Source organism: Carica papaya, chromosome 4 (genome assembly GCF_054855325.1).
Source record: "Carica papaya isolate Zhongbai chromosome 4, ASM5485532v1, whole genome shotgun sequence".
Lineage (NCBI taxonomy): Eukaryota > Viridiplantae > Streptophyta > Magnoliopsida > Brassicales > Caricaceae > Carica > Carica papaya.
Window position 1 is genome coordinate 9,601,829 of NC_142312.1, and position 144,179 is coordinate 9,746,007.

At 34.6% G+C, this 144,179-nt stretch overlaps 9 protein-coding genes across 21 annotated transcripts; 4 read left to right on the forward strand and 5 right to left on the reverse strand.

The window, feature by feature from the left end:
* Window positions 1-2,016: 2,016 nt before the first annotated feature.
* Window positions 2,017-4,458, forward strand: ATMYB103 (myb domain protein 103). The gene is made up of 3 exons (XM_022031380.2): window positions 2,017-2,482; window positions 2,653-2,782; window positions 3,500-4,458. The coding sequence occupies exons 1-3, from the start codon at window positions 2,350-2,352 to the stop codon at window positions 4,230-4,232; spliced, it is 996 nt and encodes a 331-aa protein (XP_021887072.1). The 5' UTR covers window positions 2,017-2,349; the 3' UTR covers window positions 4,233-4,458.
* A 13,137-nt stretch (window positions 4,459-17,595) lies between these two features.
* On the reverse strand, window positions 17,596-68,819 carry FY (Transducin/WD40 repeat-like superfamily protein). Of its 2 annotated transcripts, XM_088217794.1 has the most exons (19): window positions 68,460-68,819; window positions 68,026-68,229; window positions 62,982-63,073; window positions 50,905-50,973; window positions 50,673-50,777; window positions 42,248-42,343; window positions 42,069-42,151; window positions 41,895-41,966; window positions 41,719-41,816; window positions 30,993-31,052; window positions 30,812-30,872; window positions 30,641-30,728; window positions 30,409-30,472; window positions 28,869-28,947; window positions 28,514-28,603; window positions 22,245-22,333; window positions 21,407-21,951; window positions 19,685-19,927; window positions 17,596-18,045 (listed from the first exon to the last, which is right to left on the reverse strand). In XM_088217794.1, the coding sequence occupies exons 2-19, from the start codon at window positions 68,198-68,200 to the stop codon at window positions 17,971-17,973; spliced, it is 2,184 nt and encodes a 727-aa protein (XP_088073920.1). In that variant the 5' UTR covers window positions 68,201-68,229; window positions 68,460-68,819; the 3' UTR covers window positions 17,596-17,970. The 2 variants fall into 2 exon arrangements, with proteins under 2 accessions (XP_088073920.1, XP_088073921.1); XM_088217795.1 differs by lacking the exons at window positions 62,982-63,073; window positions 68,460-68,819 and having other exon boundaries at window positions 68,026-68,164.
* LOC148266254 (uncharacterized) lies at window positions 58,491-62,975 on the reverse strand. The gene has a single exon (XM_088217796.1). It carries the CDS (start codon window positions 61,789-61,791, stop codon window positions 60,859-60,861), a length of 933 nt encoding a protein of 310 aa, XP_088073922.1. The 5' UTR covers window positions 61,792-62,975; the 3' UTR covers window positions 58,491-60,858.
* Window positions 68,820-76,671: 7,852 nt separating the features above from the next.
* RPS10B (RNA binding Plectin/S10 domain-containing protein) lies at window positions 76,672-79,530 on the forward strand. The gene is made up of 5 exons (XM_022032251.2): window positions 76,672-76,809; window positions 76,972-77,020; window positions 77,123-77,402; window positions 77,871-77,997; window positions 79,264-79,530. The coding sequence occupies exons 1-5, from the start codon at window positions 76,807-76,809 to the stop codon at window positions 79,339-79,341; spliced, it is 537 nt and encodes a 178-aa protein (XP_021887943.1). The 5' UTR covers window positions 76,672-76,806; the 3' UTR covers window positions 79,342-79,530.
* Window positions 79,531-80,738: 1,208 nt separating this feature from the next.
* Window positions 80,739-83,901, reverse strand: LOC110807205 (Pectin lyase-like superfamily protein). Its single transcript, XM_022032252.2, has 6 exons — window positions 83,747-83,901; window positions 83,272-83,628; window positions 82,238-82,358; window positions 81,916-82,090; window positions 81,728-81,798; window positions 80,739-81,607 (listed from the first exon to the last, which is right to left on the reverse strand). The coding sequence occupies exons 1-6, from the start codon at window positions 83,780-83,782 to the stop codon at window positions 80,901-80,903; spliced, it is 1,467 nt and encodes a 488-aa protein (XP_021887944.2). The 5' UTR covers window positions 83,783-83,901; the 3' UTR covers window positions 80,739-80,900.
* A 15,749-nt stretch (window positions 83,902-99,650) lies between these two features.
* On the forward strand, window positions 99,651-100,505 carry SP1L5 (SPIRAL1-like5). Its single transcript, XM_022032245.2, has 2 exons — window positions 99,651-100,057; window positions 100,143-100,505. Exons 1-2 carry the CDS (start codon window positions 99,818-99,820, stop codon window positions 100,215-100,217), a joined length of 315 nt encoding a protein of 104 aa, XP_021887937.1. The 5' UTR covers window positions 99,651-99,817; the 3' UTR covers window positions 100,218-100,505.
* A 1,819-nt stretch (window positions 100,506-102,324) lies between these two features.
* Window positions 102,325-104,028, reverse strand: LOC110807206 (Nuclear transport factor 2 (NTF2) family protein). Its single transcript, XM_022032253.2, has 6 exons — window positions 103,618-104,028; window positions 103,398-103,512; window positions 103,217-103,298; window positions 103,076-103,127; window positions 102,899-102,953; window positions 102,325-102,811 (listed from the first exon to the last, which is right to left on the reverse strand). Exons 1-6 carry the CDS (start codon window positions 103,993-103,995, stop codon window positions 102,633-102,635), a joined length of 861 nt encoding a protein of 286 aa, XP_021887945.2. The 5' UTR covers window positions 103,996-104,028; the 3' UTR covers window positions 102,325-102,632.
* An 11,494-nt stretch (window positions 104,029-115,522) lies between these two features.
* Window positions 115,523-130,860, reverse strand: LOC110807183 (pentatricopeptide repeat-containing protein At2g13600-like). Of its 12 annotated transcripts, XM_088217798.1 has the most exons (7): window positions 128,283-130,860; window positions 127,852-128,058; window positions 127,186-127,283; window positions 120,930-124,747; window positions 120,408-120,851; window positions 119,277-119,338; window positions 118,352-118,902 (listed from the first exon to the last, which is right to left on the reverse strand). In XM_088217798.1, the coding sequence occupies exons 1-2, from the start codon at window positions 130,718-130,720 to the stop codon at window positions 128,049-128,051; spliced, it is 2,448 nt and encodes an 815-aa protein (XP_088073924.1). In that variant the 5' UTR covers window positions 130,721-130,860; the 3' UTR covers window positions 118,352-118,902; window positions 119,277-119,338; window positions 120,408-120,851; window positions 120,930-124,747; window positions 127,186-127,283; window positions 127,852-128,048. The 12 variants fall into 12 exon arrangements, 4 of the variants coding, with proteins under 4 accessions (XP_088073924.1, XP_088073926.1, XP_088073925.1 ...); XM_088217800.1 differs by lacking the exon at window positions 120,408-120,851 and having other exon boundaries at window positions 118,352-118,837; window positions 123,505-124,747; XM_088217799.1 differs by lacking the exon at window positions 120,408-120,851 and having other exon boundaries at window positions 123,505-124,747.
* Window positions 130,861-131,962: 1,102 nt separating this feature from the next.
* LOC110807197 (uncharacterized) lies at window positions 131,963-135,270 on the forward strand. The gene is made up of 3 exons (XM_022032244.2): window positions 131,963-133,419; window positions 134,231-134,773; window positions 134,850-135,270. The coding sequence occupies exons 1-3, from the start codon at window positions 132,430-132,432 to the stop codon at window positions 134,952-134,954; spliced, it is 1,638 nt and encodes a 545-aa protein (XP_021887936.1). The 5' UTR covers window positions 131,963-132,429; the 3' UTR covers window positions 134,955-135,270.
* Window positions 135,271-144,179: the final 8,909 nt, after the last annotated feature.

A 144,179-nucleotide genomic window follows, 5' to 3' on the forward strand; every position in this document is an offset into this window, starting at 1 on the left:
CATTATTTAGAGTGATGGAATGATATAAGAGATTGAAGAGACTTGAGGTACGTAATTAATTAATTAGCTCCTTGTTAGGTTGTATATACACAGTCAAAAAGAAATATGATAATTAAGTTTGTTTTGAGATATATACATGTAAAGTGGTGCATGTATGCTTGAGATATATATATATATATATATATATATATATGTATGTGCATGTCTCATCAAGGGACTGTTGCAAATGAGCAACCAGCAGGATTGGGCAAGTATTTATAATGCTAAGCATAGAAAAATTTTTCCTACAGAAGGAGCAATATTTGTTTTGTTTTCTTGTTAGTAAAGCAAAGTGCAAAATGAAAAAATTAAGTCAAGTTAATCAAGAATACATGTCTATATATATATATATACACACACACACACACACACACGTATAAATGTATATTTTTTTGGGTTAACTTTATTCACACAATTATAATAGTTTAAAATTATATATGTCGATCTCTCTATTCTCAAAATGAACATTAATTACTTTTGAAAAATATACAAATTAATTTTTTAATCTAAAAATGAGCAATAATTAGTTGCTTTCAAAAAGGTCATAAATAATTAGTGTTAGTTTAATGAGTGCATAAGTTAAACTAACAGTAATTAACTTAATTTCCTTAATCACAATAATTAAAAAAAAAATAAAAAAAAATTTCTCAAATGTGAAATATTTAAATTTTTAATTCACCATAAAGCCCATTTGAGAGGCTAAAAATTATGAGAGTTCATGACTTACGTGATGCAAGCAAACGTCACCAGTAGATTACCAAGGTGGCAATCAAGAAACAGCAACCGAGTCTTGTCTATTGTTTGAAATAAATATATAAATTAGATATGCATGTGTATATACATATATATATATATTTAAAGTAAGGGTTAAGGAAAATCTTAATTAAGTGATTTCATTTTCACAAAGGCATTCCGGTGTCGCCTTATTTTAAATGAACATGAACTGGGAATTCGTGCGTGTTGATGTGAAATATTTATCTCCTGTCTGGAAACTTAATTGGTATCAATAAAAGTTATATGGTTTGCTGGTGAAGAATTCGGCACTCTATTTAAAATTTATGTATTTAAATTTTATTGAGAGTTTATTATTTTCAGAATATATTATAAATTCATAATATTAATTTAATAAAAATAGAGTTTAATTATTTAGTATTTTAGTGAATATGCCGTGATTAAATTTATTTATTTATTTTTTTAATAAACTATTATAATTTTAATAAAAAAATATTTTATAACAATTAATTTTTTTTTATTATTTAAAATAGATGCAATTAATTAATTAATTAATAGTTGATATAAATTTTTTTCACAAAAAAATTTGTGACTGGTATTTATTGCACATGTGTCTCATGTATCACGATTAGTCTGGCTTACTAAACATGTGTATGGTATTATCATATCATGATTTAAATCTTGTAAATATATTCAATATAAAAATTTAATCAAACAGTATGTGAAATTAAAAATCAAAATAAAATAATAACTTTAAGTAAGTAATTACAATAATTTAAAATATCAAAATTGATTCTATCTATACTTACAAAATTAATTAACTAAATGATGGTTAAAGTAGCTTGTCCCCAGTTATGGTGTATAATTTACGTTTTCTCTCAATTAGTTTTTCTCAACTTTTGAATTTTCTACTTCTCTCACCACTCTTTTTATCTTCTTCTTTAACCTCAGTCAGTCTTCGTTTACACTCATCCTATTACTGCTATGATTAGAATCTAATCTTTCGCAGCAGAACAAAGCATATTGAATCCATCTGATGTATTTGTTTGCAGGGAGATGAGAGGAGTAAATCTACATACATATATACGTAGTAGAAATAGTAAACCACGTAGTAGCTAATGATTGAAGAATTGAAAACAATGGTGTTGATGGCGAGAGAGGCTATGAAGGGTACGTGAAATGTTATAACGTAATATTACAAGTGTACGTAGAGAGTGGCAGAAGTAATAATTATATTAAATGAAAGTCGATTGATAAAATGTCGCTTTAGGGTTAGATGAACAAAAAATATGGGTCCCCGTTGCCCCCTTTAAATGTCGGCTGATTCATTCAATTTTCTACTAATCGGAAACTTGTTAAATAGGGCAAACACTCGTGCCCATTTCAACTTCTTTCTTCCTCTTCTCCCTATACTCTCTCTGATGATTTTCATTTTCCTCATCAAACTGAAATATTAACCACAAGATCAGAGAGTGTTGTTACAAGGTCCGAGAAGAAGAAGAAGAAGAAGAAGAAGAAGAAATTAAATAGGGATTATATACATATATACACATATATATACTATATATTCTTGTATATATGGGGCATCACTCTTGCTGTAACCAACAAAAGGTGAAGAGAGGCCTATGGTCACCGGAGGAAGATGAAAAGCTTATTAGATATATCACATCTCATGGGTATGGATGCTGGAGTGAAGTCCCAGAAAAAGCAGGTTCATCATATATATATATATATATTACTCATTTAATTTTCTTTTCTTTTCTTTTTGACCTTTTTTTCTTCGCTATTGGAGTAGTGAAAGGTTTTACTATAATAATAATAGTGTAATTTACTTCAGGTATAGATATATACATCCTATTAAGCTGTAATTGGCATTTTCAGGTCTTCAAAGATGTGGTAAGAGTTGCCGATTGAGATGGATTAATTATTTGAGGCCTGATATCAGAAGAGGGAGGTTCACTCCGGAGGAAGAGAAGTTGATTATTAGCCTTCATGGGGTTGTGGGAAACAGGTACAATTATATAAGCATTCATTTAGAAACCCGAAAAACCAAGAGAATTATATATCTGGGAATAAGCTTATCACTTCTCTACTCAGACCCAAATGCCTGTTTAAGTCCAAATTATTATTTAATTTCCAAGCTCACATTTAAAAAAAAAAAATTATTTTTTATACAAATACTCAATTTTCTTAATTATAAAAATTAGTTACATATATTTATATAAAGCAAGCAATTATAACAATAAGCAAGCTCGCTTTTAGCAGTTGTTCAAACAGCTATATGATGAGTACCAACATTTTGGAGGACGTTAAGAGGGCAATATCAGAAGTTAGATTTAGAGCTTTCAGTGGAAATCTCGCGTCTATATATATATCTATATCTATATATATATATATATTGCATTTTAATTAACTTAATTTGTTTTTTTCCTCTTTGCCATTTGTTTAAGGAATTAAACAATATCACTACAAGTTCAAGTTTTAATCTTGCATATAATTTCCTCTCCAATTGCTTCCAAAAACAGTTGAAGTTACTTAAAACATTTCCACAACCAAATTTCTTTTTTTTTTCCTCTTTTTTTCCCCCTTCTTTGAGAGGAATTTACAAGTTCAACTAAATTATACATATGTATACATACATATACATGTGTATACTCTCCAGCACTTGATCAGTGTTGTTATATTATTTATATGATAATAATCTCTAACAAAGATGAGGGCATTGTAGATGGGCTCATATAGCAAGCCACTTACCTGGAAGAACAGACAACGAGATAAAGAATTACTGGAATTCATGGATCAAAAAGAAGATAAGAAAACCCTGTACACCTGCAATCACAACTAGTGCATCATCTAATGAACATTCCCATATAAACTACTGCTCTGGTCAAGTACTAGATCACTTGGTGAATCAAGAATTAACGACAAAGCCACCAGTTCAAAATCAAACCCTTTTCTCTTCGTCAGCTCCTTTGTTTTTGTTCGATGCACCACCGTTAATACAATCAATCACAGATAATACCACTGTTCGTGGAGGCGAGTTGTTTCATGATTCAGCAATCCTGAACACAGGGACATGGAATTTGGATCATCAAAGTCATGATCACAGCAACATTAATCAAGGACTAGTACCTCCTCCTCTTGCAACACCATTCACGAGTGGTATTGATACGAACTATCTGCCACCATTGATAGAGAACATCGAAAACATGGTGACAATTGATCATCAAGTGCAATCATGCAGCATGGATGAGGAAGGAGAGATAGCACTTGAGTGCTTAAGGAGACAAGAATTGAATGAATGGGTTGAATCACAGCAATGCTCAAACTTTCTGTTTTGGGACATAAACGTTGAAGGATCAATACTAGGTGGATCAGATCATGATCATCAACAGATTGATCCAGCCGCTAATTCACCAAGCATGGGCACAAATCTATCGGCTTTCCCTTCATCTCTATAAGTTAATATATATTATTGACGGGCTTTCCAAAACAGTTTGTTTATTTTCTTCTTATAATTTTTTACTCCCTTTCGTTTAGCTTTTCTAACTTTCTTATCTGGTGAGGTTTGTGAAATGCGAGGGACTGATATAAAAGTGTATATATATATATATATATATATATATATATATATACTTATAATATTATGTGCATCCATTATTTAGTTTCTATGTGTTGGAAACTGAAGAGGAGAAAAGAATAAGTGAATACAATGCAACAACTAGCAAAGTTCTATGATGCTGATTTCAAATATTAATGTCTATTTGTCTCATATATATATATATGTGCCTATATATATGTGGTTCTTTAATCTATGATTTTACGTACTATTTTTTCATTTTCATTTTTTCAGCTTTTCTTTTTAAAGTTGTATAACAACATCTAAATTAATTCACAAAAAGTGATGATGAGAACATCTTCAGAAGATACTGCATATGCTTTACATGGTATCATAATAGTTAATTTGGCCTTGTAATAGTTCGAACCCCAATATTGGTGGGTTCGGACGATAACACAATATTTTCAACTAGTAGAATAGATAAATATTAAATATACAGCTGAACTACACTTTAATACACATCCCTTGTAATTGAATAATTATTTGTTTACACATAATTGACATATCTAAATTAATTTATAAATCTAAAATAGAAACTAACAAGGTTTTCTTCGTCATCCTCTTTTGATCATTGACTTCCTTTGACCTGGATGTGGGTGAATTAGAATGAGTTTCACGAGTTCAATAAGAAAAATGATTCTATAACGAAAATTTACGTACATACACTCACACAATATTTAAAATATAATAATATTTATAATTAAAAAAATGTAAAACAAAGTATCACAATTAAAATATACAACAAAATAGAATTCTGTAACGACCCTGAAAATATCCGAAAGAAATAAAAGATAATTAAAGTGCGGAAGTGTAATAAATGTTCAGAGTTTACATTCCTTACACAAACAACTTAAAGTACCTAACAACGTTACGAAATTCACTCTTTTGAAAGAAATATAAGAATAAGGAAATAAACGGAAAATAAAAAAATCTAGTATCTATTCATAATCTTCCTGCGGATCGGGTTCTGGAACCTGATCATCTTGATATGAAATTATTAAATAAGGAATGAGCTACACTAACCCAATAAAGATATCACACTATATCACCGATACAGAAATAAATGTTAGTATAAAATCAACATACAAATGGAGCACTTAATTTAATAAATTCGTTTATCATAAATAAAATTATTTACCATTCACTTACCGTAGTGAGATTCATAAAAATAACCTATGTAAACAATTAATATCATATAGATCATGGTTTCATATAAAATCAGCAACATCGCACATATCACAAGTCTATATACATCGTCAATAAACCAAATAATAACTGTCACTTTTTCACCAGTCTACTAGTATTTATGAGAGTTCATAGGGATGTCTCTGCTACACGCGAACTATTTTCTTTAACAATTTCAATTACGGGCTGTCCCCATACTCAATTCAGTATGAGCATCAAATTATTAAATCTGAATACCCCGTCCAGTATGAGGGTGAAGCAGACCGTCCCTATACCCCGTCCGGTATGAGCGCCAAATTATCATGTCTCCATATCCCATCCGGTATGAGACAATGTTCACGGTAGGGTTCCCTATGTACTCGGTCCGTTCACTATCTCTCAGAATATCCAGTAAGGCTGCCGTCTTCATCTATTCATCTTCCCACACAACTTTTCCATTTTCTGTTAGTCTCCATTTTCCAAATCAACCATAATCCCACAAATAAACAAATATACATAAGAGAATACAATCATATCTCAATTTTTCAACTAAACGGTGATCACATAAGGCAGTAATACATGTATTCAAACCATAAAATTGATAAATCAAATACTATAATATCTTTAAACTGTAAAATAAATCAACAGAGAATAATTTTCAATTTTGGCTCTATTAGCAATCCGTAATTAATTATGCGCATTTATTAAATTCGCACAAAATACTATATTATTATTTATTTAAACTTCAATTATATGATAGGAAATAGCGTGAGAGATCCTTACTCAATTTGATGTTCGAAAAGCTAAGCTGTTCGACTGCCCCTACGAGTGATTTTCGGATTTCTTGAATTTTTTTTTCGGGAATTAGAACGCGATAATAGTATCTACAAATGTCCCAAATAAACCCAAAATCAGTCCTGGAGCCCACTTGGCCAATTTTAAAAATTCTGGCACGGCAGTTCTGTCGTGCTTCGGCAACGGCGCCGCCATCCGCAGGGGCGGTCCGCCTCAGATTGGCTGTTTTCGACCGAATTTGACCGATTTTGCATCGATCCATGCAAAAAAATACGTTAAAGGGTATCGGTTGGCTGAAAAAACACAAAAAACTGAAACTCACCAGTGGCGGGGCTCTTCAATGCGACGGCTCATCTGGCGCACGTTGCGACTGGGTGTTTTGTTCCAGTCAAATTGTAGAGAAAAATACAGTGATCACAACAGTGAAAAAATTACACATAATGGGAATTAGGAAGGGCCCCATTGGAGGCATTTTGTGAAATTTTTCACAGTGGCTGCCAGGCTTCGCCAGTATTTTTTGGGCAATTGACCGGTCTTTTTGCTCCAATTTGGCCATGGGTGAGCTTAAAATTGAATTTCGAGCAAAATAAGAAGTTTTTATCTTTTTTGGCAGTCGGAAAGGGTTCCGATGCAGCAGCGGGTGGCGGCGGCTCCTTCTTAGCAGCCAGGTCTTCTTCTCTGGCGAGGGATTCTGGTGGCTAGGGTTAGGGTTTGGTGCGAATGAGAGTTATTCATATCCGTCCGCGTTTGATTTGGACCGTCCATCGCATTTGATCTGGACCGTCCATTGCATTTGATATGGACCGTCCGATTGCGATTAAATAGGGGGTGAATATGGACCGTTCATCGCTATCCAATCTAGGCCGTGCATTATGATGTAATCTGAATCGTCTGATCGCATTTGAATCCGATCGTTCAATCGCGTTTGGGAGGGAGCGCATTCAGGCCATCCGTGCGCGGGGGAACGAACCTGGGTCGTTCGATCGCGGACATGCGGATCGCTCGCGTGGCACTGTGTCAGTGCCCGTTGCCACGTGACGCGTCCTAGTTCGTTTGGGCTGCTGACCGTGCATCCTACGTGACAATTTTTTTCTAAATTGCGTTTTGACATTTGGTTTCCGATTTTTCTTTTAAAAATACTCTAAGAACCCAAATTTTAATCCATTTTTCCCAAAATTGCTTTCAATTTCATCATCCATCAATTTTGTTTTATTTTTTACTCTAAATTAAAATAAAAATAAAAGGAAAAATTGAAAAATTATTTTATTACATTTAGAATAAAATCCTAAATTACAAAAAAATAATTTTCGGGTGTTACACATCACACGAAACATATTTTAATATTCACTCTTATAACCTAATTCTTGTTCTTATTTTAAATCAAACTTACACTCGAAATATCAAAATACACTCAAAATATCATCTCTAAGATTTTATCGTGTGATGCTGTTTATATTTTTATCAAGGAGAGACGAAATAGATTCCCTCTGCATGGATACCACACACACATAAATTTTACAATGGGCACAGTAGTTACATTTGCTAGGTTGCTCACACTCACAAATACTTATCCAAGTCTGCACTAGGTTTCAAACTTTATCTATGTGTAGATTCACCATATCTGCTGAACTTCAACCACACACGCACCATCCCTTCCTCAGTTCAGACTAAACGATTAGGTATTCAGAGTTCTTACACTTTACACTCTTTCTAAATCTCTCACATTTCCAATTCACTTATTTTTTACCTAAGACCTTAATTTCTATGTATGATTAAATACAAACACACACACAAAATACACGCACAAAATACACGCACATCAGAACTATACATTTCAAAACACGTTCTGAATTATCTTGTACCAGATCACACAGCCAGCATATGATATTCAGATTCTCGTGCAATTGCACTAGATCACACAACAAGTATAGTGCACCATACATCTGCACTAGATCACATAGCCAGTGTAGTGTACCCAAATTTCACACGTGCACCCACTGATTATACATTTCACATGCATAACATATGTATACACGTTTTAATACACACACATATTACAATACAGACATGTATCTTCACTACATATCTCAAACAGAATATATATTTATATTCACACACACACACAATCTCTACTAATATATACACACACGTTTATGCTTAAACACATATACATAATCACACGCAACATAGCATATATATATATATTTATTTATTCACGCTTTGTTATTATCAGTTCTGTTCTTATTAATTTATATCACATTTATCGTATATTTTTATATATATACACACACATGTTTAACAACATATATATATATATATATACTACATAAATATAAATAAATACAAATTAGACATACTAATTATATTTATATTATATTACACATACATTTAAACATTCACACATAATGCACTATATATATACATTTACATAAATATATAATTTATGTCTCTATATGGAATACACATAATTCTTACCTTTGGTGTGATTAGAAAAGTTTTGAAAATCCTTTCTACCTCAGTTTAAGGTCTTCTCGAAAATGCGAATATCGTTTGAATAATTTTTCTTATTTATAATAGAAACACATATATTAAATTATGAATAATTTTGAAAACTATATTATGCAAAATTAGGAATGGATTTTTTCTTCGAACACACGATTTTAGTCGCTAGTGCCACCACGCGTCATCATATGCGTGTCACCGAAAATGTCAAGCGCTGATGATTGAATCAGCACGCGTTGTCGCATGCAGCGCACCAACATCATATTTGGTCGTCACCCTTTCATTTTTCTTCTTTAATTTAATTTAAATTTTTTCCTTTTTTTTCTTTTCTTTCATTTCTTTTTTTTTCTTTTTTTTTTTTACCTTTTCTTTTCTTTTTTTTTCTTTTCCTTTTTCCTTCTTTTTCTTCCTCTTTTCTCGTAGCTTCCTTTTTTTTTTCTTCCTCGTTTCCCCCATCTCCTCTTCTTCTTCGTTTTTTTTCTTTCTTCTTATTTTTTTGTCTTCTTTTTCTTCCTTTTCTTCTCTCTCTCTCCTATTTGTCTCTCTACCCAACTATGATTTTTCTCTGTCTTCTTCTCCTTCTTCTTCTCTTCCCCTTTTTTTTCTTCTTGTTCTTCTTTCTTTTCCTTTTCTTCTTCCTTTTTTTTCCCGCGACGTCTCCCCTTTCGCCGTGTCTCACCTCCTCAACTACCAGTAACTCCTCCTCCTCACGCGACGAAGGCTCATCCCCTCACTCCACTCTCTCGGCCCCGATCTTCATCAGCTTGGCCTCCTTTCTCACTCACTCGAACTTAGCTCTCTTCCTCTCTTTCTTTTTCTTTTTTTTATGCTCATATATATATACATATATGTATATATACATAGTTGCCGCTTGGTTTATTTTCCTTCTCTCTACATTCTTCTTTTTTTTTCTTAATTTATAATTAATTGTATATATATTTTATTAGATATATTTTTGGTTTTATACCCAGCTGGGCACCAGCTGGGTATTATAGGCCTAATCTCTTTATTTGATTTGTACATATATATACACACTGAATACTTCATTTGTTCTTTTTGACGTACATTGCAGAAGTATGTACTTATTTGATCAAGACTAATTTTATAGAAATATATATATACACATATACATAAATAGATATATCCGCCAAGTAGTTTATTGAACATAGTGACAACGATATCATCTATGCCTTTTCAATATGCATGCATGGACAGCAGATGGTATTTCCACTTTCATAAGAAATCTTTGGACAACAAGAAACATGTATAACTAATTACTAATAAATATTTGAAAATAAGCAGATATTTTATCCGTAATTATATTTTTTTTTCACTAAGTTTATAATAAAATTAGTGAAGTCTTCCTACACTCTTTAATCAGCTAAAAACACATTATTTTTTTTTTTTTTAAATCATTCAAAGAATTATTTTTGCCTAGCTTCTACTACATTAATATAAAGACAACAATTTACTTTGATTAATTTTATAACCTAAAGCCAAGTTATGTGGCAGTATCCCTCACTTGTCTCTACAAAGTATGGCAATCCTTCCCTAAAGTCTTTGGTTTCATCTCAGGCAATTACGGATATGAGAACTTTAGAAGAAAGATAAGACAGTAAAAATCAAAGCTTTATTTACAATATATTCTACATCTCTTAAGCTTGTCTGAAGTTGTTTCAATTCCAAACTTGTTGATTTTCAATGTGAATAGGTTGACAAGTTTTGGAAATTTCATTTCATTTCTCAAGCAAAACAAAATCATTGCATAACATGTTCCACACTCATAATAGTTGAACATAAATTTCAATATATTATAAATTGTAGTCTCACACCTTCAGCACATGCCTTTTTTAAAATCACCTTTAGCACATGTTGTTATGCCATTTAAATTTTAGAATAAATTGAAACTACTTAATGTCGACCGATCATATACAAAAATAAGGGTTTTTAATTGAAGTTACTCTTTTGTTCATACAACAAGTACAAATTCTCATTTAATTCCACACCGTGTTTATTTTTGACCAACTTGAAAGCCTCTTGCCCCCCATTACCTAAACATGGACTTGGGAAAATGAAGACGAAAAATAGTTGGGAAAGAAAGTTCCTTTATCCAAATAGCCCTCAAAAGATCCATATGCCTTTACTCCATGCCGGTCACATGTATGCCTTCACAACTTTGGTGTAGCTTTATCCATCAATGATCATATTGTACATATTTCCATTCACAAGGAAATGTATATAAAATATGTTCTCCCTTTGGTCATCTTTGTCTTTGGCTTGGATGCTTAGTGCCCTCCAGATGGCTAAAGATTCTCCTTGTACGCCATATTCACACTCTTCATCAACATTCTCCTATGATGGCATATTGTCATCGTCATTACTTTCACAGTCACCGGTGTTGTTAATCTCGTCATCATCTCTCAATAGTATGATCTTTTTATTTGGGCATTGAAAGACATTGACTTTTCCTTTTTCAAGTCGGCTCACTTCTTTTTTTCCATCTTTATGTTGGGTTTTGGGTTCCTTTCTATGTAAAAAAACTCAAGTACTTTTTGCACCCACTTATTTTTGGCTCATTAGGGTTATTAGAATTTTTTTTTTTGTATATCACTTTAACCCTAAGGAATAGTATAAAAATAAGTTTTCAACCACAAAAAAAAGTGAACAAAAAAAGAGAATTTTTGCTGAAAAAATTACATCAAACGTATTTTGCTTTATTCCACGATCAAACTGCGATCTTTATTCAGATCAAACTGAAATTTAGTGGGCATTTAGAAAAATAATTTTTCTTCATTCTAAACGGTGGAGATCGATCTTCGACGGTTGGATTTTTGGTACTTTTAGTTTGAAGTTAGTGTTCATGTTTTTCTTTCCTTTACCGACCAGTTTAACTTTTTTTGACAATTGAACGGTCATTTGTGGTCTGATGAGGCTCAAATTTGGTGAGCACATTCAGGATAAGCCATTCTTTAATCTGAGTTGTGGAGATCTGATTTGAACAATCAGAACGCATCTATTTCGCATGAATAGTAACTGCTTTGGTGATATTTCTTCATTCCCTTGTTTATTTCTTATTATTTGGTTGATTTGTTGTTGAGTATTTGTTTGAAGATTATAGTGGTTGAATATTATTGTTGTAAACACTAATTTTATAGTGGAGCTCTTTTTTACTTGAACCAGGAGAGATCCCGTAGTTTTTATCTTTCATATTAAAGGGGTTTTCCATATTAAAAATTTTGGTGTCTTTGTGTGATTGTTTTTTAGTATCTTGGGATAGATTACATCATATTTATTTTGGTTAAATTTTTTACTTAGCTTTCACTCCTCATGGATTCATTCAAGTGCTTCCTTACACTTTGGCCATGTAGGGTTATAAGTAGGGGTGACATGTGACATAGTCCTTCCTTTGTTCTTGAATTATTTCTTAATTTTCATGACCATGTGCATCATGTCCTCTAACTCGAAGTAGTGTTGCAACTCCATGATATTGACAATTTTCTTGTTGAGATCTTCCAAGAATTTTTGTCATGATAATCTCAAGATCTTCCTTTATATTGGTCTTGATAATGGTCATCTCCAACTTCTTATGGTAGTCCATGATGGACAAAATTTATGCGTTAAACATTACAATTTTTAGTGCATTTCTCTATAGTAATAAAATAATATGAGTATTTTTCTCATGATGATCTTCATTTTGCTCCATATGGAGACATGTTGCTCACCATTTTATCGTCTAATAAAGATTAGTTGGTCTCATAAAACTAAGATATATTCGATGAACTTTATTGCCGCCAAATTTATTTTATTCACCTCACTGTAATTATGAGAATTAAATACTAACTCTACTTTTTTTTCTCATTCAAGATAGGCTTTAATATCATTCATTCCTTTGAATGGCAGGATCTTCATTTTTATCAACCTGATCTTATTGTCTCTTCGGTTTGCTCGATCTTTTCATCAATCACCATTACAGGACCCGACCTCATCTTCTTGAATTTAATATTTAGGTCGCTGTGAATTACTAGGTCCCATGTGTTGCTTCATCACGGTCTATTCTAAGTTCATCTACTGCTTTATTACTTCAAGTCATCTCCATTTGCATTATTTTCGTAAAAAGTCTTATATAATTGGAGATATGATTTTTACTTTACTGTGACATTTTAAGAAAGATTCTTGCAAGAAATGGGTTAGTAGAAAAATTCACTCCCTTACCAAGTCTCTTGTGTTCCACTCAAATGGGCTTTTACCCTCTCCTATTTCATCCACTATTGCCTTTAACCTCTCAGTCTTATTCCTGCAAGTTGAGTTTCGAATAAGATTCTCTTAAATCAAAGTATTCAAGCTTTGTTTTAAAACACCTCAATAAATCCTAAGGAAAGAAACTATAGTGCAATGTCTAGAAGTAAAAGTTTAACACATGAATGAGAATAAAGTGTGCTTATTTTATTTGCTAAACAACTAAGATGCAATTAATTATTTAATAGTGTGTTGGAACTAAAACTTAAAGAAAGAAAGAAAGAAACTTTGAGTGTAAGAAAACAATTACAGATATGACGTACGCATTCGGTTTTATCACTAAGGAGGAAACCGAAGATGTCCCTAATTTTTAATCCCGATGTACCTTTTGCTCTAAGATGATGATGATGAAGTCTAGTGCTAATGAGTTGTATATATATGGATGCACGTTGAATTAGGGACAAAAATGAAAGTTAAAAGTTTTTTAAGGTGGTAAAGAAAAATTCAACCATGCACAAAGAAATGTTAGCTTTTGAATCAAGCAGTTGAACGAACACAATTGTGAATCGATTTTTATAAATGATCGATTTTCATTTCATTTTTTTTTTAGTAGATAGGAAACTTAGCCACTTGAAAAACATGGAAAGAAATTCAAGTGAACAAGGCAAGATTATGATGATGATGATGCTTAACGAGAAAAGTAACAAACAAGGAAAACTTCAAGTTGTTTGCTTCTTGTTTGGATCTCTTTTTTTTTTTTTTTGGATCAATAGATGATGATGAATGAAAGTGCAAAGATAAAAATAATAAGGTTTATATCAAGTTTGAGATCTAATACTAAATGATGCGAAACCCAGAATTTACAATGTAATCCAAAACTCTCACAATTTCAATTAGTATCAAATATTTAATTTCGAAGTAAATATTTCATATTTAACCTGCTATCAATATTTGATAAAAATTAAGATAATTGAAAAAAGTAATAAAATGTAACAAGATTATCTTAATAAGTTAAATCAATTTCTCACTCAATGAGAATGATGAAAAACATATCATTTGTTAAAAGTTAAACTTTATAATTTTTTTATTCTTAAAACTTGATGATTACAACCATAAAATAAAAACTTATTTATAATTGTACATCATGTAAAATACAAATAAAGAATCTTCTAATTAATTGTAGAAAACTTACATAGGAAAATAAATCAAAATTAAAATAAGAAAGAAATTACATTAGGAAAGATTTAGGCCAAAATAATTTAGATATGCTCTAACCCTTTATGGAAACCTTTTAAATGGGAATGATCTTCATTAATTGTGGAGATGATTGCATGAATAATTATGAGAAATTAGGGCCAACTTGAGGAAGGATTAATTGTCGTCCATATATGCCTAAACGGTTTAAGAGGGAAGTTACATTATTGTCTGATTCTTCCTTAAGGGGAAGAGATTGCTTGCGATTTTAGTAGAAAATTTCCCATTTGGGAGGGAGTCCCTCTAGGGTTGGGAGGACTCCTCTCACACGGGAAGATTTCCTTCCCTTTTTCATAGTTTCCTCTTCCATTTAGATCATGATGCATGTACCATCATGCCCTAGGCCTAATGGGCTTGCTATCTTCCTCCTAGGGGCCTCTTTATTTAATTCAAGCCCTTCTTCCTCACTAAACCATTCTTGAACAAATTATTAGATCGCTTGTTTGAGTCTTTTAGCTTCCCCCTTGCAATGGGATCAGTTGGCATCATACTACCCTTTTCAAGTGATCCAAGTCCATCTAAATTACTTAGATCTTGATTTAAACTTCCTTAGTGCAGGTCTCATTTCTTGATTGGGCCTTGCCGTAAGCTTTCTTCTCTTGGTTGCCCATGCTTTCTTCTTGGCCACCCATTAAGCTTCCTTGGCCGTCCGTGCAGCCTTTTTGTCCTTCTCGGTCCTCCCTCTCTTTCTCTCCTTGGCTTGGATTGTGTTTGGGATGGCTTATGCCGTCCATGCTCACATCATCTTTATTTTCAGTATCGGATTCCAATAACTTTTTAGAATGAATGCATTCTCACTGCAACCTATTTGAGTAATTGAACACCCTCGCCTATCTTAAGCACCAAGACTTCTTATAAACTTTTACATAAGAAGGAAGTGACTTAAAATTTCTTAAACACATTTGAGTGTTCTTTTGCTTCAATGCAAATAGCTTATAAAACCAAGCTTGAACTGAGAGCTAGGCCTTGTGTTTTTCTTAGGTATCCTAATGGTGTTAAAGGATATAAACTTTATGATATACAACAGCAGAATGTCCTATCGAGGGATGTAATCTTTCAAGAAAACACATCTCCACTCATTCAATAGCACGAATGAATTATTTATCTAATCCATTTCCAGATCCAGTGTTGCTTTATCTACCTGCAGACTTACACGATTTTCATGTAATCAAACATTGTGATTTTTCTAGCAATGTTGATGATGTTTTTTATATTGTTCCAACTCCTAAAACACAACCATAAGAAGCTTTAAAGGGAGATCATCCAGAACTAGCAGGCCCCTTTCTTAATTAAGGGACTTTTAGTGTAATCAAGTGTTTAGTTCATCTTCAAAATCATTGAGAACTAGCAGACCCCTTTCTTAATTAAGGGACTTTTACTGTAATCAAATGTTTAGTCCATCTTCATCTGCTGGTTGAGCTCTTTATCCTCTCTTAAATTATTTAACATATGATTCTCTTTCTCAATCTCATAGATTCTGGTCATTTCATCTTAGTCGGAGCCTAAATTTTACCACTGGACAATGGCTTACACATGTTGCAGAGATGCTGTGCAGATTTAACTTGAAGCTATGGAGGCAAACAATAATTGGGCAGTTATTCACCTAACAACACCATCCTATTGGTTGCAAATGAGTTTACAAGATTAACATAATTATGATAGATCCATTAAGTATTATAAAGCTCTTTTAATAGTAAAAGGATTTACACACCAGGAAAATGCAGATTTAATAGAGACATTTTCTCCTGTTAAGAAGTTAGTGATGGTTAAAAATTATTCTTTCACCAGCTATATCTCATAATTTTCATCTTACACAATTAAATGTTAGTAATGCATTTTTAAATGGAGATTTGTTGAAGGAAGTCTATATAGATTTTCCTATTGGATATAAAAGATAAGGGGAGACATACAACTCAAAGTTAGTTCGTAAACTCTAGAAGTCTATATTGCCCAAAACAAGCTTCTAGGCAATGCAATATCAAATTTTCTCAAACTCTCCCAAAATATGGTTTTTTAAAAGGCTTATTATCTGTTGTTTACCAAATGTTTTAAAGGTTCATTTGTGGTTGCGCTTGTTTATATTGATGATATTTGTCACCACCAGTCCATTATTAGAAGTTATTCAAAGTGTAAAAGACTTCCTTTACTCCCAATTCAAGCTCAAGGACTCTAGCACACTAAAGTATTTCCTTGAGGCTCTAAATTGGTTGACCAGATAAAGAAATCAACTTGTCACAATGCAAGTATATATTGCAGTTGCTTGAAGATGCAGGACTACTTGCGCGTAAGCCATTTAAAATCCCTATGGGAAAAAAGTTATTGGATGATCCTTCATAATACAAAAGGTTAATTGGATGACTCTTATATCTAAGTTGTGTCACTGCGTGATATAGCTCTTGCAGTCCATAACCTTAGCCAATTTGTTTGACAAACACTTGAGCCTCTTTATAAGTTTGTAGTTCAAGTACCATGTTAACTTTAGGCAAAACCAAGGTAATGTCTCATTTTTCCAACACTATCTTCATCTAAAGTTTAAACTTTTTTTCCAATTCTAATTGGACCTCTTGTATTGATTCTCAAAAATCAGTAACTAAGTTTTGTATATTTTTGGGAGATGCACTAATTTCTTGGAGAGCGGAAAAGGCAGACAACTCTCTCTCAATCCTCCACTAAAGTTGAATACAAAGCACTGGTGTCTAAAACTAGTGAGAGATTATTTTGAATTAACATTTGCTTTCCAATTTTGGTGTTAAATCTTCCAGAATCAGCTATTATTTTTTCTGTGATAATTAAACTACTATTTACATTGCTACCAATCCAGCATTGCATGAACTAACTAAAGACACTAAAATTGATTGTCACCTGGTTCGACATCATTTGAATACAAGAACCCTCAATACCTCTAATTCGGCTCCAACATCAATTTGCTTATCTATTTACCAAGTCTTTGTTATCTATTTCTTTCTTTCATCTCTTTGTCCATATTTAGAGAGGTTTATTAAAGTTAAGTTTGTCAATTGTCACTCTCTTAATCTCTTTCTAAACCTCACGTATATAAACACCGTACAAAGGCTAAATAATAAGAGTAGAAGTGTCCTCTTCCTCTTCATATTTTTCTTTGACCTGCGGCAGTATCAGCGTCTGGTACAAAAGTTGAATCGCTAGATTATCAACAGGAAACAAAATCCTTCATGAGACGTGACTCATTTTAGAATATTCAACTTCCTGCCGATTAAATTTAGCAAAACGAATAGTAAACCACCAAAGCATATATTTACACGCTGCATCGGTGTTTACAAATTGAATTTCCAACTTGTACAATCACGTCAGAAACGCAAAGGACAGATTTTTGCAGAAAGGACTGATACGATAACTGATGCAGACAGAAAGGATCAAATATAGTCTACTCGGTTATGTTTTTCACAATTTTTTTTTTCTTCTTTCAATTATCTCTTCCTGCATTTTTTAGTTTAATTAATGGAGCAGGGTCTAATCAAGCGATACTTTAAGTTAAACAGACTACTATTCATTTGAAAAATAAGCTATTGTTACATTCCAAAGAAAAAAAAAAAAAAAAAAAAGGGTAAAAAGAAAAACCATAAAATCTCCCTCTTCGAGACCCGTTCATATTACTGATGTGTCTGGGCATGAGGTGGTGGACCAGGTGGTTGTGGTGGTGGCGGCATACCCGGTTGATTCCCAGACTGCAATAACAAAAAAAATTGAAGGTTATTTTCAGGAATAAAGAGACAGAAAATTGAAGGTCGCTTCCCCACAATTACGTCATTTTTAAACCATTCATCCTGTGTTTCAAATAACTTAATTGCTCCAGTTCCCCTACTAATTCTTTGTTCCAAACATGCCGTTAATTTTAATCACAAAAAAGTATGATAATACTTCAATAAGTTTTTGTACTGTTCAGAAAGTCCAAATTGGCATCTGTACTACTTTTAGATTCAAATACAAATCAAGCTCTCAAAGTTTGCCCAAATAAACCCTTATCAATACCGGTGTATCTAACACCATTAGATAGATGGTTACATAACAGATGATGTGTCCACTTATATAGCAGTCATATAACTACCACACTGGCAACCACTTCTTTCTTTTCTCTCTCTTAATTTCTTTATCTCTAAACAATTATAAATTAAATATATATTTATAAAAATCCAACAACAATACAAAAAACCAGAAGAAAATTCTTAGCCCCAATGTCATTCCAATGCTTTTCAGCCCCATTTAAGCATTATCATCCATCTAACCTGGAAACACAGTATTAGAAAAAAGCATACTGGCAAAAGCAGAACCAATAGCATGGTTGTCACACTAGCGATACTTATAAAACTTTATGCTCACATGGACAGGTCTTCTGCCATGTAAGTATTCGCCTATGGTGTTAGACATGCAGTTAATAATAATGGTCTATTCGAACAAAATTTGAAACTACAAATTGTATTTGAACTGGAAAACAGCACATGAACTGATTCAACCTTTTTGAATGGCACAAGAGCTTTTTGATGTACTACTATAAAAATCAAACAAATAAATTCAATTGAAACATAACATAGAAGAGTGCCATAATAATCACAACTGAAGAGAATAAGTAACCATAGAAAATTTGTTAAGTGTAAATATATCTATGGGCTGGCTTATTAAGTATTTTCAATACTAGCTCCAACTAAGGCTATGTTTGGAAGATATTAAGAAATGAAGTGAAATTTATATTCTTAATTTAATTAAGAAAAAATAAAAATTCTATTGGGACAATATAAGAAATTATATTAATAGAATTCATGCAGAATTGAAATAATAAGTTCCAAATTCCATAACTTTGTTAGAACTTAAAACATATTGTTCTAATCCATATAGAATCCCATATAAAATCAATTTTTATCATCTTTTCTTTTTAATAAAACTTTCTTCTTTTAATAGAATTTATATTATATAATAGTTAAACCAAACGTTAACTCATAAATAAGTAGTACAATTTTATATTGCTTCCAAACATGGTCTACATAAATCAAAATTGCGGAGAGAAATAGGAAAAGGAATGGGTTAACATGCTATGGAATGTATCGCATAAGCTGCCTAGGCACTACCATGCATCACCTTACAGTATGTGCATGAGTTCCAGCTACAAATCCAGCTGAAAATAAGGTTTGGCTGACATGTAATACGGCAGACTATACCCTTATATTTATTCATTATAGGAGGCTAGCAGAATATAATTAAACAATTGCCGACGCAAACAAGACCTTGGCACTACTCTTTTATAATATATTTTAAGAATCATCTTCTAGAAGTTTAAAGATTGCATTTAACTGAAACCTCACTTCCTTTTACCTGATAGGGATTAAATCCTGGCATCATTGACATCTGCCCAGCTTGTGGACGGAATGCACCACTCTGTGGATACATTTGCGCACCACCTGCATTAGAAGGACCCTGCATGTTTGGGGGGCCATTTTGAAAGCCTCCGGGAGAAGCACCACTAGTGGGTAATGATCCTGAGTGCATTGGATTGATGCCCATAAAATGGCCCTGTGGCATTGGGGGAACCATCTGATTCATGGCACCTTGCATTCCCTAAAATGAAGAAAAAAATGTCAACACAAAGCCTCAAAAATAAACCAGGAAATCCACCAAAACCTTTTGCGAGTAGTTTCTCACAGGTTAGAACACTTTTTCCCTTAGAAGCGACTAGAGTGTTATGTTGACACGTCAAGACCCAAGGATGAAGATCCAGAAATTGCTGTTGTTCTGTTTTTCTGTTAGAAACTTTATTTTGACTTTATACTTTGATTATCAGTTGCTTAGTAAGCTGGCTAGTTTGTTTCTTGCTGTCATTTCGTGTGTTCTTTCTCTATCTAAGTCCGTCATGTAGCATTTTCACAATAAGCCAAGAAATGAATTAACTTAAAAAATTTCCCTGTTTGCATATGCAAATTCTCTCTCTACGTCTTATATGTCAATATTTCTTCTTTTCTCCATCCATTGTCACTATTTCTTTCCACTAATTCTGATCCTGACATCACATTAAAAAATTGTAGTTTTTAATAAAGTTAATGCTAGCGGCAGAAGATAGCAGCTGATTTCTCAAAGGTTAATTATGGTAAGAGTTAAATTAGTTATCTCCCAAGTGAAAGTAGAGTCAATCCCAGCCCTTCCAAAAAAAAAATGCATCTTACCAGAAACTTAGTCCAAAGTGAAAGGTGGAATAATTAAACATCTAGAATTTTCCAAGAAAAAGATATGCATCTGCTAGGAACATCAGCGGCGAAATAACACCTTGTGATAAGGTGTATCAGAGAAGTAAAAAGAAAAAATAACGAAAAAAATTATGTAATCTGTAGGTGTTGTTTTATGTGGCTGTGCAGTCTGCAGGTGCTATTTTATGTAGTTGTTATGCGACTGTTATGTGGCCGTTTTGAAGTGGCTATTATGTATTTGGCGTTGTAATTGCTTGTGTTTAGCAGGAGAAAATTAGGGAGAAAAAATAGAGGCCAGTTGGCTGACTCTGGAAGCAAATTTATTAAAATTAATTGCTCCTCATGTGCTGGATTTTGTATGTACTAAGATATTTAAGTAGTATTTATGTAATAGTGTGGTAGGATCGTAGAAGTATCTAGAAATAACCACCAGAATTATTGCCCATTATCCCTCTTGTATCACTTGCTGTCTCACAAATGGATATGCAGAAAAATTTGTCAAAAAAGTTTCTTCAGTACTTTAACTCTAGGAGATTGTTGGGTTCCCTTTTAACGATCCTATATCATTAACAAAATCCCACAACGAGATCCTAAGTAAGGACCATAACAGTATCACTTTTGGTAACTTATATGGATGAAGGAAAAATAACATGCAACAGGAATTGATACTTATGTCAAAATGCATTTCTTTTAGGGTTAGAGTTTTATATTGCAGGAGAAAATAGGAGTGGGCAGCAAACTTATAAAATGAGGGAAATGAAAACATGAGCATTAAAACTGGTATTGAAACTTAATCAAGAATTAAAGCTCAGTGACAAAAATTAAAAGAAGAAATAATCTAGAGACACAACCGTACCATTGGACCAGGCATAGATAATGGATGCGATGCAGGCATTGATGAAGGCACAGGAAGAGATCCTGGCAGTGAAGATGGAATGGGTGAAGGCATGCCAAGTGGTGGCATCTGCAGTGGGGGACGAGGTAAATGAGGATGTGGAAGCAAAGGCATGTGAGATGGCGTCTGTAGCTGTTGCATATTTGGAGGTGGCATAGGCATAGGGTGCATTTGCTGTGGAAGAGCCTGATGCTGTTGTTGCTGAATCTGCTGTGGATTCTGCTGAAATCCCTGCTGCGGATTGGCTGCAAGAAGAGAGGGATGTGGACCAGGAGGAAGAGGTGGGGCTCCCAGAGGCATTGAAGGCGGAAGAGGCTGCTTCTGCTCCCCCTGCGATGACACATCAGGAGATGGAATTGATAGTGGCATTGCAATTCCAACTCCTGGAATAGTTCCCTCATTTCTGGTCAATCCAGGAACAAATGCTCCAGGAGTTGGTGGTGCCTCCGGTACCGGAAAATTACCAGGAAAACGACTAGCAACCGCAAGGTTTTGCTCACCATACCCTGATAGAAGCTAAAATAGTTAGAAGTTCTTAACAGGTCATAAAAGATTTTAAGGATAAACTGACTACAGCCAATTATCTTCAGAAAACTACTCTAGCACAAGGCAAATAAACAAACTCCACTGTAGAAATCCCACATGCACCACTAAACAGTATTCAGGCTTTTTCGTTTCACAGCATCTTTTTGGTTAAATCTAGAGCTTAGAATGGTCATCTGCAAATATTGTTCCTTCTTTATGATGATATTTAAAATGTTTATTTCAGGGACTAGAGAATAGGCAATAGAATAACAACCTTGATTTTGGGAAATGCTAAATTTATCGCGAGGGGTGTCCCCAGGCCTATTTCTGCACCAGAACTTTGTTGTATGATCATTGCTACCACTGTAAAAGGAACTAGACAGGTTTAGCAACTAAACAGATGACCTACAGCTTTGCTGAATTCCAAATATTGATAAAACCAAATTAGTGAAATACACTAAAACAAGAACAGAGAAAAAATAATCACACATCTTTTTTGGCAAAAGATCTATAATGGGTTCCATTCGACTCTTAATATGGACAGGACCTTATTTCTTGGGTTTTTAAAAGTTCTTGCCTTCTTTAATTACCAAACTTGTAAAGAGATGGAATGACAGACCTTGCTCTTATTGTAACTGCAGAAACTCAAGTGAAACAACAAACAATCCCTCTTTTCAAGGAACAAATGCTTCTGAAAAGCTTAGAGAAGTGGCAGAAAACTGTATCCTTAAACTTATGCATATCCTAAATTTATATACAATGATCGTGAGAAATGCTATGGTAGTGCTTAAATTACCTCATTACATAGGAAAGGAAATAAATGTTTTCTGTTTTTTTTCCAAAAAAATCTACTTTTTTTTTAAAGTATAAAATGTATTGTAATAAGCACCAACTGGTGCAGATTATGTACAATTATTTACAGCTTAATCCTCCAAACAGAAAGTATTCCTAAACATTTGGATCATAATCAGAGGATGACCCGAAAGCAAAAATTCTAGGGTCCTAAACCATCTATTTTTCAGTACATCAAAACCCTTTGAATCCTCAATTCCTTCAAAAGCTCTAGAATTCCTAGCTTTCCATACAACCCACAAAATACTGAGAGAAATAATGTCTGCAAAATCACAGCAGCTTTCCAAACTCTCCCAAGCACCAATCTCCTCCCTTACCAATCCTGACATGACCCAGCTGATCCCTAAACATCTGTACACCCCACACCACAGTGGATACGTAGCAGGACAGTGAAGCAGAAAGTGGCAGCAAGACTCTTCAGCCTGTTGGCATAGGTAGCAAGCATTAACTAAAGTGAGACCCCTTCTCTTTAATTTATCAATTGTTAATACACTCCATGCTAGCTTCCCAAGTGAAAAAGGAAACCCGAGGAGGCACCTTTGCCTTCCAGATCTGTTTGAACGGGAGAATATTCCTCTCACCATCAGTCAATTGTGTCTGCTCATCATGCTGCATCAATTTTTTGCACCAAGATTGCACTGTGAACACCCCTTTTTTTGTGATATTCCACCAAGGCTTATCCGCATTGTTGCCCAAATTGATACCAGCTAAGATCATCATCAAATTTTCATACTCCATTAACTCCCAGTCATTTAAATTGCGACTCACCACCACCTCCCAGGATCCTTTTCCATTCTGATTTCTCTCAAAACAATCCAAAACACGGGCAGCCTTGTGGGTGGAGATACCATAGACATTGGGAAATCTATCGTCGAGTGGACCCCCTTCCAGCTAATGATCATCCCATAAACTGGTTCGCAACCCATTACCAATCTTCCAAAGAATTTGGTTCATAAAACTTACTTTTCCCATTTCAATTTTTTTCCATAAATATTTACTGTGAGTCCTCTGCCTTCCAAGAGTCAGCCACCCGAACGAATCAAGCCCATATTTCGAGGCAATCACTCTCCTCCACATAGTGTTATCCTCATTCATGAATCTCCATAACCATTTACCCTGCAAAGCTTGATTCATCTCAATCAAAGACCAAATCCCAAGTCCACCTTTCCGTAAAGGTTTCTTCAATTCATTCCAAGCGACCAAATGAAACTTTCTAGCATTCACAACATCACCCCAAAAAAATTTTGCTTGAATAGCTTCCAATTTTTTTGCAACACTAGCCGGAATTGTGAACAAAGATAGGTAATAAACCGGCAAGTTACTTAGTGTACTTTTTATTAAAGTCAAATGGCCTCCTTTAGAAAGCAACCCCCGTTTCCAACCAGCAAGTCTCCTCTCAACATGGTTGATTACCGGTTCACAGACCCTTTGATCGTTGCAATTGGCACCCAAAGGTAATCCAAGATACTTAATAGGAAAATATGATGATTTACAGCCCATCCCTATAAATTCAGATTTTGCCAAATTTTCTTCAGACCGAAAACTACTTGAAAGCCCATTAAAATACATCTATCCCTCATCACTGTGATTTTCTCCGATTTACAGAGAAGGACATCATCAGCAAAAAACATATGTGTGATCTCCTCCTCACAGCTTCCATCCCCAACGTGTAGACCCCAAAAAAACTCCAGTTCTCTAGCTTTTAGAAGCATTTTGTTCAATGCCTCCGTTACCACAATAAACAAAAGTGGTGATAATGGGTCCCCTTGTCTCAATCCTTTTGAAGGCCTAAAAAATTCTGAAGGTCCTCCATTTATGATAACCGCATAAGACACCGAGGTAATGTAAGTATTAATCCATTTTCTCCATCTATCACCAAAACCCAATCTTTTCAACATATAATCAACAAAAACCCAATTCATGTTATCATACGCCTTCTCCATATCCAGTTTACAGAGTACACCTCTCCTCTTCTTGTTAGGCATTTCATCAACCATCTCATTTGCTATAAGTGCAGCATCTAAGATCTGACGGCCTCCCACAAAGGCATGTTGTGAGCCACCAACTAGTCTGTCCAAGACACTTGTCAATCTTCTGGCTAGAACTTTTGCAATTAATTTGTACAAACTACCCACCAAACTAATGGTACTGAACTCCTTAATTGAAGAGCCCCCACTCACCTTAGGAATCAATATGATGAAAGTAGAATTGATAGCCTTTACAAATTTACCAGAGCTATGAAATTCATCAAACATTTTCATCACATCATCTTTTAACACAGACCAGAAAAATAACAGAAAACCCATCGAAAAACCATCATGGCCAGGGGCTTTCTCTTTATTACACGCCTTCAGACCATCCAAAACCTCATCTTCAGTGAAATTCCTTTCCAACTCCAAGCTGCTATCCCCGTCAAGACAATTGAAGGATAAACCATCCAGACGAGGTCTCATCTTCATCTGTTCCGAGTATAAATCATCGAAGTGAAGCTTGGCCCGCTGTCGCAAGTTCCGATTACCCTCAACTTCCTCATTCCCAAACAGCAGGGAGCCAATAAAATTGTTTCTTCTATGATGACTTGCCAGGCAGTGCTGGTGTTTCAATCACCCTCTTCAACCCATTTAGCTCTAGATTTTTGTCTCCAGCTAGTCTCCTCCATTTGCATAAATTTGTCCACTTTGGATTTCAAATCCTCCCTCTTTATTGAGTCCTCCGTCGAAATCAACCCCACCTCTTCCTTAATATCCAGAGTATTATTAATATCCTCTAATAAAGTCTTCCATTCAAATTCATTTTTTAAACCTTCTACCTTACACCACATTTTGATCTCATTTTTCAAAGAATGAGCTTCTGCACAAGTCTGTAGCTAGCCATACCATTTGGATTAGTTTTTCCCCACCAAACTTTGATATTCTCACAAAACTCTGTCACCCTAAGCCATTTGACATCAAACAGGAAAGGACAAGGGCCCCAGCTGATGCCATTCGCCTCCAGGCAGATTGGAAAGGGTCAGAGGTAATCCTACTAAGCCTTCTCTGACATAAATCAACCAGAACAGAATGCATATCAATTGAAATTAAAAACCCGTCAATTCTGGAGCATGCAGGGGCTAAGTGTTGGTTTGACCACGTCCATTTACCACGAACCATCGGGAGGTCAATAAGGTCAAGTCTATCAATGATGTCTCTGAACTCATCAGCACACTTATTATGTACAGACTCACTAGACCACTCATGTTTATGCAGTACCATGTTGAAGTCTCCACCAACTACCCAAAGACCTTGCCATTTCACCTTACAATCAAGCTCCTTCCAAAGCAGTGCTCTCTCGTTACCACCACCCTTGTTATAGACTCCGGTGAACATTCATTCTATCCTTTTCCTACAATCTTTGAAAATGCAGGATAGAGTACACATACCTATTATGCAGTCCCCACATTTCATTAGTTTATCATCTCACATAATGACAATACCCCCAGAAGGCCCAATGGAGGGTAAAACTCTCCAGCCTACCTCTTTACAGCACCATAAACTCCTTATTGTTTTCACATCAATGACCTCCATTTTTGTCTCCTGTAGGCACACCAATTCCGGTCTCCACCTACTCAGCCCACCTTTGATGATCTGCCTCTTACTGATGTCGTTCAAACCCCTCACATTCCAATAAATTGTTTTCTCTGACATATTAAACTTCATCCAACTTTCCTACACCCCTCCCTTTCTCCTTTTTGGCACCATCATAATTAACCATTGATATCAGCCTCCTTAGTTCCCTTGACTCCTCACTGCCAAGCTTCCCCTTTCCTTTTCTTTTAGCATTCTCCTCCATTTCTTTCTCGAGATGACTCCTTTCAATATCCCTGAACAGCTCCATCACCCTATCTTCGAAACCTCCAAACACAACTCCCACCAGGTCATTCAATTTTTTCATATTTTCAAGTATCCACCGTGAGCTTTCAACTTGTAGGCACTCCACCACTCCAAAATCCACTTCCCCACTGATTGGGTTCTCTAACTTGAAGAGCCAGCTGAAGATGCTGATTATCTAGCTCAAAACCGTCATCCTGAGTGTTCCCCTTTCTTTGGGACTTCAATCATTTGAAGTGAGTTGCTGACAGCATCCTCGAACAGTGTGTGAGTCGGAAAAATACAGCTAACGCTCTCCTCAAATACGTGAACCTCGTCAACGAACTCTGCCAATACTTCACGCCTTTCTTCCCTAGATTTTGTGCCCTTCGTCGTAATACCCGCCATCTCCTTTTCACTCGACCCCCCATAAGCAACTACGATTTCTTCCTCATCTCTTCCCAACTTTGCCAAACTACACATGACCTCCAGAAATTCTTCTTCTCCCCCAAACCGCACTGAGAAAATTGACTCCTCACCTTTTCCTTCATCCACAACTGTAATACCCTTATCTAGGGTTTGAAATCGAGAAGGAAAATTCTCAATTTGTCTTTGTTTCCCCACACCCTCGGTCGATCTTCTTTTGACTTCAGCATTCCTTTCTGGGCCTTCATACCCTCTAATCAATTGCCCACCATTATATCTGAGCCTCTTGGATGGACCAGCATGATCATTTCCGATCAGCCACTTTCCTTTCTCCGCCCAATCCATCCTGCCCTCTTGCCCCTTTTTGTCTTAGTAATAAGGCCCATTTGTTTATCTTTTTTGCCCGGCCCATTCGGAGTTCTACCTGCCTCATTATGCCCATTTTGAAATTTGAAAAAAGCGGGTCGGGTATCTTTCATCTCGACCCAATTAGGGTTAATCGTGTCCTTCCTTAGGGTTTCAGCAAAAGAGTCATGTGTAAGTCATGTGTAATCGGGTCTGGATTCTACTTTTCTTATGACGTAAGTCTGTTTTTTTTTTTCGTACTTGCTTTTCAGCTAGAATTGATCTTCAAAACTTCTAATTGAATAATTCAATACCATCAAGGAACAAGATTCACAGTTAAGTAAAAGACCCTTGACATGTGGCTGTCAAGTAGTGAAATAAAGTTTCCATTACTTCAAGAGTTACTTCAGTATTTACTTCTTTCAATTACGTTGAGAAAGGGAAACGAAGTGATTTCAGTTTATGATTCAAGTTCAGGCTATTCCCTTCCAGATTAAGACATATTGTGAGACATAGTACATCATGATAGAAATATCTTTATTTCTTTCTGAAGAAAAATCAGAATATTATATAATTAAGCACTAAGAGGGTGCCACCCATGCATAAAGGAAATCCTATCAGTATTTTAACCATATAACTGAATATATGATAAAAATATCAATTAGATCTTAATGAGAGATTTTCAAGCAGCACACCAAGAAAATCCTCCAATAATAATCAATTAATTTTGTTAATATTTCTTATTGATGGTACCAAATTTTGAAGGGTGGAAGAGGAGTTTGATAAGGTTAGAGATAGATGGTACCAAATTTTGTGTTGTCTGGTTACCGGCAACTTTTTATTCTTTATAGAGGATTTTAGTAACCTATAGAGATTCTTATTGATGTGTCTTTTATACATAGGTCGGCACCCATTTGGTGTCTATAATTGATGAATACACATTATATTTTTTATTTCAAGCAGAAAAATATGTTTGTATTCCACGAGAAAACTAGTTATAAACACAAATTTATGAGCATCATGTCTAAAACTTAACAATACTATAATATGGACACAAAGAACAACAGCACTTAACCTGCAAAGAAGATATCCAATAGGATGCCATGCTAGATCCCATACGCTATTATCATGGGCATTCGGGATTTCAACTTGAGGTGTTTCATGCCTGCGCATCAAGAGAATCTTAATGGTCATTAAAATATACAAGCTGTCTGGAATGCTTCCCTACCTACCCTAAGATTACATAAACCACCAATCAAAATGAAAAATAAGTACGGTAATCTATATCAAAAAGGAGAATAATTTGGGTGATTACTGTCGTATATAGATGGTCTATGACTCCTTAATATAAAAATTAACCTAATGCATCAAAAAACTGATGCATGTAAGAATGAGAACAAGAAAGGATGGAGTAAAAGGTACAGACATACCCAACAAGCCAATGAAAAATTGATCCATCAAAACTCCCACTGACAAAGTATTCTTCATGGAAGGGATGCCATGCCAATGCTACCAAAGATAAACATTTTCACTATTAGTAACATCACATCAGAGAGACATCAGATAAAGAGACAGTGCAGTAGTAATTCATTTTCAACTTAGAATGACTACTTGTAGAGAAGCATAGAGCACAAAAACTTCTTTTGGGAATACCAAGATGAAATCCATTAAACAGAGTATGAGAAAACTAGCACCACTATAGATGGCAAAAGCCTTTCACCTTATCATAAAGCAAAACCTAAATATAATAGAGGAATATTTACTTCATAAAGTACTTAAAGTTTGGACATGATTTACTTGAAAATCCATTCTAATTATGCAATTTCATTTTTATTTCTTCTATCAGAATTTTAATGTTCAAAAGCGGCTTCACATATCCCTGTAAGGAAAAAAAAAAAGGTCTAAAACATGAAACAAGGAACTTCCACATTTTCCTTCTCAACCTGATAATTAATCTTCAGGTTAAGCAGATAGCCTAAAGTCATTCAGAGCCAATTTCACATTCTAGGAAATCAAATCCAACTTAATATGTAGCCTTAAATCATTGCTTTAAGCTTATAATTCACACACATTAATTACTCAAGACTGCCAAAACGTCATATTCCATGTTTGCTTACACAACTTTCCTTAAAAAAATACATTAGCATGGCAAGTTGCAGGCAACAGAATAGAAATGTATTTGATTCATGACTTCAATAGATTTTTTTTTTTTTTTGAGATAGAAAGTAAAAAAATATATTAGAGTAGGCACAAAAGGGGTGTCACCAATGTATAAAAGATTTACAAATCTAAGAATATATCTACAATGAAACCAAAATCATCAAGGTTATAAAGGTGATGTCCCAATAATGTGGACCCAAAAAAGTGGAACCATTTGTCCTTGATGTTTCCAAAAGAATCCTCTTTGTCTTCAAAAGTGCGGTTGTTTCTTTCTTTCCAAAGTATGACTTCAATAGATCTTTGTGTATGATGCTGGTAACTTAAGTCACTAGCACACCCACGGGGCACCCCAAGCAATGGTAACAAATTAACACTAGAAACTCAGTTCCTTTTTCACCAACCTAACATCTAAACACAAACTATCAACCTTGTCATCCATAGCTACAGAAACTACAAGAATGTGCGAATAGTATGACAGGCATAAGAATGAAGCAAAAGAAATTAACCATCATGGCATAAATCCTCTCAATCATGATGTTATGTAAACGTGAGTTTCCAAATTATACCAGCATTAGAGTAGAGCAATAATCAAATATTGAATCCTTTCCTGCAATTAGCAGAAATTTAATCCCCTAATTTAAACAAGAAGTAGATTCATTTAATACATTTGATCAATATCTCAAATGACTCAAGTATTACACAAGAACAGTGGAGAAGACAAGCTTTCTGCATATTATCCTTCTTCACGCAGCAAATTACTAAATAATTCTTCTAAAAGAACGTGTATATTGGACAATAGCAGTCACTTACCAGTAACATCTTTTCGATGCCCACGGAAGGATTCAAGCTCTTTCATGGCCCTTATGTCATAAAGCTGCGAACTTAGAGCGCAATGATGATGCAACATCAGAGTAGATTTATATACAAAAGTGAGGTACATTCTGTTTTTAGAGACACGGAGAGATAACAGAAATACACACATACACACACAGAGAAAGGAAGACATGCTTCATCCAGCTTAAAAGGAACGAAAGAGGCCCACCTTGATGATTTGATCTTTTGAAGCAGTGAGCACCCAGTTACCATTTTGGTTCCATTTGACACAAAGCACTGTATTTTTGTGGCCATGACTGCAAAAGATATGCATAAACTCTCAATATAGTTCAGTTTTATAGAAGATTAGGAATTCAACCAAAAATCAGTATTTACTCACAATGAACATAGCTCTCTCCCAGTTCTAGCATCCCAGAGTTTCACAAGGTTGTCTTTTCCACCTAATTATGCAAACAAATGGCAATAAGCATCAACAGGATCACTTAAATAAAGACTGTTCCAAAGAAGTTAACCAAGACCTTTTCTTCTTTATCCAGGGTCAAGAAGAAATCAGAGTGTACCAGAAATTAATAGAGATTTTGTGGGGTGCCAGTCAACACTCTTCACATCCCAACCGTGGCCTGCCTGAGTTCAAACCACCCGGGAAAACTCTTAGGTTATTTCATTTCAACTAAAAACATTCAAGTACAACTAAACTCAGTAGTAAATTACATCATGTGCAGTATTATCAAATTCCTTTCAATAGGTCTTATCAAATTATCCAAAAGGTATTCTACAAACCAAAAACAAAACAAAATAAATGGGGAAACCAAATAGTTATCGGAAAAAGTATATCATAAAGGAAGAGGGAAAAATTAGGGGAGGACTAGGCATCCCAAAACCAATAGAAAAAACAAAAAGAAAAAGAAGAAAAATGGAAATAATGGAAAAGAAAATTCAATAAAGAAGGGCTGGCCAAACCCTATATAGAATAGAGAAAGTAACTTCCTGAAAGAACACACACACCTTATAGGTAACCCCAAGAGAAAGCTAAAAAAAGTCATCTTGCCCTAAAGAAGCAAAGAGGAGAAATATAATCCTTATAAAAATTTGCATTTCTCCAGCCATAACACCCTCTACCCAGAAAATCTATCCTCATTATTTCCAATGCTATGATAAGAAGTGATTGAAAAAACAAAAGCTCAAGATTTGGAGAAAAAAACCAACACCAAAAATATCAAATAACCAAGTCCAAAGTCTCCAATCCGCATCTTTCCGCAAAAAAAAGACAGCAACGTGACCCAACATCATGAAGACATGTCACGCATACTACAGGAACAAGATACAACCTGACCTGACAAGTCCAAAGTTCATAGACTGATATTGCAATAATAAACGAGCAAATAAATGAGAAAATAGAGAAACAACAGAAAACAATATTTGCAAGATAACATATTTAAGTTCCATGTAGGAAGGAGCAAAATTATCATTTGGGGCATTAAACTTGTGCAGAGGACATAAGAAAGTTTCAAAACAGACAATCTTTTCATTTTAATTGTTGCAATAGACTTTAATGGAAAATTAGCACTATACACAACCCAAAAAAAAAGGCTAAAATACCTGATTTCATCAATAACTTCTGGAAAATGTTAAAATTGTACCCTAAATATTTTTGGATTTAAATCAACCTCAAGTTTTAAAATATGCAAATCATTCTATCACTATTAGAAAAAATTAACACCATCAAATATTAGTATGCTGAGATAATGATTTCATTTTTTTAATCCACATAGATGCCACATGTCATCTACATGGCATCCATGCGGACCCACTTAAAAAGGGTTGTATTTGTGACATAAAAACCAAAATCCACATATTAATTGAATGAATTAAATGAATAAATAAAATTATTAGATTAATTAAATTAACTAATTAATTAATTTTCACTAATCTTCTTCACTAAATAAGACACAGGGACCACCTCTTCATCTGCCTTTTTTGTTTCCCCTTCCTCCTTTTTTCTCCCCTAAAATACAACTCGTGCCAACTCTCCGCCAACATCTCCTTCACGCAGGCCACATGCAGATTATACCTCTTGCATGTCAACCTCTAACTCCAGCTCCTCCCTTTGCGGCCACACTGGTGACACGCAAAGCTCACTTTTCTGTGCAAGTAGAGGTTGAGGTTGCTGTCATGGAGCACCATGGGGAGATTGATGCATCAGGGGTGGAAATTGAAGCCGCAGGAGTTGCAGTGGTAGAGGAAGTCAATGACATCTACCTGGCAGGTGTTGCAATAGGAGGGTATCATCAGGTTCAGGTCCAATTGAGATTGCTTTAGTTTATCTCTAACAAATCAACCGCTGTTGCTCAGATCCGGGTTGATCTGGCTGGATGACCTGAACACAGAGGAAGAGCAGGAGTTGCTGGTGGAACTGAAAGTCCCAACATTGTCCATTGGGTCCCACCACATCATGTTTGCACAATCCTCTCCAGTTCTAGGGCACAGATGAAAACCTTTTTCATGGGTCCACGTGGATAGCACCTGTCATCTATGTGGCATGTACATGGACAAAAACAGTGACATCATTATCTACATATGTTGCTACTTGATGGTGTTACCTTTTTCCTAACAGCGAGGGAGTGATTGCACTTTCAAAAGTCTGTTAGGGAGTGATTGCACTTTCAAAAGTTGAGATTTGATTTACACACCAAAAAAAATAAGGTGCAATTTAAACATTTACAAAAAGTTGAGACACAAAATCAGGTACTTCTAAAATGATACAAGATCACATAGCCAGAATAAGAAAAAAATGGGTTGTTCCTGAAGATTAAAGTATTAAGGGAATATTTTCCAATCTTAATTTTTTTTTTCTCATAGTGTATTACTACTAAAGTTCCCCTGTTCTTAGCATTACTTTCTTGCCACAATGATTATTATAAATAGTCAAATATATTTTCATCATAACATGTGTGAAAATATTCTCAAAATTTGATTCATGATCATAAGAATATTCCCAACCTTTAATTCTTGATTTGGTCAACAATCGAGCAATTATTATTTGTTCCTTTTGTTATTAATAGCTAGACTTGACATTATTAAATTTTACTTTTGTTTCCTATTTTAATGTAGATTGATTGTCAAACTTTCCTCTAAAAAAGCAATAGTTAATCCAGTAGGGTGCAATTGAATTTTCACCATCAAATACAACGACAATGGAAGCAACACTGATACAAAACACGATTTGTGCCAAAAAGATTACCCAGTCTTACGGTATTGACTACTGTTAGAATATTATAAAATATTTCTTATGCATAATAATATGATTATCTTTCCAAATATGTAAGTATAATTAGTAAAAAAATTATTAGAGTAATTTATGTTGGTTATACCATACATGAATCCGTCTATATGTATATATATCTCTATTTTTATTTCAATAAAACATAAGTAAATATCCACTATTCCTTTTCCTAATTCTTACATGGTATCAAAGCTAGGGTTAGGATTAGGATTTTAGGGGTCAAATTACATCAGACAAAAAGAATGGTTGAACAATCCATTTCCGGCGCCGGAGAAAGACAACCACCAAGCTCTGTCCAGTTCAAAGCGCGGCCAGTCCGGTGGTGTATGCGGGAGAAGCCGAGGAAGCAATTTGCTCGGCGTTTTGAGGTTGCATTCAGCGAGATTGTCGGAGGAGAGCATTCCTGTGCATGATGGGTTCCCGTTCGAGGATAAAAGCAACAAAGGAGCTCGGCCAATTGATTCTGTGCACGAAACTAGAGGGTCGAAGAGGGAAACGGCGCGGAGGAGCAGATTGCGCGACAGCAAGCGATTTGCCGCTCTCCAGCACAATTTGGGCATTTATGCGAACGTCATTCTAGATTAAGGCTAACATTGGAGTTCTGTGGTGATTTCCGATCTAAAGAAGGTTGTTTGGTGGTTTTAGGCAGCATGTGGAACTCCGGCGGCAGTGCGTGGCCCTCTAGCAGCAGCATCGACGGCAGCATAGATCCTCTAGTGGTTGACAGCGAGGTTCTGGTAGGGTTGTTGATACCCGTGCATGAAAAGGTACTCTGTTTTCTCAAATTTTCTGATATATTTGCAGTGTTTTTCGTGTGTCTTTAGCTACTGTGTTTGAGTATTTTTTGGTAACAATTTATGAATATTCTTGAGTTAAGAATGAGTGATAATAAGTTTTCGGTGAGTGAGCCACTCCCAGTCATGTCAAAAATCATTGAGCATAAATTAAATGACACAAATTATCTGAAGTAGAACAAAACTATTAGGGTTTACCTACGTAATATTGATAAGAATGATCACTTAACTCAAGACTCTCTCACTGGTAGAACTAAACAAATCTGTCTAAGAGATGATGCATGATTGTTTCTACAAACTAGAAATTCAATTAATAGTGAGATAATTGGTTTAATTAATCATTGTGAGTTTGTTAAAGAACTGAGAGAACCTTGCATACTCATTGACTGAAACCATAATAGTTTTCTCAAAAGAGGAGCTAACAGTAGCAGTAGTAACAATATTCGCAGTTTGTGTTCTCTGATTTCCAATTCTGTAATTTCTTGCATTGCCGTTCCGTATGTTTTTGCTCATGACAGTAATAACAAACAATACTGCTTGAATCATTCTACCGACTATCCACTGTTCTATTTCCTCCCCTGTTATTATTTCTTCCTCCTTCTCTAATAACAAGAACTAGTATGCTGATTAGGTATAGTAGTCTCTGTGCATAACACTCTACTAACAACTTCCTGAAGAGATGTGATCTCGAAACCAGATAAAATTTGAGATTTAATAGTCTCAATTTCATATGGAAAATCAGTCAAAAAACTCATTATGGTCATCCATTCTCTCTGTGTTTGTTGTCCCTTGATATCAGCAATGAACGACAAATGTACATTAAACTCCTCATGTCCTTTTAAATTTCATAAAATAGGCTATGAGAGATTTGGCCTCCTTCTCAATACGATAGAAAGCCTTACAAACATCACATATGTGAGACTCATTAAACTCTTCATATGTTAAACTCATTTCAAAATTATATGACTCAACATAGGATTTTTCATCAGTCTTTTTATGTTGATACATCATCTCAAAACAAGGTTGTTGAGAGAAAGAACAGATATTTACTTGAAACTGCTCGAGCTCTCTTACTTCAGACACAAGTTCCTAAGCAATTCTAGGGTAATGCTATTATATCCACTACCTATTTCCTGATTAATCGTCTACCATCTGTAATACTTGAAAGTGATATTCCTTATAGTATTCTTTTTCCAAACAAGTTGTTATTCCTGGTACAATCGCGAGTATTTAGTAGTATTTGTTATGTTCGAAATGTACGATCCAGTATTACTAAGTTGGATCCCAAAGCCTTAAAGTGTATCTTTTTAGAATATTCTCACCAGCAACAGGGATATCGGTGTTACTTTTCAGATCTTAATAAATATCTAGTATCAACTGATATCCTCTTTTCAGAGAATATATCATTTTTCTTCTCATAGTCCAGGTTTTCAGATCAGGTGAAGGGTGATAAGTGACTTATTTATAGATTATAAAACAGTACCTCTACGGAGCAACCAGATAATGGTATTTCTTCTTATATGCCTTCTGAGCAAACTGATGATGGTGTGCTTTCAACTCAAGAACAATCGTCCATTATTCATGTTTATTCCAGAAGACAACAAACTAATAATACATGTCTTGTACTAGCTTCTTCGTCATCTGATCCTTCTACTCATGATCTTGATCTTCCCATCAGTTTTCGTAAAGGTACATATCAATACACCCTTCCTCATTCTATTTATCCTATTGTTAATTTCATTTCATATGATCATTTGTCTCATTCATCTATCCTTTTAATTGTTTCTATAGATTTCACTTCCATATCCAAAACAGTTAAGAATGCTCTGAATCACCCTGATTGGCGTAATGTCATGCTTGAAGAGAAAAATATTCTTGATGATAATCATAACTAGGATCTGTTAGATTTACCCAAAGGAAAAAAAAGTTGTAAGGTGCAAATGGGTATTTTCAATTAAAATGAATCCAAATGGCTCTGTGGCGAGACTTAAAACTCGATTGATAGCAAAAGGTTATGCTCAAACTTATGGGATGTACTATTCTGATGCATTCTCTCCAATAGCCAAACTTACCTCTATCCGTTTATTCATTTCTATTTCAGCCTTCAAAAATTAGCCTTTACACCAGCTGAACATTAAAAATGCATTTCTTTATGGTGATCTCTTAGAAGAAGTATATATAGAGCAACCACCTGAATTTGTTGCTCATGGGGAGTACGAGAAAATTTGTAATTTAAAAAACTCTTTATATGGTCTGAAGCAGAATCTCTGTGCGTGGTTTGGCAAGTTTAGTGAGGTAGTATGTGAATTCGAATTGAAAAAGAGTAAGACTGATCATTCAATTTTCTATAAACAATCAACAGCTAGTATTATACTTCTTATTATTTATGTTGATGATATTATAATTACAGGAGATGACCATGCAGGAATATCCTCTCTCAAGTCATTCTTACATACTAAGTTTAATACCAAAGACTTTTGACAACTAAAATATTTCTTGGGAGTTGAAGTAACAAGTAAGGAAGGAATTTTATTATCTTATAGTATGTACTTGATCTACTTGTAAAAACAGGAAAGCTAGGAGTTAAGTTATGTAATACGCCTATAGTACCTAATGTACATGTTACAAAAGATGATGGTTATTGTCTTAATGATCCAGAAAAATACAGACGAGTAATTGGAAAACTAAATTAGCTCACTGTGACTCGTCCAGATATTGCATATTCTGTCAGTATTGCAAGTCAATTTATGTCTGTACCTACAGTTAAACATAGAGAGGTTCTAGAACAAATTCTATGCTACTTAACAGGTGCCTCGAGAGTCGGCATAATGTTTAAAAATCACAGACATACTGACATTGAATATTTTACAGATACTGATTAGGCTGGATGTAAGATTGATAAGAGGTCTACTACGGACTATTATATTTTTGTTAGTAGAAATCTCGTATCATGAAAAAGTAAGAAGCAAACAATTATATCTCCCTCAAGAGCAGAGTCTAAATATAGAGTTATGACCCAATCCACATGAGAAGTGTTATGGATACATCATCTTTCATATGAAATGGATTTAAATTCACATCTCCTGCAAAATTTTGGTACGATAATCAGGTTGTCCTGCATATTGCCTCAAATCCTATGTATCATAAGAGAACCAAATATGTCGAGATTGATTGTCACTTCATCCAATAGAAAATTTAGGAAAACTTTATATTTACTGGTTATGTGAAGATACGAGAACAACTTGGTAATATATTCACAAAGTCTCTAAATGGAACACAAACTCAGTATTTTAAGAACAAGATGGACATGATTAATATTTATATTTCAACTTGAGGGGGAGTGTTAAAATATTATAGAATATATCCTATACATAATAATATGATTATTTTTCTAAATATGTAAATGTAATTAAAAATAAAATTATTAGGATAATTTATGTTGGTTACCATATATGAATTCGTCTACATGTATATATATATATATATCTACTTTTATTTCAATAAAACATGAGTAAATATTCAATATTCATTTCCCTAGTTCTTAAAACTACCAAGCGACATTTGCACCAATGGCTAAGCTACACATCATTCGTGCTCTCCTGCCATTAGCTGTAAATTCGGATTGACCTCTATTCCAGCTAGATGTGAAGAATGTATTCTTGGATAAAGAACTAGTTGAAGAAGTATATAAAAGATCTCTCCTAAATTTGAAACTCCATATATGAAACATCAGGTTTGCAAGTTAAAAAGGTCATTGTGTGGTCTTAAACAATCCCCAAAAGTTTAGTTCGAGAGATTCACAATGGTGAAACAACATGGATATTCTCAATGTCAAGTTGTACATTGTTTGTAAAGGAATCACACAACGGTAAATTATCTATTCTAATAGTGTATGTTAACAATATAGATGTCAATGGTGACTTCACATAAGATGAAGAAAACTCTAACTAAAGAATTCGAAATTAAAGATCTAAGAAACCCTATATACTTTATAGCAATGGACGTGGCAAGATTACGTGAAGACATCTATATGTCCCAAAGAAAATATATCATAGATTTGCTTACTGAGTGTGAGATCCTAGAATGTAAACAAGCTGACACCCCTATGGAAACCACCAACAAGTTAGGAATATCTAGAAAAGGTACTCCGATTGATAAAGGTCAATATCAAAGATTAGTAGGCAAACTCATCCCATACACACATCAAGTTAGCATTGAAGTCAGTTCATGAATGATCCACAAGAACATATGGAGGTTGTTAATAGGATTATGAGATGCTTGAATATAACACCTAACAAGGTTTTATTCTTCAAGAATGGTCCCAGACGAGAAACAGAAATTTACAGTGATGCAGATTGGGCGGAATCTGTCACAAACCGGAGATAAAGTCTGGTTATTGTTCCTATGTATGGGTAAATTTAGTCACCTGGAGAACCAAGAAAAAATTCTTGATCTTTAGAAATAGTACATAAGTTGAATTTTGCACTATAGACAATGCAATTTGTAAAGGTATTTGAATTAGAAGGTTAAGGAACTAGGAATTAACTTAAAAAACAGTATGAAACTTTTTTATGATGATTAATTTGCACTAAGTATTGTCAAGAATATGGTTCATCGACAAAGCCAAACATGTTGAGATTGATCATCACTCCATAAAAGAAAAAGTAGAAGGCAATGTTGTCCAACTGCTCTGCAAACAAACAAAGTCACAGGTTCCAAACATCCTAACCAAAGCTTCGCCTCGAAAAAGCTTTGAAGACCTAAGTTCCAAGCTTGAGATGAATAACATTTTCAACCTCACTTGAGGGGAAGTTTTGGAAATATTGTGCATTTAATTCATGATTATAAAAATATTCTCAACATTTAATTCTAGATTTGGTCAACAACAATAGCTATATTAGCTGTTATTTTTGTTATTAACAGCTATATTTGATATTATTAGATTTTGTTTTTGTTACTTTACTACAAATTAGTTGTCAAACTTTCCTCTAAAAGAAAAGTAATTAATTGTAAAATGTGTATATTGGCTGTCTTCATCCCTTTGAAGTTCAGTTCTTTTGGGTTTAGCCCCTTTGAAGTCCAGTTCTTTTGGGTTTAGCAGCTGCAAACTACTCCTTGGCCATGATAGTTTACGCTAGGGCTAGGGCTTGGGTTTGGATTTAGGGGGTGCAAACTTTGGAAGTGTTGAGAACCGGATGCAAACACCACAGAATGAGCCAAGATACAGAGAATTAAAAAATAAGGAGCAGGAAGAGAAAAATGAATCTGACTTCACAGAATCCCCTCCTAACAGCTATGTGGCAGCATCTGAAGCAAACCAAAAAACTGAAACGTCGAACCATTCTGAACCATCATCGTTGCTGCACGAACCAAGCCGACTCTCTCCGCTAAACCGCAGCTGCTTCAGTCTTGAACCGGCTCATGCCTGTTCGTCTTCTTCCTTTAATCAACATGTCCCCAACTCTGAACAGTGACTTCCGGCGATGTTTGGCGAATCAAAATGAAGAAATTTACACCGATTCATGTATAAAAATATGTGATAGTGGATCGAGCAATGTATTGATGGAATTCAAGCAATAAAATATCACATTTCTGCATTTTCTCTCTCTAACAGCTTCTTTCTCTCTCTAACAGCTTTTTCTCTCTCTAAAACCAGTCCTTCTCTCTCCCAAATATTCTCTCTTTCACATATCTATATTCTCTCTCTTTAAAGACTTTCCTCTCTCTCTCAAACTCTCTTTCTTATCTCTTCCCCGACACCATCTCTCTCTCTCTCCTCTTTTCTCTCTCCCCGACAGCCCTCTTCTCTCTTTCAAAAATCTTCTTTTTCTTTTCTGAAAAATTCCCATTCAGTCCTCTCTATCTCTTTAATTTCAGAATCTGCCCCAACCTTTCTAATTTCTCAAAAATACCCACAAATATTTAAACTCAACATTTTTCTAAATTCTGGTTTTGGTGAATCAAATGTCCAAGGCAAGTCCTGACAGAAAGCTCATTCGAGTAGGGCATATTCACGCTCTCCTAAGCCTCGGTTGATTAGTTACAAACCAGGGAGAGGTACCACTCTTCAACACCTATGGAGCTGCACTTACTTCCTGGCTACAAAATAAATCATGCTCATTGATGTGCTCTTCGTGGTCAAACCACATCGCATCCCCCATCACCTCTTTCCTTCTTTTTTCTAAACTCAGACCATAGACCGTATTTACTGCCAATAACAACTCCAACAGCCATCCACCTCAATGCCCAATAGAAAATATATCCTTCTTCTTCCACCAGCATTGCTCTCTAAGCTCCAAGCAGCTACCCTCTTCTAGAGATAGTGACTGAGTGTTATCCACGCTCTTCTTTTTTTTTAAATAAAAGTGTAGTATTATATTAAACGGAACCAAGGGGGTACTGCCCATTTAAAATGCATTTACATTAATTGATCCATTACCATCCCAAAATCTTCCAAATCATTAATATCATATTCCAAAAATGTAGAACCAAAAATATAAATCCATCTATTTCTAATAGTATTAAATTTCTTCCACCCCTTCAAAGGCCCTAACCAAAAGTCCACTCTTAAGGTGCCTACTCTGGGAGTTTTTTCTTCTGACCCAAAAAAATTTACTAAAAGTCATTTATTCTTAAAGTAAAAAAGAGGATAAAGAATCTATTGCAAAAGACATTCTAAATGATACATAGGGCACCTATGATCTCACCTTCCAACACCACATCAGAAGATTTTGATTCAATGGACTAGATAGGAGGTTTGATTGCATGGCTGTCTCACCAAAGCTAGGACTAACCGACAAAGACAACCAGTGCAAAAAGGAGAAAATTTTCGCAAAGCTGTACTCCCTCCATGATTTTTTTTCACAAAAAGAAAATAAAATATTTAGGGTTTTAGTTTCAGAAGTCATGTTTGTAGGGGAAGCCCATGTTCATTTGGACATGATTTATAGTCTATTAGAGAAAAGAAGTTGACCACAAATTATAAAAGAAAAAAAAAAAACTTTTTTAGCAGGAGACAACTTGAGGCAAATGCAAACGCAAATTTCAAAAGGCAGATCAAGCTCCTTAATCACGGTGTGTATTCAAGGGAAAACAAAGAGGCTTCAACAAAAAAAGATGATGCCAAAAGAAAAGAATACAATTAAATCCAAAATAATATCCTAAATTGCTGCAATAAATAGTTTCCATAACACAAGTCAATCACATTACCAGTTAAAGAATGCTCTTCTTGGCACCGGGCAAAGTCCCAAACTTTAACAGTGGTATCATCAGAGCAGGAACAGAACTTCAAATCTGTCCTACAAAAACTGTTCTAGAAAAATGATCACTACGAACTGCTCTAAATATATTTTCTGTTTGTTTGAGTAAAAAGATAGACTGTCTACCTTAAATCACGGACTGATTCCTTATGAGCTGATTTATTGAACTTGACATTGTTCATATTGTTCTGCCAATACCTAAAAGATGCCCCTAACATCAGTACAGAATAATTTATTCATGAAAAGTATGAAAGAAAGAAGACTAGATAGAATAATAAAACGGTTAGGAGATAGAATTACTTTATCGAGCCCCCATCATCACCAGAAACCATCCAATTGTCATTATGACTCCACACCATGGACCTTATTGCTTGATCATGGGCCTGAAGATTTAGAAGGAAACAAAAAGGAAAACCAAGAGCCATTATTAGCCATTATACTTCAACCAAACAAGATAATCACGGATTAGCATAGCACACCTGGAGAATCATCTCAAAATTAAATGATTGTCCATTCCAAAGAGTGAATTCCCCACTTTGGGAGCCTGTGATTAGACGTCTCCCTGTTGGAGTCCACTAGAACAAACAAAAGGGTTAGTGCACATCCAAAGAATGCAATCCAGGATCATAAAACTCAGAAACTGGAAAGGGCTCCATCATACATTCATGAAACAGATAACAGCAAAATTAAAATCAAATCAAAGTGGCAGTCATACTCAACAGCTATGAACAATCACTCAAGAAGAGAACTATTGCAAGATAATACATTTAATTAGGCATAACATGTATTTCCTATCACGAAACATAAAACATTCACCAAACAGATAAAGGAAGAAAAAATAAGACAAACGAAATAGCTAAATTTCCTAAACATAATAGCCTGATGCACCCCAAAAAAGTAGTTCAGGGATCTTAAAGACTTAAATCCATACACCAACAAATAAACTAAGAAAAATCAATTAACATTATATTATGAGCTTGCCCTATATAATGTGTTTTAGTTTCCTCCCCTCTTTCTATTCTGCTAGAAGCAAGTATATAGTTTGTTGCATAAGGACCAACATTCAACTTGCAAATGTTCCATCTATTTTCATTTTCTCAGTCCTAATAGCACAAATCAAGAGGCTACCATTAGGAAAAAGATTTAGATGACATTTGCATGTATAAAAGTGCCAATAAGGTCCCTAAGTTCATCCTCTGCAAATAACCAAATAATGGACAAAGGATAGCATTGGTCAAGGTCTCTCTCTTCTAGTCAACCTGAATACCTTACACCAAGCCCTTCAGATGTAATAGAAGGCCCTATAATCCATCTCAAGCAACTCCAAGACAATATTCCACAACTGACTCGAAATAGGAGTAGGTAACATGGAGTCCCAGTTACAAACACAAATAACAGTCATTCACCAAAAGCAATGCCCATATTTCTATGGTTATCAATCATCAGAATCCTCTCATATGCAATCTCCCAATCATAAAAGAGATGTGGAGTTAAGATTCCTTTTCCATTTTTGATTCCACGGAAAACACTTAAAGGTGGAAGTCCTAGCCAATAGATGGCTGTGGTAGGACTTAAAAATAATCTCCCTTTTACTCAATTGTCAATTCAACATGTCTTCAGAATAATGCAGAACTCCAGACGTTGTTAAGGCACCAAAGGAAGGCAATCATTTAATTCCCAGTCATTTACAATCCATATCCCAAACAATCTCATCAGATCCAACTGTGAAACGATCCCTAACCATGACATGATTAATTATGTCTATCTGAAAAGCTTCTAACCATTTCCATTCTCGAAAGATATGGAAATTGCTAGCATGGACAGAAGTTCTCGCACCAAACATTCAATCAAAAATTCACTTGCAACCCACTTTTTAACTCGCTAGCAACCTCTAGAACCACGAATCTACAGAACCACTTCGCATGCAAAAACTCATTGAAAACCTTAAGAGATGTTAGCCAAGTCACCTTGAGTGGTTGCTTAACAGAATCCCAAGACACAACCAAGAAAATCTCTAAAGATTACTGTCTCCCCACATAAAGCTACTAGGTTAGCAAGAGTACTCTTTTGATAAAAGCCGACCTATTATATGTGCATTTATTCAATCAATGAGGTGGTTCCAAATATATTGGTCTCTCCGCATATGGATAATATTCACATATACTTGCATATTCTTTTTCTTAACTGCTTAACAAAAGGCAATTTAGGAAAACCATAAATTATAACATAACATTTTCACAGTAATCCAAGATCAAAGCTACTGATGAGATTATATTTTGAATCAATATTAGCTCATATAAGTCAATGTTATATTCCTAGGAATGTGATATTATTCATATTCCACGCAAAAATGAACAGAACATAAACACAATTTACCTCCCAAGATTAATGGGTCTATCTACATTCCATGAGCCAATGTCCCTCAAGCCTATTAAGTTTTAATCATCAAAGCAAGACCATGATTGAGCCAGGACCTTATTTATAAACGGTATTGGATTCAAGAAAAACCAGTAGTTCAACCTTAGACTGGATAGGCATTTTAATTCAATCAAATTCACTCTTTTAAAAAAATAAATAAATAAGAAGTGTAAATGTACTATTATAAACATAGTACCATAATGGGTACCACCCATATACAGTAAATTTACAATATAGTTAGGGTATCAATGACAATCCCAAAATCTTCATCTCTCATCATGGCATGCCCCAATAACATAGTCCCAAAAAAATGTAACCACCTCTCTCAATCTTATACATCAAATTCTTTTTTCCCTCAAAAGCTTTAAGGTTTCTTTCCTTCCAAATAACCCAAACATAGTCAGAGGAATCAATTTATTGCAATCATTTTCAAGCTTGAGTCCACACCATGCCCAAATTTCCTCACTGACAGAACTGGCCACCACCCAGTTTAGCCCCAGGACCCCATACACCATGCTCCATAATTCAGAAGTCACTGGACACCATAATAAAAGATGATCACAAGACTCCGCAGCTGTCAAACACAGGTAGCACCTATTGACAATATAATGACCCCTCGAAATTAACTTATTTTGTGTCAAAATACATCACCTGGCAGCCTCCCAAGCAAAGAAAGCAACCCTAGGTGTCACTCTAGATTTCCAGATCTGTTTTGCTGGAAAGATGCAGATTATGTCATCCCCTTCCTCCCTGATAAAACAGTAATATGACTTGGCAGAAAACAACTCATTTTGATTCAACGTCCATTTCATACAATTAGCAGAGTTATTCAGTTTTAGTGCCTCCAGTATACTTAGCAAATTCTGGTATTCCCGGATTTCCTAATCATTTAAATTCCTGCTGACACACTTTGCAAAACGTGTTACCATTATGCTCCTTATATGCCTCCTTAACAACCATGTTTCTAGATTGGGCTATCTCAAATATTTTTGGGAATCGGCTCATGACACAACCCCCTTCAATCCAAACATCCTTCCAAAATCGAATCTGTTACTACAACCGATACTCCATTCAATACAGTTTTGAAACTGGTGCCAATCCATCAAAATTTTCCTCCACAACCCAAGACTGCTTTCTACTGATTCTGCCTGGCCCCTCTCTACCTGGAATATCCCCCCATTTGACAGTAATGACCTTTCTCCATAGTCTATCTTCTTCCCTGAAAAATCTCCATAACCAGTTCACCCTAAGAGCAGTATTTATTATCCTGGAATAGTAAAGGGGTCCTATGTTAGTTAGATATGAGAAAAGCTACGCTCATGTACATTTAGACTTTTTTATTATATGCTAAATAGAATGGGCTTCAAAATAAATGATATAAGTGGATTAACTCCAATATTAACACTATGTCCTTCGTGGTCATGGTGAATGGGAGTCTATCTTCTTTTTTCAAGGCCTCTAGAGGTTTTAGACAAGATGACCCTTTACCTCCCTTACTTTTTATTGTTGTTATAAAAGAATTGAATAAAATAATGCTAAGACTTAGGGAGATTGACTTGTTTAAAGGCCTTAAAGTGGGAGTGGGTGAGCACATGCAAGAGGTAACCCATTTATTTTTTGTTGATGACACTTTAGGGTTTCATGAGCCAGATGAAGGGGCTTTGCTCAATCTTAGATGCATCTTATTGAGGTTCCAAGCAGTTTTAGGTCTTAATATCAACTTCTCCAAGTCTGCATTAGTGAGATTAGGGGATGGGAATGATGCTACTAAGTTGGTAAGAGTCTTGAGTTGTAAAATTGTGGAGCTACCGATTAAGTACCTGGGGTTGTCTTTGGGGTCAATAATAAATATGTGAAGATGTGGGATCCTGTCGTGGTAAGGTCTGGGAAGAGGTTAGTCGGATGGAACAGAAACATCTTGTCCAAAGGGGAGAAACTCACACTCATTAAAAATACATCGGCCAATCTACTCATTTATTATATGTCTCTTTTAATAATCCTAGTTGGTGTTGCCAAAAGAGCGGAATCAATGCCGTGTAGATTTCTTTGTGGCAACTCCAATGATAAGAAAAACCACCACTTGGTGGCATGGGATGAGATAAAAAAACTAATGTCTCATAGTGGTTCTGGATTGAGAGCTATTGTGGAGATGTACCTGATTTTACAGGATAAGTGGCTTTAGAGGTTCATGAAAGAGAATGGTAGTCTATCACAGAAGATGATAAAAACAAAGTTCAGCACCATGAATAGTGAATGGTATTCTAGATAATTGTCAAGACCGCATGGGAAGGGAATGTGGAAAAAAAAATATTCATGGGTAGGAATATATTCACGAGAATGCACCAAGCGGATGGTAGGCATTAGGGATAGAATTAGTTTTTGGAAGGACTCATGGCTTAGGGGGGACCGCTCAGAGTTCAATTTCCTTTTTCGCTATTGCATGTCATAAGAATATCTTGATCCATGAGTCACTCAGAGATATTGTGGAAAGGGAGTGGCATGCGGATATGATAAGAAACCTTAATGATTGAAAAATTAATGAGTATGAGTCTTTCTTAAGTACACTCTCTTGTCTCAATAGACAGGAATAGTGACCAACCAATCTAGATAAGGACCTTCTCAGTTAGATCTTCCTATAATTATTTGGTTAAGATTGACACTACTAAGACTAGCTTTCCTTTTCGGTAAATCTAGAAAGTGTAGGAGGCAGGACGTGGATGTATTTCTACTATTGACAAGTTAAAAAGAAGGGAAACTTATGGTGAATGGTTGTTTTCTATACCAGAGGGAGGAACATCTTACTTTAGTGTCTGCTGACATATAAGTTATGAATCATGGCATACAAATTACTAGAGAATAGTTGAGTGATGGTTGGTTCAGTTAGAGATGAGATTTGGATCTCAAAGGGTATTAGCAGTGGGAAGGATTATGTGAATCTCATCTTCCTTGCTATATTTTTGGTGGTGTAAAAAGAAAGAAACAGGAGGAGTTCCATAGGGATGAAAGATGATTTTGGTAGGGTTAAAGATAGATGCTTTCAGACCTCGAATGTTTTGCTTTTGGGTCACTCGTCTTTATTCGATGGAAAACTTTTGAAATCTTGTTGATATCCTGATTAACATGTAAATAATTTTGTACATGGGTTGGCACCCCCTTATGCTTGTCTATTAGTGATATATACCATACTTTTTATTTTTAAAAAAATATATATATTTCCTGTTTCTTTTCTTCCAACTGACCCAAAAGGTAGCCAGAGGGATAAACCCCAACCTCTTATCCCCATGGGTGCCCCTCCCAAGCTCTCAACTCCTCCTTTACCCACCCAGTAAGAAGCTAGTTCAAGCCCAATAAGTTGTACCCTAAACTCTAAAGACAAATAGGGAACAGGCACCACAAAAGAATATGATTAAGGATCTATATCCATCTTGCATTAGTAACACCCATTCACAAGCCATACACTTGGGCCTACCAACTTATGCTTTATAAGAGTTAATAATGGTTGACCTTTACACTTTCAAGAGGGTTATTGATACGGCCTTAGACTTCTAAAAGACCATTTTATTTTATTTTTAATCAAAACATAGACAAAAAGGTCTTAGGGAGTGACTATTTGCAACTGAATTGCTTAACATCTTATTGGTATGTATAGCTTTTAAGGCATTTGAATGATTGGAAAATGGATAATCCAATTTCTTTAATAGCTATTCTTAAAAATGGTTTGATGCGTATTCTATTAAATATTACAACTCTATATATACAAGCTTGTCAATAAAGGCTTAGAATGTTGGATTCTTAAGCTTTTAGTTAATATATTTCCGAGTTGAGAATTGATAGGCAGGTATGAGGTACATATTAGACTATTTCAAGTTTTTATTTGATAAATTGTCTATCGATCTCGACGTGTTTGGTCAGGGTTGTGTTGTACCGAATAGTGAGTGATGCTTATGTCCGATTTGTTGTTACAATATAGGTGATAGGGTCCCACTTGATTCTAAATTCTTTCAAAATTCTTTTTTATCCATAATAGTTCACAAACCATTTTGTGCTCTACTATTCGAAATTCTGATTCTATACTTGATCTCGCAACTATATTTTGTTTCTTACCTCTCAAGGTGATCAAGTTGCCCATAAGGAAGGTAAACTACCCCGTGGCAAACCTTCTATCTATAACTAACCTTATATAATCTACATCAATATAAACTTGTAAAAGTAATTTATCACTTCTCCTGAACGCAATTCCTTTTACAAGTGACCTTTTAAGATAATGAAGTACTTTGCAAGCTGCTTGTAGGTGCAATTATGTTGGACTGTGTATGAATTGACTTGTAGCACTCACTGCATAAACGATATATGATCTCGTGTCGAATAGATATATCATTCTCCTAACCAACTTCTAATACATTTCTTTATTTACTAGCATATCTTCTTCTATTATTTCTAATTTATGATTAAGATCAATAAGAGTACTAGCTGATTTGCATCCTAACTTGTCGGTGCACTTCAACAAGTTACAAATGTATTTCTGTTGAGAAATAAAAATCTCGAATTTTGAGCGAGCGACTTCAATTCCTAGAAAATACTTCAACTTACCAAATTCATTTATTTCAAATTTTTTTGTTAGACGCTGTTTTAGTATCAATTTTTCTTTCTCATCATCTCCTATTATCTAATGTCATCAACATATACTAAAAGAGATATAATTCTATTTGTCTCTAAGTGTTTGATAAACAAAATGTGATCTCCTTAAACCTGCTTAAATCTCATATCTATCATCACCCTTGTGAACCTGTAAAACTATGCTCTTGGCAATTATTTGAGTCCATACAGAGCCTTCTTTAGTTTACATATCGATCCTGCTTCCTATCAAATAGGATTTGTGAAAAATCATGATATTATCATATATAATTTAGGACTTGTGAAAAATCATGGTATTTTTTCTATAACTTTGATACCATGTTAAGAATAATTTGATGTGTATTCTATCAAATATTATAACGCTATATATACAAGTGAAGTCTTCCTATTGTAATGTCTGCCTCAAAACCAAAGTTGCTTTTCTTTTCCTGTGAAAGAAAATTTGGATGAAGCTTTCACCTGTATGGCTTTTTTTGTCTAGGAAGTTGCATGAAAATTTTTACCACTAACAATTTGATAAAGAGATGAAAAATCTTGGTCAATGATGGCCTACATATCTTCATGAAGATGAATCCCCCAACTTTCTCTTTCTTTTGCACCTGAAAATTTATGTTCTTGCCTCCTCAACCTACTAGGGTTGTCAATAGCACATTTTCATAAGAGATTTGACCTTGGGATGGTCTTCATAGCAAAAGATCTAAGAAGATGTACTTTCGATCATTTTATTGGCTATTATATAGGTTATTTGAAAAGAAAGAAATCAAGGAATCTTTGAGGGATTTGCTCTCCTTATTGTAGCATTAACCGTTTGTTCCAAATCTTGTCTATTTTGTTCAAAAGGTCAAATTTCTTGATATAGACGCTCTTGAGAACCTTATTGATATTTTGACATCCAATGATGCTTAGTTTGCCTTTTCACATAGGTGACACTTCTTTGGTGCCCATTTATAATAATTCATTTTCATCTAATAAAGAAGAGGAGTCAACCAAGCCCACAAGCTTGCTTCATTTTCTCAAACCCTCTTTCTTCTGAAATGTAAGTCTAGAAAATATCTATATCAATCAACCAAATTTGATTCAAATCTTACAAACCACCAGCAACTGATTGAAAATGGCAGCTCTATTGCTCTTATCAAGGTTGTTCTGATTCCTTAACTCATGAAATCAAGATCAACAAATTCATACCACAAAGACACCAGTGCACACTACTCACTTGCGACAAGTAAGTCTTTATACAAGTGTCCAAAGATTCACCCAATGAGGTCTTACAACAGCTTGTTTTGACCCACCACTAATTCGGACCATCTATACCCATTACTACTTAGAAGAAACAGCACCATCTGTCCTTGGTCTCTGTCAAGAAGAGATGTTTCCTAGTTCATCCAAAATATCTCTCTCCAAGCTCCAAGGAAACTTCTATCAGCACCAAAAAAATAACTCTACTATCTAATTTGAATTACCTAATACATAAATGATGACCTCACAAAAGAACTAGCATATGAAGCAAAAATAACCAAGGAATCTCTTGGTCAAAAAGGACGACAAAGTCCTGACGGCACTTGTGTTACATCAAAGACTAAATATTCTCGTAATCTGTTTCAAAAAATACCATTATTCAGAGAATGCTTCTAGCAACTTATGCTCTGTGTAATCAGGTGAAGCATAGTGAAAGTTCAAAGAAACACTTTTCACAGTTCATGTTCAGGAGTATTGTTCACAGCCCAATATAAAACCATGATTTCTAAGTAGATAGGTTAGTAATCTATACTACACAACAAGAAAGTCAAACTGAAAATTCTAAAGGTTAGTAACAACAATATATCACAAAGAAATGGCATTAATCTAACTTACCAGAACCCGATTAATAGAACAACGGTTTTTATTCAAAGAAGTATGAACAAATTTTGCTGCAAAACTTGTGGATGAATTATCTGAATATGCAATTGTTGGCAACATCTGCACCATGTATCCATATAAGACAAATTATACACCAAGTTTATTGAAACCATATTACGATGACACCACTCCACTCTCTTTCATGTTTGCAGAAAGGAAACAACACATATAGACAATGTCCACTCACATCCACTGCTGCAGCTGGCGTTGGTTGTAAAGTAGTCCTGTCTCTTGAATCACGCTGCCACATTCGAATCTGCAGAAACACAGCTAAAAGTAGTCAAGCTTCAAATGTATCAGCAAGACAACATAAGTGAGACCAACTTCCTTCAGAATGAAAATAAAAAAAGCAAACTGAATTGAGGAAGAAGCAATGCATACAACAATACTCCTAGAATCTATTTTTTCTTCAAGAAAAGCCACTGCTAGATACTGTTTACTTTAGTCAACAAGCTAAAAATTACGACTATAACACAATATTTGAAATTGGACGCAACAGCCAGGATGTTTTAAGGGACCAATAATATTTAGCCATATAATCGAATCGTATAATGATGAAAAGAAAAAAAACGAACATGGTTATATAAGAAAATATAAGTAAAGTTGCCAGGAGCTTGTACAGAAAAAAAGAATCATATCACGACTAGAATACCAGCTAATGATGTCAACCAACAACCACAGCCAGTCCCACATCACAATCCTAATTATGATTATGTGGTGCAATTTTACACCTCACTCGCATTATACAGAGGACTGAGAGGATACCATTGCTTCCCTTCAAATGGTGCTCAAAAAATAAACATAAAAGTTAAAGAAAAAGTGAGAACAGATGAAGCACAAAGATAGACCATAGAAATTAATATGGTTCGGCAAAGTGCAAACATAATGGTGCCACCTAAAACTTTTGATTATGAAGAACTTAACATTAGACTAGTGTAGTAACTTCAGGAGATTAAGCGAAACCGTAAAACTAAAAGAAAAACCTGGTAATGAAAAACATTATTGGCCCAAATATTTTGCCATTTTCCTTTATAAGGAACTTTTTTGAAGAACAATTTCTTTGATCGTGAGACACAACTCAACATCAATTCCTGGTACAGTGCCATCAAGGAAGTCAGTGACTAAGATAATCAGGTAACTTGGAGACAAGAATTAGGGACTATTTACTGTTTCACTAACCTAAAGGGAGCTCTAAGAACCGTTGGGAAGATTAGCATATGACTAGTGCTTTAGGCCACATTTAAAAGATCTAAAAGTTTTCAAGAATTTATTTGCATATCTACACTTAATTCAACTAGAAGATGATGTAAATTCTATTAGAAAGATAATAAAAAATTATCTAATATAGATTCATGTGAAATTGGAACAATACATTCTAAATTCTACCAAATTTGACGAAATTTGGAATGCAGTTTTCCAATTTTTTGCATGGATTTGCAACTCTTTTAAATCTTTTCCAAAAATAAACTTAGCTGAGGAAGGAATCTCAAACACCTTGGCTTGGTTGGTAGTGGCTAGATAATATGTTGCCATGTATGAACCAAACTAATAGGTGCCTCAGTGGCTCATGAAGATTTTGAGAATGGAAAAATTCTCTTCTTGTCTTATTCTTCTCATCATGAGGTGCTTATTTATAAGTAGGAAATACAACTAATTACTAACAACTTTATGAGAGTATGGGACAAAAATATTTGGTTAAGAGCAACCTCTTAACCACTTGGTGGTTTTCCTACAACAAGCAAACAGAAATGAAACAAACTCCTTTTATGATTTTCTACACTCCCCCTCAATCTAGTTTACATAAATGTTAAGTAAACCTAGATTGGATATAAGATCATCAAATGTCCTTTTTGGTAGAGCATTTATTAGGATGTCTGCAATTTGTTGACTAGTAGGAATATGCATGAGTGTTGTAGTTTCGTCTTCAATTTTTTCTTTGATGAAATGTCGATCGATTTCTACATGTTTGGTTCAATCATGATGCACTGGATTCTTGACCATACTAATGGTTGATTAATTGTCACACCATACTTTCATAGAAGTGGTAACAGACGCTTTTAGTTCTAACAGTATTCTTCTCAACCATACGCCCTCACATATTCCATGAGCGAGTGCCCGAAATTCAGATTTTGCGCTGCTACGTGATACCACTGACTGTTTCTTACTGCGCCAAATGACTAAGTTTCCCCAGACATAAGTACAATAACCTAATGTAAGCCTTCTGTCAGTTACTGATCCTACCCAATCGGCATCAGTGAAGATTTTAGCATCCCTGTTCATTGATTTTTGGAAGAACAATCCTTAACCTAGAGTCATCTTTAGATATCTCAGGATCTAATATACTGCCTTTATGTGTTCCTCGGTTGGTTGAGTCATGAATTGGCTTACTGTACTAACTGCAAAACTGATATCTGGTCATGTATATGCCAAATAGATGAGTTTGCCTACAAGTCTTTGATACCTTTCTTTATCAACTGACTTATCACAAGCCTTGGATCCTAGTTTAACCGTTGGGTCCATATGTGTGTCCGCAGGTTTACTTCCGAGCATCCATGTCTCTTTCAAGAGATGTAGAACATATTTCCGTTGTAATACTGAGATTCCCTTCTTGGACCGAGTTATTTTCATGCCAAGGAAATACTTGAACATTCCAAGATCTTTAGTCTCAAACTCTTCACCTAGAAATTCTTTAAACTCTTGAATTTCCTCAATATGGTCTCCTGTCAAAATGATATCATCAACATGTACAATCAAAATAACTTTCTTACCCCAATAAATATAAAACTTCTCTCTAAAACTCTCTCTCTCTCTAAAAAATTCTCTCTATTCTTCGTTTCCGCCTAAACTTTCCAAAACAGATCCTTTCTTTCTATCAGTCTTCATACTGTTTTAATCATTTTCAAACACTCGGGAATAAGCTTAGTGCGTTTTAGGTCGGCCACAATCCTCACCTGTTTAGCAAGATATGTGGGGGTCTTAAAGCGGACAAAAGAAATCAACATGGGAGTCCAGAATGGCCGGAGATTCTTGGTTATTGAGAATAAAACTTTTGATTTCGTAAGCGAGGGAAGGAAAATGGACAGATTGCGAATTTGCGAGAACGGGAGAGGTTTTCAAACTTTGATATCTCTGGGAAAGGTGGAAGTTGATTGGTTGTTGAAGGCATTTGAAGAATTTTACTAGTACAACATCAAAACGCCATGTTTTCGAGGCCACAACCGAGATCTGTGGATATCATTTGGAAAGAGTAGGAGGGGTGTGTATTTACTTATTTCGGAATCATGGGAAAGGAAGACGAAGCGCATTTTTATCCCAGATGGGTATTAGGGTAGAGGCTGGTGGCTCTTCATGGTGGCTGCCTTTGAGTTGGCAGACCAAAAGTTTGTCAATCCGGACTCCAAAAACTATTCAGAGAGGAAGGTGGTTGTGTCAAATGGGAGGACCTTAGTTCGGGACGAACATCGTATGTTCTACTTTAGTTATCCGTATTGTGAAGCGGTGATCCAATATTCCAAAACAATGGGAGGAGGCCGAAGTTATGCGGCGACGCTTAACACCGCGAGGAAAACAGACTCACGGGTGGGGCAAACTGGATCCATGAAGTTTGTGGATGGAAGCAGGCTGATAACCCACCCCGGCCTGCGAAAGCCTTGGGTGGGAGATCAAAAGAGCTATAGTTTTAATGGCCCTGGCCCAACTCCTCTTGGGTCGTTGGGCATGAGACGGTATTCACAAGAAGAGAAGGGTAAAAGTATTGTGGTATCGAGTTTGAAGGAGGATGGGCCAAGAAGGAAGAAAGACACTCTTATGGCTGTTTGGAGGCCCGTTGGTAGCAAAAATGTGTGTAGTGAGTCCTCGGTTTCAAAAGAGGTGTAAGCCTCGACAAATGTTCCAGGAGAAAATATGCAGTGTAAGGAAGGTGGATCAGAGATGGTTGGTGAAGAAGCAATCAACGAAGAAGAGTTGATGATTGCTCGACTGTTCGATGAACATGATGCAAGTTTACTCGAAGGAATGGCGGATGAGTTGTCGGAAAACAAGATTGAGGACAAGGAGTTTTTAGAGGAAGGACAAAACCCTAACGACAACGAGCAAGCAATTGTTGTGTTAGAAGAGGAAGCTCAAGCCTTGGATGCCCAGAATGAGAAAGCAATCAGTGTGTTCTTCCAGTCTGAGGCACCAGTATGACAAGCAGATGAAAGCAGCTCCAGTTGGGTCTTACACAATATCCGTAAATTCAACAAGATGATGGGTGTTTCACTGGATGGAATGGAAGATCAGGTATTTGTTTTCTTTTCCGAAATAGATAAAAGGCGTGTTGAGAGAAAAAAGATTGAAGAAAAGGGAACAAAAGGGAAGAAAAAAGACGAGGGAGGTATTCAGAGAGAGCTGAAAAGATTTGAATTTGCGGTGAATTATGATGGGAGGAAAAAGGAAGGGGAGATTGAGGAAGCCCATAACAAAAACTAGTTTTAATGATTGATAAAATTGTGTCTTGGAATGTGAGGGGAATGAACGACAATAAGAAGAGGTCAGTAATCAAGAGCTGTCTGGGGAGATGGAAACCATCAGTTATCTGTCTACAGGAAACGAAAATGGAATCTATTGACCGCAATTTGTTAAAAAGTATCTAGAAACTAGGGAACATTGGTAGCCAATGTATGCCAGCCAAAGGAGCTGCGGGGGGGATTGTGGTGATGTGGAATGAAGATCGTGTTCGTTGCATGGATGTTCTTATTGATGAAGTCTCTCTGTCCGTTTTATTTAAGAGCTGCAGGGGGCGAGTAGATTGGGTATTCTTTGGAATTTACTGTAGAGGAAACAAGGAGGAGAGAGAACTTTTATGGAAAGAGTTACATATTTGTAAAAGGAAATGGGGGTGCCACTAGGTAGTTGGTGGCGATTTCAATATGATTATGAAAAGAGATGAGAGGAGCAGTGGTAACTTTAAGACTCATACTGCACTGGAGTTTGTTGAAGCGGTGGAGGAGCTTGATTTGGATGATATTCCAATGTTGGGAGGGAAATGGATGTGGACAAATCAAAGGGTTAATCCTTCTTGTTCCAGAATTGATAGATTCCTCATTTCTTCTTCCATTCTTCTTAAGTTTCCAAGAATTACACAAACCTTGCTTCAACGGACTATATCTGATCACTACCCTATTTGTCTCGCCTTTGATGGTATCCAGTGGGGTCCGGCTCCCTTCAGGCTGGATAATAGGCGGGTGCATGAAGCAAAATTCAGGGCTCTAGTGGAGGAGAAATGAAAGGTTTATGAGGTATTAGGTACTGCTTCTTTTAGAATCGCGCGCAAACTGAAAATGCTTAAAAATGACGTTAAAGAGTCGACTAAAGGGGAATTGAGAAAGGAGGAGGAATATATGGGCACTTTGTGAAGAAATTAGGGGACTTGGATGATAAAGAAGGTAGTGAAGGTCTGGATGTAAAGGAATTAAGTAGACGGGATGAAATTAAAGTGTTGTTTGCTAAACAGGCCAGAATTGAAGAACAAACATGGAGACAGAAATCTAGGGCGAAATGACTAAACGAGGGTGATAGGAACAATAAATATTTTCATGCTTTTTAGCTAGCCACAGAAGACGCAGCAATTACATTGAGAAGTTGTGGGTAAAGGGTGTGAAATACAGTGGTAATGACAAAATGAGAGAGGCTGCCATGTCTTACTTCAAAGAGTTATATGATGAAGAGTTAAGAATTCGACCGAGACTTGACGGTCTAACTTTCAAGAGTATTAGCATGGATAGTAGGAAAAATATTGAGGTTGTTTTCATTGAGGAAGAGGTACTTGCTGCCTTAAAAAGTTGCAATGGTGACAAGGCACTAGGACCGGATGATTTTAATATGAATTTCATCCAAGTTTTTTGGGATGATATTAAAGATGATATCATGGAAGTTTTTAATGAATTCCATCAAAATGGAAAATTTGTTAGGTCCCTCAATGCCACTTTCTTGGCGATGATTGCCAAAAAGAAGGGGGCAAAGCATGTTAATGATTTTCGACCTATAAGCTTGGTAGGGTGCATTTATAAAATTATTGTAAAAGTCTTTGAGGCCAGGCTTGCTAGTGTTTTGGGTGAGGTAATTAATGAATGCCAACATGCGTTTGTGGAAGGGAGACAAATTTAAGATGCAATACTTGTGGCAAATGAGGTGGTGGATGAGCTAGTCATGAATAATATTGATGGCCTGATCTGCAAATTGGATATGGAAAAGGCATATGATCATGTCTATTGGGATTTTGTAGACTACATGTTGAGAAGGTTGGGTTTTGGGCACAAATGGAGAATATGGATGAAAGCGTGTTTGTGCACCACATCTTTTGCGATCTTAATTAATGGAGGGCCTTCCAAATTTTTTTCGGGGTCTAGGGGCTTAAGGCAAGGGGATCCACTTTCCCCTCTCTTGTTCATTGTTGTCATAGAGGCTTTAAATGAACTGATGTATAGAGCTCGTTATCTTGGTTTGATTAGAGGGGTGACTGTTGGTAGAGGGGACAACAAAATGGAGATCTCACAGTTGTTTTTTGCTGATGACACACTACTGTTTTGCCAACCGGAAAAGAGAGATCCGTTGTATCTCAAGAGTCTTCTCTTGTGTTTTCAAGGGGTGTCGGGCCTTAATATTAATCTCCAAAAATCTGAACTTGTTAGGGTGGGGAACAACGGTGAAGGTGACTGTTTTGCCAAAATATTGGATTGTAAGCTTGCCAAGCTGCCTCTCAAATATCTCGGGGTCCCACTAGGAGCTAAATTCAAAGATAAACTATCTTGGGATCCTGCAGTAAAAATGTTTGAATTGAGACTAGCGGGATGGAAAAGACAGTTTCTATCAAAGGGAGGTAGACTTACTCTTACAACAACCACTCTTGCTAATCTTCCCATCTACTACCTGTCTATTCTTATCATTCCATGTAGCATTGCTGAAAGGCTGGAAAACATTCAAAGCCGCTACCTTTGGGGTGATGGAGAAGAAAAAAGAAAATATCACTTGGTAAACTGGTTTGAAATTAAGAAACCGAAAACGGAGGGAGGTTTGGGTATTCGCTCTCTTGTTGAAATGAATATGGCGCTTAAAGGTAAGTGGTTATGGAGGTACATGAAGGATGATGGAAAGCTTTGGAAAAAGGTTATCGATGCTAGATGGAGTGGGGCTGCTCTTGAAGGGGTAGGGGGGGTTAGACAGAAGGGGTCATGGTCTGGATCTATGGAAAAACATAAAGAAGGGGTGGCCTGTTTTCAAAGAATGTATCAAGTGGTAGTTAGGCAGAGACAATATCATCAGATTTTGGCAAGATAAATGGTTGGATGGGGACTGCTTAAAAGATAGATTCCCAAGGCTGTAAGCAATTGCACAGGATAAATATATACGGGTTGAGGGTGCATATTCTTGGGCGAATGGCAGTTGCTCTTGGTCGATTAATGTTAAACGTAATCTGAATGACTAGGAAGTTGGGGATTATATGGAGTTATATGGTTTGATTGCACAATACCAAATCAATGATAAATCAGACCATGTTATTTGGAGGCTGAACAAAAAGGGAGAGTTCTCTGTGTCTTCATATTATAAATGGATTATTGATAAGAATACCAACATAGGGTACTATTTCCCTCACAATCTGATTAGGAAAGCCAATCTTCCTCCGAGAATTGTTTTTTTCGGCTGGGAGGCTTGCAGGAAACGCATTCTAACTCTTGACAGATTACCAAAAAGGGGTTTAAGCCTAGCAACTCGTTGTTTTATGTGCAAGAAGGTAGAGGAGTCCTGCTACCACCTCCTCCTTAGCTGCCCGATGGTGTATAAGTTGTGGTGTATAAGTTGTGGTGTATGATTTATAACTTACGGTATTCTTTGGGTCTCTTCGGGTTCAATGATCACAGAAGTTTGGGCATGGGGTGGGATTCACTCTACAAAGAATATTGTAAAGATTATTCTTTTGACTATTTTTTAGGTCATTTGGAAAGAAAGAAATTATAGAGCTTTTAAGGGTGTAGAAGTTGATAGACAAACTTAGAGATAGGTGGTTTAAGTATTTTGGGTCTTGCATATTGGGGCATGACATTACTAGGAATGAAGATTTTGGGAATGTCATTGATACCTTTACGTCTCTGTAAATTCCTTTGTATACGGGCGGTACCCCCTTTAGTGTCATTCTAATTTTATTCTAACTTTTTCTTTTAAAAAAAATTAGCTTTCTTACTCAGGCAAAGTGCTTGACAAACAGTGTGTGATCTAACTGGCATTGCTCATATCCCACTCGTTTCACTGTCTCGTGAATCTATCAAATCACGCTCTTGGGGATTGTTTAAGTCCATAAAGTGACTTTTTGAGTTTGCACACCTTATGAGAGTTGTATGTCATTTCAAGTCCTGGTGGAATTTTCACGTATATTTCTTCTTCTAAATCACTGTTAAGAAAAGCATTCTTCACGTCTAGTTGACAAAAGGGTCAATCAAGGTTTGTGGCAAGTGAAAGTAATACCCGGATAATATTGTGTTTGGCAACTGTAACAAATGTCTCTTGATAGTCTATCCTATAAGATAAAACTAAGTAAAACATTTAGCTACAAGGCGAGTTTTATACTGATTCACACTCCCATTCAAATTATGTTTAGTTGTAAAAATCCACTAGCATCCTACCTAATACTTTCTTGGAGGCAGCTCTGTTAACTCCTATGTTCCATTTTCCTCAAGTGCTTTGATTTCCTCTTGGATAGCTGCTCTCCATTCTGGTAATTGGAGTGCTTCATGGATTGTTTTCAACTCTGTGGGACTGCTATCTAATTTACTCACAAATGCATGATATTTTGAAGACAACTTACCAAATGAGACATAATCCTGTATGGGATGTTTAGTGCATGATTGAGTACTTTTTCGCAAAACAATAGGTAACTCAGTGTCAGTATCAGGAGCTGTGGCAAATATCTCATTACCTGTTGAATTCTGGATGTCTGGAGCAAGAATTGATTCCTGGCAATGCTTGGTTGATTGGGCACCTTCCCCTTTTGAACTTTGTTTCTTTTAGTGTAGATACGTAACTCATTATTAATTGCAAGTAATGTATTTTCAATTTCTATTTCTACCACAGACTCAGACTCTTTGTTGTTTGTGGTTTCAGGTAATGTGTCAGTTATAGGCTCAAACTCTAGAGGATGTGCATTTGGTGGTGGTAAGATATGTGGATAAAGAGAAGGTATGTTCATATCCCACAATTGATGTTCCTAAGTAAAATTCTCCCCCTGAATATCAGTAATGGAGTAGAAATGTTGATTTTCAAATAATGTCACATCCATTGTGTTATAGAACCGATGGGTATCCAGAAAGAAGCATTTGTATCCTTTTTTGTTAGAAAAGTATCAAACAAAGATGCATTTGAGAGCTTTTGAGTCAAGTTTCCCACGGAGATGAACATGGATATGAACATAGGCTAAGCAGCCAAAGACTTTGAGTGGAAGGGTGTTTAAAACATGAGATTTAGGGAAAGTTTGTAAGAGAATGTTACAAGGTGATTGGAAATGTAGGATACAGGAAGGTATTTTGTTTATTAAGTATGTAGCTGTGAGTATTGCCTCTCCCCAAAGATATTTAGGAACATGAGTGGTAAACACGATTGATCGAGCAACCTCAAGAATGTGTCTGTTTTTCCTTTCGGCCATGACATTTTGACAAGAAGTATTGACACAAGAACTTTGATGGATAATGCCTTACTCAGTAAAGTATTTTCCGATGGTGGTTTCAAAGTACTCGCATGCATTATCAGATTTCAACACTTGTATTGTGGTATGAAATTGAATTTGGATCATAGTGTTGAATTTCTGAAGTATGGATCCAACTTCATATTTTTATCTCATGAGGAATACCCAGGTAATTCTAGTATAGTCATCAATGAAGAATACAAACCACTTAGTTCCAGTGATATTAGTGATCCTGAAAGGTCCCCGTATATCGCTGTGAATTAATGCAAATGATTTTGAGAATTTGTATGATATAGTAGAAAAGGAACTTCGAATATGTTTAGAGAATTGACACACTTCACATTAAAATGAAAGTGCATTTTTATTCTTCAACAAAGAAGGGAACAATTTTTTCAAGTACTAGAAATATGGATGTCCTAATTAATAATGTCACAACATGATATCATGGTCATTATTTGAATGACTTACAAAAACATAGTTTGCACCTACTGTATTGTGAGTTTGTCTTCTAGAAGTGTCAGCTTGAATAAGGTACAGCCCCGAATTCATCCTAACATTACCAATCGTCCTCCGCGAATCCAAGTCCTGAAATTCATACAAGTTTGAGACAAATTTAGCAACATAATTTAGGTCCCCAAAAAGTTTGCTCACAGATAAGAGATTACAGTCCAAGTTCGAGACATATAGAACCGAATGGAGGGCCAAATATTGTGATAAACCAATAAAACCCATTCCTGCTACTTTAGAGATTGACCTGTCAGCAATTTTTATGGTGAGTCTCTCTTTCCATGGATTGTATTGTTGAAAAAGTGACACATCACCTGCCATGTGGTCAGACGCCCCGGAGTCTACAATCCACATTTGTCTTTTTGTGGAGTAAACCGACAAACCAAGTAGAGTTTTACCTTTGTGTGCTACCGATGCATTACCAAGGTGATTCCTCTTAGAGAACATCCTTTGAAGAGCTTCCATATGCTCTGAACTGAACGGGCTGCTTTCCACAGCAATTAGTGGTGTGTCTTCAGTAGTCGCATGGTTTCCTTGGCGGTCGTTGAGAGTTTCAAATTTTGAGGGTTTTCTGTCACCAGGTTTTCCATGGAGTTTCCAGCACTTCTCGCGTAGGTGGCATAGTTTCTTGCAATGGTCACACCACGGGTGTCCTCTCTTCCCACAGGAATCATGATTTCGGGTTGTAAGTGCAGAAGCATTTTCGATCATGTGAGTGGATTGTGTCTCTCCCATCATCACCTTCTTTCGGCTTTCTTCCCGATGAATCTCGGAGAACACTTCTCGGATGCTTGGTAATGGTTTCATCCTTAATACCCGTCCTCGCACCTCATCCAGATTCTTGTTTAATCCCATTAAAAACTTGAAGATCCTTTTCTGCTCAATAATCGATTTGAAGACTTCGGCATCTTCGAGACAACTCCAACAGTGTTCTTCAAATGCAACGAGCTGCTGCTAGTTTCGAATGAGAGTGTTATAAAATTGAGTTACAGTTAAATCACCTTGTCGCAGGTCGTGAAGAGTGGATTCAATCTCAAAGATGGCTGAAGTATTGTCCTTACTATAGTAGAATTCCCGAGAAGCTTCCCAAATTTCGTGCGTGGTTTCATAGAGTAAAAAGTTCTCCCCAATTTCGGGCGTTATAGAATTCACTAACTACGACATAACCATGCTATTTTCGATTTTTCATGTTCGGGCATTCGGATCATTGGCTGGTGGTGGTACGATTTCGCTGCTGAGGTATTCATCTCGGCCTTTTCTTTGGATAAACAACACTGATGACGACCACTGTAGATAGTTGTTGTCGTTTACTTTGTGTCTTGTAATGAATGACGAAGACTGTTCAACCAGTCCATGGTTGATGGGTGCAGGAAGATAAGAACCCGAGGTTTTGAAGTGGAGAAGACAGTAGCTCACCCATGGCAATTTGTAACTTTAGCTCAGTCAGGATGACACCTTTGGATCAGAGTTGTTCTGATACCATGAAGATTTTGAGAATGGAAAATTTCTCTTCTTGTCTTATTCTTCTCATCATGAGATGCTTATTTATAAGTAGGAAATACAACTAATTCCTAACAACTTTATGGGAGTATGGGATAATAATATTTGGTTAAGAGCAACCTCTTAACCACTCGGTGGTTTTCCTGCAACAAGCAAACATAAATGAAACAATCTCCTTTTATGACTTTCTACAGCTCAAATATGTGTGAGAAGCACTATGGGATATGCAATTGAGATGGGCATACAACGAGCACAGCAAGAAAAGGAGTCAAAGAAGCTACAGAAAACTAAGGGATGTACACTTATTACTATCGAGCATTTGGTAACCATGCCTATCAAAAAAAAATTCTAAATGACATATAAACCTCTGTCTATATCTTTGGATGTGACGAAAAACTTACAACAAAAGGAAAAACTATAACTACATATCTGACACAGTTGACAGATTTGAATGGAAACCAGCCATTGCAAATATGCCTATAAAAAATGTGACAAAAATGTTAAAAGTTTCAACAAATATGCCCTTGAAAAGGCAAAAACATTACCTGCATATATCTAACGACGGTACTTGTATAATCTACTGCCCTCCTTTGTGTAAGTTTTCTCATTCTTTTTGCCGCAAAATTATCGCCATGAGCTGTAACACCAATTTATGGCAAGAAATGATAAACATCGGAAAACGACTTACAAGAAAGGCTAAAAAAGATTCTATTTGAACTACACTTTACGATCCTTCACTCCAAAAAAAACAGAAATTATTTTAACAATTATGGGGCCTATCCTTACCATCCATAGCTCGATAAACAAAACTGCCCAAAAATGCATGGAGCAAAATTAATCTGTGATTATTTTGAAGAAAGGAAAATTAGCTTGTGAGTAGCAAAGAAATGATGAGAAGCATTTGAAACATACTACTTTTTTTCTTATTGTCAAGCAAGAGCTCGTTATAGGGTTTTTGCAGTAAACATTTTGTTAGGCGTATGAAAAAAATTTTCCAGTTTTTGCTATTCTAGTTATCAACAGAGGAAGTCTCATTTCATTATCCTGTCAATAAAGTTAGCACTGTGAAAATGGAAGTTGATGCATTTCAAAAGGCTGCTATATTAACAAAGTTTTAGAGAGAGAAAACTGGAAAGTGATGTTGGTATTGTTTTGTGCCCAGAAAGTGGAATTCCATGTTGAAGTCTACAACCAAGAGATCCCTGGTTGTAGAAAGAAAGTCAGTTGAGTTATTTTTTTGGGAAACGGACTTACGGGCCGAGTATCTGTGAGAATGGAAAAGGCTTCAAGGTCACGATTAACTTTTGGGGAGAAAAGATGAACTGGCTGAGTAGATGCCTAAAGGAAGTTTACTAGGAGAAAGGAGAAGGATCAAGCATCATGCTGGAGAGTCGCACATTATGTGGCTTGCATTAGGGCACAAAAATGGTGCCAGGTTTCTGGTGTTAACAGATAAGAGAGGAGAGGAAAGGTGGAGGTCATTCCCGAAGGTGTAGTCACCAGTGGTTGGCAGAGGATGATATCAGCTATGTGTGAATTGACCCATATCCTGGTTGAGCCAAAAGGAAAGGGGAGTGCAAAGTGGGAAGTTATTCCTGTGTGCAAGCTGGGTGGAGCACACATCCAGAGGGTGTAAAAGAGGTCTCTATGTTGTCCTAACTGCAACATGTGGGTGGGTCTGTTCCGCTGGAGAAACATGTGGATGCATTATTCCTATAGTTGGCGAGAACAGGAATTGTGCCTGTGCAGAATCGAGTGGAGGCGCAGGTGGGTCAAGTGAAGTCGACTAGGGAGAGAGCAAGGAGAAGTATCCACCCTAACCAAAACTCCAATTATGAGAGTCATGGTGGCCTGATTCAAAGGAGAGTGCAGGTTTTGCAGGTGGGCAAGGGGAACATTAGAAAGCTTTAAAGGAGAAAAGGAAAGTGGGTTTGGGAACATAAACCTAAGTTCTGGTGGGAAATTAAAAAAAAAGAAAAAAGAAAAAAGGCAGTGAGGGAGAAAGGCAGCCTACTGGGAGATTGCAGATGGAGGAAGGGGAAAGGAAGAGGTAGCTACCGAATTAGAAAGTTAAAAAAGGAGATGCCGGTCCTAGAGAATGCAGCGGGTCCCTTGCATAGGAGATTGAGAGAGGAAGGGGTGCTGATGGGTTGGATTTGGAGCGGGAAATGCCAAAAGTGAACCTGAGAATGCAGGTCCTAGATGAATCTCCTTTAGCAATCTGCTGGCAGGAAGAGGAAAAGGTCTTGGGAGTTCTCAAGGAGGAAGGGTCCACAAGGCAGGGACAAATTATTGTAGTGGAGGAAAATGGGGAGTGCTTGAAGGAGAATGAGGCTAATGAGGAGTGGATCATGAACAACAGTCAGAGACTTACTTCCTTGTTGGCGGTGAGATTTCAGGGATTTGAAAGCAAGGGTTTTCACCTTATCAAGGCCATTGTGGAGAGGGAAAAGTAAGACAAGTTCTAAGACTCAGGCACCTGTCCCTAAAAGGAGGATTGGAATTGTCAAAGAGCGAGAGAAATGAGAAGGCTCCAATCGTCAATTAATTATGAAAAAGAAGCAAAGGAAGCAAAGAGTAACAAAGGGGTTCTAGTGTCAATTTCCCAATGATAAAAAGAAAAATCAAGGCGCCTGAATAATGGTAGTAGGAGAATAGTAACTGAGGAAGTTTGGCAAAATGGAAACTGATATGATTTGCTTCTCAGAATCTAAAATTTAAGTCCTTTTTTGACTCGTTGGATCATATTATTTGGAAGCTAAAGGAGATGGGTTGGAGGGATATCCAGGTAATGGAGATGTCGAGCAGCATAGTAGTGTTACAGAATGAGGATATACTTGAAGTTGTTGACAGCTTCAAGAGGGTGTGTTCTATTTCTAGCATCTTTATTGTAAGGCGAATGGATGGAAGTAGGTGTTCACTAGGGTCCATGGGCCTAGGGAGGGGAAGCATAGGGAGCTGCTTTGGGAGGATTTGGTGGACTACAAATGGAGATGGGAGCTCCCATGGGTGATTGGGGACACTTCAACATGATCCTGCAAAAGCATAGAATTGGTTGTTTCATTGTCTCATCATCTTTTCAAGATCACTAGCAAAGGCTATTGCAGCATACCCTCCAACACACACTGGCTAACCATTTCCCTATCAAGGGTCCTTGTCCCTTCAGAGTTGCTAATAGTTGGCTAAAATGCTTATATTTTGTGACATACTTAAGAGGTGGTGGAGAGAATTTGAGGTGGAGGGATTTGCCAGCTTTAGAGTTTTGAAGAAGCTAGCCATGATCAAGGATAAACTTTAAATATAGAGCAAAGAGGAGTTAGGTTGTGGTTTCTAGGAGGGAGTGATGAGCCTCTTTGAGGCCGAAACTGAGACAAGACATAGAATAAGTAAGAGATGAAATGGATTGGAAGCAAAAATTGATGAGTAAATGGATTAAAGAGGGAGATAGGCTAAATTCTTTCACACTTTGGCTAATCATTATAGTAGATATAATTTCATAGAGGAGTTGGAGATCACAGGTAGGACCATGAGGTGCAATGAGAATTTGAGAGAGAAAATTAAATCCTTCTATGAAGAATTATTCCAAACCTTTTGCATGGAGACCAATGCTGCCTAGTGAACCTTCTGTAGGACACCCATGTTGAATGGGTTCATTTTTTTCTTTCAAGACTAATTTGGAAAGCAAAAGCAACTCCTAGGGTGGGTTTAAATCTAATTGATTGGGAGATTGATGATTTCTCTAAAGTTGTCAATTCACTCTCTAGAGTGGTGGTTTCTTAGGGCGCTGAAGATGAACCCATGTGGAGCCTTAGCCCCAAGGACATATTTTTGGTTAAAATCCTTTTACTTGTTTTTCACTAGTAGGGAGGTTGATAATGCAAACTTTCTTTCAAGACTAATTTGGAAAGCAAAAGCAACTCCTAGGGTGGGTTTTTTCTTTGGCATGGGAGTCTTCGTGGAACTCATTCTTACATTGGGTAAGCAAACCAAGAGATGCAAAATCCTTATTAATGGATGTTATTTGTGTAAAAAGAATGCAAAGTCATGCAACGACATCCTCCTTTGGTGTCCTTATGCCCAATATATATGGCCCTTTATCTACAGTCTTCTAGGTTTGAGCTTGGAGATTTGTGGCAATGTCAGGGAGTAGATTTGGACGTGAAAAGGCATTCAAAATATAGGCAATCTCTACAGCTCATTCACCCCGGTGATCTTCTGGATAATTTGGAATGAGAGAAATATGAGGGCTTTGAAGGTATTGAATCATCTTTTGACAGGCCTAAAGATTCGTGGTTTCAGGTCCTTAGGTTTTTTGTAAGGGCCAACAATCGTATTCCTGCAAGGAACTAGGGGAATTGATTAATATTTTGGTTGAGATGTAAAAATTTTGTTATATGGATTGCATCCCCTTGGTGCCCATTTATACATATTCTTTTTCCTATCAAAAAACAAAAGTTAGCACTTTACACCATAAGTCTCAAACTCCACTTAAGAAACCACAAGTAGGCCTCCTTACAATGTCAGCTGTTTGTGAACAGCTCATGATTAATTTGATATGGCAACTCCTATTCGATAAGATAAATAGACAAGCTGAGTTCAAGTCATCAAACAGAGCTTGACTGTGAACATTCTTTTTTCAATAACAAACATACTCAAGCTTGCTTGCAAGTTCTAGGCGTTATCTATTCTAAAAGAAATTTAAGTTTGATGCTATAATTTTGAAATATTTGAATGTTAGTATCCAAACTTTATTTCTGTGTCACAGGTGTTTATCTTGATTAGCTAATTTATTATTTAGCATTGTTCTTTTAATGTTTACCTATTCAAGCTTGGCAACAAGCTCGTTTACAAGACTCAAACATGGGTAGATCGTATTTATAAAACAAAATCAAGCTCTAATGAAAGCACTTCTAATTATAGTGACAAGAGTTTGAATAAGAATGTTCTGAGACCAACCTCAAGTTCACCTATTAAAAGGATAAATTCAACACCTTGAAACTAAGTAAAGCTCAGATCAGCTCAAGCTTACTCGACTACTAACCAAATGAGTAAGAAGGGATATTTTTAGGGCTCAAACAAGAAATGCAATAACTACCACATACCCAAAGAAAAAACATTTCCAACATTTCCATGGTGATCACCATGGTAGCTCTTTTCTGGTAATGGTAATTTTTGAGTCAGAATGAAACATCATGAATTTGAAGCTTCCCCTCTTAATCAATGAAGGAATGGCCAAGCCATTGAGCTAGTATGCTCAACCTTGTTATTGCCATGGAACTCAAAAAGCTGGTTCTGACAATGTATACACAAACAGATTACAAGAGGACTCAAGAAACTGATTCGATATGTCTCATTGTCAAATTTCATGTTGACATCAATAAGTATCCCATTTTTTATTACAAGTAAAATCTGACTACTTCAAAAGCAGAATAAAAACACTCCTTGAGCTTACTTTCACTCTTTTCCAGAATACCAAAGCACTACTTAGAATTACAAGTTCTACTGCCAACCATAGCAACAACTACAAACATCATACGTATATGATGTACCAAATTTACATGTATAAAGTGCACGTATCAGAAACATTACCATCATAAGGATGAGCAGGAGCAGGGCCAGAGGGATGATGATAGTCTGGATTGAGAGTAGTGGAAGAAGCAGAGGACTGGCGTATCATGGGCGGAGGTGGTGGTAGCGGACCCCTTGGGAAGTCCCCACCACCAACCCCCGGTTGCTGCTGCTGTTGGGGATCGCCGTACATCATTACTGACAAGAAAAACCTATGTCCTAATCCTAAGGCCAAGAAGAAGGACGAAATTAGATCACAAAGCACTAAAGTAAAACCCTAAACCCTAATTCTAGTAGATTGAGAAAGAAGGTTGAGCCGCTTTAAACTCAAACCCACCTAATAACTACTAACTTGTAACTAACACCAATTACACATATAAACAAACAAAGAAGAAAAAGAGCCCAAATTCACCGAAAAATTATGCATTTTCAAGAAAAAAAAAAATCGAGCTTACACAGAGATATTGCTGAAAAGGCCAACAAAATCAAATAATGGAAAACCGATATTTCGAGAACGGCAGCGTGTTTACTGCAGAAGAGGAGTCTAATGGTGCATACGAACTGAATTGTGCGAATGAAAGAGCGGAAACATTCGGCAACGCAGAGTATCAGAAAGTAGCTGCGAACGAGAAATGGAAGGTAAGACTGGTGAATTTGTGATGAGAGAAAATGATTTCTCCGCGCTGTCTCCCTGCAATACTGTGGGTCTGTGGTGGCTATTTGCAGTCTTTTCAGCTACACATGGCGAATGGCTGAACCCATCCTGTACTTCGCAAAAAGGGTTTGGTCTTGTCCGCCATCTTTTACTCGCGGGCGGTTTAAATATGAAATAATATATAATAAAGTTAGAAATATAACATGTATTTTTAGATTTCGCTTACCGTACTATTTAAATTTTTTAATTTAATTGTTTTTTATTTTTTTTAATTCTATATTGATTTTTATACTTTCATTTTGTTCCTAAATTAATACTATAATTGTTCATAAATGAGGTTTTTTATATTCTATTTTTTATCTACCTAAGTGTTCATCTATTTTTTATTTCTTCTTTCTTCATCTTCTTATTTTTCTATTATATATGTAACGGTTCCAAAAATTTAAAAGGATATGTATATATTTATTCTAAGTGCGAAAGCGAAATAAAATAGATTATGATTAACATCTCTTACACAATAATTAAAACGTATTAAAAATATGAAAGAATAAACTAACTGAACGAAATACTATGAATGAATATTATAAGAAAAATTAATAAATCTTTAGGCTTTTATTCGTCATCTTCCTGCGGAACGGGTTCGGGAACCAAGTCTTCCTGATCTGAAATGGTTAAGTAAGAAATGAGATACACTAGCCCAGTAAAGATATCACATTATCTCACTGTCACAGTAGTAAAGGTTGGTAGAAAATAAAAACGACCAATAGAGCATAATTCATAACAAATTCATTTATCAATAATAAAATCATTTACTGCATACTTACCTTGGTGAGATTCATGAAAACAATTTATGAAAATAATAATATTATAAACATCATAAGATTATGCACACTTTGTAACATAACACATATCATACTTTAGAATTTCAATCATCAGGCAACAAATTTCCTCTTTTATCAGCCTACTAGTATCCATGGAAATCCATAGAGGTCCCCGCTATTTGTGAACTATTCACCTTAATTCCAGAGCCGTCTTCATACCCCATCCGGTATGAGTGTCAAAACCATAAACCTCAATACCTCGTTCGGTATGAAGGTGAAGCAGGCTGTCCCCATACCCCGTCTGGTATGAGCGCCAAAACATTTAAAGTCTCCATACCCCGTCCGATATGAGAGACCATATTTCCGGTCGGGTTCCCTATGGACCCAGTCCGTCCACCATCTCCCAGGATATCTAGTGAGAATGTCGACTTACCCATTTATCAATTCACGTACCTTTTCTATTCTTTTCTTAGTTTTTTGTTTCTCACAAAATCATGAATATTTAAACCAATAACGAACATCCAACAATGCAGGCATATCATCGGATTCACATAATCAAGTCATAATGAAATAAACAGTGATTCATGCATTCAAAACCATAACATAAATAAATCAGATATCGTAATGCCTTTAAAACTGTAAAATAACTAAAACAGCCACTGAACGAAAATATATCAGATTCGGCCTCCATTAGTAACCTTAATCAATTATACGTATCTATTAATTCATAAAATACCGTTTTATTATTTATTAAGCTTTAATGCCGTGATAGGAAATAGAGTGAGGGATCCTTACTTGTTTCGGAGTCTGAGATCGGGTTCTCACTGCGTCTACGGGCAGTCCCTAAATTCCCTGAATTTTTTTCCGGAAACTGAAACATACTTCTGGTACCTGCACATGTCCCCAAAAAACCCCAAAACAGACCCAGGGCCTATTCGGCCAATTTTGGAATTCTGGCACGGTGGCTCCGCCGTGCTCCGGCAACGGTGCCACCGCAGGCGGCGGCGATCCGCCTTGAGTTGGCCATTTTCGACCGAATTCGGCCAAACTTGCATTGTTTCCTGTGATAAAACACCCTTAGGGCCATCAGTGGGCCAAAAAATTACAGAAAACTGAGATTTGCCGGCGGAGGAGCTCTCGGGTGCGGCGGCTCCTCCGGCGCGAGTTGCGATTTGGTGTTTTGCTCCGGTCAACCTGTAGAGAAAATGACGGTGGTCACAGTGGTGTAAAAATTACATCGAACAGGAACTGGAAAGGGCCTCATCAGAGGCAAAAATTAAGGGAACCCGCGGCGGCGCCGCTGGGCTTCGGCGGTGTTTTCTGGGCAATTGGCCAATGGTTTGGCTCTGATTTAGCCACATGTGGATTCAGCATCGAAAACCGAGCCAAAGAGAGAAATTTTACCTCGTTCGGCGGCTGAAAAATCCTCTGGTGCGGCGGCGGGTGGCGGCGGCCGGTTCCTCCGGTGGTTGGGTCGTCTTCTCCGGTGAGGGCTCTGACGGCTAGGGTTTGGGTTTGGGTGTGGGTGAGGTTATTTATAATATTTCTCTTTTAATCTGAGTCGTCTATCACGATTTAATCTGGGCCGTCCGATCACGATTAAATTAGGAATAAATCTGGGATGTCCATCGCAATGCGATCTGGGCTGTCCGTGCGTGATTCAATCTGGGTCGTCCGTGCGCGCGGGAACAGATCTGGACTGTCCAATCGCGCGCACGCGGATCACCCACATGTCTCCGTCCCGCGTGGCTTCCCGCGTCAGCGTCCCTGCCACGCGGTGTGTCCTGGTTGGCCGGGACTGTTGACATGGCGCAATTTTTTTAAATTATGTTTTGACCCCCGATTTTCGATTTTCTTTTCAAAAATACCCCCAAAATATAAATTTTCACCCCTTTTTCTCAAAATCATTTTCAATTAAATCCCAAAAATAATTTTACCCCCTTTTATCATTATTATTATTTTTATTTCTATTAAATTAAATTAAAACCTTATAAATTAATTATTAAAATAAAATAAAATCGAATAAATTTCAGATAATAATAAAATAAAAAGTTTTGGGTGTTACAATATATATATTTATATGTATATTCAAAACTTGAAATAGTTTATTGTGATAAGAAAATGACATTAACAATGAAAAACATAATTAACTGAATTAATTAGATATCATCAAATCTAGAGCTCGCCAACCTCAATGTGTTTTAGGATCAGGTTACTGTTGCGGTGGAGAGTGACAAAGGACTCGATGTTGTTGATGCATAAGCAATGTACATTATTGGCATTGGACATTAGCTTAAGAATCCAACATTTGTTAATTGACAAAAAAAGAGATGTTAGAAGGAGTTAAGCAATCTTGTTGCCTTCCTACTCGATTAGCCAGATGAACACTTAAGGTAGCCAACAGTTTCTTCATGACATGACATGTGGAACAATATTATCTATTTTGTTTTATCTTGATTACTTTTATTTTTTTCCACCCATCTACATATCTTTTTTTGATTCTTTTAATTAAGGGGAGTGATAAAAGGTTGAGGAGAGAGAGGCAAGCAAAGATTAGATGATGTATGATAAGAGAGAGGAGAGAAGCTTGAGGGGAAAGAGAGAGAGAGACAAAAAGCTTGCCCAATCGATGCATGTCCATCAACACATGTCGAATCATTAATGCATGTATATTCAGTACTACATAGTCAAAAACGTGATATTAATTTAATGATATTTTTAATATTAGTGAACGTTAGTGTTTATTTAGAAATAATTTAAAAGTATAGAAGTTAATATAGAACAAAAAATATAAAGGCTTGAACTAAACAAATTTAAATAATATAAAGACTATTTTAATATTTAAACCATTTAGATTTTGTTCAAATAGAATCACTATTAAAAACGATCTAATATCCTATATAAGTACCTTTTACATAATGAATAATATTTCTACATGGCATTATATTTTAAAAATATTGTCAACACGTAGACATGCGTTAACCATGTTAGTAATGATTTTTTTTTTTAAATTTATCTTTCATTTTAAAAATAAAAATAAATATTAAAAAGACAATTTTTCTTGTTCTTAGAGAAAGAAAATAAAGGTTTCTTTCTCAATTCCATCAAACTCAATTTATCTTTGATTCTTTATGAACTCTATTTTTTTTTATTTAGTTTGCATGGGCTAAGAAGTTGTTACTTGAATCGATCAATAATGGAGAAAAGGATTAGAGTTTAATTTTTATTTCAATTTTGATATTCTTATGGTTTTTTCCATTGAGGGTTTTGCATATTTGATATTTTTTGCTAATTAATGCACTTTTTAAATAAGAGAAGAAGTCGTTGGAAGTAAGGAAAAGAAACTAAGCCTAAGAGACAAATAAAAATTGTGTGGGACTAACACATTATACTAGTAGAAACTATATGATCATGACTTTCGTAACCCAAACGATTACATAGTATTATGGTCTTTATGACCAATACTTCAATAGTTTGTCTTTATGCCAGGGAGTTAGGAGCAGGAAACAAGATGCAAAAAGACTTGGGATGGAAGCATAGATGGTGTTGTTATGGGGTGCCACATAAGCACCTTTATATGTTTTAAGCTTCATTTTGTTATCCAACACATTTGTTGGTGTTACCACTTTTGTTTGTTTTTGTTTTCATTATATTATCTCTATGGATAACAATTTAAACAATTCATTGTTTTTTTTATTACCATTTCAAGCGTAAATTGCCTCCCTCGCTACTAGGTTTTGATTTTCATTTTTTTTAATCAACTTATTTGATTTTAAGAGAACTGAAAACCAGTTTGTCCATGGTATTTTATTTTTTGTAAAGATATTTAAATTTTATTTTTTAAAAAAATAATAGAAAGTGATTAACAACATAACAGATTCCATCATACTGACAATATTTTTAAAATATAATACTTATGTTAATATTTTGTATGCCACATGAGTGTATATCTAACGATATTAGACATATCGTGTAGAGACCCTGAACTAAAAGAAAATGAATTTATAATTTACATGCGAAAATGAATAATAATGTTAGAGTTTACATTCTTTACACAATAAATTGAAATGTCCAATAAGGTTACGAGAATGTCCTTTATACGTAGTTCATAAAAGACAAATAATAATTAAAGAAAAATATATAAATAAGTATCATATGATAACCTTCACTAGCAATTGAAGGGAGTTTGGGAGGTGAACTACTCGCAACTCTCTTACTGATTGAGATATGGGTCTTGGTCTTCTTGATATGAAATAGTTAATGAAAGGGTGAGCTATATTAGTCTAGTAAGAATATCACACTAATCACTGATACAAAAAATCGAAGGTTTGTAAAAATCAGAAAACAACTAATGGAGTACTTACTTTAAGTAAATACATTTAATTTTAAAACTTTTTATTTGATATTTACCATTACGATTTTTTCTCAAAATCAACTTATGAAGACAAGTAACTAAATGATATTTCAATTTCATGCATAGAATCAACAATCCTTTTTTTTGTACCCTACCTACTGAGACCCCATATGGTCAATAGGGATATCCCTCTACTTGTGAACCTAGTATCATGATTTGACAATTAACCCAACCGTTCTCATACCATGTTCGGTAATAGGCACCAAAAACACTATCGCCTTAATACTCCATCCGATATAAGGGTGAATCATATCTCCTAAAACCCACTCGGTATAAGACTTCTCGGTCTCGTCCGACTAAAGTAATATCTACAGTAGAGTTCCTTATATACCGGGTCCATCTATATTTTTCAAGATACCTAGTAAGTTTTTATTTATTTAGATTCTCATCATCCAACAACCACTAAAACATGCCGACATCTCATTTCATATTCACAGATTAATTCGAATGACACTTAAACAAGCGATACAATTTAGCATAGCCAAATAATCAAATAATCAAAATATCGAATAAACAATGCAGGATGAACCAAATAACCAAATAATCGAAAAGATCATAAAAACCATCAATTTAATTATGCACAATATAATAGTAAGTAAATATAGGTATACAAAAATAAATAGAGAATCGGGATAAATGTGAACTAACCAGTTCTGATTTCGGTAGTGATATGTACTATTTTTAAACTAATTTTTCACAAAACACACAATTATCGATTATTAAACCTTAGTTTACCATAACTGAGAATAGGGTGAGAGATCCTTACCCAAATTGGTGTTTTGAGACACCGCACTATCTACTACGCTTCTTAATGGGTCTTGGGTTTCTCGAATTTTCCTGCGAAAATTTAAAATACTCGTCACGCAACTAAAAATATCTAAAAAAATCCTAAATCGGTGTCGAAAATTCCATTCCGACTAATTTTAGGGTTCCAGCACGGCGACAGTGTCGTGCTCTGGCACCCATGGTGGCGGTTTTCCTCAGCCTTGCTAGTTTTAGCCAATTTTGGTTGGTTTGAGCTAGTTTTACATGTATTTTTGCGAAAAAAACGTGTTAGGAGACCTCGGTTGGCCAAAAAATCATAAAAACCAAACCTACCGACTAAGGGTTTCCTGGTGCAGCGGCTTTGCCAGTTCTCCTTCGCGGTTGGGGTTTCTTCTTCGACTAACCTGCATAGAAAAGGACGGTGAACACAATGGTTAAAAAATCTCTTGAAACGGGAAGGGCTCATTGGAGGGTTTTAGGGTTTCAGCCGCTGCGACTTCGCCGGGTTTTGCCCACAATTTCTGGCTCACCTGCCGTCCTTTTTGCTTCGATTGGCCACAAGGAGACTTGGAATCGAATTCTTAGCGGGTATGGAAGAATTTTATCTTTTTTGGCGGTAGGCGGTGGCTCTGGTGTAGCAACAGCCGGGGGTCAGTCTCCTTTTTCGGCAAGGGTAGGTGCGGCTAGGGTTAGGGTTCCCTTGCGATTCGATATTTTTATACCTATTTCGCGTCGATCTGAACCGTTCATTTGCGTCGACGTGGAACGATGAGAGCCGTATGATCGTTGCCTGTTTAGGTCAATTGCACGGGCGAATATGAATCGTTCATCACGATTGATCTCATCTATCTTATCACGCCTAATGAAGGAATGCATAGGAGCCGTTCATGCGTGGGGGATTGAATTTGGGCCGTCGGATCGCTGGACACGGGGATCGCTCGCGTGGCCTCCCGCATGGTGCCGATGTTAAGCGTGTTTTGCTACGTGGCGTGCTCTGTTTTGCCATGACTGTTGACTGGGCAGTTCCACGTGACTGAATTTTTTCTTTTTGCATTTCGACATTCTTGTTTTTAATTTTTCTTTCAAAAGTATCATTCGAACTTAAATTTTTGCTCACCTTTCCGAAAATTGCTTTCAATTACGTCATTAACCTATTTTTCTCAAGTAATTTAATAAAACTGAATAAAAATAATATTTTTAATCATTATTATTATTATTTTTAAATACAAAAATTAATTCTGAGCCAAATTCCGGGATCGGATATTACACACTGTTAGTGATAGGAGTTAATGTAGATAAAATTTAAAAAAACATGTACTATATTTTAATTAAAAAATAATATAGAGACAAATTTAAAATTTTTGAAATATTACAATAATTTTTGATATAATATTCTATTTAAATATTAAATATATATATAAGATAGCTGCAATTTGTATTCTGAGTTTTAAAATAATTTTTATTAAAATATTTATTTACTAAAAAATACTTAATAAAAAATTGTTAGTGTTTGATAGAAATAATTATAAAAAATATTATTGTTTTAAAAAATTAAAAATTATATATTTGATAAACATAATTTAATTGTAAAAATACTTTTGAAACTTAATAACAAGTTTATCCAAAACAAGGCTTAAAGAAGTACGGTAGAGATTAATGTAATAATAATTTATCCTTAATATCATTGATTTAAGTTGATATGTTAATATTTTAATTAAATTAATTATTAAAAATTTAAATATTGATTTATACTAATATTATTTATTAATAGTAGCTAGATAATATAAATCTATATTTTTATAAATATTAAAATTTGTTTATTTATTATTAAATAATTAAATTTCATAACTTAAAATGTAAAAATTTATAATATTTTATTTTTCCTAAAATTACTAAAAGTATTTGAATTTTTCTAACTTAATTGATCGAATTCTCGTTAAATTAAGAGTCACACTTGAATTATAATTTTAAATATAGAAATCATATTTGAAAGGTTACTGTTCTAATCGGCCCAAAAACCATAGCCCAAAACCACAAAGTTATAAAGGACCAGCCGGATTAGGGTTTCTTTTCCGCAGGCGATAAGAAAGTGAGAGAAGATCACCTGTCTCTCCTCTTTGCCGCTGTTGTCAGTGCTTATCGCAGCCATGGTACCTCAGTTTCTCGTCCTTCAATTTTTTCTATTGCATTGTGTTTGCTTTCCGAGAAAGCTTTAGAGTAAAGAATGAGAAAATATTAAATTGCGCGTTTTTCTTTTAATTTGGAAGTTTTCTAATTTCATGCCCGTTTCTTATGTTTTAAACTGCCTCTAGATCATTCCAGAGAAGAACCGTCGGGAGATCTCTAAGTACCTCTTTCAAGGTGTCTTTTCTTCGTCTTTTCATGTTACGGATAGGTATTGCTAAATATGGTGGCTGGTTATGTTTACTTTTGTTCTTTGCGTTTATTTTCATGGTTTCACAGAGGGCGTCTGCTATGCCAAGAAGGATTTTAACTTGACGAAGCACCCGGAGATCAATGTCCCGAATCTGCAGGTGATAAAGCTGATGCAAAGCTTCAAGTCGAAGGAGTACGTGCGCGAGACTTTCGCGTGGATGCATTATTACTGGTACCTGACGAATGAAGGCATTGACTTCCTCAGGTCTTACCTCAATCTACCTTCTGAGATTGTCCCAGCGACTTTGAAGAAGCAGGCCAAGCCTGGAGGCCGGCCCATGGGTGGCCCATCGGGTGACCGCCCCCGGTATTTCATTGTTCTCGTTTGCTTTTATGTTGGTTTTGATTTTCATCGTAATTGCTATTTGGATGGATAGATTTAATATGTGTTACACCGCACAATCTCCTGTTTGAAGGATTTTCCTTGGTGTATCATAGCATAGGTCGTCAGCTGTTGGGTCGATTTGTTACACTTTTTGTTATTTTTTTTTTACCGTGGACTCTCTAGCATTTGGTTACCTCCCATTTTTATCTTTTTCTTTTGAAACAATATTTCTACGGGAGTATCTGATTTTGTTTTATTCATGTTTTTTTTCTTTCTATTTTTTAGTTGTTATTTCTCGTTTTAGTTTTCTGAAAAGCTGTCTGTTTATTTGGATTTGGGGTAATGAGGCTGGTGTATATTGGGTTTTGCATTGTTGGGAGTGATTTCATGTGTTTTTTGATTTGGTATAATGTTTTTGGTTTATGTGTATGTTAATATATTGTGATGCAGTGGTCCACCTCGCTTTGAGGGGGAGAGGAGGTTCGGTGACAGGGATGGATATCGTGGAGGTCCACGGCCTGGAGGAGAATTTGGGGACAAGGGTGGAGCTCCAGCGGACTATCAGCCGTCTTTCAGGGTAAATTTTGTGATGTTTCAGATGGATTTTTCTGGTTCTTTATTTTTAATGGTGGTTCTGTTATCAATTGCTTGACTATCTTGTCATCTGCTTTGTCATTATGTGTATCCTGTACATTTGGTTTAGTGTGAGAACAAGAATTGGCCTTCAATTTTCTGAAATTCTGTTGGATATATTTCTAATAGTGGTTCGCTGTGGATATATTTTGCCTGTAATGGTTAGATAAGGCTCACTAACATCTCTTGAAAATGTATCCTTTGGCTCAAGTGTTATGAGAAACTGAAATTGAGTTGGCAGTGTAATAGTTCAAACTGATGTAAGTAGTTTTGAGCAGAAAAATAAGCACCTTTGAACTTTTTTGGAATTGATATAGCATGTTTTTTCATAGCATATTTAGCGATTTATTCCTGTATATATGTTTTATTATAAAAGAGACTCTTTTTTTATGCAATAAGCATGATTAGCCAAACATTTAATTGCATTGTTTTTAAATAGCCCCTAATTATGTTGTGTGAATTGAAGCTCCTACTTTTTGTTATTTGCTTCTAAGAGGTATCCTAGCATATTTGTGAGCTGTTGATTTCTAATTTCGTCATTTGCTTAATTTAACATGAGCGTATTAGATTTGTGTTTTTGTTTTGACCAGGTGGGTGTTGCATTATCTTTTTATTGAGGCCTTTAATTTAGAGATAAGTCTTGCTAGCTTTGATGTGTTTTTAAATCGAGTTTGGCAGAGGTACCTAGTATCAGTTCAACAAGGTGCACTATTTTAAGCTTTTACATTGTAAATCGCAAAAGATTGCACCGCCAATGCAGTGGCCTAGTATTTAGATTCTCCGTTCTGTTTAAAGGTCACGAGTTTTATTTTCACTGGTGATATAGAGTTTGTCACTAAATTGGTGTGTTATGTGCCCGTGGTGGCCGACTTATAATACTTAATTTAATGACTTAGTACTTACCTTAATAACGTGATGGTAGGATTATAGTGACTAAATTAGATTTGGTTATAATAACTCCTTTAGCAGTGACTAGATTATTTTATCCGTGGTAGCCACAGCAAGATAAAGAGAAAACCTGATTAGACATTTTTTTTTTTAATCTAAAAAGTCCAAAAAAAAAATGTTGCAAGTTCTGGAATTGGAACATAAAATTGTGAGTTGCCTTGAGGTCATTTGCAAGTCATTCAAGAAGGAACAAGATAATAATCTGGACATCTGGGCTTGTGTCTTTGTGAATGTAAAACTAATTTGATACACTCACTTTCAGGCTCCTGGTGGAAGGCCTGGCTTTGGACGTGGAGGTGGTGGTTTTGGTGCAGGTCCAACAAGCTCAAACCTTCCTTGAGAGAGTTTTTTGTCATTCGCATAGTTTTGTCAGCTTAGCTTTTCAAAGATCCAATGTGTTCTCATCATATGGGAGTTAATAGCAATTTCTGTGATCTTTCTTTAGCATTTGAGTAATTTGTGGGATTTGTTAAAAATGTTTATCCACTTTGATTTAATGATTTAAATTTGAAGGAGTTTCATATTTGTATTCTGCGCTTGTCCTGAATTGTTGGTTTCTTCATCCTTTTTTTGTTGCTTATTTGATTCTGTGCCATCATTACCCGTACTTCTGACAATTATAAGGTGAGCTTCGAAATGAACTAGAGAAGCAATAAAATTATGTTGTGATAATTAATAAATAGAATGAATGAAGAGGGAGGTGGTTGTGAACTCATATAGTAGCAAATGTTTTACCACTGTGAAAAATATTTTAAAATTGACCTCAAATAGTGTTAATGCTCTATGTAGGATAAAATATTTGAAGTTCCATCATCTTAATTTGGAGGGTAAAATAAATAGGTTAGAAGTCTACCATGAATTTGCTATTTACACAGAATTCTACAAGTATTTTTCTCTATCGTATTATTTTTTGCTTTTAGTAAGATATTAAGTTTAGGGAAACCATCGAGTCCTTGGGTTAAAAGTAAAAAAGTATATCAGATAGGTGATAATATGAAAATATTTAAAAATAATAATATAACAAATAATAAATATTAAATTTTCTTTTCTAAACTGCTTTCTTTAATTGTTAAAATGCTCTCTTCAATTATGATTTACAATTAATTCTGTGTAGACATAATAACTATTATTAAAATAAAAAAATAAATTTCAAAATTCACATAATGCAATTTCCTAAGTAAATGGTTGTTTTCAGCATATATTATCTCAAATGTGTATCGATGCCAAATTCTTTTAGGCATTCTTGCATTATAATATCAGCAACATAAATCTTGTAAGTATTGAATACTTGAACCTCGACCCTTATCGATACAAAAAATAATTTAGACATCCAACCAAATCTTACTGTCAGATATTCTATCATTTTTGTCTGCCAAAACTTTGATCCAAAGACTCAGTCAGTGTTTAGAAGAATATCTAAGATGCATAGAGTTTTAAGATTGTTGTACATTTCTTCTAACTCCAGTCTCAAGATTGTTGCCATATGAGTTGGATATCCCTCCAACAACTCCAGAACTTCTAGAGAAAAGGAAACATGGGGAGCGGGATGTTGAGGTAATAACTGAAGTTCTTTATTCGAATTCTTATCTATCTTTACTTATTTTATTATTTCCTGGTTTATTGAGAGTTCAGTGCAACTTAAGTTTGGCGGTACTGCTAAAATACCAGGTTGATAGAATATAAATGCTGACATCATCAGTGATGGACATTGAATTAATGGATCATCCAGTTTGAGTATAGTTTCAATCTCTGTATGCTGTAGCATTGATAAGGCTTAGATTGTCAAGAAAGCAATCACAAGAAAATCATAAACATTTTACAGGGTACATATATGTCTTTAAGCACAACCATCTAATTATAATATTTCAGGTGGAAACATACATAAATTTTCGTGGTACCCTACATCTTTGGGTGCCAGGAGCATGTCTGAAGCTCTAAGTTATCAATTGGCAAGTTGTCTTCTGGAAAATTACAGGGTACAAGTGTATCCGGTTCTTTGTCCGACAATTGTTCACATGCCGGAGGAACTACGCCACTAGTAGTCCCCTCAATATCAACACAATTCCATTGAATTTTCTTTGGCTTCTTCGACAAACCGACTGTCACATTAGATATGCAAATTCCGCTGAAGACATCTCCCTCAATGCCCTGTAGTTGAGCTGCCATTGTTACATTCTCTGCAACCATGTCGCGATAATTAATGTTTTGGATGACAGGAAGTGCATTAGGATTGTATTTGTCGTCTGGATGAGAGCCGTAGTTTCCTGTAATCCAGAAAACATACTTCATTGTTTGCATTACCATTCTCCTTACGAATATGTCTTTAACATATCCACCTCTGCCTACACCAGTCTTGATTCTTACACCAGATTCCGAGTTGATAGCAACAATATCCTCTGCCCTGACATCTTCAATTCCACCGGACATCTCGCTCCCTAATGCGATCACTGCACTGTCTGGAGAAATGCAAGTGAGTCGTCTAATTGCTAGTTGTTTCGTTGGCATCCCAAAAGAAATTCCATATTCATCCCATCCACTTTTAATTGCTATACAATCATCTCCAGAGACAATGTAACAGTCCTCGATCACCGTATTGGTACATGAATCTGAACATTATACCAAAAAAGACCCATCAAACAATTGGAATCAGAAATGTTCAGTTTTAGGATACTTGTATTTGTTCTTTAAGGATGGATTATAAATTGCAAGAAAGTTGGCAAACTCACCTGGGTTTATACCATCAGTATTTGGAACTGTTACTGGAGCAAGTATTGTTAAGCCTTTGACAATAACATTGCTGCATGTAATATTCTTCTATTAAAAAATTATGACAAAACCAAGAAATAAGTACCTAGTTTCTACACCATCTCTTGCAAATAAAGGAAAAAGGATAATCAAGAATGAGAGGGAAAACCTGCTATAAACGGGATGAACATGCCATGATGGAGAGTTTAACAATGTGAGATCAGAAATTTGAACACCATCAGAGTACATGATCTCAATTAGGTACGGACGAGTGTATTTCAGCTTGCCTCTGTGAAATTTTTGCCACCATGGAGCACCTTGTCCATCAATGGTGCCATTGTCACCTGAAACAGCATTAAACCCCTCATATATACATATGTTTAATTACAAAGTAATAACCACTAAAAGTATATAACTCATATAGTATGATTGAGTTCAAATTTGACTCTGATCTTGTTTCAGAAAAATGATTATAAAATTTACTTCCTTACCTGTTATAACAACATCGGTTAAGTTGGTTCCAAATATAAGACTTACGTATCTTCCACCGGGTGCATCTCTTCCTCTACCATAAGATGGTAGTGGGTCAATCACAGGCCATTCTCTTTCATCCTAAGGCGCCATAAAACATTAAACACTCTTTACAACAAAACTCTTGTATCATTATGATAACTGAGTACAAGAAAAATTCATACAATTTTAAGTGCAGTAAAAGAGAATTCCTCACTTACTATATAACTTTTTACCTTTCTGCCTTCAGGGTAAAATAACTTTCAAGTATGTTTGCATTTTTCAGGTCAAGAAGGTGGGTGAGGTTATATAACGAATTCTTGACTGGGGGAGGAAAAATTAAGCATTTGGGTGATGAGAAAAGTTCATAGGACCAAAAATTTCAATGGTCAAAGTCATGTTAGTGACAGGAACCATAAAAAAAGACTAGAATTTGGTTTTGATAGGTGAAGTTGAAACTGTTGATGACACACCTAATACGCCGTATTTGGTGCATCTGATATATATATATATTTTTTTATAACTTTTTATCTCTAAATTTTATTTGACTTTCAGCTGGAGTAGGTTCGTATTTTACTCTTTAACACTTGGATTATTTCCAACATCCATATATATTAGCCAACAACAATATACCAAATCTGACATTCAGATAATTTAATACGCAGGAAATCACGGATTAGTTCTTTTTTATGTTATAATTTACTGAAAACGTGATTTTTCTTTTTATTGAATTTTTTAAAAATAAAATAGCATAAAAAAAAAATATAATGTTTTCGCTGTTTGCTCTCAAAATTTTCATAATTCTACAAATGCTATTTGAATCAAGATATTTTAAATACTTAATTGTAAAGAAAAAGAAATTTTATGATGTAATTATACCGTAACAGATGCTTTAGATAATAGCTAGGAATTATAATTTGACAAATTTTCATATGAAAAAAGAGGTAATTAATTATTAAATCTGGATATAATTATGTTTAATGTGACGTAAATTAGGGAGAAATAATTGTATAACCTGAACAGCAAGAAGAACAGCGTCTCTGTGAAGATAAAGGGTAAAATGGCTGGTGAGATTGAAACTTCCAGTTAACCATTTTCCAGGAGGAACGAAGAGTTGAGATCCGCCAGACGATGAGAATTGACTCAAATGGTCAATTGCATCTTGAAAAGCTTTCGTGTTCAATGTTTCTCCATCTCCAACTGCTCCGAAATCAGTTAAAACTGCATTATGAGCTCTGCAATTTATAGCACTGTACTCGAAGTTAGCTACAATCTGATCATTATCGTGATCATGATGATGCTTCACCTTCTTCCTCCCTTCAACTCCATTTACGCTCAAACCAACAAGAACCAGAACAAGAAACAATATTACCTGGTAAAAAAACGTTAATGCACGCTGATTAATAGAAAGAAATCAACTCATTTTCTTATAATTAAGTAATCGATCGGCAGGCAGGATGATGAAGAGTGATAGTAATTTGGGGTAGTACCTGCAGGCTTCTTCTGGGTTTTTCGGAAACCGCCATTGAACAGAATAAATGACTCGTGAACTCTTTTTGTTTTCAGTTATGAGATTCTGGCTTGTGAATTGGTTATATATTTATATACATATATAGATAGGGAAAGAGAGAGAGAGAGAGAGATTGTGGGCTCAGTGGACCATGTTCAAACAGAAACTGATCTTTATTTTTTCCGAGGGAAATTGATTAATCAAAACAAAAATCGAAATTACTTTTTTGTCCCCTCATATATATATATATATGTACATGTATATTATTAAGCTATGAAATATTATTAGTACAGAAGGCTTATCTTATGCGTAGGGTTTTTACTTTTGGTAAAATACAATAGTGAGAATCTCCTTGGCCTGCAATGAATCATGATTTCATGATCCTAGAAACATTTTCTTTTTTGTAATGGGGGATGCACATTAACACCCATTTCTTAATTTAAGAAATTAAAACATGGTTAGTACAGTATAGGTATTATTTGTCTCTTCTAAAAGTTAATTGAGTTGTAGTATTTGAATTTTAGTAATCAACTTTAATTATTATATATATATATATATTTCATAAGATATGGAAGTTGGTGGGATAGATTAAGGGAATAAAAAAGAGAAAAAGAAAAGGAAAGAGTGGGTGATGATTAAATCTCAGAGTTAATATATTACTGTTTGAAGAAAGAAGAAAGTGTGTAGATGATGCATTGAATAACATAATGCTCACTGTGTCAAGCATTCAAGCAAACTCCATACCTGAAAAGCACAAAGGTTTGGCCACTAACCTACCCATATCCTCCAATAGTGCATAATATATATATATAACCATACAAATATTTAAAACAGAAAAATATTAAAGTAGGCCGAGTGCTCATGCCACTCATGCTCCATATTCACTTTGTCTTTTTGTCTTCACATTCAATATTCTCCACAAATCACATATTCTCGATCTTAGTTAACTATTATATATATATATATATATATGTATATGTTTATGTATATATTTAAGGATTTGGTGTACTTAGGATCTATCAATTAATCATTTTTTTTTTAATAATATTATTGATATTCTTTTAGAGGATGTTTTTTTTTATGTACACAATGATATTCAAAATTAAATAAATCTAATAATTATAAGATGATAACCAAACAAATTAAGATCTCTGTTTGACTCAAGTTTTAATTTTAATTTTAATTTTTACTTTTTAAAAATACTTTTACAATTAAACATGCAAAATTTCAATAAATATTTATGACAAAAATTAAAAAAACTGAAACATACCTTTTGACTGGTTATTATTAAATATTTAATTTAAAAAGTAAAATTAGTGGGAAGGAATGGTTTTATGTCCGCAAATGGGATTTTGAAGTTTGGAACCCGTGAGTGTGTGTGTGTGTGTGTTTTATCTTATCTCATTTCACGGGCTAAACTTGAGCTTATTGCTTAAGCGTAAGCGAAAGCCAAAATAAAGGCTATCCACCATTTTTCTTGTTGTTTGCATTCCAAGTCGATGTGGGTCGACGAAAGAGATATAAGTCACTCCAAAAAGATACACAAATCGTTGAATAATTATAACCATTCACGTGACCAATGTTCGTTCTTAATAAATTTCAATTTTATTCACAATCTTTTTATCCTTATACTATATTTTAAAACCACTAAAGGCCATTTGTTGACACAACATGATGAAACTCTCCATCGGGAAGGAAAATCGTTTGGATGTTTTGCTTCAAATACGAATCTCACACTCTACTTTTCAATCCGAAATCATATATCAAATCCCGTTTTGATAATTTTATATTGCATTTTGGAATAAAATTACAAAAAATCCAAGTTTAGAAGCATACCATTTCATTCTATATGCGTATATAATAGCTTGATTGGATCACAAGAGAAAATGCCAATTGACAGAAATGGTGATTGAGTACGATCCAAATGATGGCCAAAATTTTATCAAGTCTGGTCCATCATCAATTACTTTAGGATCAATCTTGCGGCCTTCTATCAACAATTTTATTTTCAATTCTAATTTATTATGTTGGTATATGTATACATATATAGAGTTTACGTCAATTCTTGTATTTCCCTATCCTTGAAGCTTCTTTTCTTTTTTTCTTCAAAGCAACATCTTTTCATTTGTGATTGCAACTTAATTCTTAAAGCTGTTAAACACACACACACACACACACACACACACATATATATATATATATTCTCAATTTTGCTTTAAGATTAAATAACACCTCTCACTTGTCACCCACTTTTCTTACTCCTCACTTTCTACCGCATGATATTTTTGCTGCCTAAAATTAAAATTATTGTGCAATAATAAGCAATTATCATGCAATGCTAATTAATTACTAGGTAAATATCTTAGAGATATGATACCAGGAAAGCACAATGAAATTTCTATTTTAATGTTTACTTGTTATGGTATCTAAATCTATCATATTTTTTCAGTGTATATCTAATCTAAACGTTATAAATGTAATAAATTACAGCAACTCTCGTAAAGAGTTATCATAACAGATTTTACAAAGTTTCAAAATTTTATAAAAATAATCATAATGAACTCTTTTGAAGAAGATATATATATAAATAGAGAACAAAAGATGATTTCAAGTTTTTGTTTAATAACAAATTAGTTGGATCTTTTCTTCTAAAATAAATAAAAGAAGTTATATTTGTAGATATTTAAAAAATATAGATGTTAAAGTTAAGATTGAGACAATAAATGCTTGTAATGGTTAACTAATGGCTATTTAAAAAGAACAAAGCATATTGTTTTTTTTATAAGAGATTGTGATTTGAGTCTCATTGAACTCTAGTATTTTAGAAGTTATTTGCATTATATTATTATTCATGTATATGTATCGTATAATTAATGAATGTATGCATTTTTTACTTTAAAAAAGAAAAAATATATTATTAAGTTCATAATATATTTATATATTGATTTAAAACAAAAGCAAGTTATTATTTGTTTAACATATCAACTTATGAAGGCATATATATATATATATATTCGATATAATTTTTTTAATTTAATTTTTCTTTTTTTGCATATTCTCAAATATGATTTGAATTTTTTTTTTTATTATGATAGAAAAATGAAAAAAAAACAAAAAATCAAGCCGAGTAGCCAGTGAGGTAGACCCATGCATCTAATCAAGATGAAGTAAACTGTTAAGCTCCTTCAAGCCTTGGGAAGTCTCATAATGCCCTTAGGCATATGACAACCCCGATGAGCAAGGCGGTTAATAGAGACATTATTCTCTTTGTGGATGTGCGAGATTTTCACATCTTAATCATAAGTCAAGAGATCTTTAAACTCACTATCAAAGTAAATATTAGGGCAAAGAGGTGAGCTGCCCTTCAGAAGCATCTGAGTAAAAATAAGCAGACCCACCCCAAGATAGCCTTCATGAGTCCCTTGCCTCAAACAATCTTCAAATCCTCAAGTGCACCATATGACTCAACTAGAAAAAAAGGTGATATGTTATAAGTTACACATGAAACTAACGATTTACTTGCCTTAGTATCACTAGCCACACCCCAACAGTCGTACTACCAGGGTCCATTAATGTTAAATCATTAGCGTTGACTTTAAACCATCTTTTTTAGGGGACACACTAACCAAGGTTTAGGGGGTAAGTACTACCACTAAAAGTAGGATTTTAGCCATGCTTTGCATGCGCCATTTAGAGCTCTAAGGCATGCATAAGAATCATCATATGTTCTTAGATTTCTAAATCAATTACTTCGTTGTCGCAAAAATAGCTCTTTAGCTGGTTAAGCCATGCAAGCTCACATTTGGTCATATATTCTAAGCATTCACTTGTCAAAAAGAATATAAAAAAAATGTTAATAAATTCTTCATCAATCAAATTAAGTTAAATCTATTTAGATGACTAGCAGTCACATATCACATGGAGAATCCTCTCACTATCACTATGACACCTATTGCAAGAAACACCATGAGTCATGTGTCATTTTCCATTCAACATTGATAAAAAGCCTTTAGGAAGTGATAAATTACATTAACTGCCTAACACATGCAAGGACAAAGAGGGACCAAATAACTTGTTCCATTGACCTAAATTGATCTTTTAGTGACAGTTTTATAAGTAGACTTCACAACGAAATCTCATAATTCGTGTAGTGCCAAAAAGTTCTGTTAGGGGTGAAGTCCTCTCTATTGATACAAATATAAAAGATCTCCAAGAAAATAATAGATGAAAAAAAAGATGCATGTTCGCCCCAATTCCAAGTGCCATTATTGTTTACATAAGAATCAATGTATGATTAGGATTATTGGAGTTAACCACCCTTTGAGTGATAAACAACAAGGTCTTTTTGCCAAACCAAGTATCCATCCATAAACGAGTTATTTTTTCCATTCCTAATAATTCAATAAATCTTGGGCTGAAGGACCTTAATATGACAGATTAGGTTTTTTCAAGTGAGGAAACTTTTTTGATATAGGTGCCTAATATCAATAATATTTTTATTGAAAAAATACTTTATTTTAAGGATATGGACCTACAAACTATTGCTTTTAGTGAATAATCTCTACTTGAGTTTCATAAACAAGACCTTAGTTTGTGTAATCATATTTTGAAGGCCAAGGCCACCATCATTTTTAGGTCCATAGATTTTATCCCAATTGATAGGGTAGGCTTTTCTCTCCCCCTTATGTCGATTTCCAAATGAAGTCTCTCATAATTTTATTTAATTAATTTTGAGTTAAAACCGAGAGGAAGACTGATTGTTAAAGTACTTTTTAGCCAATAAATAAAATACTAAAAATTTAAAGAGTAATTATTAGTTTATTCTTTAGTCTGGTTATAATTTAATTATAATTTTTTATCGTTATAATTTAATCCTTAAACTTATAAAATTATTTTAAAACATGATTTTTAATAAAATTATTTAAAAATTATAAATTTATTACTTGAATAACATAAAAAAATCTAATTGTCTATTTATAAATAGAAATTGAAAAAAAATTCAAAATATGAATATTGCATTTTTTGCTGATTATTATCGTTTATTATTATCTTATGCATTACTTAAATAAAACATTGTTTTTAGTTAGTTTATTAAGTTGGTCTTTAGTTGCTACAACTTTCAAAACTCAATTGAAAACAAATTATAGATAAAACGGAAATAGTTTCTTTTTTCTTCGTTTTCAATCAAAATTTTTAATATTATATAAAAATATCATAAACTAAAACTAATTTATAAGTTTGATGAACGTATTATCATGATAAATAGGAGGCAAAAATGATAATTTATTATAATTAAAGTGAAGAGAACTAAAACAAAATTTTATGTTCTTCAAATTTTAAACTTTCATTTATTTTTCTAATTGTTGTGGATTTATAATAATATTTATGATTTCTAAATTAGATTCTTTATTGAAAAAATCTTCTTAAAACTTTTTCCTTTTTACAAGGTTTAGGTGATTTTAAGTTTATTTTATAAAGTAAATTATGTCAAATCTAATGCAAACTTAACAAACATAATTAGTGCAAGGTATACTCATATGTTAATTTTAATATATATTATACTTGGGAATACACAAACTCCACAAAAGTCGTTAAAGTATACATATAATTGCAATTAGGTCCATAGTTTTAACAAAATGACAATTAAGTCATTTCATCATTTTACTATTACAAAATGTTTGGAAAAAAATCATAATAGCTTCGTGTACACCTTTCATGTTCTGCTTTTCATATCGTAACTATTTTCCTTATTATTATTAGCTAAAATTCATATTCTTTGTATCTTCTCAAATATAATTACTTATGAAGCATCTCGAATCTCAATATCGATGGGTACAAACGTTAGCACAACACTTCTAACTAGTAGAATAAATAAATATTAAATATGCAGCAGAACTATACTTTAATACACATCCTTTGTGATAAGATAATTATTTGTTTACAAATAATTAAAATATTTAAATTAATTTACAAATATAAAATAGAAACTAATAAAGTTTTCTTCACCATCTTCTAGTGATCTTGAACTTATTTTTTATCTCTTCTCACATGCATGATGGTGAAATGGGGTGAGCTTGACAAGCTCAGTAAGAAAAAAGATTCTATAACGACAACTTATGTACATATATTGACACAATATATAAAATATAATAATACTTATAATTAACAAAATATTAAACAAGCATCTCAATCAAAATACACAACAAAATGTCAACGAAAACTTGTCTTAATCTTTTTTTATTATGTTTTACTCCTATTCCTAAATATTATTTCTGAAATCATTATTTCTTCATTATTCATATTCTTTATCCGTAATATTTCTCTACTCGAATATCACACATTCGCTTGGATATTACATCTACACTCGAAATATCACTATACACTCAGAATATCACATATAAAGTTTCATCGCTCGATGTGGTTTATATTGTCATCGAGGAGAGGCGAAATGGATTCCCCCATCGTATGGATAGCACACACATAAAATCTCACATTGGTCATAACAATTACGTTTGGTAGGTGACCCATGCTCATAAACACCTATCCACGTCTAGATTAGGTTTCAAACTCTATACATGTGCAGGTTCACCATACCCGCTGAACTTCAGCCACACACACACCCTCCCCTCCTTGATTCATATTAGACAAACAGGTATTCAGGGTCCTTACACTGTATACTCTTTTCAAATCTCTTTCATTTTCAATTCACTTATTTCATACCTAAAATCTTAATTTTTACATATGATAAAACACAAACACACACACACACACATACAAAATACACAATACATCACGCACATCAGGGCCATACATTTCAAATCACTTTCTGAATTATCTTGTATCAGATCACACAACAAGCACATGATTCTTAGATTCCTCACGCAACTGTACCAGATCACATAGTAAGTATAGTGCGTTGTATATTTGCACCAGATCACACAACAAGTGCAGTGTACCCGAATTCTATACGTATACACACTGGTTATACATTTCACACGCTATATGTATATATGCATATTAATACACGCACATATATTATAATATAAACATGTATCACACAAAATATATATTTATATTTACACACACAATCTCTATCAATACATATACATATGTTCATACTTAAATACGTATATAAAAATCACACACAATATACCAGATATATATATACATTTATTCACGCATTTGTTCTTATAAGCTCTGTTCTTATCAATTTATATTTTATTTATCGTATATTTTTATATATATATACACATGCATGCATAACAACGTAGATATATATACTATATAAATACAAACAAATACAAATTAAACATATTAATTATATTCATCTTATATTATACATACTTTTAAACATTCACACATAATGCACTATATATGTATACATTTGTATAAATATATAATTTATAATTTATAAGTACAATATTATATTCATGTACAGAATAAATATAATTCTTATTTATGATATCATTGGAAAAACTTTGAGAATTCTTTTTAACTTGGTTTACGGTCATTTCGAAAATTCTAATATCATTTGAATAATTTTTCTCGTTTATAATAAAAAATACATATATATATATATACTTTAGGTTCATAGCAAACTCAAGTCAATCTAAATTCAAAATTTGCACTAGTAGATTACAAGAATAATAATAATAATAATAAAGGAGAACTCATGTCATTTTCACTTTGCCATCATGTTATTTAGGATGAAATTAAGATAATTCTAGTATTTAATTGATCTTTTTACAAAAGCTCAAGTAAAGAGGGCCAACTGCCATGACTCAACTTTATCTTAGCTAAAATAATAATAATGCGATTAAATAATAATAAAATTAATAATAATGACACTAACGGAATGATTTTATAGTTGAAAAATTCAAGAAAATAACCCATAGTTAAAGATTTATTATTATTACTATTGTTATTGTTATCACTATTATTATTATACGTTGCTATATGTTTTGTTTCTATTTTTGAAAACTGTATTAGAAAAAGAAATAAGAAAAGAAAAAGAGAGAACAGAAAATAAAAGAAGAAAAAGAAAGGAATTGAAAAGCCCAGCAGGCTGGCCCAAATGAGGAACAAAGAAGGAGAAGAAGAGGAGAAAGGAAGAAGGCCAGCAAGCCCACCCCCACACATCAAAACCCAGCCCTATTTCCTACAACGCCGACGTTTCGATCGGTATTCAAATAAAAAAATACATAAAACAACGTCGTTTCAATCATTTAACCCAAACGACGCCGTTGGGTAACCAGAAGACCTAGACCTTCTGGTTTTCAAAGGTGATGAAGAAGGGAGGCCACCCTGCCCGCGCACGAAACGATGAGAAGAAAAAGAGGTGGCGTAGGAAACGGAAAAAGAAGGTAAAAGAAGAGATTTGCACGGGAGTAGGTTCAAGATTTATAGAAGGACAAAAGGATAAGGAAAGAAGAGGAAGAGATGTGCGTCGACTCAAAAGGCTCACAAGGTTAACGAGTTCAAGATTTTCTCGGCCTTGCTTCGCCTATAAAAAGCCAGGCCCGAGAGCTCGCAAAGAGAAGGATATTTTTCAAGTAAGAGTGAGGAGATTCAAGAGGAAAAGGAGAGTATACTTCATTAGAGAGGGAGAGAGAGACTTGGGTTCACTGAAACTTGAAGCTTCAGTCCCAAAATTCTTTACTTTTTGAAATTTAATTTGTTGGTTTTTTTTTTTTTTTCTCCCAAATGTTGATTTTGTTGAAAAACCCCCGGAAAGCATTGTAGTTAAGTTTTGGAAGTTAAGTATGATTCAAGTTCCTTCAACTTTCCACTTGGTTGATATATGCTCCCGTTGGTTTTTTGGTTATTTGTTTCTTAAGTATTATGTGTTGGGACTGTGGATTTGTTCATGGGAATAATCAGAGAAGATGAAAGCTCAGTACTTAGATTTGTTAAAAATGGTAGATTAAGAATACCCATTATTTTGGCCCTGTGAAAGATGCTCTAAACTTCTAAGTGTGGTTGAAAATAGTAGATGCAAGTGCTAAAGTCCAGTTGAAGGGATATTATGCGATTTGCCATGTGATTCTAAAAGTGTTGAAAAACTAACGTGTTGCACCCACGTTTAGTTTCATAAAACCTTTACATGAACCACCACAAAATATTATTACTCCATCACGTTAATTTGGTAGCGCCATAGATAGGACTGTGTGTTATTCGGACCAAACCAGATAATACTCGTACCAGATTCTTGGTCAAGGAGGACGTGGATTGAAAAAACTGGTTCCTTCCATTCCGATCTTAATCCAGACCAATTGACATAATTTCTTTTAAATATACATAATATGTAATATATATTATGTATTACATTTTAAATTAAATTAAATTATATATAATATAATACATATACTGTCTCACCGTTTCAATTAAATCAAATGATAGATAAAGTAAAATAAATGATCTAGTCTTCAGTTCAAACTATCTCACCATTTCAATTTGGTTCTAGTCCTACTCCAATTTGATAGCCATATACTACAGTACGTACATATATAAATATATATATATATTTGCCGTGTGTGTATATCAACGGCATTAGGGTTAGATGTATCCTAGATATGCAGTGGTTGACGAACTGACATTTAAATATCTCTTCAAGGCCATACGCATAATATAGACATATAGATATATAGTCCGTAAGTTCCACCACCAACTGCATATAAAAATTCATTACCTCATAAAACTGCACAAAGCTTCATAAAATTCTGACAAGACTCCAACATTAAGTTTATGAATGGTCTCAGTCACACTCACCACGTCATGTATAGTTGTATCAGTTGCTTAGTGCGTTTTGCATTTCTGCACTTCATGAGTCCCATCCTTTACCTGCTTTATCTAATTAAATAATTGAAATTAACTTTACATAATTATATATAAATTTAACACATATATATTTCTAAATAGTCAAAATTGTTGTAAACGAGAGATTAATAAAAAATATAAAATTTAAGATAATTAAATAAATATATTGAAAAAAAAGAATATTATATTCAATTTGAATGGAATACTGTTATAAAATAATACATAATTTATATATAGACAGTGAAAATTATCTATTAAATTTTTTCTTCATAACCGATTATTTATTCTATTTAATTATTATTTATTTTTTACTATTTAATTTTTTATTATTTTATTTTTAATTTTTCATAATTGCTCATGTTAAATATTTATATAACCAATAATTTATTATTTTAATACAAAAAATAATTAATTCTAACAATCTCTCTCTTTAATTTATTTTCTTTAATACGAGGATCAGATTTCGATTGTGTATGAATTTTTTTTGGGTCAACGCTTTTGTGAAAATATCAGCCAACTGGAGATTGGTTCTACAAAATTTGAATTATATCTCTTAGTGCTCAACTGCTTCTCGAATATAACAATACTTGATAGCGATATGTTTGGTTCTATCATAACTAATTGGATTATCACTGGCCATAGAATATTATTGTTGGTTTTTCTTGGTTCTCACTAATATCTTCTAAAATCTATTTTAACCAGACTACTTGTATGACCGCACGAGCTGCCACTATGTACTTAACTTCAGCTAATGATAACGCCACTACACTTTGCTTCTTTAATGATCATGAACCAAGACCAGATCCGAGCAAAAAGGTATATCCTGATATACTTTTCATGTCATCAACACATCCGACTCAATCACTATTTATATAGGTGATCAATTTTGAGTTTTCTACTAATCTATACCATATGCCATAATTTGTTATATTTTTAATATATCTGAGCACTCTCTTTGCAATTATGAAGTTTAGTTTACTCAAACTATTCATGAATCTTGATGATAGGCTAATAGCAAACATAATGTCTGGTCGTGTTACAGTCAAATATATCAAATTTCCAAGTAAACTAATGTAGGTGGTTTCATCTGCTTTATTTACTCCATTGTTTTTTGTTTAAGCTTTTCATTGGGCATTATGGAAGTTGTAACTGACTTGCTATCTTGTATATTAAATTTCTTCAAAATATTTTTCGTATATTTTTTCTGTGATATAAAGACATCTGTATCACCTTAACATACTTCTATACCTAAAAAATAATACAGTAAGCCGAGGTCACTCATCTCATATGTCTACATCATATCTTTTTTGAATTCTCTGATTATTATCTTATTATTGTCTATGTAAATCAAATCATCAACATATAGTGAGATAATTAGAATATTAATACCTCTTTTCTTGACATATAAAATCAGCTCGCTCTTGCTTTTCTTGAATTTTTTTTTTTTTGTGTGAAGTAATTGTTTATCTCATTATACCATGCTCTTGGTGCTTGTTTTAGGCCATGTAGCATTTTCTTTAGCTTGTTTACTTTGTTCTCTCCCCCCTTCAACTATAAATTCTTTTGATTATTTGACATAAATTTCTTCATCAAGATAACAATTTTACAAGGCTGATTTGATATCAAGTTGATACAATCGTCACCCCTTTTAAGCTGTCAGAGCAATAAGAGTTCTAATTATCTCAACCCATACTGTAAGAGCATAGGTCTCATAATAGTCTATGTCATACTTTTTCTTAAAACCTTTGGCAATGAGTCTTGCTTTATACTTATGAACTGAGCCGTTTGGATTCAATTTTATCTTATAAATCTATTTAACACCGATCACTTCACGATTTTCTGGTTAATCTACCAGCTACAAAGTATTATTTTTCTCTATCATGTGGATTTCATCTTTCACGGCTTTTACCCAATTTTATTGTTGCTCAACTTCTTTAAAACTTTGTGGCTCAACTAGTGAGAAATTACATGACTCATAAACTTCTGTTAAATTTTTTACTTTTTATGGAGCTGACTCTGAAGTAGTCGACTCTTCTTTGACATTTTTACTAGAACTCGAGCTTTAACTAGACTCATTTTGTCTTGAAGTGCTATTTTGAGTAGTTTGTCCTCTCAATGAGATAATAATTGGAGGCGACTACTTTTCTTGAACCTTTTCGTCTTCCCAGTTCTACGAAGCATTCTAATCGAACACGACATCTTTGCTGATTATTAGTTTTTCTTCTTCAAATTGTACACCTTATACTCTTTTGTACCATCAACATAGCTTGTAAAAATACATCTTTCACTTTTGTTATCAAACTTTGACATATGTTTAGTTGGCACATGAACATAACATACACAATCGAAAATATTTATATGACTAATTATTAGCTTGACACTACTTCATGCTTCAATTGGAGTTCGATTTGAAATATATTTTGTTGGACTCCTATTCAAGAGATATATTGTTTTATTTACTACTTTTACCCAAAAAGTGTTAGACATATTTTTCTCATTTAGTATTGATCTAACCATCTTGACAATTACGCGATTCCTTCTCTCAGCGATACTATTTTGTTGAGGAGTATATGTTGCTGTTAATTGTCTCTAAATACCGTGTTCTTAAAAAAAAAAAACTATCAAAGTTCTTTAAGGTAAACTCAACGCCTCGATCATTTAGTAAAACTTTAATTTTACGTTCACTTTGATTTTTCACAATGATTTTAAATTTTCTAACCACTTCGAAGGCCTCAAAATTTTCTTTTAAAAATATATCCATGTCATCCTTGAATAATCATCAACAAAAATTAGAAAGTACCAATTTTAGCATTGTGATGTCTGCATCTATCCGTATATGTCGGTGTGTACTAGCTCAAGTGGTGTACGTGCTCGCCATGATCCTTCAGATGAGAAAAATTTTCAATGCTACTTACCAAAGATGCATCATTTACATGTGTTCGACTTTGTGTTGATAAATGATAGGCACTGAAACTTATTTTTAACTCTTAATAGGTTTAAAGCATTATAGTTAAGATGATTGTACCTTTTATGCCATAAATATGAGTAGTCAGCTAGCTCAGTTTGTAATGCCACTTCTGAAGTATATTTTATATATAGGAAAAAATTTCTGGACCTCTCCATATCAACTATGGAAAACAACTAATTTTTATTTCTTCGATAAAAAGTTTTGCAACCTCCATCTTCAAAATGAACTGCATAACTATTTTGTAAAAGTTGTCTGATATTCAGCATATTCTACTTCAGATCTGACACTAACAAAACATCTCGAAGAAATTTAGGTTCCATATTAGATTGCACAACAATATTGCCTTTACCTTTAGCTTGAACCAAATGACCATTTCCCATGCATAGCTTGGTTTCATATGACGCATCTATATCTTTGAATAATTTTTGGTTACTTGTCATATGGTTTATGTAGCTACTTTTCAGGTACGAAATATTATATTTTTCTTTTATTGCAGCATGACATGTGAAGAAAATATTTTCAGAATTTTCATTTTTTTTAATGAAATTTGCTCGATCATGAACTTGACTTTTGTTTCTGCAATATTTTGCAATATAACCGAGCTATTTGTATTTGTTGCAGTGTTTTTTCTTCCAACATCTCAACATACTGTGATTCAATTTGTTACATATATCACATCACGTATTTGAACTCGAACATGCTTCTCTTTCAATTTGATTTTGTTGGTTTTGCATATTATGTTCGTCTTTTTTTTTTAATTTTTTTTTTCAAAGAAGTTTGAGTTTTAAAACTAGTGCTAAAAGCACTTTCAACAGAGTTGCTCCCACTTTATAATTTTCTTGCCTAGTACGACTCCAATGAACTCATCAATTGTTGAATTGTTTTAAAGAAGTTTGAGTTTTAAAACTAGTGCTAAAAGCACTTTCAACAGAGTTACTCCCACTTTATAATTTTCTTGCCTAGTACGACTCCAATGAACTCATCAATTGTTGAATTGTAAGAGTAGACAAATCTTTCGACTTTTCAATTGCTGCAATAATATATTTATATTTTTCAGGTAAGCTAATAAAATTTTTTCCTACCATCTTTTGATTAGTAATTTATTCACTAAAATTTCGCATCTGGTTCACGATCTCGATCCTTTTTGAGAAATACTCATTTAATTTTTTGGACTCCTTCATTAGTAAAATTTGAAATTATCTTTGTAAGTTTTGCAATTTCACGACAATCACCTTTACAGATCCCTAGAACTCTTGTTGCAATATATCTCACGCTTCTTTTGATCTAGTTGTACTAATTATTCGAGGGAACAAACTCTCAGTAACACCATGTTGTATGAGAAACAAATCTCTTGCATCCTTCAGCTGATCTTCCTCTAACGTCTTTATTTCTGTTGGTGTTAGTTGATGCCCAAGAACAAATTGAGAATAACCATTCTTAGTTATATTCCACAACCATGGTGATCGTAGCAACATTCATATTTTTATCTTCTATATATCATAATTTTCTCTAGAAAATATGAGAACCGTTATCTGCATCATACTTGCGCCAACACCTAAAGCCATCAATTAAAAATGCTTCTTCTTTCATGAACATAAATTTACTACTTCACTAACGTCCCGTTCTGAAACCAGGTTCTGATATCAGTTGTTGAAAATAAACTGAAGATAAGAAGTTGTTAATGATAAAAAAATATAAAATTTAAGATAACTAAAGAGATATATTGAAAAGAAAAAATATATTATATTCAATATGAATGTGATGCTGTTATAGAATGATATATAATCTATGTATAAATAGTGAAAATTATCTCTTTTCGTAACTGCCTATTTATTTTATTTAATTGCTATTTAATGTTCAATTATTTTGTTTTTAATTTTTTATAAACGTTGATTTAAAATTTTTCTCTAACTGAAATTTATTGTTTTAATAAAAAAAATAATTAATTCTAACAAAAATGACCATGATTTAAAACAAACCCAGTTACTTCAAAGTCTAAAAAGAGTAATAACTGTAAAGCACTGCTGTATATATAATTATAATCAGCATGTTATATATATATATATATATGTATGTATTCTATTACAGTAATAGGATCGTGATGTTTTTAAAGATTATAACTTGCTAGCAAGCTTGCTGATTCCAGATTATAAGGTATTCTATTACAGTAATAGGATCATGATGTTTTTAAAGATTATAACTTGCTAGCAAGCTTGCTGATTCCAGATTATAAGGTAGATTAAATTTGTAAGTGGCACATATATGTACATATACATATTCAGTATGTATAGTGTTAATTAATTGGTTGAAAGGATCAGTTTGGTCCTACAAGTCCCCTTCCAACCCAACAGTGTCTGCATGAATATAAACCAGTTTGATCCATCCGGCCTGTTACTTTTAAATTAGGGATAGAAGGTGGCTAGTGATGGGTCCGAAGATGAGAATTATTTCCCTCTGCATACATGACATTTTACTGTTTATATTGATTAGTTTTTATTTTGATTTAACCCCATTTTAAAACACCTTTTTAATATCTTAAAATCATGTGGTTTAGACCCAATCCACATACTCTTGTCGTGATTGGTTTATATTCCTTTTATGTATGTATAATATATCAACTTATATAAGATATTCAGTCACATCAGATTATATATTCTATATATATATATATTTATAATAGAAAAAGGATATTTTTCTTAAATCGAAATTATTTTTTAAAAAATATTAAAATTAGAAAATTTAGGAGATATAATCCTTATGGCGGATTCTCAGTTTTGTTTAACAGATACCAAAAATTATTGACTGGTGTATTGCTGTATTTTCATAAGAATGAATTCAATTGTTAGATGCCCTCTCAAAGGTATGGCTTTTAAAAAAAATAGGGTCCCTTGTTAATGACTTAAATAAGTGATTAACATGTTGATTAATGCTCATTATGGTTAATATTACTCTCTAATCTATTACTACCCCACTGAGTTTGATATTTAACCTACTTATTTCTCTACTTACTATTCCTTCTCTTTGCTTTTAAAATATTAATTAGTTGAAAAATAGTGTAAATGAACGTTTTATAAGAGGCCCAAGTACGGGTGCATATAAATATAAAAGTTAAAATGAACATCGATATCTAAATTACCCTCAAGCACACACATACTATATGTATATTGTATATATATAGGGTTGTATACATTGGTGGAGTAGTGAACTGTTGTCGTTCCTTGAGAAATAGATCTAGTAGCAATTAATTTATAAAGAAGGGAATTAAGGATGAGTAGAGGAGGCAGCTATGGCGGTGGTCAGAGTTCTTTAGGTTACCTGTTTGGATCGGATGAGCAGGCAAATGGATCTCCAGTTGTGCAGCCGGTTGCTTACCTTCCCCCATATGGTATTGATGATCATACCAACACATACACTGATCAGAAGCCCCCACAAAATCCTTCTAAAAACACAAATCCTTCAAATAATTATCCTAGAACTCAAGGCCAGAACTCAGGCAACTTCATTACAGTAAGTTCTAATATAATTATACTTTGACCTAATTAATTATATTTTATATATATATATATATGATGAATTGATAAACCTTGATCAGGATCGACCCACAACGAAGGTGAAATCAGTTCCTGGTGGAGGTTCATCTCTTGGTTACCTGTTTGGAGATAAGTGATTTTTCTCTTCGAAGTTACGCCAGCTACCTCAGCTCATTGGGTAGGGAATTATGTGTATTTTCTGTGGGTGTTTATATTAATATCAATACATGCATGCCAAATGATAAGGGACTTCTCCTCATGGCAGTGTTGGGTTTGCAATGGATTACTTATATCTAGCTATATAATTACAAGATATACAGTGTGTGTGTGTGTGTGTGTGTAAGTTTGATATTTTCATATATCTTTGCATATATGTATTGTCGATGAATTATATAAAAGTAATGAAATTAAGTATATATTGTTTACGTTCACAGCAGATGAATGACGGTGATTAAAGTGACTAGCTAGATGGTAATTTGCTTCTGTGGAAATTTTATTTCCTGAAGCAGAATTACTATTTTTATTTTAATATCTTATGTTGAAGATTTATTTCATGAGGTCTAAGTTAATATATAAAAGCTCATGTTGATTTTGGAGAAGAACAAATCCTACAGACACACATATATATATATATACGTTTGATATATTTCTGTTTCTTTACAAAAGAATATTAAATCTAAAGGTTGCTCCAAAAAAGAAAAGTTAACAAAAACTTTCGATTTGATATAATTATTATTGAATGTCGATTTGGAAGATATCAATGGAGGAGCTGAACAAAAAACCAGCCTTGATCTAAATCCCTTCATGTTTCTTCTTTCCTTCTTTTTGGTTGGAAGCTGTCTTCAGATTTTAAGTTTGTAAACCCTCTCTCCTTTGCGTTGCATCAATTAATAGAAATCCGAAATCCTTAAATCTTCAAACCCCTCTCTTAAGAGCGAATATAAAATTATTGACACCAACATCTAAATGTTGGAAGCTAACAGGATAGCAAATAATGCCAGAATAGATTATTTGGCAATCACATATTAACTTTTTAATTTGAGACACTAGTATTATTTATGATTGAATTTAGTTAAATGTCTCTACCGTAGGATATTAAACTCACAAAGCAGGAGGCTACACACATACAAGTAATGAACGCTACCCTCAAATTCAAGAAAACATAGAAAAATTATTACAGTTGATGTCCTCATCGGCAACTCCAAGATATATATAAATATATATAGAGAGTATACACAACTTAACACGTTTATAAATATCAGAGTACACAATTAAATACACTAATTAATCAACGGTGTTTTGATCTAATAGTTAAATTATCTAACTAATTTTATTTTTTATATGGACCTAAACAAAATGTTAAGAGCAATTAGTAGCCTCTTTCCTCAATACGGGCTCTGAAGATGTAGAATTTCCTAAACAGCTGATGGGCCTGAATATTTTATAAAACATTGAAACCCCAAGAAAGGCTGAAAGTTCCCGACCCTTCTCTTCTTTTCCTTGATTTTGTTTGGATCTTCCTCTTCAACGGGAACCCCACCAGAATTGCAGTAGACAAACAGACATTTACTTGCTGGTATGGATGCTCTCTCTCTCTCTCTCGTTATTTTCTGACATTAATATGCATATATTTCATTGTAATTTTGATTGTCTTTGTTTGGTGGACATTGTGATAATTTTGGTATTATGATCACTTGTCTAACGAAGGTACTTCAATTATTTTTTATTGGGTTTTTTTTATTTTTTATTATCTTGAAGGATTTATTGATGAATTCCTCTAAAGAAATGTTTTGATGAATTTATTATTGCTCGCGCCTCATTTTTAGATTTTTGGTTGTTAGAATTAAGATCAATATCTCAGACTGGGATAATTTCCTGAAATGAATCTCTTCTTTTGAAAAAAATGATTTACTTGAACAGGGTTTCAACAATTAAGGGTACACTTTTGAGCATGTTGCAGATTTTCTTCTTGATGTTTTTAGATTGTACAAGATTTCACCAAATGATAATAACTCGTGTCTTTTTGGACTAGAATTATAACTCTCTTATTTGATGTTTATTTTCCTGCTTCTTTTGCCCTGGACTGTGGATTTCCCAACCGGAAAATTATAATTAAGTACTGGTCCACACATGCGTGGAACTATCGCGTTATTGCCTGCAAAATACAAATTCAAGCCAATCTATCCTCCGACACGGCAATGGGGTAGGCACCATTCCCTCTTATATGTATATCGTACAAGTTCATAACTAAAAATTTATGACAAAGTGTCACTTAAATTCATAATGCTTTATATTATTGTACCCAGGTATTCTAGGCACTACCACACCAAAGGAACAAGGGAAGAATGATGCTAAGGAAGAAGGGGCTCTCAGGAAAGAAAAGGCTGATCCAATTTGTGTCATTGGAAAGCCTCCATCACTGCCCCCTGTTCTTGGACCACTTGTCGCGTTCTCACTATTGGAAACATGGATGAGTCGTGATGGAGATGATAGCTGACTGCTGGGTATGTATAGCTATTGATGCTTAACTGTTTGTGGATGAAACGGCCTTTCTACTTGGAAAGGAACTCTGATATTTGAATCAACAATTTGATTGCAAAGGCGAACAACTGAGATGCGAGAGTCCAAATTTTAATATATCCTGCTAGAAGTGGGTTGATGAAAGGTGCCAGAAGCATTGAATATATCTTTAGTAAGAATTGTAATATAACGTGTGGACTGTTTAAGAACCCTGCAGGAAACATGTTATCAGAAAATTTTAATGTAATGCTATGAATTCTCTTTTAAATATTGAAATGTGTAGAGGAGATGAACATACACACTGTAGCCTTTGGATATTCATCGAAAATGGAAGTCACATTCTTCAATACAGTCTGAATTCCTCGATGAGAAAATTAAACAGAAATACAATCATTGATAAATAGAATTCACTTCTCAAAGCAAAATCATCAGAAAAAGACAATCAACATTTACTATGTAATATTTGCACGAGTACCAGTACTATTCCTCCTGGTTTGATGGGTGATTCGATTAAAACCCTCCCTTCACTGCATTTAGAAAGTGTGTTTGTTAGTAAAAGAGTCTTGGTTGGTGAAAGAGATTCCCACCTCATAGGGTGAATCTGTTTATGCAGTACCTTATAACTAGTCTGCCCTCTTCTTTTTTGCATTTATAGAAGCTGCATCCTCTGGTGAAGGGGATTTGTGATCCTTTCCATTCTGCCATCGGTAAGAGGACCCTCGACAAGTTAAGAATCTACGAGAAGAAACTGTATATGTAAAGCGTACCAACCAGATGGTGATAGCAGATGATGTTACCTAGGTGCCAATTTACTGCAGCTGTATATTCATCTCCTTCACAAACACCTTCAATTTTAAACTTCACATGCTGACCCAGGCTCCTTGAAAGTTGGTCGAAGAAGTTAATAGCATCCTGTATTATTCAGTGTCAGCACTTCTTGGCTTTAGTTACACATGTTTCTTTGAAGATTAAAGTTTATTTCTTTTATTAGGAAGCTTTGAAGATCAAAGAAGCTACCTTTTTCCCTTGAAATGGCTTTGCAAAAGAGCACTCCTCAATATAGCAGTCTTCTGAGAAAAACTCTTTCAATTGCTTCAAATTCTTGTTGTTAATGGATTTGTAGAACTGTGTTATTGTGTCAGATGCAGAAACTGGAGCGAGTTCGAAACTGACATCATCTGCAGATGACATGATCAAATGTAATCTCCGGCTGTTGAACAATTGGCGATCTTTCTTTCTCCTTAAGGTTATGTGATGCTGCAATATCTTCATTTCATTCTTTTCAAGTAGATATGATCTTTTTAAGGGCAAGGAAGCAAAAGTTAGCCTTGCCGCGTTTTTGTAGTTGATCGTCTGCAATGCATTTTGGCCTGGGAAATTGAGAGAAGCCGCCATCTGCTGGTTACAAAGAGGAGAAGGACAGAGGATTATTAGGGTGTTGAATGTTTCTAAGAGACACAACTGGGGAGAATTAATAGCATTGAACCATCTATTACCGAGTGCAGCAAAGAATAAAGTGACATGTTTTGGCTTGTTAACATGGTTTCTTGGACATTCTTTCATGTGCTTAGGGTTCTGTTCCTTGTCTGTGTCTTCGCATGAAATCCAAGTATCTTTAGGACTTAAATCTTTTCTCTTTTTTAAGTATCCTAATATTTGTTTGTGAAGAGAATGTGTAATAAAGTTGATACTGAGTTAAAAGATTGTTTGGTCCTCTTCATGAAACCCAAAATATTTTACGAAGAGAATGTGTAAATATTGAAGTGATGTCATCATAAAATCAAAAGATCTAGAAACTTTTAGGTCTCTTATTTTTAGATTGTCATTCTACGTGCATATATGCATATAGATATATTAGTATATATGTATGTATGTTTGCTTGTGTCTATGTACCCGCATACAAACAATGTTCCACAGTGTCTTCTATATTGTGATTAGGAAAGCATCAGTTAGTTTTTATCCATTTGGTAAAAAAAAAAAAAAAATTTAAATTAATTTAACTTAGCCTTCATGATTGATCGAAGTAATTGACGAACAACAAAAAACTGAAATCGAACTGATCAATTTTAATCACAAAAAATTCGAATTTCACGATAAATTTTTTTTTCTCATATCTTATGTAATTAAATTTCATATACTAATAAGTTAATAGTAATATAACATTGTATATTGTTTTACATTTTTCTTATTTTATTGTATATAATAATTTATTTATTGAAATATATACACACACATGTATAATTATTTATGTACACTTATAATAGAACTGGGCAGTGTTCCTGGGTGCTATTTTTTTTAATCGATTTTGGCAGGGTAGAATTTCAGATGGTAAGTTAGGTAACAAATATATGATATTTATTTATTTTAATAGAAACTCTGTATTAAAAATTTAATTTGTCAATTTAAAATAATAACACCGATTTACATTTTAAAATTGTAACTTGCCTTAAAATTTAAGTTTGTGAGATTATTTACAAATAAAATTTACTATTTAACTTATTCGAGAATTTAGTTTATAATACTTCTTATTTGAGTCAGAAATTGATACTAAAACTTAATGTAAGCTATAAATTATAAATTTGTGATTTCAGATAGTAACATTAACTTAGAACTTAAATAATGATTTAGGTCCGGATTTGAAATGGTCTTGAAATAAAATTTAAAATTTACTTGAGTTAAATTTAAAATGTATGACTTTAAATTTTACATTATCTCACTGTAAATAAAGATCGTAACTCATAAACTAGATCTATGATCCAGAGGATGTCCCTTACAATGACCTTGAGCCAAGAACATGTCCCAGTATAGGTAAACAATTGTTGATTTTTATAATTAGGATGTTTCAAATATAAATTTTGTAAAATTCACCTAAGAAAAAAATAATAATAATAAAATTGGAGTTTGGATGTAAATAAAAATTTTTTTTAAAATTTGAAGATTTTAATTAATTTTAGGGACCTAAATGAAAGTTGGTAGGAAAAAGGAGGGTAAAAAATATAAATAAGAAGAAGTTGAAGGGGGCAAAGGAAATAAGGAGAATAGATGGCCCAGATCAGACCGCTTGAGGAAATCAGATGGAGGAGATTTAAAAGAAAATGAACCGTCCAGATCGAGTCATGAATATCTAACGGTTGAGGGAACAGATATAAACGGGGAAGAGATTAGGTTTTTTCATTTTGAGAGGAGAAGCCGAAAAGATGAAAGGAGAAAGAGAGAGAGAGGCGATCGGGGAGATGAGGAAGAAGACAATCGTACGGGGAAGCCGAGAGAGAGAAAATAGAGAGGAAAGAAGAGAGAGGCCGGAAGGGAAGAGGGGAAAGGAAAAGAAAAGAGAGAAAAAGGGAAGAGAAAGGGAGTGGCCAAGCGAGAGGAAGGGAAGCCGAGAACGTCCACGCAAGGGGAGAGGAGAGATAGAGAGAACTGCGAAGGAGGAAGAAAAAGAAAGGGAATCACGGCCGAGGAGCATCGTGTGACGGCAGAATCCAAACCTGAGGCTATTCGAGTTTTCGAGCACCGGACCTGAGTTAGGTGCATTCCTTTTCTTCTTTCGGTTTGTGCTTTTGACCAAATAAATGTTCATGTATGTGTGTGTCTGTAGGTTTATGAGCTAAAGGACCGCAGGGTGACTGATAGGGGGCAACCGGGAGCCAAGCCGAGGCCAAATCGCCCACGCCAAAAGGTAAAATAAATTTTTTTTTAAGTTTTGGGTGGTTGAGCAATGGTGGGTCGGTGTTGGTGTTGGGCTGGCCGCACAGGCTCGGTTGGGCCACCTACCCGTGCGAGAACTGAGGAAGTTTCCTTGGAAATGGGGAAAGCCGACCCATTCGGGAAGTCGAAGGGTCTTCTCCGAGCATGAGAACTCGATCCACCATTTTGGAGTTCCGATTCACCGTTCGAGAAGCTGAAAAGTCTTCATCGGAAAATGAAAATCCAACTTGAATCTAAAAAGTTTTTTTCTCGAAAAACGTAAATCCAATTCGCCGAACGGGGAGCCAAAAAATTTTTTGGATATGAATTCTGATAATTTCAGGTGTTCCGTTAAGTGGTCGTTGGAACCCGTAATTTAATTAAATTAATTTTTAGTATTTTAATTAATTATGTCGTGTGTACAGAAAAATTTAGACATTCAGCCAGATCTGGGAAGACACATAGGAGTGTAAGTATTTTAACATCTAAATCGAATTAAATTTCAAAATGTGCATTCATTTTATAAAAATTATTAATTTTGAAAAACAGAACCCAAATTATGATCAGTAAACTTAAGCAATTAGAACTCTATGAGGAGATGAAACCAGAAAATAAACCTAATGGACTGAGAGTTATTTGAACTGACTTATTTAGACTGATGAAATATGAAATTGAAAACAAAAATTCCCAATTAAGGAAAAATTTAAAAGGAAAAAGAAATAAAATAAAAAAGGTAAAAATAGAAAGAAAAAGAAATAATTGAGGTTAAGAAATGATCATTTAAACAAATTAAGAATTTTGGAATGAGAGAGTAGGAGTGAATAGGGTAAGGACCCTGAATACCTTCCCGTTTAGTCTGAATAGAGGAGGAAAGTGTGTGTGTACTGAAGTTCAGTGGGCATGGTGAACCTGCATATGGATAGAGTCTGAAGCCTAATCCAGACGTGGATAGACATTCGTGTGAGTGTGGGTCACCTAGCGAACGTACCTGTTGTGGTCATTGTATGATTTGTACGTGTGTTATCCATTCGATGGGGGGGATTCATTTCACATTTTTTCGATGATGACATAAACGACATCGCATGATGAAACCATAGAAATGACCGTTCGAGTGTATCTGTAATATTTTGTGTGTGTGTGATTATGTTTTGAGATTATGAATGATATTCGAGTGTATCTATATTCTTTTGAGAGTATGAAGATATACATTTGAGTTTTGTATGTGATATTCGAGAGAATTCATCAGATCGATAAGGGACATGTGAAATAGTGAAAATAAGAACATGAATTTTGCACTGAAATATTTTTATTGCTTTTGTTTCTTATCGTGTGTTTTACATGAAATTTTATCTGGGTTGAGAGAATATGAATACTTATTGAGTTGGTGAAACTCATTAAATTTCACCTTGATATTTTTTAGAGGAGAATGAAGAGTCAGCATCGCTGCCAGACGAGTAGAACCTATAAAAAAAGTTATTGTTTTTGTATATTTTGTGAGTATTCGAAAAGTTTTATTTTGTACTGTTAGACTCTAAATTCTGACATCATGTTTGTATATACAGTTATTGTACATATCACATAGGACGTCAGATTGTATTATATTTTTAATTTATGCATGTATATATTTTATTAGCCCACTGCATGAAAATAACATGAGCAAGAATTGCGCATCATATCGAGTATCGGGCGTGACAGGTTGTATCAGAGCCCACATTCCTAGAATCATCCCTTGTGCATGAGGTTTTAGAGTTTAAATATAATATTTTGCAACTATTTGGGTGTTGAGAAGTAGGAAACATTATTTTGAAATGTTCTAATTCATTCTTTTTTGAATGAAGTGTTATAAGATGAGACGTGGACGGACTCTACCGGAGCAACCTCCCAAATAAATGTTTTTACATGAGCATATTGACTGGCTATACCACATGGTAAAAGAGCCTGTTAACCAGTCTAGAGAAGGGATACCTAGCCCTCCTCCAGTACTGGCTCCATACACTTCAGAACCAGTCGTTATGGATCCAGACTGTCATAGAAAGTTCTTGAGACTCCATCCTCATACATTTGCTGGTACCAAGAATTTTATTAAAGCTGAAGAATGGTTAAAAGGAATTGAAAAGGTATTCAGAGTTTTAGGGGTGACTTCTGAACAGAAAGTTATCCTAGCTACGTACCTGCTTGTGGGTGAAGCTGACCGTTGGTGGGAATTCAGACAGACTACCTTACCTGTTCCCATCACCTGGGAGATATTTCTGGGGGCGTTCAACGCCGAGTACTTTCCAGCACGACTCTGACACTAAAAAGTGTTAGAGTTCATGTAGCTTACTCAGGGAAACTTGTTAATGGTTGAATATGCTCGAAGATTCACTGAGTTAACCCATTTTGCTCCAACCATATTGACTGATGAAGGATAGAGGGTGAGAAAATTTCAGTGGGGGTACGTCCAAAGATCTAGGATGCTCTTGCAGTTCTAGAATTGAAGACCTATGATGAGGTTTTGACGAAAGCAGAAATAGTAGAAAGTAGATTGAGAGGTTTTTCTTCGGGAGCATGCAGTTCTAGACCCTCAGTACATCCGATAAAACAGATTTCAGGGTTTAGTTCACAAGATAAGAGATCCAGAATAGTAACTGAAGTATCTTCTAGACCACCATCATCTCCTAGTAGGGCATCGACCTGTCGTACTTGTGGAAAAAAATCATGGTAATAAGCCGTGCCATCATGTCACTCGATCCTGTTTTAAGTATGGTAGCTAAAAACATCTGATCTGTAACTGCCCATTTATGAAAGAACAACCAGAAGCTCAAAGACAGAGACGAGTGTACACACTTACTGCAGCAAATGCTGAAGCGAACCCAGACGTGGTTCAAGGTACGTATCCTGTCTCAAAGAGCCTAGCTCAGGTATTAGTAGATCCTAGTTCCACACACTCATTCGTGTCATACACTTTTGTACCATGATTGAGTGTTACACCTATTTATTTGGGGCATATCTTAATGATATCTACACCAAGCATAGAGGTATTACTTTCTGATGTTATCTATAAAAGTTGTATAATAGAGATAGCTGGTAGGGGAATTAAAAATAAATTTGGTACTTTTAGATGTGAGGAATTTTGATGTAATTATATGAATGGACCAGCTAGCAGCTCATTACGTGACTTTAGATTAACGTAACGAGAAAGTTGTATTTAATATCCTTAAGGAAGATGTTATTTACCACGTAGTATAGTTATATAATTTATTGAGCATAACATGTAAATGTTGACGTGGTAGGTGATAAAAATAAGAAGGTTGATTTTTATGATGTGTTGGTAGTGCGTGAGTATCCAGATATGTTCCCTGGCGAACTTCCAAGATTATCTCCAGACCGTGAAATATAATTTTCCATTAATCTACAACCAGACACCCAACCAATCTCCATTGCTCCTTACAGACTAGTGAGAGTTGAAATGGAAGAATTAAAGAAGCAATTAACAAAATTTCGAGAGAAAGGATTCATTCGCCCTAGTGTTTCTCCTTGGAGTGCTCCTGTAACATTTGCCAATAAGAAAGACGGAATCAAGCGAATGTGCATTGATTATAGACAACTAAACCGGGTCACCATCAAGAATAAATACCCTTTGCCCGGAATTGATGACCTATTTGATCAATTACAAGGTGTGCAGATATTTTCCAAGATTGATTTACGATTTGGTTACCATCAAGTGAAGATTAAACCCGAGAATATTTCAAAAACCACCTTTAGAACCAGGTATGGCTATTACGAATTCTTGGTCTTAACTTTTGGATTGACGAATGCCTCAACAGTATTTATAGACATGATGAATTGGATGTTTAAGTCTTGGTTAGATCAATTTGTTATTATATTCATAGATGATAGATTAATTTATTTCAAGAGTCGAGAAGAACACGTTGAACACTTAAAACAAGTTCTGAAAACTCTTATAAAATAAAAGTTGTATGTAAAATAGAGTAAGTGTGCATTCTGTCTCGAACAGATCGCTTTTTTGGGTCATGTAGTTTCTAAAGACGGAATATCTGTAGATCCAGCAAAAGTTGAGTCTATCGTGGGATTGGAACATCCCACTATGGTAAAGGGTGTTCGAAAATGTTTGGGTATGGTTGGATACTACTGCCAATTTGTGAAATAATTCTCTAAGATTGCAGCCCCTCTTACCCAGCTTACTAAGAAGGATGTTAAGTTTGAATAGAATTTAAACTGTGAAAATAGTTTCAGAGAACTCAAAGACCAACTTGTGACGGCTCTAATACTAACACTACCTAATGGATTAGGGGGTTTTGTAGTACATACTAATGCGTCAGGCCAGGGTTTAAGATGTGTGTTAATGCAATATAGCAGAGTCATCATCTATAAGTCGAGACAATTAAAAAGTCATGAACGAAATTACCTGACCCATGACTTGGAATTAGCTACAATTGTTCATGTCCTTAAGATCTGACGTCATTATCTATGTGGAGAGATGTTTGAGATTTATACTGATTACAGAAATCTTAAATATCCCTTTACATAGAGAAAATTGAACATGCATTAGCGTAGATGGATAGATCTTTTTTAGGACTATGATTGCAAGATATCCTACCATCCGGAGAAATAAAATGTGGTGGTTGATACATTGAGTCGCAGTACCTCCGACATGATTGCAAAGCTAGTAGCTTCTGAATACAAGATTCTAAAGACCTTACAAGAATTACAATGGGGTATTCACAAACAGAGAATTTATATAGTCAGCTTGAGAATTGAGCCAATATTAATTCAGAAAATTAAAGATGCTCAAGAAATTGACACTACTGTAGGGACCTTGAAGAAAGAAATTGAACAGGGTTTAAGGTCTGACTTCAGAGTTCACGATGATGGGCTGCTTCGATTTAAAGGAGGATTGTGCATTTCGGATGACCCTAACTTGAAGAGACTCATATTAGAGGAAGCACATAATTCTAAGTTTATCATACACCCAAGCATCACCAAAATGTATTGGAGTCTCAGTATTGGTAGATTGAGATAAAGAAAAATATTTTCGAATTTGTTAGTAAATGTCTCACATGTCAGAGGATTAAAGCCGAACACCAAAAGTAAGGGGATTACTTCGACCCTTACTAATTCTAGAGTGGATGTGGGAACACATCACTATGGACCTTGTGATGGGTTTGCTTAGGACTAGATTGAACCATGATACTATTTGAGTGATAGTGGACCGATTAACGAAGTCAGCCCATTTTCTACCAATAAAAGCTACAGATCCTCTAGATAAACTTGTCAGATTATATATTAAAGAAGTTATTAGACTTCATGGAATTCCGGTATCAGTAGTTTTAGATCGAGATGTTCGTTTCACCTCTAAGTTTTGGACAAGCCTTCAACAGGCCTTAGGTACCACTTTATCATTTAGCACAACATTTCACCCACAAACGAATGGCCAAACGAAAAGAACCATCCAAATATTAAAAGATATGCTCAGGGCTTGTGCACTAGAGATTGGAGGAAACTGGGACGACCATCTACTATTGATTAAATTCGCCTATAACAATAGCTATCAGTCCAGTATTAGTGCAGCTCACATATGAAGCACTTTATGGTAGACCCTGTAAATCTCATATGTGTTGGGAAGAAATTGGGGACAAAAAATTAATTGGACCCGAATTAATTGAAGAAACTACCTCCAAGATTGTTCTAATTAAGAAAAACTTTCAAACTGTCCAAAGTAGACAGAAAAGTTATGCAGATAACCGTAGGAGTTTGAAATTTGAAACAGGAGATTATGTGTTCTTGAACATATCACCAATGAAAAGCCTTATGAGATTTGAGAAGAAAGACAAATTGAGCCCTCGTTTCATTGGACCATTCGAAATACTAGAAAGAATTGGATCTACTACTTACCGATTGACATTGCCACTAGAGTTAGCTAATGTTCATGATATATTTCATATGTCCATGTTACGTAAATATCATCCTGATTCATCATATATTATTCAGTGTGAGAAAATTCATGTTGAAGAAAATATGCCCTATCAGGAAATGCCCATAGAAATATTGGAGAAACAGGAACGCGTATTGAGGAATAAGACTATTCTAATGGTCAAAGGATTCTGACGACATCATTCGTCAGCGGAAGCTACTTGGACAACTAAAGATTCGATATGAGCTCCATTTTTTCACCTACTGTAAAGACATATCAAACTTGGAGGACCAAAATTTTATAACGATGGAGAATTGTAATATCCACCTAAGAAAAAAATAATAATAAAATTGGAGTTTAGATGTAAATAAAAAGAATTTTTAAAATTTGGGGCTTTTAATTAATCTCAGAGACCTAAATGAAAGTGGGTAAGAAAAATGAGGGCAAATAACATAAATAAGGAGAAGTGGAAGGGGGCAAAGGAAATCAAGATAATGGACGGCCCAGATCGGACCGCTTGAGGAGATCGGATGGAGGAGATTTAAAAGAAAACGGACAACCCAAATCGAGTCATGAAGTTCCAACGGTTGAGGGAACATATATAAAAGGGGAAAAGATTAAGGTTCTTTTATTTTGAGGGGAGAAGCCGAAAAGAAAAAGGGAGAAATAGAGAGGTGATCGGGGAGAGGAGGAAGAAGACAGTCATACGGGGAAGCCAAGAGAGAGAAAAAAGAGTGAAAAGAAGAGAGAGGCCGGAAGGGAAGAGGGAAGGGGAAAAGAAAAGAGAGAAAAAGGGAAGGGAAAAGGAGTGGCCAAGTGGGAGGAAGGGAAGCCGAGAACGACCACACAAGGGAAAAAGAGAGAGAGAGAGAAAACAACAGAGGAGGAAGAAGAAAAAAGGGAATTGCGGTCGAGGAGCATTGTGTGACAGTGGAATCCAAACTCGAGGCTATTCAGGTTTTCGAGCACTGGACCTGAGTTATGTGCGTTCCTTTTCTTCTTTCGATTTGTGCTTTTGATCAAATGAGTGTTCATGTGTGTGTGTTGTAGGTTGAAGAGCTAAAAGACCGCGGGATGACTGAGAGGAGGCGACCTGAAGCCAAGCCAAGGCCAAATCACTTACCCCGAAAGGTAAAACAGTTTTTTTTTCAAGTTTTAGGGGTGGTTGAGCGGCGATGGGGCGGGGTTGGTGTCGGGTTTGTCGCGTGAGCTCGGCTAGCCACCTAATTGCGCAGGAACTGAGGAGATTTTCTCGGGAATGGGGAAATTCGACCCATTTAGAAAGCCGAAGGGTCCTCCCCGAGCATGGAAACCTGATATACCATTTTGGAGTTTTGATTTGCCATTCGAGAAGCTGAAAAGTTTTTGTCAGAAAACGTGAATTCGATTCGCTGAATGGGGAGTCAAAAGGTTTTTCATATGCAGATTCCGATAATATAAGGTATTACGTTGGATGGTCGTTGGAATCTATAATTTAATTACATTAATTTTTAGTATTTTGAAGTATTTTAATTAATTATGTCGTGTGTACAGAAAATATTGGACATTCAGGCGAATCTGGAAAGACGCGTAAGAGTGTGAGTATTTCTAAGTCTCAACCGGGTTAAATTTCGAAATGTGCATTAATTTTATAAAAATTATGAATTTTAAAATTAAGCAGACATTGGCCCAATTTTGATGAAATAACAAAATCCAAATTATGATCAGTAAATCTAAGCAATTGGAACCTTGAGGAAACAAAACTAGAAAACAGACCCAATAGACTAAAAGTTATTTGGACTGATGAAATATGAAATTGAAAAGAAAAATTTCTAATTAAGGAAAAATTTAAAAGAAAAAATAAATAAAATAAAAAGGTAAAAATAGAAAGGAAAAAAAATAATTGAGGTTAATAAATAATCATTTAAACAAATTAAGAATTTTGGAATGAGAGAGTAGGAGTGAATAGGGTAAGGACCCTGAATACCTTCTTGTTTACTTTGAATTGAGGAGAGGAGTGTGTTCGTGTGGCTGAAGTTCAGCGGACATGGTGAACTTGTATATGGATAGAGTCTGAAACCTAATCCAGACATGAATGTACATTTGTGTAAGTGTGGGTCACCTAGCAAATGTATTTGCTGTGCCCATTGTGTGATTTATGTGTGTGCTATCCATGCAATGGGATGATCCATTTCGTTTTTCCTCAATGATGATATAAACGGCATCGCGTGATGAAACTATAGAAATGAATGTTCGAGTGTATATGTGATATTTTGTGTGTGTGTGTGATTATATTTCAAAATTATGAATGATATTCGAGTGTATCTATATTCTTTCGAGAGTATGAAAATATACATTTGAAGTTTATATGTGATATTCGAGAGAATTCATTATATTGATAAGGAACATGTGAAATAATGAAAATAATAACATGAATTTTGCACTGAAACATTTTTATTATTTTTGTTTTTTACTGTGTGTTTTGCATAAAATTTTATCTGGATTAATAGAATGAGGATACTTATTGAGTTGGTGAAACTCATTAAATTTTACCCTGATATTTTTCAAAAGATGATGAAGAATCAGCATGGCTATCAGACGAGTAGAATCTGTAAAAAAAGTTCTTATTTTTGTATATATTCAAAAAAATTTATTTTGTTATATTAGATTATAAATTCTGATATCATATTTTATATATATAGTTACCGTACATTTCACATGAGATATTAGGTTATATTATATTTTTGATATAAGTATGTATATATTTTATGGATTCATTGTATGAAAATTATATGAACAGGAATTGCGTTAGGAAGTTTTCCAATCATTGACTCAAATTCATTGTCGAATCCCACTCAGCAGAATATGGAGGTATTTATGGCAGAACGGGCCAATATGGTATTTCACAATAAAGTGATAGATGGAACGAAGACAAATTTATTGACTTTAAATAATTTAAACAATTCTAAATAAGAAAGCTTTTAAGAAAAAGAAAATAAATTTGTGGTGCAGAACAACGGCTAACCCATGCTTTGTAGTTACGGGGATGGGAGTTGGGAAGCATGCCGGCAATTTGGTTTAGGCTGATTGCTGTTCTCGATAGTAGAGCATTGAGGGACTTTGAATTCAGTTCCCTAGTCTTTTCTTTATCTTTTTTTGAATTTAAAAAGTTTAGTTGCAACAAATTTTTAATTTCTAACAAATGGGTGATTTTATATAAATATAAACAGTATCTTACCTTGGAAATGGTTTTGAAAATGGCACAGGCTTTGACAGGGAAATTAACCAAGAGAAATCCACTTGGTACTAATTTACTTTGATTTTTCCACATTACCCATTACACTAGTGCATCATCATATGACATGTATTGACCATGTGACAACAGAATCAACATCATTGCTTCATCATTTCAGTACTACCCATGTAATTAAACTAACAAATCTGTCTGGTGCAGAACAACAAAACAAAAGGTTGACTTTCAGCTGCAGACAAGGAAGTCAATTTGTTTTTTTTTTCCATACACAAAATACTCTTGTTCTCTAGTCCTCTGCCTATCCGTTTAAAAAAATTTCATATACAAGATCCTTTGGGGCGAATCTCTGAAAATCCGCACGTGTTGAAGATCAGACACTCATTTATGAGATAATTTTATATAGTCAATCACTCACCAAATCATCCCCGTCTTCAACTTGTCTCATGTTGAGCTGAAAACGAATCTTGTACAGCCAGACAAATTGGCTGGCATGCCTCCTAACCTCCACCAATCAGAAAACGTCTGGTTTCCACCTTTCTTCCCTTTCCCAGATCATATTTTCTCCAGCCCCTGGTATGGAAATGGATGTTGCTCAGCTACATAAACACACGGAAGCAGCTGGATCATATATCCTCAAACACACCAAAGAGAAAGGTCAATATAATATATCTATTGGTTTTTGCATCATGAACAACAAAGTCAGAGATGTTCCAGCTAGAGCAATCGGGAAAAGCTTCAGGCCTCTTCCGAGGAGAGGTCAGATAAAGTCGAGGATAGCAGCAAATGCATTTCACTCAATTGTTTCTGTGCTGTCAAAGGCCTCTTCAAAAAGTCATCATTCCCGCAGAACAACCTGGCAGAGTAATGTCAGAGCTATTAGAAATTGATGGTCCACGTCAAACACCTCCTTACTATCTTCATGTATCTAGTGATTTTTCTTTCAGTTCTTCTCTTTTTCTCATGAATCTTAATGGTTAGTGTTCTTGTTCAATTGTTTGTTCCTTGTTAGACATTATACATTTAGAGAGGAAACTAAAAGCAGGAGAAATTTACAACCTCCACAAATAATAAAACAGGAAATAATGTCAGATATTTTGGTTTGCCACTTTGCTGGCAGATGAACATATCTATGTTGTTTCCGGACAAAGGTACATTAACAATAAAAAATCCAAGTTAATGGCGGAAGACAAGCTAATATATTGGCCTGGAATCATATAAAAAATGAGGATGTAACATCTTCAATTAAAAGCAAATAAAGCTAACAACACTTCCAATTTATTTACTCGAAGAATATCATCCAGCACTCTCCTAACAAATGTCGATGCTTAAGATCAAAGATATTTCAAAATATAACAAAAAGTGTTTGCTAGCCTCACAAAGCAAGTTTCTTTGGCCATACTTATCAAGTTGAAACCTCTTTCATATATAGCATAACATATTAATTGAAACGCAAGCGTAAAGCATTCTGAAATCGTCTAGCCAACTCTGTGGATGATGCATTCTGAATCCCCAACTCCTCATCTGAAAGCAGATGAATGTCCAATATTTGCTTTCACAAGCTAACCAACTAATGAGTGCTTCGGAAGGTTTTTGAATTTCAAATTTTTTCTCAAAACCAACACCGTCTCCTTTTTTTCTTGTTTTGAGATGGTAGTCCTCAACTCTTAAGTTCAATCAACTGCAAATTCTTTATTTCTTTTATGTTTTGGAACTGAATTGAAAAATTATACTTTAATTCAATCACAATAGAATGAAAATTAGCTTCGGAAGAATGAAAATTCAACTAAATGAATTCCAAGTGGAACTAAAACAATACATCACAAGTTCTATTAATTTTCTTTTTCTTGTGGTTGAACCAAGTAAAAATTTCCAAATGAATTCTGCAAAATAAATCTTTTGTTGTAAACATATCCTTTGACATTTCATGATTGAACTTGAGCTGTAATGTTTAAGTACTGTTTGAAATTCATTTCGAGCTAAGTTTTAGCCTCTCATATTGAACAAAGAATATATTTCCAAATGAATTCTGCAAGATAGTTTTTTGTTTCAAACATGTCCCAACTAAATGGTTAATAACAGTATATCAAAGGGAAGCCTCCAAGTAAATCAATCGTACATATCCCTTTCACAAAGTAAACCAGTCTGTAAATTCAAAAAAGAGGAAAAAGAAAGTTCACAAGCACTGCCTTCCGAATTCCAAATTCCATAATTATCGAGGAAAATAGTTCTCAAATTTTGTCCCAGAAATGTTATGTATTAAACCACCAGGAAGTAAACGAAAAGTTAAAAAAAAATTCTGTGTCAACAAAGTCCATTAATAGAAATATTTTGGGAACATAAAGTTCATTAAACAAACTTACCACGGATATGCTCACACTGTGTCATAAATAAAGTTATTCTGGAACTTATTGAATCAAGACAGGCTTTCTACTAGGAACAAAATAAAGAGAGGACAAAAAAGAACTCAATAAATCATGTCAGTATGGAGAAAATTTAGACAGTTAAGGTGATCAACCAAAAACCATCATAAGTATATGCTCAGCAGAATAAAGCATAAATGCAACAGCCAATAAGTTAACCAGAAAAAAATTCACAAGAATTCCTTACAGAATTAGCTCCAGATTCTAATTTAAGGAACAATGAGTGAGAAAACTGTTTTCTTGCATAGCTTGACTGTGAAAAAATTATAATTTCACACCATGAGATTCTGTCTTATGCAAATTCAAACGTTACAGTTCTTTTTGCAACAATTCAGTACTTTTGGTTTAATTTCTTCTCACTTTACCTGAAATATTCATTTTTTTCAATGACAAATTCATGTGCCTCCAGTTCTGAAAACGCGCATGTAGAAGTCAAGACTAAATAAATAAAAAATAATATATATATATGATATGTCTAAAAAGATGAAATACAAAAAATAAACTAAACCATATGTACTGAAATTTTCAAAGGAAAAAAGAGACACACGTCTTAAATTTGAATAGAGCCAAACATAGGGGGCAGTCCTGTATTTAATCTACTAACTAAATACATGAGGAAATAAACAACCAACAATCAGTCCATACATACGTTAATGTGAAACCCAAACATCTTAACTACGTACAAAATTGAAAATAATTTCTAGATCAACCATATCCATCATTCTCCCCCAGTTCTTATCAGTGCTGTGCTCATAAGAATCTCCATATGGTCCATATCATCTCAAAGGCACACGTGTTCACAACTAGATAGGTTGGCAACTACCACTTTCCTGTTCAAATATAAAATAATCATCCAACATGATGCCAAGTTATCCTGTAGGTTAGTTTCCCCGAGATGGCCTACAAGGAATCTTGAACTGCCAGACAAAATTGTTGGCATGCCTTCCAACTCCTTTCTGTTTACTCGTTCACACATAGTACTTCCTAATCCAAGATCATGCTCCGGATTTTAAATAAGCTATTCCAAAAAGGGGCTGAGCCATCCAGAACTATAACAGAATAATTTTTAAATTATGTTTGTTGCATGCTGAAAAGTAGAATCCACATCTAAACCCAATCTATTATCAATGACAAGCAAAATAGGTTTTTTTTTTTTTTTGAGCCAATCACAAGCGAAAGAGTTTACAAGCAGTTAATTCATTTCCTATATTGTAACATCCCAAACTCGATATAAGGCGCAATTACTACTCATATTATTTTCACACAATGAGTTCACAAAATATATATATGCATATCTCAAAATTTATTATATAACCTAACATCTCATATGATATATAAAATAGTTATATTTACAGAATATGAAATCAAAATTTAGAGTTCAACAAAACAAAATGAAAATTTCTTGAATATGCACAAAATATACCTGAACAGGAACCTTTTTACAGGTTCTATTCGTCTGGCGGCGGTTCTGACTCTTTTTTTCATCTGAAAAATATCAGAGTAAAATTTAATAAATTTCACCAACTCAATAAGTATTTCCGTTATTTCAACCCAGGTAAAATTTCATACAAAACACACAACATGAGACAATGCAGTAGAAATGTTTTTAATGCAAAATTTATTCATTATTTTCACATGTTTCTGATCGGATTTCTTAATTTCATTCGAATATCATTTACAACTTCGAAGTACAACCACATACTCTCGAAAGAACATATATATACTCGAATGTCAATCATAACCTCAAAATATAACACATACACACGAAAGATCATATATATACTTAAAATGTCATTTGTAAGCTTTGATCGCGCGATGTCGTTTATGTCATCATCGAGGAGAGGCGAATTGGATTCCTCCATCACATGGATAACACACACACACTCAAAATCTCATAATGGCCATAGTAGTTACATTTGCTAAGTGACTTACACTCACAAACACATATTCACATCTGAACTAGGTTTCAAACTCTATCTATGTGAAGGTTCACTATGCTCACTAAGCTTCAGCGACACACACACACTCCCCTCCTCGATTCAAACTAAACGAGAAGGTGTTCAGGATCCATACCCTATTCGCTCACATCATCTCATTTCCAAATTCTTATTTACTTTCTTCTTATTCTAATTTCCTCTTAATTTTTATTTAAATTGATTGTTTCACAACCATAATTATTATTTTCTATTTTTATTTATTTTCTTACGTATTTTATTTATTTTCTCGATCTTCTGCTTTATTGGTGATTCTTTTTAATTTAAGTTTTATTTCTTATCACAGTTCAAGTATTCTTCAATTCTAAGTTTGTTTTCTGGTTCCATCTTCTCATAAATTCTAACAGATTAGGGTTCACTTGTCATAGGTTCAGGTTCTGTTCTTCATCAAAAATTTGATCAACTCTTTTGCGCAACAATCTTCCCAGATCCGCTTGAACGTTTTAATTCACTGTACACATACGACATAGGTTAATTAATATAATTTAAATACTAAACAAAAACTAAATTGAATCAAAATTACGGGTTTCAATGACAATCCGACGGGATGTGCGGCTCACCGCGTAAGGGTGAGCAATATGCTCCCCTATGGTCCTAGTTCCCAAGCTCAAAAATATCGACTTCTGTACCTGAGGAAGGCTCTTCGGCTTCTCTAGTCGTGAATCGGGTCCCCATATCCAAGGAAGACCATTCAGCTTCTTGAATGGGTGGATTGGGTCCCCATACCCGAGGAAGACCCTTCGGCTTGTCGAGTGGGTGGATCGTGTCCCCGTACTCGAGAAAGACCCCTCACTTTCCAAGTGGGTGGATGACTTGGCCAAGCACGCGCAGCTAGCCCGTCGCCAACAGCCCGCCTCTGTCGCCTTAACAACCAAACAATCACAAAAGGAAGTTTACCTGCTCCGGTGTGGTGCGATTCGGCTTCGGGTTCGACTCCGGATGGTCCTCTCGGCTATCCCGCGACTCTCTTTGCTTACTTGAGATTTGGATGACAGATTTAATGCCTACAAACCAATTAATGTAAAATAGAAAAAGGGATTGAAGGAAAGTAAGGTGAAAAGATAAAAAAGATGAATTTTTACCTTACTTGCTTTGGTTTCCGCCGTCACACGGCTTCTCAGCCCGATTTCCCTTCCTTCTTCTTCCTTTTGGCTTTTGCTTCCACAACTCTCTTGCCTCTGCCACTCTCGCTTCTTTTCTTCCCTTGCGACGGCCATTCTCAGCTCTTCCCTTCACTCTCTCGCTCGGCGACGCTTCTCCTTCTCTCCCTTCCTCTTCTCCGGCCTCCCTCTTCCTTTCCTCTCTTTCTCTCTTCCACTCGGCTCTCACTCCATTTTGCTCTCTCTCGGCTCCCCCGCTCGACAGCTCTCTTCTTCTCTCTCTCATCCGATCAACTCACCTCTCTCCTCCTCTCTCTCTTTTTCGGCTTCTCTTTTAAATGAAGAAGAAATCCTAATCTTTTCCTTTTTATAGCAGTCTCCCTAGCCGTTGGATCTTACAAGGCTTAATTTGAGCCGTTCATCTTCAATAAAACCTCAGTCATTGGATTGCTCAGACAGTTCGATCAAAACCGCCCGTTTTTTCTGATTTCTTTTTCCCCCTTTCACTTCCATTTATTTATGGTTTTATCCCCCTTTTTTCTTACATGTTTTCATTTACATTCTTGAAAGTAAATAAAAACCCCAAAATTTTAAAATCCATTTCATTTAAACCCCAATCTCAATTTATTTATTTATTTATTTACTTATACTTTTTATTTATTTGGGGTTGGATGTTATAATTCTCATATCTTTACAAAAATTTGGTCCTCCAAATTTGATATGTTTCTAAAGCAAATGAGAAAATCGAGCTCGTATTGAGTCCTCAATCTCCCAAATAGCTTCTGCTGGTAAATGATGTTATCAGAGTACTTTAACCATCGAAATAGTCTTATTTCTCAATACTCGCTCTTGTTTATCCAATAATTCTAGCGGTATCTCTTGATAGGACATATTTTTTTTAATAGGAATATCTTCATGCTGAATTACATATAATGGATCAAGATGATATTTGCGTAACAAAGATATATGAAACACATCATGGACGTTAGCCAACTTTGGTGGCAATATCAATCGGTAAGCGGTAGTTACAATTCTCTCTAGTCTTCCGAACGGTCTAATGAAGCGATGGCTCAATTTGCCTTTTTTTTCAAATTTTAGAAGACCCTTCATTGGTGACACCTTTAAGAACACATGATCACCTTTAAGATGGAAACTATCTTTGGAAACTACGTGGCCTAAAAAGGCAATCTATTCAAAACATAATGCACATTTACTCCGTTTTGTATATAACTTTTCTTTCCTAAGAGTTTTCATAACTTGTCTCAAGTGTTCTGCATGTTTTTCTCGACTCTTTGAATAAATCAATATATCATCAATAAATAAAATAACGAATTGATCTAGACAGGGTTCAAATATCCGATTCATCATATCCATAAATACTGTCAGGGCATTTGTCAACCAAAACAGTAAGACTAAGAACTCGTAATGACAATATCTGGTTCTAAAAGCTGTCTTTAGAATATCTTCAGGTTTAATCTTCACCTAATGGTAATTGAATCGTAAATTAATTTTGGAAAACACTTGGACTCTTTGCAATTGATCAAAAAGATCATCAATTCTGGGCAAAGAATATTTGTTCTTGATGGTGACCCGGTTGAGTTCTCTGTAATCAATGTACATTCGTTTGGTTCCATCTTTCTTCTTGAGGAATGTCACAGGAGCACCCCAAAGAAAGACACCAGGGCGAATAAATCCTTTCTCTTGGAGTTCTATTAATTGTTTCTTTAACTCTTCCATTTCAGCTCTTAATAGTCTATACGAAGAAACGGAGATAAGTTGAGTGCTTAGTTGTAGATCAATAGAGAATTCTATTTCACGGTCCGAGGGTAACCTTGAAAGTTCATCAAGAAATACATCTGTATATTCTCGAACCACTAACACATCATAAAAATCAATCTCCTTATTTTTATTACCTACCACGTCAATCTCCACATGTTAGGTTTAATAAGTTGTGCAATTTATATAACGATAATATATTGTAAATAATACCATTCTATTAAGAAGTAAAAGTTTCTTCATTAGAAATATTAAATACAACCTTCTTGTTACGACAGTTTAAAGTCGCATAGTGAGCTGCTAACCAATCTATTTCTATGATTACATCTAAATTTCTCACATCAAAAAGTACCGAGTCTCTCTTTAGTTCTCTACCAACTATCTCTATTGTATAATTTTTATATATAACATCATAAAGTAATAAATCCGCGCCTAGTGTAGATATCATCAAGATATATTTCAAATAAACAGGTGTGACACCCAATCGTGGTACAAAAGTATGTGACACAAATGAGTGTGTAGAACCAGGATCTATTAACACCCTATCTAAGTTTTTTAGAGACATGATACATATTTTGGACGATGTCTGCATTTGCTTCAGCATCTGATGCAGTAAGGGTATACATTCGTCTCCGTCTTGAAGCTTCCATCTATTCCTTCATAAGTGAGCAATTGCGAATCAAATGTTGTTGACTACCACACTTGAAATAGGATCGAGTAACACAATGACATGGCTAATTACCATTATTCTTCTTGCAAGTATGGCAAGTCAGTGCCTTACCAGGTGCTGATGGTGGTCTAGGAGATATTTCTGTTGTCATTGTAGGCTTTTTATCTTGTGAACCAACCACTGGAGTCGGCCTTCTCAAAGGTATAGGTAGTCTAGAACTGTCTGCTCTTGAGGATGAACCCTTAAGTCTGCTTTCCACTATCTCTGTTTTTGCCAAGACTTCATCATAAGTATTCAGTTCTAAAACTGCAAGAGAATCTAGAATTTCTGGACATAGCCTCCACTGGAACTTTCTTGCCCTTTATTCTTCATCAGTCAGAATTGCCGGAGCAAAACGAGTCAATTCAGTGAATCTCCGAGCATACTCAACTACTGACAAGTTCCCTTGAGTTAACTGCATAAATTCCAACTTCTTCTAATGTCGAAGTCGTGCAGGAAATATTCGGCATTGAACGCCTCCAAAAACTGTTCCCAGGTGATGGGAGCAGGTAAAGTGGTATGTCTAAATTCTCACCAACGATCAGCTTCACCTACAAGTAGGTATGTAGCAAGAATTACTTTCTACTCAGAAGTCACCCCCAAAACTCAGAATGTCTTTTCAACTGCCTTCAACCATCCTTCAACTTCAATAAAAAAATTTTGTATCAGCGAAGGTAGGAGGATTAAGTCTCATAAACTTCCAATGACAATTTGAATCCATAACGAGTGGTTTTGGATTATGTGGAACCGATATTGGGAGAGGACAAGGTATCCCTTCTCTAAGCTGATTGACAAGCTCCTCTACCATATGATACAACCGATCAATGTGTTCCCGTAAGGACATATAATTGAAATGTTGCCTCGCTAGAGGTTGTCCACGTCTTATTTTACAACCCTACATTTAGAAAAGAATAGATTAGAACATTCCAATATAACGTTTTATACTCATTAACATCCCAAAAGTTATAAAAAATCACATTTAAACTCTAAAACCTCATGCAGAAGAGATAGTTTTAGGAATGTGGGCTCTGATACCACCTGTAACACCCCAAACTCGATATGAGTCACAATTCCTACTCATACTATTTTCATACAATGGGCCTACAAAATATACATATACATAATTCAAAATTTATCATAGAACCTAATATCTTATGTGATATATAAAGTAGTTATATATACAGAACATGAGGTCAAAATTTAGAGTTTAACAAAATAAAATGAAAATTTTTTGAATATACACAAAATATAAATGAACAAGAACCCTTTCACAAATTCTACTTGTTCGGCAGCAGTTCTGACCCTTCTTTCTCATCTGAAAAATATCAGGGTGAAATTTAATGAGTTTCACCAACTTAATAAGTATTTCCATTCTTTCAACTCAGATAAAATTTCATACAAAACACATAACATGAGACAATGCAGTAGGAATGTTTTCAATGTAAAGTTTATTTATTAATTTCACTATTTTCACATGTGTTTGATCGGATTTCTTAATTTCACTCAAATATCATTTACAACCTCGAAGTACAACTACATATTCTCGAAAGAACATATATACATTCGAATGTCAATCATAACCTCAAAATATAACCATATATATACGAAAGATCATATATACACTCGAAAAGTTATTTCTAAAATTTGATAGCGCGATACTGTTTATATCATCATCGAGGAGAGATGGAATGGATCTCCTCATTACATGGATAGTACACACACAAAAAATCTTACAATGACCACATCAGTTACGTTTGTTAGGTGACCCACACTCATAAACACCTATTCACGTCTAAACTAGGTTTCAAACTCTATCCATGTGTAGGTTTACCATGTCTGCTGAACTTTAGCCCCACACACACACACACTCCTCTCCTCGATTCAGACTAAATAAGAAGGTATTCAGGATCCATACCTTATTCACTCACATCATCTCATTTCCAAATTCTAATTTACTTCCCTCTCATTGTAATTTCCTCTTAATTTTTATTTAAATTGATCGTTTCACAACCATAATTATTCTTTTCTATTTTTATTTATTTCCTTACGTATTTTATTTCTTTTCTCGATCTTCCGCTTTATTGGTGATTCTTTTTAATTTAAGTTTTATTTCTTATCACAGTTCAAGTATTCCTCAATACTTAATTTATTTTTTGGTTTCATCTCCTCATAAATTCCAACATATTAGCGTTCACTTATCATAGGTTCAGATTCTGTTCTTCATCAAAAATTGGGTCAGTATCTGTTCTATATTTAAAATACACACAAAATTAATAATATACATACATAAATTCCAAAAATCCTAATCTAACTTCAGAATCGGAAATACTTACAACTCCTTTGCGCAACAATCTTTCCGGATCTGCTTGAACGTTCTAATTCACTATACACACACGACATAGATTAATTAATATAATTTAAAAACTAAACAGAAGCTAAATTCAATCAAAATCACGGATTTCAATGACAATCCGACGGGATGCCTGGCTCACTGCGTAAGGGTGAGCAATATGCTCCTTTACAGTCCCGGTTCCCAAATCCAGAAATATCGGGTTCCGTACCCGAGGAAGGCTCTTCGGCTTCCCGGGTGGTGAATCGGGTCCCCATTCCCGAAAAAGACCCTTCGGCTTCCCGAATGGGTGGATCGGAAGACCATTCAGCTTCCCGAGTAGGTGGATCTGGTTCCCATACCCGAGGAAGACCCCTTGGTTTCTGAGTGGGTGGGTGACCCAGCCGAGTACGCGCGGCCAACTCGACGCCAACAGTCCGCCTCCGTCGCCCTAACAACCAGACAATCACAAAAGGAAGTTTACCTGCGCTGGTGTGATGCAATTCGGCCTCGGGTTCAACTCCGGATGGTCTTCTCGGCTACCCCCCGACTCTCCTTGCTTGCTTGAGATTTGGATGACGGATTTCACGCCTACAAACCGGTTAATGTAAAATAGATAAAGGGATTGAAAGAAAGTAAGGTGAAAAGATGAAAAAGGACGAATTTTTACCTTACTTGCTTCAGTTTCCGTCGTCACACGACTTCTCAGCTCGATTTTCCTTCCTTCTTCCTTGTGGCTTTGGCTTCCATAACTCTCCCACCTCCGCCACTCTCTCTTCTTTTCTTCCCTTGCAGCCACCGTTCTCGACTCTTCCTTTCACTATCCCGCTGGCTACGCTTCTCCTTCTCTCCCTTCCTCTTCTCCGGCCTCCCTCTTCCTTTCCCTCTTTCTCTCTTCCACTCGGCTCTCACTCCGTTTTGCTCTCTCTCGGCTCCCCCGCTCAACAGCTCTCTTCTTCTCTCTCTCACCCGATCTGCTCACCTCTCTCCTTATCTCTCAAATGAAGAAAAAACTCTTAACTTTTCCTTTTTATATCCGTCTCCCTGACCGTTGGATCTCACAAAGCTTGATATGGGCCATTCATCTTCAATAAAACCTCAGCCGTTGGACCGCTCAGACGGTTCGATTAGGACCGTTCGTTTTTTCTGATTTCTTTTGCTTTCTTCCACTTCCATTTATTTATACTTGTACTCCCTTTTTTCTTACATGTTTTCATTTAGATCCTTAAAATTAAATAAAAACCCCAAAATTTTAAAATCCATTTCATTTAAATCCCAATCTCAATTTATTTATTTATTTACCTACTCTTTCTATTTTACTTGGGGTTGGATGCTACATATATATTCTCCAAATTTCTCTTTTAAATGTCGTAGTAATTACTAAATTGACAAGAAACTGTATCAAACAGCAGACAATTATGTACCAGGAACATATGGCCGAATTCCACTTTCACAAATTTATCCCAGAGTAATGCTATGCAACAGCAAAATAATTGCAAGCACACCACTTGAATGCTAAATTCTGCAACAAATCCATTCCAAAAATTAATTTGAAACTGCAGGAAAATAACTTTCTTCCAATCAAACTAATCCTTGTGCAAGAATTTGTATAGGAATTTATTAAGGAAAAAATAATGAAAACTCTGTAATTATTAAAAGAACAAACTCACCGATGAACACTTGCAAACCTACTTCCAACGTACACCATCATTGGCGTTTAAAAACCTCTCAAACCGAAACCATAAATACAAGTAATACGATTTAGGTAGAGTCCACTTGCTCTCTTAAAAAGAAAAAAAGAATAACCTGATGAACCCTATTGGAACACAGAAGACTAGGAAGTAATCAACCACCAAAATAGCAGGATGGTCATCACAGTTACAGTCCCTTGATATCTCCAAATAGAAAGTTTTAACTTTTCATATTACTGCTTCTAATTAACCAGGAACATAAAGATTGAAAACACTTATCTAAAGCTCAATTTTTTGAAGTCCTGTATTATGAAATATTTTTTACTTCTATGGTTGAAAAGCAAATAGTATTTCTAATATAGAAACAAGAACTTAGATACAAAATGATAAAAATAGTACCTGTCATGAATTTGTATCGAATTGGAAAGTAACTTAGGCGAGCACAGATTTTTATGTATCTCAAAACATGGTCCTATCCCGACAATGTCCTTCTAATTGAATATTTACCTTTACATCAAAAGCGAAGTGGAATTAATTGGTCAACAAAGCAAATTTTGGCACTGGAATCATTCGTCAGCCCTTGAAATTAACTTGCTCTAGTTGCCACTGAAAATCAGAGGCAATGGATGTTAGTTGACTTCACCTTTCACTCGAAATCAAGTCCTCCATGTCCCTTCTATGAACAAAATTGTAACTTACCTAATGCAACAGTGTAGATAAAAGAATCAATTTCTCAAGCCAACCTAATTAGACAAGTTTTAATGATTCAACATACTAAATGAAAAGCATGTCGGGCATCATCAGTCATATAAATCAAATTGGAATCTTACGTGCCATCATATAAGAGAAAAATGCTATCCTGTTGCAATTTTGGGGCCAGAAGCATCTGGTCATATAACTTTATCAGCTCTGCAAATATATTTTTACTCTCAGGATGGGATGCATCATGAGCAAAAAAGTAATACATGAATCCTCCTATCTGAATCCAACTGGAACCAGGTTCTTTACATAATACTTTTTCTTTCATTTCCTTTCTCAACTTCCCAATAGCATCCCACAAACCAGCTGAAGCATAGAGATTGCAAAGAAGAAGATAGGCAGATTCATTATCAGGCTGCATCTCAAGAAGTTGACTTGCTGCAAGTCTCCCCAGGTGAACATCTCCATGCATGTGACAAGCTGATAGAAGAATTTGCCATATATGAGCATCCGGTGGAATTGGCATGTGATCTATGGTGGCCTTTGCATCTTCCAAGCGTCCTACTCGACCAAGCAGATCAACCATGCAAGCATAGTGTTCTAATTCTGGGGTTAATCCATGAATTTCAAACATAGAGTTTATGAAAGTCTGTGCTTCTCTCGCAAGCCCAGAATGGCAACATGACATAAGAAGCCCAAGATAAGTTATTTCATCAGGTTTAATTCCAAATATTAACAAACAGCGGAAGAGCTCAAGAACTTTGCAATGGCGACCATGTTGCGCATATCCCAAAATAATTGAATTCCAAGCAGCCAAATTTTCTTCAGATGCACTCCTGAATGCTTTCTCTGCATCATCTATGCTGCCACACTTGCAGTAAATGTCAATGACAGCAGTGACAACAAAGTTGTCCTGATGTAATCCGGATTTTAGAGTTAGGGAATGAATTGCTCTCCCTCGATCCAGATCAGTTACAGCAGCACAAGCTTTAAGCACAGTACTGAAAGTTCTGCTGTCTATCTTAAGGTCGGAGTTCCATGTGGTTTGAAACAAATGCATAGCATCTTGATGACAATGAGAATTAAGCAAAGCACTTGTCATTGCGTTAATATGTACCACATTCATTTCATCAATCTCAAAAAATATCATTTTCGATTCATTGATCCCATTGCACTTCCCATATGTTGTTATCAAGCAAGACACAATGGAATCATCCAACAAAAATCCATATTTAATTATATATGAATGTGTTTGCATTGCCAGCTTTAGACAATTGAAGTTGGACACTGCTTCAAGAATGCTAGCTACTGTATAGTTATCGGGTTGAAGAGAAAATTGACGCATCTGAGAAAATTTTTCAAGAGCTTGACCACAAAATCCATTTCCAGCATACCCAGCAACAAGAGAATTCCAAGAAACAGAGTCACGATAAACCATCTCATTAAACATGCAACTTGCATCATTCATCTCTCCACAGTTCCCATACAAAGTTATCAAAGCATTGCTAACAGAAACCATATGCAAACACCCTGACTTATGACAAAGTGCTTGAACTTGTCTCCCAACCACCAATATTTTATTGCCTGCAACTGCAGATAAAACATTGATGATTGTGTACTCATTCATCTCAAGATCTCTTAGACGCAAAATCTTAAACCATTCCAAAGCTTCCTCGCCATCAAAAGCAGCACCTATCCTCTCGGTCCAAGAAACAATATCCGGTTCAATAATTTCATCAAACATCTTAACAGCATCAAATCTACTACAACACCTGGAATACATACTCATGATTGCATTGTTCAAATGAATTGAACTACCGTTCAACAAACCCATCTTAAGGCCAAGTGCATGAATCTGCTCCCCTTCTCTCACGTTATCCAACGCCCCAAGAACACCAGTCAAGCTAAATTCGTTCAACTGCAAACCCAAACGCGTAATCCCTGAAAAAATATTTTTACCATTCCCAAACTTCCCATTCCTAACATATCCACAGATCATAGATGTACAAACCACATTATCAACGCGCAAACAATTGGCAAAACACTTCTCGGCCGACTCTAAGTCCCCGTTTTTGGTGTAATTCTCAATCAACCCGCTTACCACGAACCCCTCATTACCAAGTCCCGTCCTCAAACAAATCCCGTGCGCAATCTCATTCTCTTCCAAACCATCACAGCCCCTAACCAAAGAACTGAGTGTGTACACATCAGGCCGCAAACCAAGATATCTCATATCATCAAACAACTCAAAAACACCTGCAGATCGTCGAAAACGGGCAAACCCAGAAATGAGGGCGTTGTAGGTGACGGTGTCGGGGTTTTGGGTATCTGAAAGGAAGGCGAGGGCTCGAACGAAATCTCCATTTCTGGAGAAGTGAGAGATGAGAGTGGCAGATAAGAAGGGGTCAAGGGGACAGCCTGACTTGATAAAAAGGGAATACACATTGTCGGTGAGGAGAGGATTAAGAGAAGAAAGCGAATACTTGAAGGCTTGCGAGTAGAGATTTTGAGTGACTAAGGTTTTGATGGAGGGCTTAGAATGAGAGAGTGCGCGAGCGAATCTCTTCATTCATGACGGTTTGGTTATGGCAGGTCTTCTCGCTGCAGGGGCTTTAGGGAGGTTTACCAGAAAAATGTAGCAGCGAGGGATTTAATCGTATACGGTCTGGACTAACAGAAAGGTGGTACAATCGGCAAGGATGAGAATTTATGATTATGAGATTTTTGAGTTTATCCACTACGTTGGTGATGTAATATGGATTTCTTCAATTAGTACAAACAATCCCTAAATAGTTTGCATACATTTTTAATATTATGGATGAAAAAACTAAATTACTTGCTTATATTCACAACCTCACCCCATTTCACCCCATATATATATATATTTGTATCTTTTTTTAAATTATATTGTAAAAAAACAAAATATGTAAATTATAGTTTATATTTAAATTAAAATACAAAAAAAAGTATATAACTAAATAATTTTTTTTGATAAATATGTGAAATATAGTGATAAAGCAAGTTGTAAGGTTGATATTTCACCCAAATAAAATGAGAAAAAAATATATATAAGATTTTTGAATATGATCTTGGAATATATAAATCTACTTGTTATTCCAACGGTAAAAGCACTGATAATGTGGTTCTAAATTTGTATTGTTCTAATTTAACAAGAGAAAATACAAATGGAGATTCTATAACAAAAAAAAATATAAGTTATATGAACCAAGTATTTTCAACACAAACTATAGTAATTTGTATCATTAAAGTTTTTTCATTATTAAAATTTGTGAGATAGAAAAACAAGTATGACTTTTCAAACCAAACAAAAAATTACCAAAAGTTGAATTCTATACACGGTTAAAGCTATGTAAGTAGAGGGAGGAACAGAGAAACCAAAAAGGTTATATTATTTTATATGATTTGAATTCCTTACCATTTCATTTTGCCTTTGTTTTAAATTTGTTCAACTGGGGCTGTTTTTCATCTAATATTACTTCCACATTGTAGTTCACAACATATACATTTATGGTTGTTCTTTTTTTTAGCATCAGTAAAATATTAATTGATTTTAAACTAAAATTATAAATAACGGCGAAACTTAAACTACTACTGTCCATTTGTTTGTTTTGTTTTAGTTTGGTAGGCCCATCTTTCTCTGCATTCCTCTTGCCGGATGCATTAAATTCCCGCCACCCATCTATCACACGTGTTCGAATGGTTCCCCTGATATGATCATCACACTTTGATTTCTACTTACACGATTGTTACCCGATCCGAGCAACCTACACCCAAGACATTTCTCAACAATAAAGGCCAAACTAATTTTCCCCGTGTAAGCGTGTTCCCTTGTGTGGAAGAGCAACCTGGCTGCAGCAATGCCTGCTCTCACCTTTCCTTCTCTTCTTTTCCCTTTCCTCTTATTTCTTTCTATCGTCTCTTCCAAAATTTACCCTTTCTCGCTCTCCTCACTCAATCAAACCACATTCATCTCCACCTTTTAACCCAATTAGTTTTTCTTTTCTTTTCTTTTTTTTTTTATCATCTTACCACATCTGGGCAAAGATCCCTACTTAAATTCATTCAAACACAACACCTTTTTCTTTTTCCTTTTTACAAAATGTACAAGCTCTGATTTCTCTGTTTTGGCTGAATAGGAAGTTGGAGTTTTCTTCGTATTAGTTGGAGGAACAGAAAGAGACCCAAGAAGAAAAGATTTAGAGTTTTTTTCTCTTTGATTTTGCTTTTCTTGGTCATTTTTGGAAATAAGAAGGAGAGATGAAAGTGACCCAGAAAGAATCAGAGAAACTAATCTCGGATCGGATGGCATCGGGGACTCCCATTTCCGGGTCTGGTTCGCAGACCCGACCCATCCCCAAGCTCATGTTCTGGCTCATCCTCTCCATCTCCGTCACCTATGTCGTCTACACCCTCAAGCTCGTCTCCACCTCCCAGACCTGCGACGAGGAACCCTTCTCTCTCGAAAACCGTCAATCCATCTCATCATCATCATCATTATCTTCGTCATTATCAGCATCACTATCATCCCTCAATACATCCCGGCCGTTGATTGAGCGAGTAATGAACAAAACGGTACATCGACGGCGCGATTCCCAAGAACCGGCCCCACTGCAGCATCATCAGCTATTGCGGCAGGAGGATGTAGAAACAAACATCCGTCACATAGTCTTCGGCATCGCTGCGTCGTCAAAGCTTTGGAACAAGAGGAAAGAGTACATCAAGATTTGGTATAAACCGAAGCTAATGCGGGGCACAGTGTGGCTTGACAACGAGGTGAAAACCCCGAAGGAGGAGAGAGACCTACTACCGCCGGTGAGAATATCGGCGGAAACGTCTCAGTTCCCGTATAACAACCCACAGGGCCATCGTTCGGCGATTCGGATCTCGCGGATCGTATCTGAAACGTTCCGGTTGGGGCAGGAAAATGTGAGGTGGTTCGTGATGGGGGACGACGACACCGTTTTCATTACAGAGAATCTGCTCAGAGTTCTGAAGAAATACGACCACAACCAGTTTTATTACATAGGAAGTTTATCAGAATCTCATCTTCAAAACATATTTTTCTCTTATGGGATGGCCTATGGCGGTGGTGGGTTCGCCATTAGCTACCCATTGGCCAAAGCACTGCTGAAGATGCAGGACAGATGCATACAGCGATATCCAGGATTATATGGGTCTGATGATAGGATGCAAGCTTGCATGGCCGAACTCGGTGTTCCACTCACCAAGGAAGTCGGTTTTCATCAGGTCAATTACTCTCTATGTTTCCCCATTAATGATTTGAGAATTTTGAAGCGTTTGCTTAATTCAATTAGAACTCTAACCATACACTGGTGCATTTAATTGCTAACGAAATACTGTGTTTACTTGTTAATTAATAAAATTAACCATGAACAGAAGTTATATTAATATAAATGTCAGTGTTGATAGTTCCGTTTCCCGGTCTGTTGCGGTTCGAGGAAAGTTGAGGTGTTGATTGTAAATGGGTAATTTTTCATTTTTGTAGACCATAAAATTGGTGTATGAAAGGGTTTTGAATTTAAGGGTTTTAAAACCCACACCCGGATGATTAGTTCAATTTTGGTTTTGTGCATCCCAAGGGATAGGGTACCTATATTCAGACGTATGTGTCGGTGTTGGGGCCCACGTGTAATTAGACTTGGACCTGGTTTTGTCTCGCCTCGGAAATCTGTCACCGACGTCCATTGATGTCGCGTGTGTCTTACGCTCCGCTAGCTACTGACCTTGGTTTCCAATTGGGCCAACTACCCCCACTGGGTAGTATTTTCCTATTTCAGTGAAATTCATGCACCAATTTAGTGTATTTCCTAGTGGGACAATTGGATTATTACATTATCATGTTTGCTCATTTCTATTTGAGGTAGTTTTTTTTTTGGATGAGTGTAGAAGATAAACAAATGGTGGGAGATTAAAAAATCATACCAAGTTTGTGAAAATATACTATTCTGAATCTGTTTTTGGAGTTGCATGATCATGAAAGTTGTTTGTTGATTCTAATATTCTCTTCCTGGTGAATGGGTGACTATAAATGTATCAGTATGATGTGTATGGAAACCTGTTTGGGCTGCTGGCTGCTCACCCTGTTACGCCATTTGTTTCTTTGCATCATCTTGATGTTGTTGAACCTATCTTCCCGGATTCTACAAGAGTTGAAGCCCTTCAGCGTCTTCTGATCCCAATGAGGCTGGACTCAGCAGGGCTGATGCAACAGTCTATCTGCTATGACAAGACAAAGAGCTGGACGATCTCAGTCTCGTGGGGGTATGCTGTTCAGGTTTTCCGAGGAATCTTCTCACCGAGAGAGATGGAAATGCCGTCAAGGACATTCTTGAATTGGTACAAAAGAGCAGATTACACAGCATATGCATTCAACACCCGTCCGGTCAGCCGGAATCCTTGCCAGAAACCCTTTGTGTTTTATTTTTCAAAGGCAAAATTTGATGCTTCACTGAACACGACAGTGAGCGAGTATGCCCGACATCGAGTAGCTCACCCTGCTTGCAAATGGAAGATGGCAAATCCTGGTGATCTTGACATGGTGGTGGTATACAAAAGACCAGATCCTCATCTATGGGACAGAGTAAGTAAATTTCAACATTTCAAATTGGTAAAGTTTAATTTAGTTTCTTATGTGTTGGGTATTGTTTTTTTGGCAGTCTCCAAGAAGAAACTGTTGCAGGGTGAAAATGGAGTCAAAGAAGAAAGGAAGCATTGAAATCAATGTGGGAGTATGTAAGGAAGGTGAAGTGACGGAAGTATAGATTAAGTTTTTAGGAGTTTAATTAATGTCTTCTTCTTGTCTTGTCATCTTCATTTGGTTGATTTAATTTTATAAATACTTCAAATTTTGTAAGAGTATCCTTCCCCCCCGCAACTAGATTGACAAACAAAACGCTTCATTAGGTGGGAAATGTGTTATTGTATAAAATATAAATATAAATATATATATATATATATATATATATATGGATTGTAGTATGTACTATACATACCTTTTTGTACATCTTCCTACTGGGTATCAGTTGGTCAGTGATTATTTCTGCCTGACACAACATTAGTACATTATTAATTCCAAAAGACATGCTTAATTAGTAGTGTTTAAATTATGTTGCAATTGCATTAGTGACCATGTTAAATAGAACCAAAAAAAAAAAAAAAAAAAATGTTAAAAGAATATTAGTTCCACGTTTTTATTGTAAAGTTGATTTTCTAAATGAATAAATAAATATTTTTTTAGTTAAAATTTAAGTGTAATTTTATTAATATATTAAAATTTTAATTTTATTGAATTAAATATTATTTTTTTTTTCCTTAAAGATTGGTGCCATTATTAATGTATTTATTTATATTATATGTACAACTTGCTCTTTGTAAATAGTTTTGTTCCTACATTCCCTCAGTTGATTTTATTATTATTGTCGGTACCACCGCAGACAATCCAATTGCGCATGTCTTGATTAGATTTAGAAAAGTTTTGTTTTTTAACACAAGGATTATTTAAATTTACACTATCTAAGAAATGGACGAGATTATTAATTACATTTAATTAAACCATAATTTATAAATTAATGTTGTATACACAAACATTCTATTAGCTTATAAAAAATTATCAAAGTATTTAGACCAAATCCAATTAAAGGAGAATATTCGATATGTATTAAAATTTACACATACCAAACTAATGCGACAATACAAAAACAAATCTTTGTTACATATGTTATAGTGTGCCCAAAAGTACATTGCATTTCTAGGGATAGGGAAAATTTTGGGGAGAAGAATTTTCTTTTTCTCTTATGTCAATTTTGCTTTTAGCTTTAATTATAACTCAGTAATTTGTCCTTCAATGTGTCTAGTTTCAACTAAAAGAATTACAGGAATTTTTGGACAATTTTTTTTTTTTTTTTAAAAAAAATTAATGTTAAGATTCTACTTTTTTGTATACAAATTAAAAATTTTAAAATAAAATTTTATATATACTGAATTTTATTTAACCTATATTAAGTAACCGAGAATTTGACATAATTGTAATTTATCATGTAAATTTTAGGAGTGCTGTTAAAATAATTGTTAATTAAAAATATTTTTAGTAAAAAATTATTTTATATTTATTAAAAACACTTCTAAAAAGTGTTATTATTTTAATTAAGTTAAAGACGTTATTTAATAAAAAATAATAAAATTACCCAAAATAGTATAAGAAAAGAATAAACCAAAAGCAGAAAGTGTGCATTTGGTTAAAAAAATTGTAAAAACTAATAGAAAATTTTAATTTAAATTATCATTTGTAAATTAATATTAAGTAATATAAGTAGAAAATTTAAATTATTAATTGTATATATTAGTATTATTATTTGTATATTATATTTTTATATTTTATATAATGTATAATAATACGCTTATTATTATTATTTTTTAATCTATGGTACATAAAGAAATACAGTATATATACTTATACATACGTATATGAATACTTATTTGTGTATATAATAATCAATTTATAATGTATGGCTTAAACGTTGGAAACATGCCCCTGTTCTATTGTCACCTTTTTATTAACAGTGTAGGAAACGTGCCCCTGTACTATTGCCACTTTATATATATATATATATATGGTTTCTTGCTTTGTTTTAAACCTTATTCATTTAATATGTATATAGTTTTTCAAATAAACACCAAAAACTAACCTTTCATTAACTAAACGTTAGTCAATACTACGTGTAGAAGCTATGTGACCTTGACTAGCCATATGATAATGTGGAAAAATATTTTCATATCATCCTCTACGCTCTCTATTTCTCCCCTTCGCATATATATACATAAATTTTAACTCGTGTTATTTCAATTTTTTAATTAACACCACATGTACAGATCACATGGCGTTAACTAGCCACTTATTAATAACTTAAAAGAAATTTTCCACATCATCCTCTAGGCTCATTATTTTTGGGAGACAAAATCTCCAATTCACTTACACTCACATAAATCCTAACCCATGTTGTTTCAATCATTAGTCCACACCACGTATACATGCCACATGGCATCGACTAGCCATATGTTGATAACGTGGAAAACATTTTCCAATATTATCATTCAAGCTTCCTGTTTTCGGGAGACAAATCTACCATTCACTAACATACACATAAACCCTAACCCATCTTATTTCACTTGTTAGTCAACACCACATGTACATGCCACATGATGCTGACTAGCAACATGTTAATAAAGTAAAAAATATTTTCCACGTAATCCTCTAGGCTCATTGTTTTTAAAAAACAAATCTCCTATTTACTAACATACACATAAACCTTAACCCATGTATCAGATCTCAACCTTGACATGTACTTTATTGATACTATAATTTGGTAAAAGAAATAAATTTACAAATAATTATGGTAAAAATTTAGAGGCAAGTGTAATTTTGAAAGTAAAAAAATTAAAAAATATAGTGGAAGAACATGAAAATAAGAAATATTAAAGAGAAAAGACAATTAGTGAGAGACCGAAAAGGAGAAGAGTTGAAAGAGAAAGGCTAAGGTTATAAAGAGAGAAAAAAGGAGAGATCGAGAGATATAAAGAGGTTTTTAAAGAGAAAAAGTCTCGGGAGAGAGAGAAAATACAAGGAGAGAAAAGGAGAAATCAAGGAGAGAAATGAGAAAAGTTTAAAAGAGAGAGAGAGAGAGAGAGAGATAAAAAGAAAGTTTAGAATTTTCAGGGTAGGAATTTATGCTTTGTTACCCCTCTGATATGAACTACCAACCCCTAGTTCTTTAGTTCAAGTGTTGGGGTAAATTCTTCAATCAATATTTAAAACAGAGGTGGAGGGACTTATTCGTGCAATGTTTTCACATGTTCATGAATTGCCTTGTAAGAGTTCAATGAGCCTTTCCAATTGTTAGTAAACATAGTTAATCTCTGGTCTAAGATGCTCGAGTTTGCTATTGAGATTCATACTTTTCGGATATAAAATTTGAATGTTTTTTTATCCACCTTATGCATATTTGTCTTTCAAGTGCACATCTTTTGAAGTTTCGACATTGTGGGTTTTAGCCTTATTTTTCACCACAACTACGAAACTTGCAAGAGTTTCTTTAGAATCAACAGGCTTTACTAACAAGTTGTCAAATCCCAAATTTGACATGTACTTTATCAGTGCTAGAATTTGGTAAAAGAAAATAATTTATAAACAACTACGGTAGAAATTTAGAGAGAAGAGTAATTATGAGAGTGAGAAAATTAAAAAATATGGGGAAAGTGTCGTGAAAAATATTTTAAGTGTACAATATCGTTAACAACTAATAAAGTGATAGAGTAAGATTGTCGATCCCACAAAGACTGATTATAAGACAGTTCATGCTAAATTTTCTTTATTCTAATTAATCAACATTTATTCCTATACTGAAAGCAAATTTTACAAATATAATTATTAATCTTTCTCAAGACTTAAAAATTCATCGTAGAATAAAGCTAAATTCCTACATCTATGTGGCAATTATAAACCCCATCAAAATTTATTAAGAGCAAAAAATTTGTACTACTACACAAATTTCATAAATATCTTTATTCTACGATAAATTTATAACGATCCAATTATGACAAACTCAATTTTCTTCTCTCGGTCTCTCAACTAGAATCTCTGAATCATACAACAGTTGGTAAGATAATCACATGCATTATTAAATATAAATTGAAACACTCAGCATATTCTGAATAAACATCAAATTAATTAAAATAAAAAAAATATTAACAATCGTCCTAGCCCCCAAAAAAAGAGTTTAATAACAAACATCCTAAGGAAATTATAAACATAGAGAGAAGAAAGAAGAAAAATTGGGATTGAAGATGAGTTTAGAAGTCGAAATTATGTTTCCGAATGGAATCTCCTCCTCCTCCGCACATGCCACTTTCCCTCTCTTTTTTCTCTGCAAAAAAGGTACCCTAAACTTTTCTATTTATATTCATTAGTTCACAAGGGCATAATCTAGAATAAAAATTTCATAATTCGCAATTTCTCGTGCTGGCGTTGCGACACTGATCATTCTATTTTCTTCCTTTTTCTTCAGCTCTTGGTGTCAATCCACCGTCGTGACGCTGATCATTCTGTCCTCGGCTTAATCCTTGATCCCAAATTGGCAAAAATTACTATGCAACCAATCTTCTTCTCAAACTAAGAAAATAAACACAAAACCAAGAATAAATCCGAAAATAAATTCTCAAAACCCCAACAAAAGTAGAATGGAAGTATGTAAATGAGGAGTATAAAAATTATTCATCAGGAAGAAAAGAAAATAAATGAAAAACTAAGAATGATGGAACCCACCCTGAAATGTTTCCCCTGCGGTTTTGTTTTTGTTTTTTGATTTCCTACGCTCAATCCCACTTTCTTCTCTGTGCATGTTTCTTCTTCCTCGCTCATTTCGCGTGCTTCCTCTCTTATTTTCAGCACTACATGACATTGATCAACCACGTGTTGACTACTAATGTTTATTTGTGCATATATATACATACGTAGATAGTATACAATATATATGCTTAAGAATAATAGTATCAGCTTTACGCTTGACCCAACATATTCTCATCTCCTAAATATTGGGGTTAGGTTATTAAATCCTTCATTCAGTTGATAACCATTACCTTAGTAATAGATTTTGAACATAAATTGAAATCTTACTTTATCTCAAACATAAAATTTGATAAATAAAAAAATATTCCAAATTAAGTTTGTAGACTATATGACCGATTTATATATTTAAATTTAATATGTATTATGTAGATATAAATTTTATGTATATAATATATATCATTGAAACTATCATTGCAAATATTTATATACATATAAATTATATGCAGATATAAATTTATAAATATAATATAAAATATTAAATTATATTGTATTTTCGTATAATATACAATGTTTTTTATTTTATATGTATACGTATATAATATTGGGCACAACAATATACCCAGCAAACGGCTGGGTTTATATATGTAGGAGAGATATACTTTGACCCGCCAAGCACCTTATTATATATATATATATATTTGTAAGACTTGCTCATCATTGTATACACCAAAAACTATATTTGTAAAAATGATTTGCATTTTTAAACAAACATATACAACACAACAGAAAAAAAATTACAGTTGACACAAAAGTGTTTGTGTGTATATACACACACACACACACACACAAAACAGGAGAGAGAGAGAGAGAGAGAGAGAGAGAGAGAGAGAGAGAGAGAGAGACCATTTGGCGCACGGCAAAGAGACGAAAATAAATAGATCCACTGCTACGGCGGCTGTCGGTGGCAAATTGCGGAAGCTGATAGTTAGAGGTGACTTCTCTATAGCAGGGAGACAAAAGAGGTGGACGACTAGTTTGAGAAAGTAAAGAAGAAGAAAGGTTTGAGGATATATATATATATATGTATGTGTGTGTGTGTGTGTAGGTTTTCTTTTTCTTTCTTTTGTGGCATGAGATGGAGGAATATATCCTTCTAAATCATAAGTAAGTAAAAACTAGTGCAAGAAACTCAAAGATTTCCGATGAGAAAAATAATGAACTTGTATGAAATGATGAGCAGATGCAGGACTTTTTTACCTGAACCCAGCACTGGGCCAATCTCAATTGCATGTCTCAGGCCCATACACCAACAAATTCATAAATGAATAAAATTCGAAATTTGTTTTTCTCCAACTCAGTTCAATCACCACAGGAAAAACAAATCTTTCTGAGTTTTTCATTTTTCCAAGTTCTGAAATTTAGTCCCCTAATTTTTCATGTAAAACAAATCCGTGAGCTTCAATGAAATTCAGTAATTAAATAATATTTTAAGAAACTAACATTTTCTGTTCAATTTTCGTCAAAAGAAAAAGATTGAAAGGAAACAATATGATCTATTTAAGTATTTCCATTCTATTCTATAATTTGGTGTTATTTTTATAATAAAACATCACGAAATGAAACAATATTAGAAGAAATAACATGAAAAGAAGTTTATAACATCAAAACAAATCAACACAATAAATAACATATATTGTAGGAACTGATATATCACGAGATAAAATAGTTTTAAAAAATTATACAAATACTATATGTTACAACATAAAATGGTACGAACTGAAATACTATTGAAACAAATAACATGACACCACAATGAAAAAAGATATATGATAGAAAATGACACATATTGCATAGTATGACAAGAAACAACATGAAATAAACTACAGAATATGATATTATATAACATACAAAATTGTTTGTAAAATAAAAAAAATGGTGGTATCATAAAACTCAAAATTGCACCATATAAAACGAAATAACATGACATATAACACATAATGACTACAACAAAAATAATTTACGATAGAAATATAATAAGCACGGTGTATTTCTTTACCCAGTTGAAAGTACTATGTGAAAAAAAAAAATATAATAATTAGATGATAACTTTTAAAGTGATAGGATTTTGTTTTGTGTTTGTTGATCGTTTTATTGGCTTTACATAAAAGGAAATGATTGGTCTATTTTTTGAAGGACTAAATGCAGATATAGTTCATATGTTATTGTTGAGGTGATATATGAAACATACTTGTCCATAACAGGCTTCATGACTGTAGCTTCTCTAACATCTTTCACTCTTTATAGCCTTACATGTATTTTCATCAAGGCAAGTACTAGTCTTTGAAAAAGTCAAAATTATTTATCAGTTGAACAATTATTAATTTGTGTTAAGATCCAAACCACTGAAGAAAAAAAAATACAAAAATAAAGGAGATAAAATTTCAGACTTTCAGAAATCTTTTCGAGTGAAAAAGTTATTTTAAACTACTATTCTTACTTATAAAATGAGAGGAGTAGAGCTGGAAAAATAAATCAAGCAAAAGAGAAGAAAAAATTCAGAAAAAAAGAGTAGTTGTGCAGAAGAAAGAGAGAAGGAAGAAAGAAGAGAAATGAAGGGTATATATATAGTAGAGTGGTAGAGTGATGGCCAAAAGAAAAGAAAAGAAGAAAGGGGTTGTCATTCTTTCTCTTCAGTGACATCATTATTGACATCAGCAATTTTGTATTTTTTAAAAAAGTTTAAATTTGATTTTTGTTTATCTTTCTCTTCAAGTTTTGCACAAAGAAAAGTTGTTTCTTTTTGTCATGGATTTAATTCTTGGTGGATTATTTTGTATTTATTTTTGTTGATAGTGGATTTGATTTGGAGCTTGACCTGTGATTTTTTTCTTCATATTAAAAGATTTTTCACATAAAATCTTGTATCTATTCAATTTTGTGGTTATTATCTGTTTATTATTTTTGCTCAGTTGTGCATCAATTTAGCTTAAAATTACTATTATTTTTTTCTGCGAATTAATTTAAGATTACCTTAATTTACACAATTAATTGTATCTCTGTTCGGGACCCAATAAATGGTATCAGAACTTGGTTGATCTGTGGTTTGGAATTAATTATGCAAATTAGGATGGACGAATACGTAGGTACTATGATTAAACTAACTACTTTAAATTAGTTAATTTAGAAGACGAAGATTGAAGATCTTCTTTAGTGTAGAGATCTGTATGATCTTATTAAATTAGGAATTGCCAAGCTAACTAGAAAATTAGAAGATGATTGAGAGAAAATCCATAGAAAAGCTGTTGGAACTATTCGAAAGTTGGTGAATATCAGTATTCTTTATTATATAAGCAAAGAAGTCAATCCACAGGATTTGTGAAAAAAAATTGGAGAATATGTACGAGAGAAAAAATGCTCAAAATAAAGTTTTTGTTATAAAAAAATTTGATGAATTTGAAGTTGCGAGATGGATAGTCAATAGTAGAACACCTGAGTAAGTTCCAAGATCTGATAAATCAATTGAATATTATGAAATTAACCCTAAATGATGAAATGCAGATATTATTACTTTTGAGTTCGTTGCCAGATAATTGTGAAACCTTGGTGGTGTCTCTTAGTAACTTTGCTCCAGATGGTGTTTTGTCTTCATCCATGGTAAAGAATAATCTTTATAATGAGGAGATCAAAAGGAAGAATATAAGCATTAATACCTCACAGAGAGTAGGGGTAGAAGTAAAAGCAGAGATCTTAAAGGACGCAATAAGGAAAAATTCAATTGTTATCATTGTTGCAAAGAATGACATATGAAATGAAACTATAGAATTTAGGAAAAAGAACAGAATAGTCAGAAAAAGGCAGATGATCAGAATACCACAATAACTATAACTGATGATGAAGAACTGGCTATACTTTCTTTTGTTAAGGATCATGATTATGTTATTGATTTTGATATTGAGTGAGTTGTTGATTCAATAATATCCTACCATGTCACACCCAGGAGGGCTGCCTTTACTATGTATAAAGCAGAGAGCTTGGGTAGAGTAAAGATGGGTAATACCAGTTATTCAAATATTATAGGTATTGGTGACATTTGTGTGCAGATAGATGTTGGTTATATATTGATTTTGAAAAATGTGCGACATGTGCCTGATTTATGCCCAAATATGATTTCTGCACATTTTCTAGATCTTGATGGTTATTACGACTCATTTGGTGGTAGAAAATGAAAACTCATCAAAGATTCAATTATGGTTGCAAGGGGTAGACTGTGTCACACACTGTACAAAACTCAAGTGAAGACAATTAGAGATACTTTGAATACAGCAGAAGAAGATGTTTTGCCAGACTTGTGGCATGAGAGGTTGGCTCATATGAGTGAGAAATGATTGCATAATTTAGCAAAGAAGTCTCTCATTTCCTTTGACAAAGGTACGAGTTTAAATTATTGTAATGATTATTTATATGGTAAGCAACATAGAATTTCTTTTAACAATTCTTCTGAAAGAAAAATGAATGTACTTGAGTTAGTTAATTTTGATGTATGTGGTCACATTAATGTGGAATTACTAGGCGGTAGTAATTACTTTGTTACATTTATTGATAATGCTTCACGAAAAGTTTGGATGTTTGTTTTAAAGAAAAAAGA

Bases quoted from the DNA above. Each gene is read 5' to 3' on its own strand.
- LOC110807205 (XM_022032252.2), bottom strand. From the start codon at position 83,782: ATGGCGGTTTCCGAAAAACCCAGAAGAAGCCTGCAG. The intron at 83,629-83,746 runs GTACTACCCCAA...TTTTTTTACCAG, and splicing joins AACCCAGAAGAAGCCTGCAG to GTAATATTGTTTCTTGTTCT. The intron at 82,091-82,237 runs GTAAGGAAGTAA...ATGCTGTTTCAG, and splicing joins AACCGATGTTGTTATAACAG to GTGACAATGGCACCATTGAT.
- LOC110807183 (XM_088217797.1), bottom strand. From the start codon at position 130,720: ATGAAGAGATTCGCTCGCGCACTCTCTCATTCTAAGCCCTCCATCAAA.
- FY (XM_088217794.1), bottom strand. From the start codon at position 68,200: ATGATGTACGGCGATCCCCAACAGCAGCAGCAACCGGGGGTTGGTGGT. The intron at 50,974-62,981 runs GTAATGTTTTTG...GTGTTTCTGCAG, and splicing joins CCGTCGTTAGATATATGCAG to ATTCGAATGTGGCAGCGTGA. The intron at 30,473-30,640 runs GTGGGCCTCTTT...CTAAGTTCGCAG, and splicing joins CAAAAGATCAAATCATCAAG to CTTTATGACATAAGGGCCAT.
- SP1L5 (XM_022032245.2), top strand. From the start codon at position 99,818: ATGAGTAGAGGAGGCAGCTATGGCGGTGGTCAGAGTTCTTTAGGTTAC. The intron at 100,058-100,142 runs GTAAGTTCTAAT...AACCTTGATCAG, and splicing joins ACTCAGGCAACTTCATTACA to GATCGACCCACAACGAAGGT.
- LOC148266254 (XM_088217796.1), bottom strand. From the start codon at position 61,791: ATGGGATTAAACAAGAATCTGGATGAGGTGCGAGGACGGGTATTAAGG.
- LOC110807206 (XM_022032253.2), bottom strand. From the start codon at position 103,995: ATGGCGGCTTCTCTCAATTTCCCAGGCCAAAATGCATTGCAGACGATC. The intron at 103,513-103,617 runs GTAGCTTCTTTG...TGAATAATACAG, and splicing joins AGCCATTTCAAGGGAAAAAG to GATGCTATTAACTTCTTCGA. The intron at 102,812-102,898 runs GTATGTTCATCT...TGTTTCCTGCAG, and splicing joins ATATCCAAAGGCTACAGTGT to GGTTCTTAAACAGTCCACAC.
- LOC110807197 (XM_022032244.2), top strand. From the start codon at position 132,430: ATGAAAGTGACCCAGAAAGAATCAGAGAAACTAATCTCGGATCGGATG. The intron at 133,420-134,230 runs GTCAATTACTCT...TAAATGTATCAG, and splicing joins AGGAAGTCGGTTTTCATCAG to TATGATGTGTATGGAAACCT. The intron at 134,774-134,849 runs GTAAGTAAATTT...TTTTTTTGGCAG, and splicing joins ATCCTCATCTATGGGACAGA to TCTCCAAGAAGAAACTGTTG.
- ATMYB103 (XM_022031380.2), top strand. From the start codon at position 2,350: ATGGGGCATCACTCTTGCTGTAACCAACAAAAGGTGAAGAGAGGCCTA. The intron at 2,483-2,652 runs GTTCATCATATA...TGGCATTTTCAG, and splicing joins TGAAGTCCCAGAAAAAGCAG to GTCTTCAAAGATGTGGTAAG. The intron at 2,783-3,499 runs GTACAATTATAT...AGGGCATTGTAG, and splicing joins CATGGGGTTGTGGGAAACAG to ATGGGCTCATATAGCAAGCC.
- RPS10B (XM_022032251.2), top strand. The intron at 77,021-77,122 runs GTGTCTTTTCTT...ATGGTTTCACAG, and splicing joins CTCTAAGTACCTCTTTCAAG to AGGGCGTCTGCTATGCCAAG. The intron at 77,998-79,263 runs GTAAATTTTGTG...ACTCACTTTCAG, and splicing joins ACTATCAGCCGTCTTTCAGG to GCTCCTGGTGGAAGGCCTGG.